Source organism: Wyeomyia smithii, chromosome 1, assembly GCF_029784165.1.
Source record: "Wyeomyia smithii strain HCP4-BCI-WySm-NY-G18 chromosome 1, ASM2978416v1, whole genome shotgun sequence".
Classification (NCBI taxonomy): domain Eukaryota; kingdom Metazoa; phylum Arthropoda; class Insecta; order Diptera; family Culicidae; genus Wyeomyia; species Wyeomyia smithii.
The window spans coordinates 135003890-135148068 of NC_073694.1; the positions used below are offsets into that span (position 1 = coordinate 135003890).

The 144179-nt window shown below is 37.5% G+C and overlaps 8 protein-coding genes and 2 long non-coding RNA genes across 11 annotated transcripts in view; 5 read left to right on the forward strand and 5 right to left on the reverse strand.

Annotated features, from left to right (window-relative positions):
• Positions 1-6802: 6802 nt before the first annotated feature.
• Positions 6803-15425, reverse strand: LOC129717212 (uncharacterized). The gene is made up of 10 exons (XM_055667065.1): positions 15395-15425; positions 14817-15056; positions 14538-14747; positions 14144-14473; positions 12895-13004; positions 12695-12831; positions 8673-8917; positions 8284-8603; positions 8167-8221; positions 6803-6918 (listed from the first exon to the last, which is right to left on the reverse strand). The coding sequence occupies exons 1-10, from the start codon at positions 15423-15425 to the stop codon at positions 6803-6805; spliced, it is 1794 nt and encodes a 597-aa protein (XP_055523040.1).
• Positions 12307-14145, reverse strand: LOC129732739 (uncharacterized). Its single transcript, XM_055693915.1, has 3 exons — positions 14056-14145; positions 12895-13999; positions 12307-12831 (listed from the first exon to the last, which is right to left on the reverse strand). The coding sequence occupies exons 2-3, from the start codon at positions 13450-13452 to the stop codon at positions 12373-12375; spliced, it is 1017 nt and encodes a 338-aa protein (XP_055549890.1). The 5' UTR covers positions 13453-13999; positions 14056-14145; the 3' UTR covers positions 12307-12372.
• A 5972-nt stretch (positions 15426-21397) lies between the features above and the next one.
• LOC129733980 (structural maintenance of chromosomes protein 3) lies at positions 21398-25605 on the forward strand. Its single transcript, XM_055695637.1, has 3 exons — positions 21398-21648; positions 21714-21774; positions 21840-25605. The coding sequence occupies exon 3, from the start codon at positions 21868-21870 to the stop codon at positions 25471-25473; it is 3606 nt and encodes a 1201-aa protein (XP_055551612.1). The 5' UTR covers positions 21398-21648; positions 21714-21774; positions 21840-21867; the 3' UTR covers positions 25474-25605.
• Positions 25606-25658: 53 nt separating this feature from the next.
• Positions 25659-26499, reverse strand: LOC129733981 (uncharacterized). Its single transcript, XR_008729751.1, has 3 exons — positions 26227-26499; positions 25943-26026; positions 25659-25874 (listed from the first exon to the last, which is right to left on the reverse strand). It is a non-coding gene; the product is annotated as an uncharacterized LOC129733981 (long non-coding RNA).
• Positions 26500-27149: 650 nt separating this feature from the next.
• On the reverse strand, positions 27150-29553 carry LOC129717689 (T-complex protein 1 subunit alpha). Its single transcript, XM_055667783.1, has 3 exons — positions 29358-29553; positions 28406-29094; positions 27150-28337 (listed from the first exon to the last, which is right to left on the reverse strand). The coding sequence occupies exons 1-3, from the start codon at positions 29428-29430 to the stop codon at positions 27426-27428; spliced, it is 1674 nt and encodes a 557-aa protein (XP_055523758.1). The 5' UTR covers positions 29431-29553; the 3' UTR covers positions 27150-27425.
• An 18049-nt stretch (positions 29554-47602) lies between these two features.
• Positions 47603-103149, forward strand: LOC129725609 (3-hydroxy-3-methylglutaryl-coenzyme A reductase). 2 transcript variants are annotated; one of them, XM_055681640.1, is made up of 7 exons: positions 47603-47988; positions 48130-48190; positions 66307-66978; positions 92986-93073; positions 98788-99360; positions 100728-102407; positions 102485-103149. In XM_055681640.1, the coding sequence occupies exons 3-7, from the start codon at positions 66645-66647 to the stop codon at positions 102534-102536; spliced, it is 2727 nt and encodes a 908-aa protein (XP_055537615.1). In that variant the 5' UTR covers positions 47603-47988; positions 48130-48190; positions 66307-66644; the 3' UTR covers positions 102537-103149. The 2 variants fall into 2 exon arrangements, with proteins under 2 accessions (XP_055537615.1, XP_055537605.1); XM_055681630.1 differs by having other exon boundaries at positions 47603-48190.
• LOC129725615 (uncharacterized) lies at positions 93658-98462 on the forward strand. The gene is made up of 3 exons (XM_055681653.1): positions 93658-95431; positions 95489-95796; positions 95925-98462. Exons 1-3 carry the CDS (start codon positions 95365-95367, stop codon positions 96435-96437), a joined length of 888 nt encoding a protein of 295 aa, XP_055537628.1. The 5' UTR covers positions 93658-95364; the 3' UTR covers positions 96438-98462.
• A 15729-nt stretch (positions 103150-118878) lies between the features above and the next one.
• Positions 118879-120349, forward strand: LOC129718487 (uncharacterized). Its single transcript, XR_008726918.1, has 3 exons — positions 118879-119075; positions 119151-119222; positions 119281-120349. It is a non-coding gene; the product is annotated as an uncharacterized LOC129718487 (long non-coding RNA).
• A 4101-nt stretch (positions 120350-124450) lies between these two features.
• Positions 124451-125146, forward strand: LOC129717214 (uncharacterized). The gene has a single exon (XM_055667067.1). The coding sequence runs from the start codon at positions 124451-124453 to the stop codon at positions 125144-125146; it is 696 nt and encodes a 231-aa protein (XP_055523042.1).
• Positions 125147-144058: 18912 nt separating this feature from the next.
• Positions 144059-144179, reverse strand: part of LOC129717215 (uncharacterized) — a 2427-nt gene continuing 2306 nt past the window's right edge. The window contains exon 1 of the mRNA XM_055667069.1: positions 144059-144179. This exon is cut by the window's right edge and continues 2306 nt beyond it. Coding sequence (XP_055523044.1) covers positions 144059-144179 — 121 coding nt within the window.

A 144179-nucleotide genomic window follows, 5' to 3' on the forward strand; every position in this document is an offset into this window, starting at 1 on the left:
CGAAATAATAAATTGGGCAATTAAAGATTATCACAGAAGTCCAAATAGTCATGCAAGGGGCAATACATTATCCAGCTTTCTACGCACCATAATGGCGGTCCCTATAATGCGAGTTCGTAATATGCGAACCTCTCTGCTAACGTCAGATTTGCGATTTCTGAAAAATTGGCAACACAAATGTTGCCAGATATATTTTTCTTTTGATAAATTGTATGAAGACTTCAAACTGACGTAAGCAGAGTTGTCAAAAGGGTGGGTAATTTATTACAAACTTCGCATTATAGCGTCCGCCATTATGGCGCGTAAAAAGCTGGATATATTCGAGACTTTATAGTTTCGCCTTTTACTATGCAACTTTTTCGATCTGCTCGAAAGTATCGCCCTTTACTTTGCGCCTTATTTTCATTTGCACGACAGTATCGCCCTTTACTATGCACCTTATTTTCATTTGCTCGACAGTATCACCCTTTACTATACGCCGTGTTTACGTTATTGTATTAGAATACGCCCTTTGCTTTTAATGTTTATTTTGACAACTTTGATTCCGCCCATTCATCAAGACGAAATCAAGTTTCGCCTTTTACTAACGTAAACAACAAAAAGGGAGTATTCCTCATTCTACTACCGTTTTGATATAAAGTAGATTTCGTCCTTAACAAACATCGTATTTTTTAATAGTTAGAAAAGAGATACATTATTTTTTCGAAGCTTGAAGGTAGATAGTAGCTTACTCCATACGTTTTCGGTAAAATCTCTATTTGTTTACAGTTTGTTAGATTCACCCTTATCACGAAGTACTCCGGATTTGTCGTGTACGTTTTGCCACTTTGACAGTGGTATAAAGTGATAAATGTTTCCATTGTCAATTGGGTTGTTTAGCTATTCACGGATTTCCGATTTTTATATAACATCTGAAAGAGTGTAATTTTCTGAGCAAAACTTGATATTTTTAAACTTTATATCATTATCCTTCGATTTTTAAATGAAGAAATAAAATTCGATCCAAATCGCTACAATGACAGTTGGTATATGGGCGAACTGTCATTGTAGCTATTTCGAGCAGAATTCGAGCACTTTTAAATCTTAATTTAAAAAACGAAGGACAACGATAGAAAATTTTTTTAAATCACGTAATACTCAGAAATTGCAGATCTTTCAGATGATATAAAAAACTGATATAGCTAAACAGCCCAATTGGGGTTTCAATAGCTTTGGCCATTCTATCAGCGAAAACAATATCGATCGAGAAACACTGTGAAAATGTAAATGGGGCCATCCACATACCACGTGGACAGATTTTAAACGATTTTGACCCCCATCCTCCCCCCCGTGGACAACTGCTCATATAAATTCTAAAAATTTTGTATGGACAATGGACATTACACGACCCCCCCCCCCCCCCAAAGCTGCCACGTGGTATGTGGATGGCCCCAATAATAAATAAACGAATGTTTCTGTCAAAAATATGGTGGATTAAGTGTCAGTCCATTCTAGAGCAAAGTGCGCAATCCAGTCTCTTTTAAAGTTCTTCCATGGCAATTATTGACAATTAGTGAACAAAACAGATCGTAGAAGTAACGTGTGCGAACAAATCGACAGAGCAAACTAAAAAGACATTTGAAGTACTTTTTCACCCATTTACCCATTAATGGTGAGCCGATCGTCAGACATTCAATCAGTTTGGAGTGAATAACTCTTTTTACAAGCACCGTAGCGCCTTACGGTCTTCAGAAGAGTTTTTCCCAGGGAAATTTCCTACAAATATCATGTATCATAATTTGAGGAGACAAATGGACATCTCTAGAGAATAAGTTTCGAAAAAGTGGATTTTCTCATATAAAATCGTATGGAAACTTCAAAAATCGGGCGCAAAAATATAGTTACACCGATCAATCTGACAAATAACACAGTTGTTATAGGACCCATGGGAGCAAAAGAATAACACCATCGCTTTTTCCCATATAACCGTGTCCCGGTCTAGTGCACGCTTACTTATAGCGGCACTAGCGGCATTATTGCCCACTAAGAGCAAGCCCACCAGTGGCTAAATTGAAGTTTCTCAAGCTAGTTTGGCAACTCCCACCATAACGCGGCAACCGCACCGGGCGTTGCTATGTTGGTTTTGGAAATAGCAATCCCCACCTCGGGTAGTAGCGAGTTATTAAATTTGGCAACGCGATAGCAACGAGCCGAATCGTTGCTATTTGATGAAATGTCAAACTGTTGTTTTTTTTTGTGCTCGATAGTGAATGTTCGTAATAATATTACGAAGATGATGAGTGTTTCGAATGCGGACTCAATTGGTCGGCCTCGGAAGACGAAGCGTTTTGTTAAACACGTCGTAGGACGCAAGTGTCGGCGTGAACCACTACTCAATTTTATTTCCGATTGAGCTGAAATTTTGGACAGGGTGTTTTTTCGGGCAGGTAAACATTTTGTATAGGTTTTTTATTGAGATGGCCATTTTGGTTGGCATTTTGGTCTGCAACCTACACGATGCGGAAAGCTCAAATTCTCACAAGATTGGCCAATATTATTCAATAAACCTGGAAGGTTTGAGCAAATCTGCTCGGGAGTATTACCAACTATTTTCCCGTTTCGTTCGGTCGTTTTATAAAAAACCATTTTTCTCCTTTACCGCTGTTTCAATCTTCAAAAATAACCTAAGATGAGTTCGAAAGCGGCGTTGGAAATGGTCATCGGTATAGACCGGTGTTTCCGATGAAAACATTGTTAAAACGCTGGATGGCACCTTCCTCCGCATGGCGGTCAATATTTGGCTATTTACTAGGCTGAGAGCCGCCCCGAATCTTTCCAAAAACCATTTTCTTAATCGCGTATAAGGAAATTTGTTCTGCGAAATCATTTTCTCCATCACTAGAATCAACCAAATACTCGAAAACAATTTACGCGTTCTATATTTAGGTTTTTTTTGGCGGCAAATTTTCAAATATTAATAGCAAACTGCGGGAACCGAGACAGCATGAAATACAGAATACAACTAATGACAGTTCGCCAACTTTCAGTAGAATAGTCATTTAAGCCAACGTTGCGGGACGTGCCCAGTTTTACGGAATTACTTTAAATAAACATATAAGGATGAAAAAATCCATGTACGCACAAGTAAAAAAAAACCTGCAAAAGAATTATGCTATCGATAACTTGGGAAAACGGAAACAAAGTTTCGTGAAATGGAGGGAACATTTTATGAAGTAGAAAGAACGTAGCTCATTCCGGAAACGATTGACTGACGGATAAGTTGGTTATTACTAAATCCGAAAAAGATTTGCGAAATACATCACAAACAAACATTTAGCCAACGCTGGCTAGTGACGGTCTCCAGAAATTGGCAACTGCCGGTGTGAAAAAGAAATAGTGGAATTGGTAATCCCCATCAGCAACGACCGGTGCGAAAATCGGTTGCTATCCAAAATAGCAACGGCCAGCGTTGTGAAAATAGCAACTCAAATGGCAACTCACCGGTGCGCTTGCTCTATGCAAAGTTTCAAACTGATCGTAAATTTTTCTGGTCGATGTAATCGTCATCGAGTGGCACGTCTGTTTGTTTGTGCCCACCACATACGACAGTAAAAAATGGGTACAAAATTATCCATAAATCTCGCCAAAAATGTGAAAAAGGCCCATGTGCCATATGTAAACAAGCCAAATTTTCTCGTTTTTTGATCAATACAAGCGAAATCTGCTCTTACCAAAAAGATTTATTGATAAAAGAATTCACTCTTTATCAAAAAATCTAATTTGTACGAGTAGAATAAGCTTGTATTAATTGAAAAACGTGAAATTGTGGCTTGTTTACATATGGCACATGGGCCCTTTTCACATGTTTAGCGAGAAATGGGTTTTCGACTCTTACGGTGTATGGGCCATTAAAATAACTGTTCGACTGACAGCTGGCGCTGCAGTAAAAATGATGATGATGATTTGTAGGCAGCATTTTAATCGATCAAGATACTATTTGCAGTTTACGTTTACGTTGCGCGAAACTTCAAAAATTCAGATTTTATTCACTAAACGGTAGATTCAAACTAAGAAAGTGCAATTCCAACACGCATGTACCTACCAAATTCTGTAAAAACGTAACCTCAAATTAGAAACTAAACCGGATCTCATAAATTTGCAATTTAATATGTATTTTCTTGACAGTAAGCAGTCTACTAGATGCTGCTGAAATTTTCTTATCAGCTGTATTCTTCTTGACGCCAAGAACATCCATTTTACGTAAATATCGCACGAAAAACAGTGTCCTGTGTATCCAGCATTCCATGAGCAGTAATGGCGGACAGTGCACGCAGCTCAATCTGACATTTTCTGTATGTCGGGTAATTTTCAATCCTAGTAACGGAGTGAAAAACTTGAAAATTTTGCAACGTAGCATAGCAACTTTGATAAACAGTTTTATTTATTTTGATCCGCACATGCGCACGACGAAATTTAAATAACAAAACGCTCATTGTTTATTAACGTTGCTATGCTACGTTACGACGTTGTTATATTTTCTACTCCGTTACTGCGATTGAAATTTCCCTGACCTACAGAAAACGTCAAAATGGGCTGCGCGCACTGTCCGCCATTACCGCTCTTGGAAAGCTGGATATCGGCATTGGTTCAAAATAAATCTATCATAATTTTTCTGATTTTTCTAGTTCTGAAGTTCAAATCCAGAAGTCGCACTGTCGTTTTTACACTGTAAAATAATTTCACGTCGAACTGTAGTGATTTGCTGCTGAATTCGCACTACTTGCCTAACATTTCAAAGTGAAAGGAAAATCATTCGAAACATATTAATGCAAAAAACGATGAAATCAACAGCAAATCACTTGATTTTCTGTTGTTATGTTCATCTTTTTGATATGCCTATGTTCGAGATACGGAATGTCGGTCATTTGGATATTATCAGCTAATCACAATAAATTTAAAAGATTTCTGTTTATTTTATATTTTTAAATTTTATTTTATTTTAGATTTTCAATTTAAATACAAAATGATCTCTGTCACCATGTCGGTGCAATCGATTTCAGGATCTGTAAAAGAATTGTTTCATTATTATTTCAATATCAAAGATTCAATAAAACTTACTTTCAAACAAATTGTTATTCTGTGGGGAAAACGTGCTGCTTGCGCTTTTCGTCACCGTCACTATGTTTGTTTCGTTTTATGTTTTTGACGTTTGTCAATTGGAATTGCAGCTATAATTCAATTGATTTAAACAGTGGTGCAAATACAAGAGATATTCATTATAATATGATGGTGATTTCCATTGAATAGTTTCAATGCAAAATCATTTCGCTGGAAAGTGTTAATCATTGTGAAATCAACACTAAATCACTTCAATTTACAGTGCGATTTGAAGAATTGAGTCAAGTGCAAAAACACTTGAAGTATCGTGTCATTTATTTACAGTATAGTTTTGTGTTATAGCACCCTTAACAGTGCGCTTCTATTTGTGTTGTTATGGCGACTGTGTGTAGCGCGGCTATTTTACGGAGGCCCGGCTACTATTTCTCTAGCGCGGTTAGCAGCGACCGGTACGGTATGAAGTGATGATAGAGCGCTGCCAAACGGGGTATAGAAGCGCACTGTTAGGGCATCTTCAGCGGTGGTCCAAATCGTTGTTTTGTTCCATTTTTTTGGAACAAACTCAAATTCACTGCTGCACCGGTATAGTCACTGTATACTTTACTAGTCTGGCGGACTGGATTTCGGGAACCAGTGTGAACTGTCAAAACGGGAACCAGTCGATAGTGCGTCGATTTTCGCATTTGAAGTATTGTAATCGTGCCGTGAAAAGATACATAATAAATTAGACTCAATAATTGAACTTTTTGTGACAATTGCTGTTTTTTTTTTGAGAATAGTTATTGTAATGAATTAATGATATCACAATAATGTTAAATTTATACATGTGAGAAAATCACAAGGAATATTTTCTTTCGTCGCATCATCAACGTGCTCTTTTTATAATCAATTGTTTATTGATAACATTATACTGCCATAGATTTGCTGTCCTGTCGCTTTTCACGTTATACTATTGTACGGGAAATGCTCAATCGAAACAAAATGATTTTTTTTACAATTTTCTCTTTCAACGAATAAATGAATTATCAGGTAACTCACAAAATGTTAGCCATTTCCTTCTAATCTCCGCATTCTTTGGAAACCGGAGTAAACTTGTTTGTTTCTTTGTACTTCGCCAATTGCTGTTACATTTGTTTTAAACGCACTTCATTTTCACATCAAATCGGCACCAACATTGCGAAAGGGCGATACTAACAATTATGAGAACCTGAGAAAACCAGTGCCAAAGTTACTGAAACGAAAAAACACTTTTTAATTTAAAGTTATTAGTCTTGCAGGCTTTTTACTTTCATCGTTCAGTTAGAAAGATGTGTTGTTCATCAATACACAGTAGTTCAGAATTTATTCTGGTGTTTTTATCTACAGAGAGCCAAAAAACGACTTTGGCCTTTTTACGAATTGTATGTCGATTGGGCCCTTTCCGTGTTGGACCTATTGTTTAACTATCTGTTGGTTAGGCCCTATTGGAAGTGGCATTTTGTAAACAGATATGCAGTTTCGCCCTTCTGCTAAAAAAAAGGAAATTGACGGCAAATTTAGTTGGATAAAAAAGAAAAAGTGGAAAATAGTGTACAAATATTCCTTTTAGATAACTACATGATACTGGCGAACATTTTAGCCCGAGTCCCACTTCGGCTTCTGAAAAAGGAAACCTAAAACGATCTCCCGATCTCGGGAACCAGAACAGGCTGTAACAATTTACTGCTTAGGTTAGACTGGTAGGTACAACTTTGGTACTTTTTAAATTTTCCATTTTCTCGTTCGATAGGGGAAGAGGCTCAGTGGCGAGTGGGGCCAGAACTACATTCTTCGTTTCATGATCTGTAAGATCGAATTTTAAAAAACTCTTCTGCTAGCAAGTCATACTTAAAGTAAACAATTCCAGGAGTTGACGTTCTGTACTCAAATATCGAAATATTTTTAAAGCGCACAGGTTCTCCTTGCGTATTTGATTTTGGTCTTCTGTAGTATTGCTCTAGCTCTTTGAACGCCAAAAACTCTTTTTGGTCCATTTCAGTCACTTGGAACGGTACTCTTCGCTGAATTGACGCAATGAAAATCGCCCAGTCTCTGGGTGTCTCGATATTCGAGGTACATCTTTTTTTCGCCTTCTCAATACAAGCATGGGCTGAGTCAACTTCCATGTGACTGTGGCCAAAAGTCATATATTTATGAGAGATCGTTAAATCGCGGCCTTCTTGTGTACATTTTTCAATAAACTGTGAATACATCATGTACATGACAAGATTGTGATTTTGTCCAGCACAACGATCAGAGTAGTAAATGACGTGTTTCACTCGCTTATCCGTATTGATTAAATCCTTGAGGATGCAGGAAGCAATTTCCTGAGATCCTCGCCTAGCTTTGGACTCATCCCACAAATAACATTCAACCGAATTTCTACCATGCCAGGTGCTATACACAGTTAGATTTAGAGTATACAATTGTCGTTTATAGAATGCCGCGCCACAAAACAAATGTGGTGTTGGCAAGCATTTTTGGAGATCAAAGGATGCCGTCTTGACTTCAAGACTGTGCTTTGCAACCGAAACATCAGCTCTTTTGCTTGAATATGCTGCTTGAGCCACCGCTTGGTGGCTACGAGCGTTCGTTGGATTACTTGTCTATCGGCATTCGTTTCTGCTAGTTTGAGCTGAATAGCTAGCTTGTCGCACTGGCAACAAGTATCTGATTTAGGTTTCCTAAAGGCCAGTTTCATGGAACGGAATAGTAATCGATATGTATTGAAGTGTACAGGATTCAAGTTATCTTTAGCACATTTGGTTTTGTACAGGTTGTACATTTTCATTATGTTCAATTCACTACTTAAGTATAAGCGCGAACTTTTTTCCCTGCTATAGTGGGAGGTATACGACGGAAAGGATTTAATGTGATTGATTATATAATTTTGATGTTCATCAGAAATTCTCCTACGATTACTGTTTTCAGCTCGCATGTCATCAGCCGAAATTCCGAGCCCTTTCAATTGTTTTCTGGCCAACACACGAAGTTTCTTGTCTGTCACATCGAATGTCGCCATGAACATGACTTTACAAACGCGGACCTTACCGTTCACCGCAGGAAGGTAGTAGGAACGCGTGAAAAATCTCCTTGAATTAAGCACCTGAAAATGAGCAGTATTGAAAATTGATTTGAAACCAACTTGATATTGTAGTAAAATATTACCGTTGGCCGGGCAGTTGTCCGTAGTGCCATATGATTGCTGAGGAACTGATTCTGACCAGAAGCTGTAAGTTCCAACATATTCTGTAACAACTGGCGTCGCACATCCTCGCTATACTTCTCCTTACACTTAAGTTTTGTGCAATTACATGCTGGCTTTACAGCTCTTACGGGTACTACAGTACCGTTATCACGGATGTAGCTTTGTCCCTTCGTTTTTGCAGTATGATTAATGATTCGACGACATTTTTCTTTTATTCTCGCTGCTTCGGGCTCGATCATTTCTTGAAAACCGAAATCTCCTGGTAATTTTCCAGATGGACCTACAGTTAATAACGAAAGGATTATCTTTTACTTCATTTACAAAAATTTTAATTTATTTTAAAGCTTACCGGCGTTGTTGCATTTATCTGTATCGGGTAAATATTCGGCATCATCACTCAAAAGACTTTCGTTTCTGAATTTCTCAAAATAATCCGTTATGTCGAATTCGTTCATGATAGTGTTGCTCCCGACGCAAACTTCTCTGCAATCCTCATCCAGATCTTCGAACTTCAATTTAGAAGAAGTTGTGGAATCGACATCGTGATTTTGAATAAGTGCATCGCCGAGATTTTCAATATCGCCATGCACACCACTACAGTGTATGGTAGCCGCATGCGAAGGGTTGATAAAGACTCCATTTCGAATTTTGTTTTCACTCAATTTGAACGTAGTAAGTCCTATTGAAAATGAAGTAAACCAAAAGTATGATCAGATCACAACCCAAGAATTTCTTTCTGAAGAGGTATTGGAAACAAACTTGAATGAGGTGCGAACTATTCTAAAAAAATTCAACAACATGAAAGCACCAGGAGATGATGGGATTTTCTATATACTCATCAAAAGACTTCCCGAAAACTCTTTGAATTTCTTGGTAAAAATTTTTAACAGATGCTTTGCACTAGCACATTTTCCTACGAAATGGAAAAATGCCAAAGTCACTCCAATTTTAAAACCCGAAAAGAATCCAGCTGATGCATCAAGTTATCGACCAATTAGTTTACTTTCCTCTATTAGCAAACTTTTTGAAAGAATAATTCTCAATAGAATGATAACACATATTAATGAGAACTCAATTTTTGCAAATGAGCAGTTTGGTTTTCGCCATGGGCATTCCACTACTCATCAGTTACTTAGAGTAACAAATATGATTCGAACTCATAAATCTGAAGGCTATTCGACTAGAGCAGCTCTACTAGATATAGAAAAGGCATTCGACAGTGTTTGGCATAAAGGTTTAATAGCTAAAATGTCAAATTTCAGTTTTCCGCTTTACCTTACAAAAATGATACAAAGTTATTTAACTGACCGCACTCTTCAGGTTAACTATCTAAATGGTAAATCTAATAGATTGCCTGTTAGAGCCGGTGTGCCTCAGGGGAGTATCTTGGGCCCAATCTTATATAACATTTTTACTTCTGATCTTCCTGATTTACCACCAGGTTGTGAGAAATCTCTGTTTGTGTGACGATACAAGCATTTCCGCATTCCAGAAAAAGCCTTCGTGTTATATGCAGTCGGCTACAAAAAAGTTTAGATATATTTTCTTATACTTGCAGAAATGGAAGATTTCCCCTAATGCTTCTAAAACACAGTTAATTATTTTTCCTCATAAGCCAAGAGTTTCATTTCTCAAACCCACCCATAACCACGTTATAAGGATGAACGGTGTGGTCTTAAATTGGTCTGATCAAGTGAAATACTTAGGGCTTATTTATGATAAGAATCTTACTTTCAAGGAGCACATTGAAAATATCCAGTCAAAGTGCAATAAGTATATCAAATGTTTATATCCTCTTATCAACAGGAATTCTAGACTTTGTCTCAAGAATAAACTGTTAATTTACAAACAAATTTTTAGGCCAGCAATGTTATATGCAGTTCCCATCTGGACAAGTTGTTGTACAACTAGGAAGAAACACTTCAAAGGATTCAGAATAAACTTTTGAAAATGATTTTGAAGCGTCCTCCCTGGTTTAGCACAAACGAGCTACATAGGCTCACTAATGTAGAAACATTAGAAAATATGTCAAGCCAAATTATCAACAAATTCCGACAAAAATCGTTGCAATCCTCAATTGCAACGATTAGCTCACTTTATAGTCAGAAAGATAATTTTAAGTTTATTTTAAGTTTTGTTTTATTCCTTTTTTTTCCTTGACAAGTAGGTTTAATAATTTTCCTACAATTACATTAACTGATTACAAAGCTGATAACATTCAATAATATAAAAAAGCGTACAAATATGTATAATAGTGTTGAAATGTCACCATTTGTGGCAGAACACACAATATTAATTCTGAATAGATATTAGTACATAAATAAATCATTACAAACATTCCCCCCCTATTAAAAAAAAAAAAAAAAAAGAATTTTGTTTTCACCATCCGAATCGTCCCGATGCACAGCAGACACTTGCCAACTTCGAGATGAAAAGTGTCGTGCGTTGTCTCGAGCCCGAGAGTAGGTGTGTTCCGATTGAACCAAATTAATATTTAGGTTTGACAATTCTCGTCGATTGTGGCAAGCGTATCGTGTTCGGTTTTGATATTTCCTTGGAGCTGGTAGAAATTCTCGCGGATTAGAATATACAGATCGGTTTTCTATGTCACTACAAACACTCCGATTGTGTACTGAAGACACACTGCAGTTCAAATGTGAATCATCTTTTTTCTTGACCATTCGGAGGTCTAGAGCACTGGAGTATTCAGTAGATCCGAACGAGCTTTGTTGTCGATCATAAGTGTAATACGTTTCACTTCGGTCAATTTTGGGTGTTGAGCAATGTACATTGTTGAATGACACTGCAGAAAGTTCCAAATTGTTGGAATTGAAGCACTTGCTCGGTGATTCAAAATTTTGATCTTCAGATCTATTCAATTCTACGAAACAGCCTGCGTAGGGAACTTCATCACCAGTAATAGCATTTTCTTCTACTAAAATTGCTGCTGCATCTAAAATTTATCCAAAAGAAATCATCGTGCAGTTTGCAGTTTGATATTATGTAGTTTTCATTACCTAGAAGCAGCTGGAAGCTAGGGAATTCCATGGACAAGTTCCTGGTTGAAAGCAGAAAAAACTTATAGAAATTAGCACTATTTCAAAGGAAATTTTGAAAAAAACAAGAGAGTACACATTTCGCCACATTGCAAACTGAGCTGTCAGTTCGGCCCTTTCCCTCACATACAAACGAAAGGGCGCAACAGAGGAGTGGAATTTATCAAAAATTTAACTACGCCCTTTTGTATATATTAAAAATATGACTTTAAAAATTGTTGTTCATGAAATTTGATGGAGCTATACAATTTGTTGGAGTATCGAGTATCTGTTTCAATGAAAAAAGCAGTTTGTTTATATTTGTTAGATACGCCCCTTTGCATTGTTGGTGCCGAAATGTTTACTTTCAAAGAAGTCATATGCAACATCTCGCCAAACATGTGAAAAGGGCCCATGTGCAACAATGTAAACATTGAGTAAATGTCAAAAGAAAAATCGCACCAGTAAAACAAATCCTTTTTTCTCAATAATCAATAAAATCATTTTTTTTTGTTTAATAGTAATCATTAAACGGCGCTGTACGCGAAAAATAAACTTGCAAGATGATTATCTTTCTAAAAGTAGGGTTAATTGGACTTAGGCCCTATTGGTACTAATTCTGGATATAGGCCCTGAAACATAGGCCCCTAATTTTGTTACAATGGAGATGGGCCCTTTTGACTTAATTCAGGGTGTAATGGTTTATTTTACATTAAAATGTTTTATACGTTTACATATATTGTACAGCAGTATTTGTACGTGAATCAACTATGACTTTATTACCTTTTTTTATTATCTTAATGTACACGAATTTTATATATTCTATTGAGATAAGGAGGAAATTAACATTCAGCAAAATGAGTAAAATCCCTCGCTTTGAAATTATATTCCAGGCACATCAATGAAGTTTTTCTCGAGTAAGTGAAACAGTGTACAATTTTGCTATCGAATATCCGTACTAATTATTTTTATTGATATTTATAATAAATTTTTTACGTAAGTACACGGATATATTCATTTTATATATTCTTCCTCAAGCCTGTCCATATCATCTTCGAAATGATCGTCGCATTTACTTAACTTTTTTCGTCCACGCTTTTTAACCACTAAATTTTTAAGCATCACCTCATAATATTGCTTGTTGCTTACAAATGGGAGGAGGTTTCGCAGGTCCTCCAGCTTCTCCTGCGATAAAGGTATTGGCTCCAAGTTGAGTGGAGTTAAATAATAAGGTTCTGAGTGCGGTGCTTCATTGATTGCTATAAAGCAGCTATAGTCATCCTCAACATTCTGTTTATAAAACACGCGCCCTGGTGCAGTTGTTCGGTATTCAAACCATATAATGTCCCGCAATTTTATGACCGGACCGTCCGTATTATATTTAGGACGGTTGAATCGTATGTTAAGGTTTTTCAACGCCAAAAATTTTGTTTGGTCTAGTTCAACTACATTTATGGGGATTTTACGTCGTACCTGAAAAATGCAAACGTATGCAAATGAAATCTCAGAAATATTAAAATATTGACATCGTCTCACCTGACTAATGAATAGCGCCCAGTCTCTAGGAGTTTCAATATCGATAGTGCTTCGCTTTTTTGATCGCTCGATGGCCGCATGAATGGAATCTACCTCCATGTGCGAATGCCCTGAAATCATGAATTTATGAATAATGGTAGCTTCCCGTCCTTCTCGTTGGCACTGATCGATGATGTTCAAAAACATCATGCACATGATAAAGTTGTGATTTTGCCCGCTGCACCTGTCCGAGTAGTAAATCAATTTCAAAGGTTCAGTCTGTGTTTTGTTGGAGGGTGTTGAATTCAGAACTCGTTGCACGTCGTACAAAATACATGACCCGATTTCCTGTGCTCCTCTACGCGCGATCGACTCATTCCATAAATAACAGTAAGCTTCATTCTTTCCGTTATAAGACTCAAAAACCGATAAATTTAAAGTATATAGCTGCCGACGATAAAAAGCTTGTCCACATCTGAGAAAGGGTGTGGGTAAACATTTCTGGAGGTCAAATGATGCTACTCTAACACAGGAATTGATATTAGATTCCTCCCTATCTCGTCGTTTCTCATCGTACATAACTTTCGCTTTTTGTTGGTGAGCTGTCAGTTTGAGTTCTGCATCTTGCTTCAGAGCAAAATCAGTAACTACTTTTATTTCTGTAGCTAGTTTGTCACATTGGTTGCAGGTATCTACCCGTGGTTTTCTAAAGCCAAGTTGAAGCTGTTAAAAATGAGTCTGTACGAGTTGTAATGTACGGGACGGGTTCTCGTTTCTATACATTTTTTCTCGTATAGCTCGTACATCTTTCTAATATTTAAATCGCTCGAAAGATACAGCTTCGAAGACTTCTCTCTCATGTAGTGAGAGGTACACGAAGGAAATGACAGGATATGCTCTTCTATGCATGTTATGTCTGCAGCCGATAACTTGTTTCGATTGCAATTGTGGGAGCGTTGGTCATCCTGCGCAATGCACATGCCGTTAACCAACTTTGATGCAATGATCCGAACTTTTTTGCTTTTATGTCGAACGTCGCTAAAAACATGGTCTTACAAACTTTCACCATACCTTTTCCTCCAGGCAAGAAATACACTCGAGTTATCTCTCTTGTTGAATTAGTAACCTGCAATAAAAATAAGATCAATAATGTGAACGTTAGCAATATTTCATTGAAAATACCCTGTGGCGGCTAACATGTGAAACTGAGATATGATTTGCCAGAAATTGATTCTGGGCAGAGATGGTTAGCATAAGAAAATGTTTCAGCAATTGTTCTCTAAGCTTGTCGCTGTATTTTTGGTAGCATTTAAGCTTTGAACAGCGGCAGCTCTCTCTCTAATGCTTCGAGCGGCGCTTGTACTACCGTTTGTACATTTATATCGCAAGCCCCTTGTTTTAAGATTTTTATTTTTCACAATTTCACTTTCTGCATTTTTTTTACGGGTGAAATTTTCCTTTTCCAAATCATCTGTGGCCACCATATTAATGAGAACATCCGTGTTATTGTATACATCATCCGCCCTATACCCATTTTCTAGTAATGGTGATCTGGACAGCCTTGTTGTTGTATACGGTCGCTTTCTTAGCATTCGTTTTTCTGCAATTAGTGTAATCTTGCGTTAAACTACAATACATACGGCCTGTACACAATAAAAGAATACCTTCCTCAATTTCGGTTTCATTGGCCACATCAACAATTTCCTCTTCTAAAATAGATATATGCTGGTACGGTTCGAAGTACTCGAATATAGAAAGGTCGTTCAGCAATGATGCATCACCTAATGGCATATCAACACTATCATCGTCATCAGTCTCATTGTTTCTTTCGCTGTCATTTTTGTTTTTCAAACTTGTATCTAAAAATTGTGTGTCTGAAAATATACACAACCGTTGAAGTTGATGTGTTTTGTTTTGATGAGTGTAATCTATTTTTTACTTACCCGGTAATACGGAAATTGCAAACTTCGATGTGTTTAATGCTAAATTTTGACAACTAGCAGATGAGTTGACGGAATTCGGCTTAGCGATTGCATTCTCTATAACTTGTGTGCTCGGAACTACTGATTCTTTCGAAAATCTTTTGCAATGACTGGAGAAGGTTGCAATGTTGCTAGCTGTTACTAAATTTAATGGCCTATCGCCAGATACTTCTACGCCCTGCCGTTGAACTTTCAACACAACTTAATTGATTGGAGAATCCATGTCACTGCTACTCCTATACTGTTTCGTTGACAGATCCAATGCTTCATCCTCTGTCATGGTTTGCGATAAATCCAAAGGAATACTCTCAGGTTGAGTAAAATACGATGCTGCACGTCGAGGAGTGGAAGTGACAACATCACGGAATGAGGCAGATAAATCAAAAAGACTTTTGTTTGCTTCTACCTCTTCATATCGGCCTACGACCGGAGTACTGAATGAATTAACAGCTTCATCACACCGTAAAATCTCTGATGCTGCTTCTACAAGAATTATTCATAACAACACTGAATCAAATAATTTATTTATAAAAACTTACGCAACAACACTTCGAAATTATCACCCTCCATATTACACTAAATAATTTTGTTCGAAACACGAGCACTGACATTCTGATCTGAATAGGTAAAAGGGCCCATCAGCAAACTATGCAGATTGCGACTTAGGCCCCTGTGTATCCCAGGGCTCATCGTAATAGTGATTGAAATGGAGATGGGCCCTTTTTTAATTCGCAGATAAAACCTATGAAATGATTATTTCAATCAAAAATTCTTACACGCAAGGGTAGATTAGACATGTTTAAATTGAAAAAACATTAAATCTCGGTTTGTTTACATTTGGCACATGGGCCCTTTTCACATGTTTGGCGAGACATGAATTATATCCAGTGGTGTCAGGATTTTAATGTGAAAAAGTGGGTTGCCAGTTGCATGGTTCCCCACTCCGCCAGACTAGTAAAATACAGTGACTATATGCACCGGTGGTGTAAATTTTGTTTTATACCAGATCTAAATTGAAAAAAATTGAAACTGGTATACGTTTTGGTCTATTTTTGTCACTTTTTGGAACAAGAAATAGATCGTTCTAAAACCCTTTGTATGCTGCCAATAGGTGGGTAAAATGTCATATTTCAATTGAATACCTCATTTTTGGCTATTTCCATATAATCGTTTTGCACCAAGGAAACCGACCAGCAAAAGGGGGAATTCTGAAAGACCATAACCGTCGCCTTAATTGTATTGGGACTAGAGGAGACCTTAAGAGGCCAGAAAAATGTTACTAGAAGACACTGAACTGAAAACGTTCAAAATGCTGGGGTGACATTGCGCATTTCGTTTCGAGCAACTCGAACAAAACTAAATGATCGCTGGGGGGCGTTATGTTTCGTTTTTCGTATTTTTCGACTTTGCGGGTTAGATGAGCCGCCCCTTTTAAGCTTGAAGCAGTATGTGACCTATGCGATCAAATATTTTACGCTATCCTCCGAAACCCTACTTGTAGCAGGAATTTTAGATCATACCAATCTATCATTGACGCTCGGGTCAAACCGTCAAATCCATAAAGTCTTGTGGATATAAAATGTCTCGCCAAAGTAATCGTTTGATGTGCGTAAAAATGATCGAATTTCCGTTTGTTGTGAGTGTTTTTTATTATAACAAGTCTCATTAACTGATAGCATGGGGTATTGAATTGTTGACAGTGTGACAGATGTCAGCGGTTTAAAACAACAAGATATACAACACCGGTGCAGAGAACGAAAAATTGGTCTATATTAGCTGGTTCTATTAAGGTTTCGCTGGTGTAAATCTAGTATAAAGTTGTTTCAAAAATAGACCACCGCTGAAGATGCCCTTAAGGATGCCGTAAAATCGCCAATACGGAGCTTTAGGGCATCTTCAGCGGTGGTCCAAATCGTGGTTTTGTTCTATTTTTTTGGAACAAATTCAAATTCACTGCTGCACCGGTGGTGTAGATTTTGTTTTATACCAGATCTAAATCACAGAACGGAAGGTCATCTGTGATACGAAAACTGCTAAGTGCTCAGTGAATTTTGCAGCGCTCCCTAGGGGTGGAAAGAACGCTTTTTACACGGAAAATAAACAAAATTTATACTACTTTTATCGAAATCAATCAAACACACTGGTATAAATCTGTCGGCGAAAACACTACAGGTTAACCCTGCTAAGCATCTGTAAGAAGGAAAACACATTATTTCTAGGGGCTTGACAACTTTATTTCATGAAAAATATTTCGGTAATGGTTGATATAGATATTAATATCTATCATTTATTTATCACATTAACTTCCCAACCATAGCGTATAGCACATGGTGAAACGGTTTGATCAACAAGTAGGCACGAGTGGGGAAGCGTTTTTTTATTTTGTACGGTTGAAGACGAGGCATCACCAAGCGACAGCAAATAACTTTTTCTACTTGTTAATAGATTCTTACTAACTAAGCAAATGAAAATCGCAAATTCATGTGTTTCAAGTTGTGAATTGCTTCTAAAATGAATGAATATCAGTAGCAAGGTATGTAGCTTTACCGGATTTATAATTTGAATGCATCGAAATAGTATATTGTAAGATGCGATGAATTTTGGTCATCGGTTGTTTTAATAAACAACTTTAGTCTTTGGCATTTTTTTTGCAATATAGCCGGTTGTACTTTTGACATACCGTTTTACTATGTTTCTATACACCAACATCACAACAACGATAATATGACTTCAAAGATTTGATGAGAAAGATTCAAAGATTTGAAGATTCAAAGATTTGATGAGAAAGATTTTGATGTAACTAGAGGAGTGTCTGAAAATGCAACGATAAACACTTAGTAACAATGAATACAATCGAATTTTGCTCGTTGCACTAAATTCGTAGTCCAACTAGTGAAGGACTTTCACGCGTTGGGTTGAGCTATCCAGGTTGCAAGATGACACCGGTTGTTTCTTTTTGTTAGGATTATTAAGAGATTTGCCCAAAACTGAACGCGGTCTAATCCAAACACCGCGCTTGAATCAAAGGCCGCGCTGAGTTGCCAGATGTATGCTGTTTTCATTTGCATCAACCTTCATTGTTAAAGTATCGGGAAAATCTTTGAAGAAATCACTGCTGGAGACAGTGGAGACTAAAAAGGATTACTAATCACCAGAGGAAAATCTATCGCATCATATACTCACTTTGTGGTTTCTGTTTCAAGCATTATGATATCAATTTATGTTAGATTAATCTGTAAACCTGGCACCCCTGCTGTCGCCTTCAGTGTGCTGCCAGAATCGAAGTTTGTTTTGATTTTGGAAAGGGTTGCCAAAGCAGGTAGATTTAATTTTGGCTGTTGTTTAGTGTCCCAAAGAAAATAAAATCGACTCTGCAACCAAGAAGGGCATTTGGTTTCAGAGTTGCGGTTTATAGCGCGGCGAACAAGTTTCAGTGAAACTCACAATACTAATCACCTATTGGGTTACGCAGTGTCTTGCCTCTAGCATTCTTCAAAACAGCTGACTCAGATACTGGCATAGATGATTGTAGAACTGTTCCTTTATTGTTTTTCAGTAATCTACTCCTTTAAACTGTGAAAATAATCAGATTATTAACACGAGTTACATAAAGTGAGAGTCGCATCTTTTGTTTCAAGTCTCTAATTACCATCTCGTTTAGAGTCCTCTTAAAGAATATTCGTATATTACGTAACGTGAAATTTGGCAATTTTCAAAACCCCCATCAACTAAGTAACGCAAATTTGCATGGTGGTCTTATGCAGTGTAACACTTCGCTGGATACCTTTCCTCCACCTCTCCCCTGAGCGCGTTATGTATTATACGAATGTTTCCATATATGAACGAACGCTAGAGGTAAGGCACTATTGATATACAATGGTGATTCGCTTACCAGTTGCTCCTTAGTCGGGGGTTTGTTAGTTGGGCCCTCATCCATCTAAAAAGCACTCTTATGTCAAAATGGAACGACATTCAAATGCATGCAAAAAACCCGAAAAGTGGATTAATGATAAAATAAATTTTTACTACTCGTACCTGAGTTTATTTGTCATTGATTGTTGATGGTTACCTTTGATTACTCGAAAATAATGACATTGATTACTTCGGAGTATTCTCAGGTTACGACGCATTTCGATCCTTTTTTAGTGTTCTGTAAGGTTGTCACTTTCGGTTGTCAGCAAAGATACCAGATTTGTCAGCAAAACGATGATTTGTTTTGAATAGCAGGTATGTGCGGTATTTTTCAATCTCCATCCCGCATAATCAATAACCATAAACGGATGATAATCCATATGGTTTAACGATACCCCATACAGTCGAAACTATATCCCGAACTAGTTGTTAGGCACGTTTTATGGTTATTGATTATGCGGGAAGGTTAACTTCATTTTTTTTCCTATGACTTTCTCAAAATGTGTGCAGATTTTTACTGATTTCTGCCTGCTCGAGCGCATTTTTTCGAATCACGATTAGATTTTTATCAGATTTAAAAAAAAAGACTGCACAATGAAACCGGTACCTCTTACAATCGCATTATTCGTTGCTCTAGAAGCTAACCTGATTTTAATTAACCTCATTCAGCTCATTTTTATTTAAATGGCATGTCGCATGTCACATCAATGAGTAGAAAATCTATATTCTCCAGAATGGACAAGAGTCAATCGGCAAAACATTTAATATAATCTTATAAGAGGATGAAAATAGTTTATAAATTTCATTTTCGAATAAAAATGTGATTCATTTATTATAAATATTCGGAAAATTTGCGTTAAAAAATCCATCTGTGCCATAATTTTCAAAAACTCAAAGTACTTTCTTTAATTGAAAAAAAAAAAAAACTCACGAGCTGCATTTTAAATTTTAACAATTTTCAAAAATAGCCGTCTATGACACATGGTACAATTGTAAATGGAAGAATTGCAACATCAACGTTTTAAAACGCACGATTTTTTGATTGTTGTTCGTGTTTCAAATCAACATTTGTCGATTACGATACCTTCGTTACACTATTGTAATATGACAAACTCCACAAATGTGAATAATTGCGAATTTTACCCAAAACGTTTTTGCATCGAACGTAATAGATTGTATTAAACGGGTTAAACTGTTGAAATAACCGTCAATTCAAAACATCGAATAAATTATGCCACATTATACCACTGGCAAAGCGGCATAAACGTACACGACAAATAAATATTGCCCGAAAGCACAGAAAATTCAATTGTCATTTTTCAGTCCTTTTTGTGTGCACTTTCTGTTCGATCATATACCTGAAGTTGACCTTCCGTTCTGTGTCTAAATCGAAAAAAATTGAAACTGGTATACATTTTGGTCTATTTTTGTCAGTTTTTGGGACAAAACATAGATCGTTCTAAAACCCTTTGTACGCTACCAATAGGTGGGTAAAATGTCATATTTTAATTGAATACCTCATTTTTAGCTATTTTCATATAAGCGTTTTGCGAGTGTTGGGGAATAAACAAAACAAAGATTTTTTATGACAATTCTTGTGAATTTTTGTGGCTTTTCTGAAGCAGAAAATGAACAGGTTTGTCGTTTTCGGCTTCAGGGAAACCGACCAGCAGAAGGGGGAATACTGGAAGACCATAACCGTAGGTTCAACTACTTGGTTTGCAACCATCAGCCACCAGGATGACAAATATGTTGGCTTTTTGTTAGCCGCCTTAATTGTAGTGGGACTAGAGAAGACCTTAAGAGGCCAGAAAAATGTTCCTCGAAGACACTGAACTGACAACGTTCAAAATGCTGGGGTGACATCGCGCATTTCGTTTCGAGCAACTCAAACAAAACTAAATATTCGCTGGAGGGCGTTATGTTTCGTTTTTCGTATTTTCTCGACTTTGCGAGTTAGATGAGCCGCAGGACAAATGACAATGACAGCTCCTTTTAAGCTTGAAGCATAACTGGCAGTATGTGATCTACTCGAAAATAGCGAAAATCGTTCGAATCGAGCTGCGCAATGCCACCCCATGCTTGTTTCAATATCCTCAAAACCCAACCCAAGTTTGAAGAACTGCAAGATTTTGAAAGATTGATGAGACGAAAACGGAAGATGAACATCTACGCGATCAAATATTTTTCGCTATCCTCCGAAGCCCTACTTGTCGCAGATATTTTTTGATCATACCAATCCATCCTGAGAAGTGTCACTGACGCTCGGGTCAAACCATCAAACCCATAAAGTCTTGCGTATAAAGTGTCTTGCCAAAGTAATCGTTTAATGTGCGAAAAGATTATCGAATTTCCGTTTGGTAAACATTGAGTGCTTTTTATTATAACAAGTCTCATTAACTGATAGCATGGGGTTGAATTGTTGACAGTGTGACAGATGTCAGCGGTTTAAAACAACAAGATATACAACACCGGTGCGGAGAACGAAAAGTTGGTCTATATTAGCTGGTTCTATTTAGGTTTCGCTGGTGTAAATCTAGTATAAAGTTGTTTCAAAAATAGACCACCGCTGAAGATGCCCTTAGTATGCCAATATTCAGTATCGATACTGCTGTTGATACCGATAAGCATGATATTTTTCGAGAATATGAACATCCCAAGACGAAAACTGAGCGTCATTTGATATTTAGTATAATTTGGCCTCATATATAAAACATTACTGCATTTTTGAACTATTTTCTTGTGATGTGTTACATTATTTGAACAACTTCAGCGTAGACTGGCTTTTAAAGAATGGTGTTTTAAGTTATTCGTTTACAAATTATTTAAGCAGCCAAGGCCGCCGAATTGCGACCATTCGAAAAAATTTCCAGCAAAACAGGTAATAATTTTCCTATAAAGGTTTAAAATAAATTATTAACAACATTTTATTTAAAATACGTTAAGAACGATAAACAGTTTCGCCAATGAAGTAATCTGAATTGAAAACGCTAAAAGGGTTCTTTTGGTAACTTAAACAATCCTTATAAGTAAGAGTACAGCGTTCATATACCTACCTACTATTCTTTTCAGAAATATAAGCAAAAAAAGGAGCCTCAGCATGCATATTAAACAAGTAATCATTCAGGGCTTTAAAAGCTATCGGGAACAAACAGTTGTTGAACCTTTTGATAAACGCCATAACGTTGTAGTTGGTCGCAATGGATCAGGAAAAAGCAATTTTTTCTATGCGATACAGTTTGTGCTAAGTGATGAGTTCACACATTTACGCCCAGAGCAACGTCAAGCTTTGTTACACGAAGGAACTGGCGCTCGAGCTATGTCAGCCTATGTTGAAATAATATTTGATAATTCGGACAACCGAGTTCCGATCGACAAGGAAGAAATATTCTTGCGTCGAGTGATTGGAGCTAAAAAAGATCAATACTTTTTGAACAAAAAAGTGGTTCCCCGGTCGGAAGTTGTCAACCTATTAGAGTCCGCAGGTTTTTCAAACTCTAATCCATACTATATTGTAAAACAAGGTAAAATTAATCAAATGGCAACTGCTCCAGATTCCCATCGCTTGAAACTGTTGCGTGAGGTAGCTGGAACAAGAGTTTACGATGAGCGAAAGGAAGAATCTATGAATATTTTGAAAGAGACAGAAGGAAAGGTTGAAAAAATTACTGAATTTTTGAGGACTATTGAAGACAGACTAAAGACATTAGAAGAGGAAAAAGAGGAGTTGAAGGAATATCAAAAATGGGACAAAGCTCGCCGTACTCTTGAATACATCATTCATGAAACTGAGCTGAAAGAAAACAAAAAGCTTCTTGATGAGCTGGAATCGCAAAGAAAAAGCTCCGGTGACAAACAAAAGATGTTCACTCAGGAAATCCAAAAGGCGCAAGAGCGAAGCAAGAACATACAAAAACTACTAAAAGATGCCAAGAAGGATGTTTCTACAACTAAAGATGAAAAATCAGTCCTAACAACTGAACATCAACAATTACTTCGAGAGAAAACGAAATTGGATCTGACTATTTCTGATCTTACTGATGAAGTTCAAGGTGACAATAAATCGAAAGAGCGAGCTGAGCAGGAGTTGGAAAGATTGAAAATTACAATTGCAGAAAAAGAAAAAGAATTAGAAGCGGTACGTCCACGCTATGAAGCTATGCGCAGAAAAGAAGAAGAATGTTCGCGAGAGCTTAATTTGAAAGAGCAAAAACGTAAAGAACTTTACGCCAAACAGGGTCGAGGATCTCAATTTTCTTCAAAGGAAGAAAGGGACAAGTGGATTCAAGGAGAACTGAAGTCTCTGAATAAACAAATCAAAGATAAAATTGCTCATCAAAGTAAGTTACAAGAGGATTTGAAGAGAGATGCTACTAAACAAAAAGAGTTGGAAAAAAAGATTGAAGAACATAGCGAAGCCTTTGAGCAGCTGAGAGTGCAAATAGATGAGCATAACAAACATTATTATGAGTTGAAAAAGAAAAAGGATCATTATCAAAGTATACGAAATGACATTTGGAAAAAAGAAACTCAAGTTACTCACACGTTGTCGGGGAACAAAGAAGAACTTGCCAAGGCAGATCAAGCTTTGCGATCAATGGCAGGCAAGCCTATCTTAAATGGACGAGATTCCGTTCGAAAAGTACTTGAAAGTTTTCAACAGCGTGGAGGTCAATATGCTGAAATAGCCAATGCATATTTTGGCCCAGTAATTGAAAATTTCAATTGCGATAAATCTATTTATACCGCTGTTGAGGTCACTGCAGGAAACAGATTATTTCATCATATTGTTGAATCCGACCGTGTAGGAACTCAGATTCTTAAGGAAATGAACAAATTGAAGCTACCGGGAGAGGTTACATTTATGCCCTTGAACCGTTTACAAGTTAGAATACACGACTACCCAGAGGATCCCGATTCGATTCCAATGATATCTAAGTTGAGATATGAAGAACAGTATGATAAAGCATTAAGGTACATATTTGGAAAAACATTGATATGTCGTAATCTAGAACGCGCTACAGAATTGGCCAAAAGCACAGGATTGGACTGCGTGACATTAGAAGGTGATCAAGTGTCGTCTAAAGGCTGTTTGACGGGTGGTTATTTCAATACCTCACGGTCAAGGTTGGAGATGCAGAAAAAACGATCAGAATATCTTCAAATGATCGAGGACCTTGAAAAGGAGTTGAATGGCTTTAAAACTGAATTAAAACAAACAGAATCCAGCATAAATAGTGTCGTGTCAGAAATGCAAAAAACAGAAACGAAACAAGGGAAATCTAAGGATGCGTTTGAGAAAATTCAGGCCGATATACGATTGATGAAAGACGAATTGACAAGAATTGAACGATTTAGAAATCCAAAGGAGCGATCCCTTGCGCAATGCAAGGCGAACCTAGAGGCAATGAACAGTACCAAGGATGGATTGGAGAATGAATTACACCAGGAACTTATGTCCCAGTTATCTGTTCAAGATCAACATGAAGTTGATCAGTTGAATGATGAAATACGCAGATTAAATCAAGAGAATAAAGAAGCGTTTACTTCTCGTATGAGTTTGGAGGTAACAAAAAATAAACTGGAAAATTTGCTAACTAATAATCTCTTCCGCCGCAAAGATGAACTGGTACAAGCGCTGCAAGAAATATCGGTCGAAGACCGTAAACGACAACTTAACAATTGTCGCAACGAATTAACATCAACTGAGAAACGAATCAAAAAAGTGTTAACAGATTTGGATGAAATAGATAAAAAGGTCAGTGAGGCAGTCAAGCAACAAAAAGCATTTCAAAAAGAATTGGAAGTTTGGTTGCAAAAAGAGAAAGAAGCTCAAGAGAAAATGGAAGAAGATTCAAAACGTATGGAGAAATGGGCAGCTAAAGAAAACTTGCTGCATCAAAAAATTGAAGAGTGTACTGAGAAAATCGCTAGTCTTGGTGCGCTTCCACAAGTTGATCCGTCATATCAAAGGATGTCATTAAAACAGTTATTTAAAGAGCTGGAGAAAGCAAACCACCATTTAAAAAAGTATAATCATGTAAACAAGAAAGCCTTGGATCAATTTCTTAGTTTTTCTGAGCAAAAAGAAAAGCTCTATAAAAGAAAGGAAGAACTGGACATTGGAGGAGAAAAGATTCGAGAATTAATGCAAAATTTGGAAATGCGTAAAGTAGAAGCTATACAGTTTACTTTTCGACAGGTCGCTGCTAATTTTACTGAAGTTTTCAAGAAGCTTGTACCTCAGGGTGCAGGCCATTTGATCTTAAGAACTCATAATGATACAGAAGGTAATGATATGGAAAAGGAGGTTGAAACATCGGATGATTTTACCGGCATCGGCATTAGAGTCTCTTTTACCGGTGTGGATGCTGAAATGCGTGAAATGAACCAGTTATCTGGAGGGCAAAAGTCACTGGTTGCCCTAGCATTGATATTTGCAATCCAAAAGTGCGACCCGGCTCCTTTTTATTTGTTTGATGAAATCGATCAAGCTTTGGATGCTCAACACAGAAAAGCGGTTGCAGATATGATCCATGAATTGAGTGACAAAGCCCAGTTCATCACAACTACGTTCAGACCAGAATTATTGGAGAATGCTCACAAATTTTATGGAGTGCGTTTTAGAAACAAAGTGAGCCATGTCGATTGTGTTACAAGAGAAATTGCCAGAGATTTCGTAGAGGACGATACAACTCATGGTTAAATTTGTCTACAAACTGTAGTTTCATAAAAAATGATTAATGACTTCATATACCTAACAATAAGTTCTTTAGAAACTTCATTATAAAACAATTTTAATAACGATCAATAAATTAAGCATTCGTATTAAGAATAACACTATTGTTCAAATTATTTCAAAGATTACCAGAATAAATGCAAGAGGCCTAGCGTAGTTGGTAACATCTCCGCCAACCACGCTGAGGCGAAAAATCTCTGGGATCACGCCTTTCATCGCATGAGGAAGTAAAGCCGTTGTCGCCTGTCCGTTAATAAACGTGTTGTCAATTAGGGTTCTGGTGGAGTCGCTTCCCCGGGCATCAGTGATTGGCACAGCAACAATGGCGAAGCTAGACCGATTATTTTATTATTTTCTGTGGATCCCAGCTACGATGTCCTTGGAACATTATATTAGTGACCTTATATAATTTAACGTATCGGTTTATATACACTACCCGTCATAAGTTTGGAATCGCTTTACTGAGTATTGCAACACCCAGTTTGAATATTGCAACACCTCCCGAAAAGTTTAGCATCACCTGGAATAGGCGGATATCTCGTGTTTTTGACTACAGTCGAATCGCCGTATAGCGATATCGCAAGGGACCGTCGTTATAGAGAAATGTCGCAATAAAACGAATAATTTTTATGAATATGAAGCAGAAGGGACCATTGAGAATGTCGCTATAGAGAGATTCGTCGCTATATAAGTTGTCGTAATAGAGGGATTCAACTGTACCTAGAAAATTGCGGTTTTCAGCAAACTTGTTCAGAAGGTCAAAGGCTACTGTATGGTGGCAAATTCAGTGTGAAATTTTACCGCTACGTGGCGCTTGTGGGCACACAATTTGTGGTATTCCAAACTCAACTAATCTCACGATTCCGACCTGCTAGAGGGTTGCGGTGTTCAGCAAACTTGTTCAGGATGCTCAAGGCTTCTACATAGTAGACAATTTAGTACTGAATCACCTCACTATGCGGCGCTAGGGTACATGTGGCTCTTCGTATTCTAACTTCAACTTATCGTGCGAATTTTACTACCCAGAAATATTTTATAACCTCCACAAATGAAAGCTCTTCTTGAGGATAAACACACACAAGCCTACGTATTGTGTGTGGTGATCAAATTGTCAACATTCAAATTAGTTTCCGTCATGTGTAAACAATAAGTGTAAATGATGTGATTGTTGAGCTAAACTAAATTCGAAACGCTCAAAACTACATGCACACTACCGCTGCGTTGCGGCTGAATTCCGTGAATACCGTCCGCCAATTACAAGCCCTTGACCTCTCGAGTAACTTTGATGAAAATTGCAACTCTCTAAACGGTGGGATTATTGTGCTAAATAGCGTTCGAATCATTCAAAACTTCATGCACACTAGCGCTGCGTTGTGGCTGAATTCCGAACTATACTGTCATCAAATCACAAGTCCTTAACCCCTTGAGCAACTTTACTGAAGACCCCAACTCTCTAGGTTTCCAGAACCAAGAGGTAGAGTTACATTAATCTGCCCATATCAAGTGATGCTAAACTTTTCGGGGTGTTGCAATATTCAAACTGGGTGTTGCAATACTCAGTAAAGCGATTCCAAACTTATGACGGGTAGTGTAGGTTCAGTGTGGCATATTCTTAAATACACCAGCAATAATAAGAGCGAATGTATTGTGATCGTATTAATGTGCATTTATTACTGTTCCATTTTCGTTTATGGATATATAATTAGAGAAGCAATATTGTAATTAACCTCATACATCAAAAGGGATTCGAAGGATCTGCACACCGGGTGCACGTTGTTCGTTTTCTTGATGAAAATTTTCCGAATAGATTTTGTTGTCGATAAAACATTCAAATCAGCAGATTTATAGGATTAGAAGAAACTAATGCCGATGAAATGTGGTAAATGAGACAGGATACTTTAAGATAAAAATACGCTAGATTAATCATCAAGTTCTCCGGCAGCACATGCATCACCATAGCTTTTTCCTGGCTTCTCTTCCGGGTTCAATTTGATCATGTCGTCAATGCGTAAAATCGTAATAGCAGCTTCGGTTGCAAATTTGAGGGATTTTATTTTGGACATAGCTGGTTCTAAGACCCCTGCCTTTTTATTATCCTTGACGATACCTTCAATAAGATCTAATCCAAACCATTTAAGATGGGCATGATCAAGCTTAGTTTGGCTTGAATTATGATAAGCACGCAGTTTGGCAACCAAATCGGTTGCATCTTTTGCGGCATTTACCGCTAATGTTTTGGGAATTATTAGTAATGATTTAGCGAATTCTGCAATAGCTAGTTGTTCACGAGAGCTTAGTGAAGTTGCGAAGTTTTCTAAATATATCGAAAGGGCTGCTTCAACACAGCCTCCCCCTGCAACTACTTTTTTGCCTTCTAGTACTCGTTTCGCTACACATAATGCGTCATGAATAGAGCGCTCCATTTCGTCACAATAGAAGTCATTAGGACCGCGAAGGATAATAGATGCTGCTGTACGCGCTTTTGGACCTCGGATCAATATTAGTTCATCGTCACATATGAACTCTTGTGCTACTTCCGTCGCTTCACCGACATAACTGGCTTCGAAGACCTCTTCACCATCCATGTTGGTCAGTGAAGTTAAAAATGCAGCTCCAGTCGCTTTGGCGATACGCTTCAAATCAGTTTTTTTCACTCGTCTCACTGCCATAGCACCGGCTTCGACAAAATACTTCAAACAAAGATCATCAATTCCCCCACTGCATAAGACCACGTTTACTCCAGTGGCAAGAATTTTTTCGATTTTTTCTTTGGTTATGTCCAACTCGCGCGCTCGGATTCCTTCCAATTTTTCCGGATCGGTTATCAGCACCTATGAGATATTAGCAATAAAGTTATTGTTTATTATATAGCTAAACCGGTAACAATGTTACACCATACCTGCACTCCCATTTTCATTTTCGTTTTCTGTAGAGAAAAATCCAAACATGCTATCTTAGCGTTAGTCAGCTTTTTTGGCATCTGCTGAGAAGCAATAGTGCAATTTAATGCGTATCCTTGTACCAACACGCTTTCGCGTGCCGATTTGCCATGCGCTTTAAGAACATTTACGGCTTTGATTGGATACAGCGGATTGCCTTTTGTGTCAGTAATCTTCACAGCCTGAGCTGCATCAACAACCATAGCGGCAAAATAATCGGCATCTGCACCAATGATTTTTGAACTCATGGATGTTTTAGCTACGTTGATCAGTGTTTCGCGACCCAACTCATCAACAGGAGCGGTCAAATGTTCAGATATATATTTACAGGCTTCTTTGCATGCTAAGCGGTAACCAGCAATGATTGAAGTGGGATGAATTTTTTGTTTTACCAATTCGTCAGCGTTTTTAAGAAGTTCCGCCGCAATGATTACCACTGATGTTGTTCCATCACCAACTTCTTCATCCTGTAACTGGGCTAATTCACAAAGTACTTTCGCGGCAGGATGCTCTACTTCTAACAAACGTAGTATAGTAGCACCATCGTTAGTGACGGTAACATCTCCTATATCATCGACAAGCATTTTATCTAATCCGACTGGTCCAAGCGATGATTTTACAATGTTTGCAATGGATGAAGCTGCCATTACTAAAATTAAGACAAAGTTTTGTAAATAAAATCTGTTTTTATAAAGCAGGTGCAACCCTTGTAACTTAACCTCAAAAATAGAATGAGTCATATACTATGTATGTACTAGTTCAATCTAAATGTTTGTGAAATAAATTTATGATAACTAATAAATGTTTTGTCTTCTAACATGCATTTGTTGAATGCTTTGTTTTAAATTTGGTACCATAATATTTCAATCAAACTGCCATTAGCATGCCATATACTGGCTAGAATCTAATTACCATTTTGAGTTCGGACTGGCGCTCCAGAGGTCCGCGTTCCAGCCAAAGACAGTGCACTCGCAACAGTAGACATAACTAATGTATTTAACGAACTGAAAAACCAAATTTAGACTCGAAACTCGTTTTACAAATGCAATAAAATCAGAGAGTAAAACTGTTCCGGCAACTCGCGTTTTTTCTATGAATTGACGTATGATTAGTGTCAAATAAATTTGCGTTTACGGCAGAGTTGCCAATACAATTTTCGACTTAACTGGAAAAAGGCGGAAGAAAAAACTGGAAAAAAACTGGATTCCAAAAAAAAGGAAAAAAAGCAAAAAATTGATTGTGAGAGTGCTTTTCTGTTATGGTTCAATGACAGCAACTAAAGAGATAACTCTTCGCAAAAAATTACTCATTTTAATCAGAAGTGTTTTGTTTCGGGCTTACATTTTGTTAAAATTATGTACTGAAAAATTTCCTCTAACAGCAGCAAAATTCAAAATTCGCAATCAATCTATCTCAAAATCAAAAAATAGAGCAGCATTTTCTTTCGTTACATCAGTGAAGTTGAACTTTGATTTATTTCTGACTTCGCTATCTTTTGGTATCTAATTCTTCTAACAATTTTTTAACTGCTCCGCAACAGAAAATAAATAGAATTTTTTTTAAATCTATTTGTTTGGTTTCATCTCAACCATGTCATGCAGTCTTTAATTTGACTGTGCTTCGTGCGAGAAGATAGAATACTGAAAATGCTGTTAAGAATTGTTAAAATAATTTATCAATCTACAAAATTAACGTTTTTAAAATATTTCCGAAAATCAAACGGAGCTCAGCGAATAAAAAACTGGATAAAACTGGCAAATATCTGAAAAAACTGGAAGATTTTGGGAATAAACTGTTTGACTGGATCACTTGAAAAAAACTGGAGGAATCCAGTTTAAACTGGAACATTGGCAGCTCTGGTTGACGGTGTTGCTGATATTTGTTTGGTTTTAGCATGCGAAAAAAAAGGAAGGAAATATTTTTGCTTATGTCATCACGCACATTTTGACAATTGCATATGAGAGTTCACGTAGGTGCGAACCCAAGTATAGATGACAGTTCTAAAAGGTATGCTATTCACGTCGATGCATCTTGCATCGATGATTGCATCTTTGTGTTACGCCGATAGCGGGAGTTATGGTGAACTTGTGTATGACGAAGGCATCGTATTACCTGTTTTATTGAATGGGAGAAAGAGGAATATTGTGAAATTTTGTAAACATTAAATTCAAACAATATTAACAAATCGTAGTCAGACACTCTGATAACAAAGTTAAAGGCTGCTTTCACACTGAAAATCAGACAGCCAGGCGAAGTTTTGATTGCCAAAATCCAGAATGCTTGTGTAGTTACTAAAATGAGGCAGAGCTTCACAGGAGGAAGGCCAAAACCCTCAACCGGCAAGGATGCTCCGATAGCAGGAAAATAGTGGTTTCGCATTCAGGAACGGCATCGTAGCTAGGGATTCTATTCTATTCACCCGGCCGTAGGTTAATGTACAGCTCTACTTACGGCTGTACATTAACGTACGGCCGGGCGAATCGGTTCGCGCCGCTTTTCGCGTTTAGCCTGGCAGAGGCCGAATGCGCACGGCCAACACAATACACACTTATATTAAATCACCGAATTCGTCTTTTTTTCACCGACTTTTCAACAGCTGAACGCTCGGTAAAACCACAGACAGACGTCCAAGCAAGATCAACGTTGATCGAAAATTCTGTGTAAATTTTCAAAGAGAATTGCGTTATAAATCACTTGTACACTAGCGCCGCCTGGTGACCTTATCGCTACAATACATTTTTTTTTTCGCTGGTGTACTAGGCTAGCGTCACTGGTAGCGCTATCTGGTTACGAATTGCTACTACAAAAAACTTTACACAAGTTTGGAACTCAGCTTGGACGTCTGTCTGCGGTAAAACGTTCGGTAATTCCAACCACTACCGATCGATCAGTAATCAAATTTTTGTTGCTTTCTGTCATTATTACCGACCTAATTTGTGAAAACGGCAAATGCAATTAGTTGCCAAAACCCAAGAGAAGAGTGGCCAAGATGATACCTCGGTTTGCTCCAGGTTTTTTGCTCCAAACGTGATTGGATGGTTTTGACAGCATGCGTGTGTGATAATATTCAAAAGCGGTTCAGCTTGCCGTGTTGCTAAACAGCTGGTGTTCGACCCAATCATTAAGTAAGTAAAAGTGAAATATTGTGGACACAATTTTGTTTTTGGTCCAGACAAATAAAAGCAAAAAAAAATTGAATGAAGTGCCAAGCGTTTGGTCCTAAAATTTTATCGATTGCCCAGGAATGCAGAACCGTATCGACATATGCGTAAAATCTGAAAACGATATTCCAAATTTGAGAATCTCACGCAACAGTCGAATATGTAGTGAAGGTATTTCTTTTTATTATTGTGTTGTTTATTTAGTTGTTAATGGTAACGTGAAATTAAGCTTTTCTTCATAAACAAGTAATTTTTCCCTTGATTTTGCAACAGGAGTTAAGTGTTTTGCCGAATATTTTTCATTATGCGTGTAAGAAAAACAAGAAAGAAAGTTTGGCAGTGGTAGTATGATGATATAAATACAGACGAAGTTTTGTTGTAGTTTTATATGTTGTTTGTAATCTAATTTCATTGTTGTGTTTTTTTGTTAAATAAAAATCAAAATATCAAATAAATATTTTTTTTCTGGTTGCACTGGATTTTGCGTAAGGCAGACAAAAATTAGAGTGCCTATCCAGCTTTTTACGCACCATAATGGCGGGTGCTATAATGCGCGTTCGTAATTTGTGAACCTCTCTGCTTACGTCAGATTCATGATTTCTGCAGTTTTGGCAACATTAATGTTGCCAGGTTCATTGTTTTCCTTGCGAAATATATGAAAAGTCAAACTGACGTAAGCAGAGTTGTCAAAAGACACATCTCTTTATTTATTTCGTCAATCAGGGTAGACTACATACAGTTTTACTTACATATATGATAAAATTGTTAATTTTGTCTTCTGTTCAAAGTTTTTCTTATTGCTGCCCTGGACATAGTTACGTCAATGTGTACACAATATTGATTATATGTGTTCATCATTTGGTTCATAGGTCTATTAGTTGCATACATTGTTCGTTGAGGAGTCACTTGAAACGCGCGTTCGTAATTTGTGAACCTCTCTGCTTACGTCAGATTCATGATTTCTGCAGTTTTGGCAACATTAATGTTGCCAGGTTCATTGTTTTCCTTGCGAAATATATGAAAAGTCAAACTGACGTAAGCAGAGTTGTCAAAAGACACATCTCTTTATTTATTTCGTCAATCAGGGTAGACTACATACAGTTTTACTTACATATATGATAAAATTGTTAATTTTGTCTTCTGTTCAAAGTTTTTCTTATTGCTGCCCTGGACATAGTTACGTCAATGTGTACATAATATTGATTATATGTGTTCATCATTTGGTTCATAGGTCTATTAGTTGCATACATTGTTCGTTGAGGAGCCACTTGAAACAAACTTCTGGTTCTAAGTATGCATGAGGGTACATAAAAGTTGAAGTTTTCTAGTAGGTTTTCTGATTTCACACGATGAGAGATTATATCGTTGATAAAAGAGACCTTAGCGATTTCTCTTCGTTTTACAAGCGTTTCAATGTTAATTAGCATGCACCGTGATTCATATGATGGGAGGATCAGAGAGCTCCAACCTAGCTTCCTGAGTGCATACAACAAAAACTGTTTTTGAACTGATTCTATTCTTGCTACATGTGTGGGTAGATATGGGCTCCAAACTACACTACAATATTCGAGAACAGATCTTACATACGAAACATAAAGTGTTTTAATGGTATAGGGGTCTTTAAAATTGTAGCTGAACCTTTTGATGAATCCTAACATACTGAAAGCTTTATTGATCATTGTATTATAGTGTTCCACAAATGTTAGTTTTGAGTCAAGTATTACGCCTAGGTCTCTAAACTTATAACTCCTTTGAATCAACTGATTTCCTAAAGTGAAACTGAAATCATGATTAGTGTGTTTTTTCGAGTAGAATATAATGTTGCATTTTTTAATATTAAGATCCAGTAGGCTTTTGGTACATCAATTGAAGAAAACGTTGATTTCATCCTGAAAATGTTGAAGATCTACGCTGTTACGTATCTCCATGTACAATTTCATGTCGTCTGCATAGATGAGTACTTTGGCGCATTTCAATACAAGATTGACATCGTCGACAAACATAATAAATAATGAAGGACCCAAGTGGGAACCCTGTGGAACACCAGAAGTGACTTTAATTGCTGTCCAAGTTTTACCTTTTAAACGAACAAACTACGTTCTATTCGTCAGGTACGATTCGATCCATGTTAGCAGTGTCTCTCTTAATCCCATACGTTTAAGCTTAAAAAGCAACAGCCGAATATCAACTCTCTCGAACGCCTTACTAAAGTCAGTGTATAAAGTTTCAATGAAGTTATTCCTGTCCATTGCCCCTAAAGAAAAGTTCACAAATTCTAATAGGTTTGTAGAGGTAGATCTACCTTTGAAAAACCCGTGTTGGTTATTGGAAATACTATTTTTGACTTGATTGAACATGTTTTGATTTACGATTGCCTCAAACATCTTGGGGATCGACGAGATGATTGCAATTCCTCGATAGTTCTTGATATCTGACCGCTTACCAGACTTAAATATTGGGATCAAAAATGATTCTTTCCAGGCTAGTGGAAAAACGCCTGACTTAAGAGACAGGTTGAAAAGCCAAAAAAGGGGTTTAACAAATGAAGTTGCAAATGTTTTAAGTAATGATGGCGGTATCTGATCGGGACCCGGTCCTTTATTGGCAACAAGGCCTTCAAGCGACATTAGGATTTCTTGAACAGTAATATTGTCAACTGATACGTCATTTTCTTGTTCTTTTAGGAAGGAAAAATAGTTTATGTCTGGAGTATCCTTTGATGTTTTATAATTGTTTTGAAAAAATCGCGCTAACTGGTTACAAATATCACCACTATTAGTTCCATCAAAGTCTTTGCATGCGGGATGGATAATTAGAAGTTTTCATTTTTTCATTCGCGAAGCTAAAAAACGCTTTCGGATCGGATTTAATGTTGGCTTCTGCTTTTGCATTAAAACTCTCATATGCTAAGGATATTTCTACGTCAAGTGCTCTGCGAATTTCTATATAATTATTTAAGTTCTGAGAACTTTTGTCTTTCTTATAAGCTTCATGTACCTTTTGTTTTCTGTTTTTGAGATTTCTAATTTCTCGTGTGTACCATACCGGATATTTATAGTTTGCCTCCATCCTTTTCTTTCTCTTGGGCACGAGTTCATTGATAATTGAATGAAGGCTGTTACTAAATATACCGACAGCTTTGTTGTTGTCTTTTTCATTTTTCAGTAAATTTTGCCAGTTTACATCGTTTAGTCTCCTATCAAATTCTTGATAATTAAGGTTTTGAAAATTGTGAACAAGCTCATAGTCGGTATCGCCAGGGCGCTGTCTATGAGAGTCAGTGAACAGTGAATACTCGATGGCAGTATGACATGTTTCGTTTCTCCATAATGGATCTACGGCGGCATCAATACAAAAGTCTTCAGTGCAGTTGGTGAATAAAAGATCCAAATAGCAGTTAAGTTGGTTACGAACATGGTTGATTTGATAAAGTCCAAGTTCGCTGATTTTATCGAAAATAAAGTGTAGTGTATCATTTTCACCTAAGACAGGCTGCAGAAGATATTTGTTATCGACATCCTGAGTAAAATCAATGGTGTTTTGATTAAAATCACCATAAATATGAATTTTAGTTTCGGGTTTAAACAATCAATAATAAATTGTGCTGTTTCGAATAACTTTTCATACGAAGCTTTTTTGCCATGTCGGGAGGAAAGTAAACGGAAACAAAGAGATGTTTTTCATTTTTCATTAAAACTTTTACCCAAACGTCTTCAAATTCACCGTGTTTATCAGTAGGAAGTAGCTCTGATGGTAAAGTAGCATTAACAGCAATAAGTACTCCACCACCAGATTCTTTTACTGTTAGTTTCAAATCGCGATCACTTCGAAAAACATTAAACCTACTACCAAAGACTTCTTCACTTTTGATATCTTCTTTCCAGTTTGTTTCAGTAGCTAGAATGACATCATGATGACAGCCATTCACTTTTTTGAAGATTTGCTGCAATTTACTTGCACCTCTCATTCGATTAAAATTTTAACATACACTACTGTTTCACTAACACTAATTACCTCTCCTTGCGAGGATGTCGTCAATTCTGTATTTATGTTGTCCTCCAAGGGGTCCGTCAGTGTCTGGCAAAACACGAATGCATACATGTACACGCAAACGAGAGGCTCCGGGGTAAGTGTGATGAAACGGAAGATGCCGACGTAGATGATAAGTATGAAGCTGAGTTAGATGCTGTACTGCTCGTCAAATCGGAACGCTCTATCGCAGAAACCAGGTTTACTTGTGGAAGTTGAAAATCTGCTGGATATGGATTCGGTACTTCACCACGTTGGAACCTAATACCATGCTGTGTTTGTACCGGAGGCTTTGAAAATGTTGTTTTCGCAGCTGCTAGTAGCTCTCTATCCGGGAGAGAATTGTTTACAGGTTTATGGTTGGTCTGATTGATCCTCGTACTGTCGAAATTTTGGTAACTACATGAAAGTACGTTGTGGTTTATGTTGCTGTTGTCAATATTTTTGGTGTTGTTGTAGTTGTAATAGCTGTGTGTGGGTAGATCATTCCGGTTGTTGTTACTTGTGCGGTTACGTGTAATGTTGGATTTGTTATTCAGATTCCAATACTTTTTATTGGCTTTTCTTTGCTTTATGGCTTTATCTTTAACCTTTTGCTGCTGAACGCGGCGCAACTTACGTTTGTCGTAATCTGTCCAGTCAGCACGCCACACTTTTTTTGATCCGAGCATTCGCCAACCTTCTGTTAATTTTGCTGATTGATCAAGTAACTCTTTCATCAAGCTAGGAGGAGACTCTGATTGCGATCGAGTATTTTTAATGTTTTCTTCCAGACTACAAATCGCATTGCTGAGTGATTTTACTTCAATTAAAACATCACCGCTAACTTTATCTAGAGCATCCTTTGTGGAGCGGGATTGAACAGAACTGTTTTCGTTACAGTGCGCTTTCATGTCCTTCGTGAGGCTACCTAGGTTTTCTGAATTATCACTAATTCGCTTGAGATCTGCAACGAGGTCTGTTGTGAGATCTGTTACATATCCTTCAATTCGGTCCCTTGTAGCTTCCATTGATACATCAAGGAGCTTCGTGATGTGGTTTTGAATTTCAATGAGCTCCGAATTCTTCGCGGTTTTGCTGGTTTCCATGTCAAGCGATAATGCGGACACAGCACTATCGACTTTTCTTGCTGTGTTCTGGTTTATCGCTGACACGGATTCCATCAGCTGGTGCTCCATATGACCAAACAGCTCATCACAGGTAGGTAACATATTACGAATTTTTCATTATAGCGTCCGCCATTATGGTGCGTAAAAAGCTGGATATCCAGCTTTTCACGCGCCATAATGGCGGACGCTATTATGGAAAATTCGTAATATGTTACCTACCCTTTTGACAACTCTGCTTACGTCAGTTTGACTCTTCATGTATTTCGCACGAAAAACAATTAATCTGGCAACATTAATGTTGCCAGAACTGCAGAATTCACAAATCTGACGTAAGCAGAGAGGTTCACAAATAACGAATGCGCATTATAGCACCCGCCATTATGGGGCGCAAAAAGCTGGATATAACTAGAGTGGCGCCGTGTCATCCGCTGGTAACACTGAACATCCTTTCTTTTTTCCCTACACGTGTTTGGGTTGTAGGTTGTTTGCTCAATTGGAATGACACTGACAGATAATTTTCATTCCAATTTTGACAGTGTCGCCACTCTATATATTTACAGGCACTCCAACAAAAATAATAGACCATTTTACGAACTGACAGGTGTCACGGATCCTGCTGATATTAATGATGCTTTTACGTGCGTTATGTCAGCGATTCCGAGCTTTCTGTCAAAATTTCATTCATGAATTGAGTTCACAAACGTCTCGTAAAATGGTCTATGTTCAACCGGGGATATGTTTCATAGCAAAGGAGGAGAGAAAGAAGCCACTTGGCCACTCATCTCTTAGGCCAAAACCACCGATCAAATCTGTAAGATGTGTAAAATCGTCGCTCGCCACACCGAATTTGTCAGGGTGAAAAACAATTAACTTTCATGCCAGTTGTGCTCATAGTTTCAAAGCCGAAGATCTTCCGGGTGTGTCCATTAACAAGGTACGGTGTAAACTATTTACGTAGCATGCAACAGATGCTCGGAAGTAGAGGCAAATTATGTGATGGTTTGATGCCTAAAATATTTACAAATTTTGTTAAAATTTATTGCCGGATCACGGTATTTTTTGCCGAAAACGGCACCTCTTAGTGCTCGGATAATAAAAATAATGACAGCTATCACATTTTTTCGTAAATCTCGGTTCTCCTAACTGAAATTTCGGCACAAAATACCCGTAATCACGGTATTGATAGCTGGGTAATATTTTATGCCGAAATTTCAGTTAAGTTGAGCCGAGATTTCGGAAAAATGTGACAGCTGTCATTATTTTTTAAACCGAGCACTCAGTGGTACCGTTCTCGGCAAAAATTACCGAGACTCGGCAATAAACTTTAAGTGTGTACGTTATTTTATAATAAATTTTAAGCAGCGGCAATAAATTTTAAGCAGCGGGACAGTTATTTTATGTTCTAAACTTGGTTCTGAATATACTTTTCATCCGTGACAAAGAATCGGGAGAAGCTGCTGAACGTAATCGGCAAAAAGTGATAAAAAGTTGAAACAAGGATATGCGATGATTTACAGTTTGGAGAAAACAAAAGCGTTTGCTGGTGTGCGTAGGTGAAAAGTCACTTCTATCCAGCTTTTTACGCGCCATAATAGCGGACGCTATAATGCAAGGTTCGTTATAAATTACCCACCCTTTTGACAACTCTGCTTACGTCAGTTTGAAGTCTTCATATATTTTATCAAAAGAAAAATATATCTGGCAACATTTGTGTTGCCAATTTTACAGAAATCGCAAATCTGACGTAAGCAGAGAGGTTCGCATATTACGAACACGCATTATAGCGACCGCCATTATGGTGCGTGAAAAGCTGGATAGCGTCCACCATTATGGCGCGTAAAACACTGTATAGAGCTTTCTACGCCAGATCTCACAAATACAGGCTTAGTCGTGTATCCTTAAGGCCCACACGCTCGTCAAATTTATCTCTAAACTGAGTGAGATGTCACTCACTTTCGTTAAAAGTGAACCTACTCTGAACAGAGTTTTTACACGCTCCGTTAGTTTTACTCTAAATTGAGCAACTTTGACTCAATTTTACATCGTCTATTAAAACGTCAAAAATTGAGTAAGTTTCGTTTACCGAACTGAGTAACAGTTACTCAGATTGTCATAATTTTCTGCTTTACTCTTTTTTTTTGAGTGGTATCGAAAACATTTAAAAACGTTTTGCTAAAAATAAGTTGTTGTTTGAAAAAAGTGTTTTTTATTTGTGTTTTAAAGTTCCTCCAGTTATGAGAATGGTTATGGATTTTTTGGCATGTGTACTGTTTAAAACCTCAAGTTACAGTTCCCGGGTAACAGTGAACCGTATTGCTGCGGTTTTTAATGAATCTACTAAGGCAGAAATTGGGCATCAAATGGTGAGTTGACAACCTGGAAGGAGCGTCAAACTTAGCTCCGGTCCTCACAAGTTCCTATCTCACACCTCCACGAGTCATATGATTACACTAGACTGCCGGTTGAAACATGGATACAAGTGGTTGGTGTTGCCTGGGCAATGTTGTCATCCGACAATAGCTAAGTGAGAAAGTGCGACGCGATCATTGGCGCGTTAACCATATTCCGGCGGTAGAGGAAATGCTTCGCCAACCCGAGCGTCTGTTCACCAAGATGGTGCGGCTCAAAACAGCATCTGATCTCCATGTTAGGAGCGGCTGATCAACGTCCTGGTGACAGCGTGGGACTCTAAACAGAGCTGACACGATGGTCCCCCGGCGAGACAGGGGGTTGGGGAAGGCCCAACGAGCCGCCCTGGAAAACAACATGTTACAAACAACGTAAGAGATAATATGGATCGGAACAATCGGCATGGACCTAGGCAACGAAATAAGGACTACGATTGGAAACTTGGGACATGGAACTGCAAATCGCTCTGCTTTCCAGGATGCGACAGGATAATATATGACGAGCTACATCCACGCAACTTCGAAGTCGTAGCGCTGCAGGAACTTTGTTGGACAGGACAGAAGGTATGGAAAAGCGGGCACCGGGCGGCTACTTTTTACCAGAGTTGTGGTACCACCAGCGAGCTAGGAACCGGCTTCATAGTACTGGGTAAGATGCGCCAACGCGTGATAGGGTGGCAGCCGATCAACGCAAGGATGTGCAAGTTGAGGATAAACGGCCGGTTCTTCAACTACAGCATCATCAACGTGCACTGCCCATATGAAGGAAGACCCGACGACGAGAAGGAAGCGTTCTACGCGCAGCTGGAGCAGGTTTACGATAGCTGCCCGCGGCGGGACGTGAAGATCGTTATTGGGGACTTGAATGCTAAGGTAGGACGGGAGGCAATGTACAGACCGGTAATCGGACCAGATAGCCTGCATGCCGTGTCTAATGATAACGGCCATCGGTGCGTAAACTTTGCGGCCTCCCGTGGTATGGTAGTCCGAAGTACCTTCTTCCCCCGCAAAGGTATCCACAAATCCACCTGGAGATCACCCGACCAACAGACAGAGAACCAAATCGACCACGTTTTAATCGACGGCAGGTTTTTCTCCGACATCATCAACGTTCGCACCTACCGCAGTGCGAATATAGATTCGGATCACTACCTAGTAGCTGTGTGCATGCGCTCAAAACTATCGACGGTGTATAACACCCGCCGAAGTCGAACGGCGCGACCAAATATTGAGCAACTGCGGGACGCCGAGGCTGCACAGGAATACGCGCAGCAGCTGGAGGCAGTGCTACCTACGGAAGAGCAGCTTGGCGCAGCTACCCTTGAAGATGGCTGGAAAAGCATCCAATCCGCCATAGGTAACACTGCAGTAGCACTACTAGGTACAAGGGCCCCGAATCATAGAAATGACTGGTTTGACGACGAATGCAAACGGTTAGTCGAGGAGAAGAATGCAGCACGGGCGAGAATGCTGCAACACCGTACGAGAGCGAACGTAGAACGATACCGACAGGCACGGAACAGCCAAAACTCAGTCCTCCGAAGGAAGAAGCGCCAGCAAGAGGACCGAGATCGCGTAGCGATGGGAGAGCTGTACCAAGCTAACGACACTCGGAAGTTCTACGAGAAGCTGTACAGCTTCCGCAAAGGCTTTGTGCCGCAAGCCGATATGTGCAGGAGCTTGGACGGCAACCTCCTAACAGACGAGTGTGAGGTGATCGAAAGGTTGAGGCAGCACTTCGACGAGCATCTAAACGGCGATGCAGTAGAGCGCGAGGACGGTATGGCAATTGATCTTGGTGCACGAGCAGAAGACATCAGAATTCCAGCCCCCGATCTTCTGGAGGTGGAGGAGGAGATTGGTCGGCTGAAAAACAATAAAGCTGCTGGAGTGGACCAACTTCCCAGCGAGCTATTGAAATACGGTGGAGAAACACTGGCTAGAGCCGTGCACTGGGTCATTGTCAAGGTTTGGGAGGAAGAACGAGCACCGGAGGAGTGGATGGAGGGTATCGTGTGTCCCATCTACAAAAAAGGCGACAAACTGGAGTGCTGCAATTACCGGGCAATCACTCTGTTGAACGTCGCCTACAAGGTACTCTCCCAAATACTTTGCCGTCGACTATCACCATTTGCGAAGCAATTCGTGGGGCACCAGGCGGGATTTATGGGTGCCCGCGCCACCACGGATCAGATATTCGCGGTTCGGCAGGTTATGCAGAAATGCCGCGAATATAACGTGCCCACACATCATTTGTTCATCGATTTTAAATCGGCGTACGAAACAATCGATCGGGCCAAGCTATGGCAAATCATGCACGACTACGGATTTCCGGACAAACTGACGCGGTTGGTCAAAGCGACGATGGATCGAGTGATGTGTGTAGTTCGAGTTTCGGGGGCACTCTCGAGCCCATTCGAACCCCGAAGAGGTCTAAGGCAAGGTGATGGTCTCTCGTGCCTACTGTTTAACATTGCCCTGGAAGGTGTCATTAGAAGAGCGGGGATTAACACGAGTGGCACGATATTCCAAAAGTCGGTTCAACTGTTTGGTTTCGCCGACGATATTGACATTGTGGCTCGGACCTTTGTGAAGATGGCGGATACGTACATCGGACTAAAGGCTGAAGCCAAACGGATTAGACTGGTCATCAATGCATCGAAGACGAAGTACATGAAAGGAAGGGGTTCACGAGAGGACTGTGCTAACCTCCCACCTCGAGTTCAAATTGGTGGTGATGAAATCGAGGTGGTCGATGAGTTCGTGTATCTGGGCTCACTGGTAACTGCCGACAACGATACCAGCAGAGAAATTCAACGGCGCATTATGGCAGGAAATCGTGCATACTTTGGTCTCCGGAGGACGCTCCGATCGAGTAGAATTCGTCGCCGCACCAAGTTAACCATCTACAAGACGCTGATCAGACCGGTAGTCCTCTACGGGCATGAGACATGGACTATGCCTTGCGGTCTTCGAGCGGAAGGTGTTGCGTACCATCTTCGGTGGACTGCAGATGGAAAACGGAGTGTGGAGAAGGCGAGTGAACCACGAACTGCAGGAGCTGCTTGGGGAGCCATCTATCGTCCACACTGCTAAGATAGGCAGGTTGCGGTGGGCCGGGCATGTTGTAAGGATGTCAGACGACAGCTCGGTAAAGATGGTTCTTGAAACCAATCCGTCAGGGACGAGACGGAGAGGTGCACAGCGGGCAAGGTGGATCGATCAGGTGGAAGACGACCTGCGGACCCTACGCAGACTGCAGAGCTGGCGAACTGCAGCCATGGACCGAGTGGAATGGAGACGACTCTTACGTACAGCAAAGGCCACACCACGGCTTGGGACTGTTTGGTAAGTAACTAAGGCAGAAGATACACTAATGATTTAATAAGGTTTGTTTTTTTAAAAACATATATGTATATGCAAAATACAAAGATTTGAAAAAAAAAACTTGTGATTTTGTTATAATTGTATGCAACAATCCTCTGGCAGTTTCATTCATCGAAGGGATCAAAACTCAAAACGAGCAAACTGAGTAGCTTTTACTCAGTTTCATTTCAAAGCGGTTTTTTAAGAAGAGGATAATTCTTACTCAATTTCTGACACATGGTGACTCTACCCACTCACTCACCGTTAAGGCAACTGTCAACTTCAAAACGCATAACGGCAATGCAAAATTATACAGCTCGCCCGTTTTGATGTTGACAGTTTCCTTAACGGTGAGTGCCTTGTCATTTCTCCAATTTACAGGTTCACTACCCATAAATGAGTAAGATCATGAAAACTCTGTTCAGAGTAGGTTCACTTTTAACGAAAGTGAGTGACATCTCACTCAGTTTAGAGTTAAATTTGACGAGCGTGTATGATATTACTTATTTATGGGTAAAGTCACCATGCGTCAGAAATTGAGTAGGAATTATCCTCTTCTTAGAAAACCGCTTTGGAATGAAACTTTGAGTAAAAGTTACTCAGTTTGCTCGTTTTGACTTTCGATCCCTTTGATGAATGAAACTGCCAGAGGATTGTTGCATACAATTATAACAAAATCACAAGTTTTTTTTCAAATCTTTGTATTTTGCATATACATATATGTAATAAAAAAAAAACCTTATTAAATCATTAGTGTATCTTCTGTTTTAGCAGCTTCATTGAAAACCGCAACAATACGGTTCACTGTTACCCGGGAACTGTGACTTGAGGTTTTAAATAGTACGCATGCCAAAAAATCCATAACCATCCTCATATCTGGAGGAACTCTAATACACAAATAAAAAACACTTTTTTCAAACAACAATACAACACGTTTTTCCAAACAACAACTTATTTTTAGCGACACGTTTTTAAATGTTTTCAATACCACTCAAAAAAAAAAGAGTAAAGCAGAAAATTATGACAATCTGAGTAACTGTTACTTATTTCGGTAAACGAAACTTACTCAATTTTTGACGTTTTAATAGACAATGTGAAACTGAGTCATAGTTGCTCAATTTAGAGTAAAATTAAAGGAGCTTGCAAGCACAATGGATACGTTTGCGTTGCGTTGACGTTAATTTGACAGAAAATGTATGGGCTAACTGTCAAATTGCCGCAAACGCAGCCACAACGTATGCATTGCGTTTAGGCCTTTGTAAAATCGGTTTGTTTTCAACCAAAAAATCAGCTGATATCCAATTTCGGAAAATACCCCGAAAAAAATTTACGCGTAAAACAATAATCAATTTCAGTCGCCGTTCGATAACTGCAAGACTTTTAACTGCAACGCTTTTTAACTGAAAGACCGATAACTGCAACAACTTTGCAGTTATCGGACCGCAATCCTTCAAATCTGATGTCAAAGTCATATTTGACATTGAAGTGGCAGATCTCGCGGTGGGATTCTAAATGCATTCGAAAATAAAAAAATTGTTGAATCTCTAGAAACATTTCAAAAGGACTCTTTTGTTTCTTTCGATTTTTTTCGATTTCGTTTACTTGTTGTCTCTTCATTCTAGATGGGAGATTATACACTGAAAATAAATCGCACGCTAATCCCTAATGCTATTTAGATATGAGTTTCAATAAACGATCATAATCCTTCTATTATGTCGACCCAAATCGATTTTTATTGGAATCCACGGTATTTTAACGTGTTTTGGCATTTGACGTGTGTAAGCATTGAAATATGAGTGTAAAATGATTGATTTGGCTATGCATGACATGGCAAACCGAAGTGTAAGACACATGATTTTGTGCTGTGAACTGAAACGCAAGTGTATTTCACGTAGATATGAAATGTTTCATCTATTAGCACAGAAGTAAGTGGAATCCACTTGGCAGTAACGTGTCGATTTTTTACAGTGTAGATCTCCACTATTAATCAATGAAGCAAAATCACCATGTTATGTGGTTCACTTTTCGTAAGTATTATAAATAAGAGAAAAAATAATATCCTTTGTGCATTGTTTGGCTAGCTTTCACTACTCAGCGAGGCAGTGCATAGTAGATCACAAACAATACTTTGTGTTATATAGACTAGAGTGCCTATAAACATATATATATATATATATATATATATATATATATATATATATATATATATATATATATATATATATATAGAGTGGCGACACTGTCAAAATTGGAATAAACATTATCTGTCAGTGTCATTCCAATTGAACAAACAACCTATTAAACTCGTGCGGGGAAAAGAGAAAGGATGTTCAGTGTTACCTGTGTTACCAGCGTTACTTTGGATGACACGGCGCCACTCTAGTTATTATATAGGCACTCTAATATAGACCATTTTAAGAACTAACAGTTGTCCCGGATCCTGCTGATATTGATGTTGCTTTTACTTGCGTTATGTCAGAGGTTTCGAGCTTTCTGTCAAAATTTCATTCATGAATTGAGTTCAAAAACGTCTCGTAAAATGGTCTACACGCTCACTCTGAATAACCCAAAATTGAGTCAAAACCTAATCAGTTTCGCCGTATATGTACCTAAAATTGAGTAGAAGTTGTTTTACTCATTTTTTAGTACCACCGAATGTTATCCAGCTTTTTACGCACCATAATGGCGCTATGCTCACGTCAGATTTGCGATTTGCCAGATATATTTTTCTTTTGATAAAATATATGAAGACTTCAAACTGACGTAAGCAGAGTTGTCAAAAGAGTGGGTAATTTATTACGAACTTTGCATTATAGCGTCCACCATTATGGTGCGTAAAAAGCTGGATAAAAATTGAGTAAATATTACCCATATTACACCTGATGCGCGATGCGTAAAAGTTACTCATTTTCGGCTCAAAAATGAGTACTTAAAGCTTCAATGAGGGAATTTCGGAAAAATTATCATTATTGACTCGATATTATTATATTTTGCCTTTTTAATGAATTTTATTTTAAAAGGCTTATTTCAAGAGATTTACCTTTGTTCGCCGGGACACGGGAGATCTTTGAATTTATTCGCCGTATATCCAAACAACGAGTCCCGATGAAAAAGAAAAATTGGCATTTGTTGCAGCCAATTATTTCAAATTATGAATTACCTACCGAGAACAACTAATTTCAAACATTTCTATTTCTTCCTTTTTTCAGACGGTTTGCTTGGTTTGCTGTTTGCTCTTAATTGCAAAAAATAACAAAAACAACACGCAAGCACCAGTTACCCAAATTTTGAGGAAATTTGCCACCATGATCAATTTAATTCTACTCATATTTTGACGTCTTCGAACAACTGAAAAAAATGATTAAAATTCAACTCATCCGCTGAGTAGCCCAGAGTGAGTGTGTATTGCAGTGATTAACTTTATCTTTGCCTACATATTGGTTATGTAAAGTAGTTACTAAAACGCAATAAATTATGATGCGGAAATATGAATATCAAATTGATTAATCGAATACCTTGACTATTTTAGTTTTCTGCTATTTTTGCCACTATTCCATTAAAAAAATACATAACGACATCATTGAAAATAGAAATGGTAGTGACGGACCCCCCTCTAAATTTTGGCAAGTGTTGCAGTTATCGAACGGCATTCGATAACTGCAATGTAAACACGTTGCAGTTATCGAACGACGACTGTATTTGCAACCAAAAATAAAACTAGTATTAGTGAAATCGACCGAAAAATTTCCTCCTGCCCCTAACTTTTATTCAAGTTGTAAGCCGATTTTTAGTTTTATTTCATCTGTTTTTCCACTAACACAAAGTTTGTTAAAACTGCTAATCAATAACCGTAAAACGTGCTTAACAACTAGTTCGGGATATAGTCCCGACTGTATGGGGTATCGTTGAACCATAAGGATTATCATCCGTTTATGGTTTATTGATTATGCGGGAGGTAACACTAATGAACAAGGATTCATAAGTGAAGTCCCGAAAAAAATAACATCAAAAAAACCTTTAAAGTTGCTGTAATTGTACATAATTTTACCATGATTTAACTATGTTTTTCATTATAAATAAATCATTTTTACATTAAGATCATTGTCCAGAGCAATAAAACACGTTGTTTTTGAAATTTTTACCATGAAAAAGGGGGGTTGTTATGTACCTTAACAGCATTTTTTCCAGGCACTTTTGCCATACATTTAGATGTCACTGACAATGTTTTTTATGGTAAAATTATTGTCGGTAACAACAAAAAAAATTGTTGAAACATGGTAATAACAAAAAACGTTTGCAAGGTTACAGTAGAATACCACGTTTTTTATGGTTACAATAAAAAATATGGTCTATTCACTGTTTTCACCACAAAATATATCGTAAATTTTTTTCCGAGGTATTTTCTGAAATTGAATACCACGAGCCATTGGCATCCCTTTACCGAGTATTAGTGAATGACTATGAACGCATGTCCTGGGCTCAAACTCATTTGTGCCCACTGTCGGCTGTCAGATAAAGGTGCATGAAAGGTGACGGTGATATGCTATCTCGTTAACACATACGTTGAGATGTTCGCCTTTGAAACATGGCGCGATGTCATTGGGCTGGAATATCAGCTGATTTATTGGTACAAAAGTACAAAAGTACAAAAAAATCAAAACAAATCGATTTTATAAGGATACACGACTAAGCCCTAGGGGTTAGACACCCTTATTTTCATGACAAATATTTCGATAATATTACACGATATTGGTTGATATATTTTGATATTTATCGTTTATCTGTCAATTGACATCCTGCAACGATAATGTTACGCTTGATGTAACGGCAATGAGCTATATAGATAGAGGAGTGCCCGAAAATAGAACGGTAAATACTTTTTAATATCGAATATTGGAAATATTTCGCAATATATCAATTGTGTCTTACCCCTAGACTAAGCCTGTATTGGTGAGATCTGGCGTAGGCGTAGATTACATTTGTTATTTACGATCTTTTGACATGTTACTCCTGACATGCGTGGCGTTTTTACTACGCCTTTGTATTCATCATATAGTTTGATACCAGGTTTGATAGATCCCCCACTCTTGTGCCGTTGACTGATGGACTATGCACAGTTGCACAGCAACCACAGCAACATTATGCTATCGATCTTGGCCTATTATTGACGTTTCGTACATACGATTCGGTAATGAATGTGCTATTTGGTTAGAAAATATTTTCAAATTAGTTGTGTTCATTCTTCATTCGTTGTGAAATATAAAGGTGTTTTTTATTAGTGTCCGGGCTACGTTTATGAGTGAGTGTGTCCATTTCTAATGAAATCCTTCCATCGTTTCGTGATGTTAGGTTTGCTCTATGACATTGAATTATTGATGTTCCAAATTAAATTTACTAGAAAATACGAGTGCAAGTGAACTCAAATCTCTTACTTAATAATTTACCTAAGAATGCAGTTTAATCCGAACTGGTGTGTACGTTTCTTATCACAATAACAGTTTTAGCCTGAGCTAATTTAAAAAAAAAAAACAAACAGGTGTAAAACAATTTTATACTCAGTGAAAAGGGAAAGTTGTCATAACATAAATTCTCAAATCTTTTTTCACTGCAGTTGAAGAACTTGAAGTTAGTTTTGGCACTACCACAACCTTCCAAAAACATAACTACATCAGGTATGTACAGTGTTTATTTTTCTCAGGTGTCATAATCAATCTTTGAATATTTTCTCAAAGACTAGTTGTGGACTCAAATGTAAAATCTAATAACAGTTGCGCGTTAAGTAGGTATTTTTTGAGTCTGTTGTTCAACAAAGAAGACTATAAATTTCGCTTCCCAGGAGGAGTATGTAATTTGATAATATTTTTCCGCCGCGCAAAAAAACTTTCTTCATCGTGAATTGCATATCACTTTGTGTATGCTATTTGTAGTTGCCGTATTATTAAGTTGCGCTCAGCAGTTTGGCCTACAACGCATCTTACTTTTCATAGGATGTAAATGAATGCCAGCGCTTTCACCTTCCTAAAGTTGGCAAAACAATGTGACTGAACCTGTTTGTGTCGCCAGATTCAACAAGGGTTCAACTCTGTGGTTCAACTTTTGATTTCGGGCAGTTTACATACAAAAAACAGCTATCGGTTTATTGAAAACCATTAGAAGAGCATGCATAAATGACGTAGGTTTTTCTTAGGTTCCCATTTAGCATTTCGTCACAAAGTTGCAGATCCTTCTCTAGCTTAATAACAACTACCTCCGATGGCATTTTTTTTTTGCAAATTCTGTTAGGGGCCATCCACATACCACGTGGACAGCTTTGGGGGGAGGGGGGGTGGTGGTTGACTAATGTCCACGGTCCATACAATTTTTTTAGAATTTATATGGGCAGTTGTCCACGGAGGGGGAGGGGGGGGGGTCAAAATCGTTAAAAATCTGTCCACGTGGTATGTGGGTGGCCCCTTATTAAAAATCATCAATAAATAAGAAAAACCCAGAAAGTATTAAAAATGTCCAGAACAGACAAAATAGTGGTAGAAAACAACAATAACAAATCCATTACAGCATCAGCCATAATTGGGTTTTTTAGCTATACATATCAGTTTTTTATATCATCTGAAAGTTATGCATTTTCTAAGTAAAACGTGGTTTAAATTTTCCATCGTTGTCCTTCTGCTCGATATCTGCTCGAAATCGCTACAACGACAGTTCGCCCATACCAACTGTCATTGTAGCGATTTAGAGCGATTTTTTTTTCTTCATTTAAAAATCGAAGGATAATGATAGAAAGTTTTTTAAAATTACGTTTTGCTCAGAAAATTACACTCTTTCAGATGATATATAAAAATCTGAAATCCGTGAATAGCTAAACAACCCAATTCTTAATTTCATATTTGCTACGTGGATTGGCTCCCCCCATTATTTCATCACAAAACTGCCAACCCCCCTCTCTCCCATGGAATGCTACGTCATTTATTAATGTTCGCTAATAGCTGTGAATCAAGCAACAACCTCTATCAGGGTCCAAGAAATTGGACATTACAGGAAAGCTGGTTCAAAAAATCACAGGGGTTGTGTGTAAAGCCACGACCACAAAGTTGACGTAGAACTACATACAGCTGTTTATTACAATACTCGCATTGTTGCATTTGAGAGTGACCGCAAGTGATGAGTTCGAAGCAAATTTATCCTTAATGTTAATAATTTTCATCCAACACTAATAAAATAACTCTGAAAATTATGTAGTGACCCTAAAAAGATTCGAAGTAGCAACTAGGGTCGATTTATGGCCTCTGAAAATCATCCCGATTCGGAAAAACTCCTGTCAGGTGGTATTTGGTCATTTATGGCTGATTTGCAGATCGAAAGTTGCCACTTGGGGTCGATATCCGGCTTTTAGGCATCGGCCCTCTGTGCTATCCCCAACAGTGATAAGACATTTTTTGCTAACACACTGGAAAGCTGTTTTCACACTGAAAATTTGAGAGCCGTATATTTTTTTAATGCCAGCATCCCAAAACGTTTGTGTGTTGTCAAAATACGGCAACTTTTCATTGAAGGAAGTTTCGATTGATGTATCTGCTACTGATGTCCGCTACCGCAAAAATGTATAATACTAGATAAAGTGCCACTGCACCAGCCTGCCCTGTCACTATCACTGATGACCGCTTCCACTGCTGCTGCTGCTGAGTAAGGACTGTCCTAATAGCTGTTCAAAACTAGTATGACTAGTTTAGGCAGAAGCACACTTTTTTAGGCCAAATCCCGATACACTAGGTCTATGATTCTGACGACCGTGTTTGGGAAAGTAAGCATTAGAGGTCGAGTTCTGCGTTTTAACAAGGTTTGGCAATATTATGTAGTACAATAGTTCGAATAATTAAATTACAATTTTCGTGCGCAGGCTTTCGCTCGTGAATGTAGAACTACCGTCGCCTCTGTCATTCGTTTGGCGATGTTATTTTGTTTTTTACTTCTGTCTACTTTGTTCTATCTATGTTGAGAAATATTATTACAAGGTCAAAACAAGTAATTTCTAAAATCTCCTCACACAACGTGCGTAACTCTCATTTCTAGAAGAAATGAGTGACTCAATTTAGTCCTTATTATAGTTAGATGACCTACCAAAATTCATTACAAAAAGCAATCAAAACCTAGGGATACCATCCCGGTCGAAGGTAGAAATCAGGACACCCTTTTTTCGGCACAAATTTGATCTAAGCCTAAGACCTTCTAGCTTGTCATGAGGTACGATACTGGCCTAACAAACAGGTTGTCATTGCTTCAAAACCTAACAGCTACTGTTCTGTATACTCATATTTATAGATTTGAAGAGGCAGATGAATGAGTAGTATGATTGTAGAATGATTGTTAGAGAGGCAGGCTGTTGCAGTGGAAAAATATGACATCGGTTCAATTTTGTTGAAACCGCGGGGCATTCCAAAGGCCTGCGAGCGTTTCGCGGGACGTATTTTGTTAAAACGCGGGTCTGTCTCGTCATGTCACAATTACTAGATGTTTGACGATTTCAAAACCTAGAAGATTTCTCTCGTCACTTCGTTGAGATTGTTTCCCGAAATTATAGAAGCTACGCTACAAAATTTACTATTTTGAGAAAATCAGGACAAATGCTAGAATATGAAAAATAAATGAGGACGCTCACAATCACAAAATCAGGACATGTCCTGCTAAATCAGGACAGATGGTATCCCTATCAAAACCTTACCATTTTTAATTATTAAGGTCAATAAAGAACTTACTGGAGTTTTTAGGTCTAGATAAAACTCCAAGTGAACTAAGGTCTCGAATGATTGATAGCTGATATGACATTAATCTGTTTTGAGGTATTGTCGTGTTTATAGTATATCCACAGACAGACGTCCGAGCTGTGTTCCAAACTTGTGTAATGTTTTAGTACTCCTGTACACCTGCGAAAAAAATTGTAGCAAAAAGGTGACCATGCGATACAAGTGATTTATAACGCATTTTTCTTTAAATTTTCGATCAATGTTGTTCTCGAACGGTTGTCTGTGGTATATTTTCTGGCCAAAAGCAGGAGACTAACATCAACTCACTAAAAAACTAGACGTCAAAGACAGTTCTTTTTCGAAAGAAAAAATACCAGTTTGCGTTTTTTTTTCTCGATATCAAATCATTCATAACACATCGATTACAAGATGAGCATACAAGCGGGAAATAAACGATGCAATGAGATCTGAACACTTGTTGATTGCGTGTATAACACGTGAATAAAAAAAACAACTTGTTAATTTATGTTCAGTATATGTATTTTACCGTGTATTCAACGTTGTTGTTCATGTTGTTCGTTGTAGTACAACCACTGTTAGTTTAAAATATCGCAAAATCTCATATAAAATGTGTGATATTTTATATTATTATTTACATTGAGTTAAATGAAGTCTGATAGCGTCATCCGAGAGATACGCAGCGCGCAAAAAACCGCGTAAATTCCGGAATCCGCGTAACAAAAGCCTTTCGAATAAGTTTTTGTTAGAAAAACATTTTTTTCTTCAAGAGTTCGCACTTTGGTTTGTTCAGAAAAGTTTCAAGTAACTAAATTGTCTATCTTATTCTTAAAAAAACTGAGATAACCGATATTTTTTAATATCACTTTTTGTTTTTGGAAGACAAACTCAGTGTAACCTTTGTTTTTACAATAATTTTTTTGCAGTGTATGATTCCAGATTCATTTTTCCTAATTTTTTTTCTTAAAAGTACAGACAATTTTCTAAATTTCATCCCTTAACATCTTTTTTCTATCTCTTCATCATTGTTCAAATATATTGATTCATACAACAAATTTCAACCCTTTTCAAATGTTAATACAGGTTAATTTTCAAAAAAAAAGTAGTTCCTTAAGGCTCTAATACACTCTTTGACCAAGCGTCAAATATTTGCCACTTTTTGACAGATAAAAATTTGGTCAAAGATAATTGTTTGTCACTCTCCAATTTTTAAATGGGGCAAACAACAAAACAATGATGTCAAATAAATTTGATCATAATGTCAAAAGGTCAAATATTTAACCATTGGTCAAAGAGTGTACCCTCCCAGCTGGTCTCGAGGTACGATGCTGGCCTAACAAGCCAGTTGTCGTAGGTTCGAGTCTCGGCTCGGGAGAGACTGTTAGTGTCAGTAGGATCGTTGCGCTAGCCCCGCAATTGTCCTGTACCTTTAACAGTTGGCTGCGAAGTCTGTGTATAATAAACAGAAGGTCGAGTTCCGAATCGGAATGTAGCACCAAGGCTTGGCTTGGTCAAAGAGTGTAATACAGACTTTATGGTAGTAAAGTCTTTTGACCAATGGTCAAATATTTGACCTTCTGATATAATGGTCAAATTTCTTTGACATCATGATTGTAGTTTGCCCGTGTTTGCCACATTTAAAAATTGGTGAGTGACAAACAATTATCTTTGACCAAATTTTTTTCTGTCAAAAAGTGACAAATATTTGACGCTTGGTCAAAAAGTGTATTACAGCCTTTAGCTCAAAGCCCTCAAAGTTTGGACGACTGTTACTGAAAAGTTCCAATCGAACTGCCAAAACTCGTTCCAATCGAACATAAGAATGTTTGACATGTCAAGTCTTAGTAGATGGGAAGTATTGTGATTTAGCAATAAAAAATGCGAAAAATCTAGAGATGAAACTCGATTGTAACAAAAAAAAAACATTAAATTCCAGAAATCTTCACGATTTTTTATTTTTTAAATGGTTACAAAAATCATAACGCCATAGACGACCTTTCTATTGTCTCTGATCTTCTGCTTCTGATTAATTTTTAGTTTTGTTTTTCCTCAATGTTGACAACTGAATGAGATTCTGAGTTACTACGGCTGTTGGTGATACATGGAATTTCGAACGGACATTGGGTAGCTTGTTCGGAGTGACCGTAATCAATCCACATACTATCCGGTGGCTCACTTGCCACTTGAGCCACAAACTTATACACAGGTCCCGGTAACTTTTAGTGCTTTTTCATTCTCCGTAATTAAAGTGGAACTGCAAAACTTTTTTTTTATTCGTATTGATATTTTCAAAACGCCAAACTTACGCTACAAAGACGTGTCATTTCTGTTATTAGAAAATCCTCTGGTAATTCACAAAAGTCATTTCGAGTTAGTTGAAAAATTGCGTGAAAAAGAGTCAAGTTTTAGATTTAAACTCAAATAACTCAACATGCTTTGGTGGTATTGGTACAAATCTATATTTACAGATTTTAAAAAAATTAAAAAAACTCTGTTTATCCTCTTTCCAAAACTGCTAGAATATTGAAAATCGGTCAAGAAATGACTGAGTTTAAAAACAATGTATGCGCTGAAGTCAAAAAACCGTATTTTGACCATAACCTCAAATTTTATAGGTGTTTGGAAAATTTCTAGTATGAGAGAATGTTACACTCAAAAAGACCTACAACCTACACTAGGTCACTTGAGAAGCTCTTGCATTTTTCTCTATTTGTAGCACCGTGATATAATTGTGCGATAGAAGCCAAAAATTCTGGTTTTCATAAAAAATATATAACTCAGCTAAATATTCACCGATTTTCACAAAACCACTTTTTTTTATTCATCATTGAATATACTTTCAAAATTTTAGTGCATTCGTCAGATTTTGGGGGTGTTTGGAAAGTTTCTAGTATGAGGAAATGTTACACTCAACAAGACCTACAACCTACACTAGGTCAATTCAGAAGTTCTTGCATTTTTTTTTTCATTTGTAGCACAGTGTTATTGGTGAATCAAATTTCACTTGAGCCTTTGAAACTGAATAGTTTCTGGCATGAATAATTGCACATTTTAATGCTTCCAAAGCAATCAATATTTACTTCATTTTGCAGATCTAACTCATTAGTGAAATTATTCTCAATATGAGTTTTAGATCTTTACGAACTAGCCGTGTGATAATTGAAAACAGAGCTCATAGTGTTTAAAACTGATTCATGTGATATGGAAAAAGTTATTGGAAGATGTTCAGAATCAAAATCAACATGTGTGATCAATTCACTACATACATGACTTTGATCTGTTAGGTGTCATCCACAAATTAAGTAAGGTTTTTTTATTCGAAATTTTTGCTACGATCTTAGCGAGAAATAATTCAACTATTTATTTTAGTTTTGTAAGTTTTTGTTTGAAGTTTAAATTTTTTAGTTTTACGTAAGATTTTCTCGAATCCCCCTTTCCTTCTTCGTAAGCATTCGTAAGAAATTTGAATACCTCCCCCCTCCCTCTAAACCCTTACGTTATTTGTGGATGACTCCTTGGCACCAAATCGATCGTTGATGGATTTCTCATAGAAGAACAACATGTAGGACTATTTGGAAATAAAATTGAATAATATCCTGAGGAACAATCATTGAACAAAATTTTGCCATTGGAATCATCGAATTGCTTCAAACATGGAATGCCTGTCACAGTGCCTTGCCTGTAACATGGCGTTCATAATATCGAACATTACCTGTTGCAGAAAAGAAAATTAACTTGCCGTAATGAGTCCCAGGCAGTTGATATTAACCAATGTATTTTAGTTTTTCGCCGTTTTTTGTGCTATCCCACATTAACGGTGATTTTCGAACTTCCAAGATTTGTTGGTTCGATCTGCCTACAATTGTAGGGTTAGCAATATGTCTTAAAGCTTGTTTTGATTGAGAAATCGAATTTTGTTCAGCTTACCTTGTCCCAACAATAGCTCAACGGACTGGGCATTGGTAAAAGTTTGACATATGGTTGCCGTTACAATTGACGCAACGAAAATTTTTATTCTCTTTCACTGGACATGTGTCCTTTTTGCAAGAAGAGTTTTCACAAATCAAACATTTTGGGTCCATGTTACAGAATTTAGATCCTTGGCCATATCGTTGGCAAATACGGTATTGAGTGATATACTTGTCACCTCCGCCAAGTTTCCTATACATCACCCACTTTACCTGCACATCATAGATAGCATGCGCATTTAAAAAAAAGTGAATACGGTGTTGAGTGATATGCTTGTCACTTTCGCCAAATTTCCTATACATCTCCCACTTTACCCGCACATCATAAATAGAATGTATGTTTTCAAAAAAAAAAAAATGTTAACCTGCGGTTTATTATTTAATTAAAAAAGAAAGTTATAGTTCTCCGACTGTTTTCGCCTTGTGATCTTTGTTTCATAAGAATTACTCGGGTAGGGGCTATGGGTAAAATCCGTCAAAGTAATTTTGATCTCATCAACGGTTTGATTGTTGGTGAGTCCTTTCAAAACCACCTTGATCGGCTTGGCGCACAGTGGTCGGAAAGGACTAAAACCAAAACGAAATTAATAACTACTAAGGGTTGCCTCCTAGATGAACGATGTCTTCTCGAATGTTGATCCTGAAACTGTTGGCCATCTTTTGGTAATGGCTATGTAGTTCAAAATTTCACCACTAGGTTGGCGCTGTCGCTAACTTCTCAAGGAAGCATAATAGAAGGATAAAGAAAGTTTGTAGAGAATAGTATTTTGAGACACTCTTCTTTGGATATGAAGTTAGTACCTGATGTATTTTTCGAGAAATTTAGCAATTAATATTAAAAAACATGATTTCACGATCCAGGTATATCGAGCAAAGCTAAGGTACGCGAAACGGCTATCAATATTTAGGTAGTTTGAATTTTCATTTTATGACTGGCGTTCTAAGCTAACATTGCTTGCTAAAAAATGGCCGCTTGCGCGTCGCATGCTCGTTTTTGTTTTTGATATTGTGAAAGTTTAGGCGAAAATTGTACAGAAAACTGAACTCCGGAATCCCTAAAAAAACCGCGTTAATTCCGGAATCCGCGTAAAAAAACCGCGTAAATTCTGGAATCCGCGTAAAAAAAATGCGTAAATTCCGGAATCCGCGTGAAAAGCGACCTTAGTGTATATATGTTTTTTTAGACTCCAACGGATCGGACCGGACTCTGTATCCAATTTTACGGACTCCACACGATTGCTGTTCAATATATTTCAATTTCAACCGAATTTTGAATCGAAACTCAGGAGCTAGTATTTTTGCATGAAATGTTAGAATCTCATGATTCTAAACACTTGATTCTAATTTTATCACACCAAACACAGTATCGATTATTCCCAAAGCAGGTATTTTCTTTCTAACGATTGCTAGAGTTGCATTTACTCATTCTAAAAATAGTCTACTAATGAATTCACAGTGTGAATTGAGTTCTCACCAAAAATCGCAATGCATGTTTCATGTCTGTTCGATGGTCGTTAATTGTGTATTATTTTTGCTGTTTTGTTTTTGACTCGTTCCAATAATAATTCGATAGCGTTTCTTCATTTATTTCATTTTTTGTTGAGCAAACGGTAGCAAAAAAACTGCGAGAATGGTATATTGTTTAATGCAATGTTAAAATTCGCGGAATCGTGGAGCCATGTTTCTTTCATCGCATGTACCGTCATCCGGGGTGAGATTGTGCCAAAAAATGATGTTTTTTTGTTCTCAAGCTTGTAACGCACACATTTAAGCAAAGAATTCGATCGAAAATACACCAATGCATTCTAGAATGTTTTGTTAACAACTACAACAAATATGGTTAAGTTACAATAAACTATAATTTTGCTAAAAATACATGAACTTTGGCTCAATCTCACCCCTTCTATGGGGTGAGATTGTGCCAAAAACAAAAAGTTGAATCTAATACCTGTTAAAAGAACAGTAGTGTGTCTACGAATAATCCACATGAATAACATGATAAAACAGTAAGTATAGGGACAACCATAAACAACGTGGACTTAACGGGCTTCAGGGGGTTGATCAGAAACTATGTTTCATATAAATTATAGAAACATGTATGGCTGGATCAAATTGATACATAGAGTAATAAGTTATGAGAACGTGGCTTATAGACAGTCTCTATACACATAGTGGCGTCTTCAGGTAGCCTAAAAAGGGTAAACGTTAAGACATGAAGTTTGAGAAGACTTTTCGTTTCAATTATTATGTGTCATTGACATCTGTATATTCCATTGAAGATCTCAAAACTTCTGGAAACGTGCCCACAACCCTCCTTCTTCGCTTTAAAAGTCATCAGTTTATATAGAATTGGTGTACAAAATTTTGTTACATTCCATAAGTAATGTCAATCATTGAAAATTTCCATCTAATAAATGAGAACAGTAAGCTTCTCAAGCTTTTAGTCATTAATTCAAAGAATACCATAGCTAGACAACATACCTTATGCTGTGGGAAAAAACATACCCTATGTAAACAACGCAAGTGTTTTGGTGTATACTGATATAAATTTGTGGTGAATGTGAATTCCGCACACTGTGACGTCTATATAGCTTGGCACAATCTCACCCCAAAAGGACTCGAAAAGTGTACAGTTTGGAAAAACATTATTTTCTAAGCCGGCACAGGCTCAATGCATAATATTTCCTCAACACATTGGAGACGGCATCCTAACGTACCAACTGAGCAGTAAGTTGATGTGATTTCTTGATCGGGTTGGTTTTCCTGGGACATTTTTGGATAACGTTATTTGCCCATTTTTTTCACCCTGTACTCTGAAACATTCTTTAAGCGAAACAGTTCACTGATATTATCCATATTCCATTTTAAGTTGTGAATAAATATGTCTTGTTTCATAAAGTATTGAATTTGAGGTATTAGGTTTTGGAAATCTCAAGTAATTTAACACACAAACATTTCCCGTTTTGGCTCAATCTCCCCCTTCGTGGCTTAATCTCACCCCGGCAGACGGTAGTCTTAATCTTGTCTAGTTGAACTGGGATCAGTTTTTATATAGCAAAAAAACCATTAGAAATATATTGAATTTTTGCTTACAACAAATGATTGCATATATACTAGAGTCGCTTTTTACGCGTAAATTCCGGAATCTGCGTAAAAAACCGCGTAAATTCCGGAATCCGCGTAAAAATAACCGCGTAAATTCTGGAATCCACGTAAAAAAAACCGCGTAAATTCCGGAACCCGCGTAAAAAAAGCCTGCGTTAATTCTGAAATTCGAGTAAAGAGGAACCGAAATCCAAGCAAAAAAAAATACCGCGTAAATTCCGGAATCCGCGTAAAAAAACGCGTAAATTCCGGAATCCGCGTAAAAAAACCGCGTAAATTCCGGAATCCGCGTAAAAAACGCGTAAATTCCGGAATCCGCGTAAAAAAGCCGCGCAAAAAACGCGTAAAAAGCGACCTTAGTGTATTGTTGCAACAAACGAGTTATATATTTAAATTATTAATTTATTTGAATTGTTTATGTAATAACCTAATTAGGTACCCATGAGAATAATGATTGTTTTATAATCCGATGTTATAACCGTTTATGACAGCGATAACCATAGAGCCATCAGAACATCACGTTTTTCTCAAGGTTGCTTTTTTATTTTCGAGGCAGGTATCTTCTTAGTTTCAATACTTCCACGGACACACTCGATTATATGCTTTGTATCGGAGCATTTCGAAATCTATGTACAACTACGTTTCATTACTATCCTGAAAGCAAGTAACAGTAAATTATCATCACAATGAAAAGTTTAATTTTTGTATCTTTCAGTTATTTTTAAATTTGACTACAATACCTTTAACATTTTCTGCGTATGTCATTAAGTCAAAGATCATCAGATAAGATTTACTTTCGAGTGGTTCGTGGGGTATGGTCACGTTCCTGGAAATGCGGGTTGTATACCATTCAGAATTCCGACGGGCGCATTGTATATGTAGTTGATCAGGTATATATATATATATATATATATATATATATATATATATATATATATATATATATATATATATATATATATATATATATATATATATATATATATATATATATATATACACCTATGTATATATAAATATATAAAAAATAAAATAAATAGTATGTGGCAAAAAATGTAGAACACGTGACACATGTCTGTAACTGCAATATTGAAAACCACAATTATATCACTCGTTTTATTTTTCCAACATAATAGTTTCCCTTCACCCTTCTGTCTGAATATGTGCTATTCGGGGAAACTCTAGTGGAAACACAAAAAGCTGAAATATTCAAGGCAGCATCCATGAATTACGTGACGGGAGTAGTGAGATTACCCTTTAGCGTTACGAATTGTTACATATATGTGGGGGGAAGTGGGATCTCGTAATTTCACTCCAAAAGCAAGCATTTTAATTAAGCAATGCAGAGCAGAGCTAAACACATCAATTAAAACATTTTTGACCAAAATGTCTCCGATTATCCGATATCTTTGCTTTTTTAAGGGGCTCTCCTCATTTGTCGGAGGCCGTTTTTCTTGATATGTTTTGGTTGAAAAAAGTCACACAGAGATAAAGTCTTTTGCATTTATGTAAAGGTAGGTTTAGACATGAGAAAACATTTTTTATAGAAAAAAGGTGGACTTCATGGCGGCCTTTGCTAGATGGCGTGCGTGATTGAAAAATCTACTTAAGCTATTTAGACCGAATTACATTTGTTTTAAGGATATTTAAAATACGCAACTATTCCATCACAGTTATCAAAAATGTCTTTCAAAGCGAGAAGCCACTGTATTGTATTGAGATGCTTGAAAATGCGTTGCGGTACCAAGTTTGAAAGCCCATATCTTTTTAACAAATTATAATGATGGCTCGAAACTTCCATGAATGTTTTAAAATTACGCCAAAAAAGCTTGTGATTTTTTTTGTGCTTCATTTCTATAGACTGTTCCTAAAATTATAAATACATCTTTCTTGAATAAAACAAAAAATACAGGATTTTTCGGGTCATTTTATTCTGAAATATAGATAATAAGTGTTTTCTTTCCAGTTTTAATTCAGGTTGGGATTATTTTTCGTAGGATACGCGAGTTCTCTAATTTTTCTTCTAACTATACTCATAAGCTTTTGCACAGTGTGTTCTCCGACCATTTTTACCACTTTAGGCCAATCTTTTTTAAATTTTTCAACATTGTCCGCTGGTTTGACATATTTCCTCAGCTTTGCCTTGGTCAAAGCCCAAAAAGTTTCAATAGGGCGAATTTCAGGGCAGTTTGGAGGATTCATCTCCTTTGGGACACATGTGACATTATTTGTTTCATACCACCATAGTGCATCCTTAGAGTAATGGCAGGAAGCAAGATCGGGCCAAAAGATCGGAGGATTGTTATGCTGCTTAACCATGGGTAACAACCTTCTCTGCAAACACTCTTTCACGTAAATTTTACCATTCGTTGTGTCATTCGTAATGAATGGACGAGATATTTTCCCACATCCACAAATGGCCTGCCAAACCATAACCTTCTTGCCGAATTTTTCGGTGTAAATGGCTTTCACTGGTCCAGGGACATCCTTTTCCTTCGGTGATGTATAAAATTGCGGTCCTGGCAGAGTCTTATAGTCCAGTTTTATGTAGGTTTCGTCATCCATGATAACACACCCCATTTTTTTGGTCAGAAGTTTGTCATAAAGCTTCCGAGCTATCGGTTTCACAGATTCAGCTTGTTTTGGATTTCGTTTTGGCTGCTTCTGCTTCCGACGGATCTGCAGACCCATTCTTCCCTTGGCACGCATAACGTTACTCGCCGAGGTTCCAAGCTTTCTCGCCACATCTCGTACTGATACTGAAGGATGCCGCTTGTAGTATTCCTTAAACTTTTTGTCCATTGTGGGATCAACAGGCCCGGGTTGTCTACCACGTCTTGGGGCATCAGTAAATGTGCACTCTTCACAATACTTCCGCAATGCGGTTTGAACTATCTTCTTCTCTGGCTAATTTTCTTATAGAAAGACCACTCACGATGCCCCATTTGTGCACAATTCGCTTTCTTTGCTCGGGAGAAAGGCCACACATTTTCAAAATTTCGCACTAAATGTTAGAAAAAATGACAGCATCTGTTTCTTTTGGATGTAAACAACAGGACGCAGCCAACGTTTGGTTGAATACTGCACGTTATTTGAAATGACGGTTGATCGTAAGTGTATTTATAATTATCGGAACGGTCTATATATGAAAATTTTGTATATTACTTGGAAAACTGCAAATTTAAGGTACATGTTCGCATTTTTATGAATAAATGTCTGTAAAAATTATGAGAGTAGTAGGTCACTGCTCCAGAAACTATATTGGAAACTTGGGTCTGTTATACAAAAAATATGCGATTGTTTAAATACCTTAACAAACAGTTAAAAATCGCGAGATTTTTTTCCAGTTTCTTGAAAAATGTAAACCTTTTTTTTTTTTTTTATTTTTTTTTTTTAAGGGGGGATTTGTTAGTAGCTTAAGTATTTATGATAAATATTAGTAAATAATGAGTATGTGTGTCCAATCACAAATGGTGACTTCTCAACACTTAGAAATTTGTAATTTTGATTGTTAGGATTTGTTTGCTTTCGCAATTAGGACTTATCATTCGTAGGGATTTAAACCTACTTGTCAGGAAAGGGGAAGTAAACTTACAACTAACTTAATTGCTAACTTATTGGCTATAACGAGAGCTTATCGTAACAATTGAGGATTGCAACGATTTTTGTCGAAAATTGTTAATAATTTTATTTGACATAGCTTCTAATGGTTCAACACCAGTAAGTCTATGTAATTCGAGTGTACCAAACCAAGGAGGACGCTTCAAAATCATTTTCAGAATTTTATTCTGAATCCTTTGGAGCGTTTTCTTCCTTGTTGAACAGCAACTTGACCAGATCGGTACAGCATAAAGCATTGCTGGTCTAAAAATTTGTTTGTAAATCAAAAGTTTGTTCTTTAAACAAAGTTTAGAATTCCTGTTAATGAGAGGATATAAACATCTCGTATATTTGATGCACTTGGCTTGTATACTCTCAATGTGCTCTTTGAAAATAAGTTTTTAAAAATGTAAACCTGCTGATTGGGTGTCCTCCTCCACACCACCAGACATGCCAATGGTACAGTCTTTTTTTTTCAATGTCTGCTAAGGGTTTTTCTTCCCCGTTGCTGTTTGTTCGTGATACCTATCGTGCTGGCAGTCCGTTATATTGAGAACGTATTGGCAACAGAGCATCATAAAAGGAAACGAAAAAATGTACTCCGTGTTTCGATTCGGCATTAGAGTCATCCCAGTATTGTGGGCCAGTCTACACTTTATATTGGTTTTTAACATATTTAAATAACTTTTAATAGTCAAAATTAAGTTTAGTGAACGTGAACAACGTTCACCAAACTTAAATTTGACTATTACAAGTTATTGACATGCGATAGAAACCAATACAAAGTGTATTGTCCCATAATACTGGTTGGCCCAAAATACTGGGATGCCTGTATTTGAAGGATGGCTTCGGGATTGCGAATGTAGAAAAGAGAAGAAGCTGGTTTTTATATAGACGGTCGTGTCCGTATTACACAAACAGCGCGTGTCGGTAACAGCCTGAATCCACTGGAGACATTTTCCCTCTCTTTTTTCATTTGCCTATGAGAACGTCGGGTGATGGCTGTTAAAAAAAGCTGTGGGAAGAAGAAGCGTAAGAGCTGCTCGGCACCTTGCCGACAGCCTTCGTGCAAATAAAAGCAAACTCGACAATCGAACTGTGCACTGAAGGATGTGTGTATCGCATACCGAATGTTATATGCAACCATACATGCTATCGTCGACATGGGAATAAGGGGAACAGCAAAGAAAAAAACACTCGTGTATGGGGAACTAGAGGGCAACCTTGTAGTCGAAATATTTTTTATCTGTCGGCTGTCTTTATTTTGCCAAAACAACACTGTCTTAGAGGGACGCTCTCGGATGTCATCAAAAAAATGTCATCGCTCGATACATTTTTCCCCTGCACACATCCAATGAGTACGGGGTCTACCACAGAGTTGCCGACCCCTGTAGGGCTCTCTGCTGAATATTATCTTCACCGGCATTCGCGCCACGTGTTGGTTTTCTTAGTACATCTCGTAGTTCATGCGCCTGTACCAGACACCATTCTCCAACTTTCCGCCAAGTATGAAACGCAGGATCCTATGTTTGAAGACTCCGAATGCTCGCCGGTCGGCCTCCTTCATCGACCAACACTCGTAACCGTAGAGTAACACCGGGAGGATCAGCGTCCTGTAGAGCGCAAATTTCGTGCGGGACTTCAGCTGGCTACGTAAACCGTAAAAGGTCCTGTTTGCGGCTGCTATCCGTCTCTTCACTTCGCGGCTAACATCGTTGTCACACGTCACTTTATATATGCCCCCATCTATCACAATTTCAGTACCAAGACTCGACAAACTTCCACGCTCTCTACCAGCCACCATGTACTTTGTTTTGGTAGAGTTGATGATAAGTCCAATTCTCGCTGCTTTCTTTTTAAAAGGCACGAATGCCTCTTCCTCTGCTCCACGGTTAATACCGGCGATATCAATATTATCCGCAAAGCCAAGAAGCATATGAGACTTCGAAATAATAGTACCGCTCCGTTGCCCGCCAGATCTCCGTTTGCACCCTCCAAGGCAATATTAAACAACAGATTCGAGAGCCCGTCACCTTGCTTCAGACCGTCGAACGGGTCCAAGATTACCCCCGCTATCCTGACGCATGATGAAAAACCATCAAGGGTGGCACGAATCAGCTTTACCAGTTTAGTTGAAAAACCGTGTACAAGCATAATCTGCCATAACTCGTTGCGCTTAACTGAATCGTATGCCGCCTTGAAGTCTATAAACAGTCCGACCTGTGCGTTTGCATCCCCGATGACGATATGACAATTTTAATATCATTAATATCATGCTTTGGGCACTCTCCATATGTTTTATCAGGAGCTCAGGAGCTGCCGTGTTGGGTGTATTAGGTTATTGGTTTAAAATCTTCAATAACCAAATAGTAATAATAAAAAAATCTCTATTTTATCAGCCCAAACAAAAGGCGACAAAATCGGGTAACCACTGTAATTAATTTATATTTTTTTTTTATTTTGATTGTATGGTTAATTCCGTGATGAGCATTTCCAAAGAGAATAATTTTTAACCAGATTTCCTACTTCAGTGGGTTTTATAAACGGCATTAAATAAAATACTAGCCAGTTTATATAATTTCGATTCAGATAAAATGTTTATCTAACATTTGTAAACAAATATAAAAGAACCTTCGACGCATTTCATGTGTACATGAAAGCCTTATCATGTGTACGGATGATTTCAAGTGAGGAATAAATAACCTAAAAACAAAACAAAACATTCCCTGACAAGTTTGGAAAAACAAGGGGATTTTTGAAATTTAGCCACAGTGTAAGCAGTTCAAGGTTTTGATAAATTGCTCAATTCCAACGGTCTTTTGAGATTTTGGAAACGTAAAAATAACTCTACTCCAAAAAATTCCTGCCAACAATCGTCAATGAGTTATTCAACGGACTCGTTGTGTATTTATTACTACATAGGTTGTGATGATGCTAAATGCAGGTTCCGCACAAATACGCAAATGTTCGTTGTTAAGCGTAGTAACAGAGAAATTAATTCCCACTCATCAATGTATTTCTCGAACCATTTGGAAATAATCAAACATGGAAAGGCTAACGCTAGAAATGCTTCTGTGACGCCAATTCAATGAGTTTATTTCAGCTTAGAATTATATACTGCTTTTTCCCGTCACTGTACACTATTAACTCTGGTAAGTTATTGGGTTCGTTTGTATAATACATTAAACAGTGTTGCACATTCACAAGCATTATGGTTTCAATATTCAAACTGAATAATCGTTGATCCTCCTGTCATTCACATTAAGTACGTTTCCGGATAGCCTCTTAGTAAGATGTTCATTTGTTAAAGCTATTCAGTGGGAAAAGAAGTCTAGTCTAGTCCTATACAAAAATAGTCGGCTGTGAAGTCCTTCGGATAGATAGGTACATTTTTTGAGGAAGGTGTACTTATTACTTGTCACTCTTGTTCGAAATTCTATCATTCCATAAATGTGTTATATCAATAACACTTTACCTGGGTATGTTTTTTTCCGTGGAGAGAAAAGTTAATTTAACGCTCTTAGCAACAGCATTGATTCTATGCTGATATCTCTGAGCAGCATCCGCTTCCAAGAATATGCGTAAAAGCCAATATATGCGTATTCATGTAACAGTCTGCTGCCGCTTTTCTCAACGAAACTGTATGTAATTAATAATATTTCCAATGATCAGTGTGCGCTTGAGTGAAGTATAACCATGCGGCTTAGCGTAACTGCACAAGAATGTGTTTTTTCGTATTGAGATTGGGCGTACAGTTGAATGTCCCTTAGATATAAGCAGTGCTTTTTGTTAGGTTTTAACACTTTTTCTTCGTCAAAAAACGTAATATTAAGTCGATTGTTGGCGCGCAGCTGGCAGAACCGAAATCTATTAGCATACGACATGGTAGAGTTGATTATAGTCCGTGAAGGATGTCATGTTCCAACAACGCGGTAGACATAGAGGCGTTTCTGTAAAGGCAATATTAAAATATTTTAGGTTTTTTCTTCGTGCAGCTTTTCGTTGATGCGGTTTTTCAGAACATTACCATAATAATATAACATTACCAAAGTTTGTTGAAATGATTATATTTTGCACGGATAAACTAAGAATATTATTCAACTTATCATTTATTATAATACATTCAGTTTCCGACCAATGTATGTTATAAATTAGCAAAACAATATTATTTATATCATATACTAAAGGACATTTTCGGATCCTACATCTGAAATTACACACTAACAAAAAATTATCAATGAAAATAAACCTCTAGGTCCGGTACTACGTCACAATGCCATATTCGTTCACTCGTTTGCAGGACAGCTTAGTAACTCATTGACTTGATTGCCAATCTCTTCTGCTTTTTTTCTTTCGCAGGCAGGTTTTACTTGGAGACCATCGCTGTTCCGTCGTCTACTGTTAGGTGGGTGGGGTCTGCAGAGTGGCGGAACCATATTGTGAAGAAACAGATCCCCGATCGCCTGCAATCGTGGCGACGAGCTCATCAGTATCACCTGAGCAGTGCTGCAGTAAAGAAGTGATCCTCAGTGTCGCGTCCGTGCTCCTCAACAGTGGCCGAACAAAGCCAAGTGTTTTCCAACAAAGAGAGTGGTAATTTTTGATCAACCAAGTCTCGGTGGATCATTTGGGGTACAATACGTGTGAAAGTAGTGGTTCGTTGAAGAAGTGAAGTGAAGTGAAGTGCATAATAAAAAATGAGGGTTGGTCGATTGTTTAGAGCACATGGTGAATTTTGTGCATCGCACCCGTGGGAAGTGATAGTGGCATTGGTAACCTTAACGGCTTGCATAATAACATTCGACAAAGGAAGCGTAGACCCGTTCCAGCAAGCTGCACGCTCCAATACCGGTAGGCCTTGTCCCAGTTGGCGTTTCAGTTCGGTTGGCATTGATAATGGTTTCCGGTGTGAAGACTTGGAACAGAACGGAATCGATGTGATATTGATGACTATCGTGAGATGTTCGGCGATTCTCTATTGTTACTACCATTTTTGTAACCTTCAAAAGCTGGGTTCCAAGTATATTTTAGGTAGGTGGTTGTTAAGGCATATGTTCAAAAATTTAGTTTAATTTTTTTCGGCTAAGCCCGTAGCCAATTCTAGAGGTGTTAGTTGATGGAATTCAGATTGGTTTATTTATTCACATTACTTGTCGGTTTGTAAGTTGTTTGGTTATATGTATATTGCATGTGAATACAATTGTTTACAAACATAGATATACATGGTGTAGATTTAAGTGACATCGCAGGAAAAGTTGACCCTGTTGTGCCTAATGTCGATTTTTTTTCGAAATGTACCAATTTTATAGATCTAGGTATAAAGTAAGCGTAAACTGAGCCAAATAAAACACGCAAATATCTATTGGGTTGAAGTGGATGGATAATACAGATAACCCTCCAGCCTCCCTCAAGCAGATTTTTTGGATTATTTTCAACGGTTAGACTAGCGCAAAACTTTCAACTACACATTACCAAAAATGAAATTTCCATTTAATACAAATGATAGCACATAACGGTTTCTAGCACATAAAGTGAAAAACATATACAATTTCACACCGTTAACCCTATCCCCGCGGAGAGAAATCAGTTTTTACATCGACAAATGACATTCAAACTCTTATTACTCAGCAACTGCATGCATAATTAGCACAAACTATATTGCATGTTGAAGATCAATCTGTTCTCTAACTGCTCAGAATATTTTCATCGTTAGAAATTTCAAGTATAGTTGTTTAACTGTTTTCAAAGTTTATATGTCAGGTGATGCCATATGGCATCTCCCGCGGGGAATAACCATGTTTGTATGTTATGTGATTTAAACTTAAAGCTTTTAATATAAATCTGCATGCAAATTAACAATATATTCATTTACATTCCATGTGAATATAATGCCAAACGAAATATTACATGGTTTTCAATGCTCCATTAATGTGCATTTAAACCCATGTAATTTTTTTCACTGTGTATGTCAAGCAAAACTTTAATGTTGCCAAAAATCAAGTTTTTCTAATGTATAATTTTTAAAGAGAACTCGATTTCTTGAACCCATTAGCGATACATATTTTTTGCGGTTTTTCGATATCTTATAATTTCCAAATTCTTTCATTCGTTTAACTTTCTCCTCTTGCACCCGGTGCTTTGACCTAAATTTGGATGGCATCATATATATATATATATATATTCGACGAAACAACTGACTACATAGGAAATGCAACATTCGTGTGAAAATTGGGCCGTTATGATGGGTCACGTGACTATAACGAATCTACTCATGTTTTTGACATCTACGTACGCATGGCCATGATTTTGAACGGTAGTTAGCTATCAAAAGGTTTATAACAACTTCGCACCTGAACACTACTTCTCATTCAGGGTCAAATTATATTTCACGTATTACAAGTTTCGAAGGAGTTGATGGATGTTTGCCACTTTGCAAGCATCGCGTGTGAATTAGTTTTCGGGGATTTATATTCAGTGCCGTTTTGTTGCCGCCAAAATTTTTCTTCTGTTGTCTGCAATTGAAAATTAATAATCAAATGCTCAATGCAGCTTTATTCGGACGATGAAACTTCAGCAGCGATGAATAACCTAAAACTCGGGTATTGTACATTATGTATATATTTTATTCAGTGTGTCTATTTATTTAATTTATTTTTTAAAGCAATAATTATATCGTGAAAAATAACCTTATGTAAGTCACCCTAGCATAGGGGGTTTTTCGTATAAATCATGCATAAAAATATTGTTTTGTTCAATATGTTTGTATATTACGTACTGAATATTGCAGCCATTGCGCCCAAAGAAACAAAATACATCTTGTGTTGAGTTTGGTAAAAAAAATCGAATAATTGTAGATATTCATTCGCTAAGCTAAACTCAAAATTGAAGTAAAAACTTTACTGTATGCATCTTTCGATTGAAAGTGAGAAAAGCTAGTACTGTAACAGATTTTAAATTTGCTTTCTCGCTATCAAGCTACTTTACTAGATGTGAATGATACGACAAACCGGTTCTCAGGTATGGTAGTGCATATTTGATTGCTTCCAGCCACTTCTCATTTAAGTGACGTAGATCGGCAAGTAATGAACACTTGGGTAGGTTGTAGGTAGGCGAATTAAATGAGCGTATTTTCAAACCCAAAATCAGGCAACACTTTGCAAATAGGAATTTTCAGTGTCCTTCCGTCTTATTAGTTCTATCGTAGAGAGCAATAGAGCAACTACATGTCAAACATTGCATCATATAGATTTCCTTCCGATAAATCTTCTCACATCATCTGAAACGGGTAAATTAATATAATAATTTCATTACCTGCAATTTCATTTGGCTGAAGACACCATTTCAATCAAACAAGCCGTTTTTCTGATATAGAAATTTGTATCCATCAGTCACCATTTTGGATAGACCGTTTTCAAAAAGCAGTCGCGGAGAACTGATATCATTACAAACAATATCGCACGCTTAGCATTGGGGCTAATAGCGATCTCGATTAACTGGATTAGTTGAGAGAATTCGTTATCGATATTGTTTTTGGCACATTTTGCATGTGTAGGATAAGTACAACGATACACCGTGCCCCAGTGCTGAGTCGAGAAAATTTCCAGCTCGAAAAGATCCTCAACTCGATCGGGAGGGCGGGGGCCTAGTGTGGTTGGTAACGTCTCTGCCAACCGGTGGTTCGAATCCCACCGCCGACATAGGTGTCGATGGTTGTGAGGTGGCGTGATCCACTCACAACCAACCCAACTGGTCTAGATTCAATCCTAGCCGACACCGGGAGATTTTCTGAGGCGAAAAATCTCTGGGATCACGCCTTCCATCGCATGAGAAAGTAAAGCCGTTGGCGCCGGTCCGTTAATAAACGGGTCGTGAGTTAGGGTCCTGGGTGTGGAGTCGCCTCCCCGGGCGTCGGTGATTGGCCACAACAGTGGCGGAACTAGACCGACGGAAAATAAGCGAGAATAAAAAAAAAAAAAACTCGATCGGGAATCTAACCCGATATTACAACCGTGTGGAAGAGCTAGCCGACCGACATCGTTAACCACAGAGCCACGGGGACCACTGATATCATAAGATGACCTTTTTATCAAAAGAGAACAACTGTGAAAATATTCAGCGAAATCGGAAATGACATGCTAAAAAAATATTTTTTTTTACCTATTTTCTATGGAATGCCTCATACGAATGTGATCAATATCATGGAAATCATTTCGGAAGTATTTGTAAATAGTGTTCGACATCAGGAACAGTTAAGTCCACATTATCCGGTCTAAAATCGGATAGAACCGGAATCTCTAAAGTTCGATTTTATTTCGAACCGGAGCAACTGGGTATTGCTTCCAGGGTTCGAAGAAATTCGGTAGACAAATGAAACTCAAATTTTGATTTGATTTTAATCACAAGAAGCACATTTTTTTTTGTATGGACTTCCTCACTGCGACCAGAATTGTAGATCTATTATGAGATATGCCCGGGTGTCTGCTGTATCCTGCACTTCTGTTAATAGCAATACCGCTATTGAGAAGTGGCATGCTTATTATTATTGTTCATCAGTGCTTGTGTGTAATGTGATACTCTTCCTTACACGCTCACTGTTCTACTATACCGATACTCGTTCCTCTTGCCAAATATCACCAATTATAATTCCCTGGAGAAGTTTCGTCGTGCGTCCTTCTGGCCAGTTTTATTGATAAGAGGGACTTATTTTTTGTTAAGAGGAAGTCACGCAAAGGTATTGTAGATTTCAGCTTAAAGGAAGGGTAACTGGTGGGGAAGCCTGAGAATAAACCTATGCTTAAGTCCTTTTTGACATCGGATGGCCTGGTTCTACTAAGATTCGAACCCACGACCATCCGCTTGACAAAGCGGACCCTGTAACCTTGCGGCTACGCAGCTCCCCACGAGAAGCACATTTATATGGCGGGCTCTTTTATTTGCATTTTTATGAATGTGTAAAATTTCAATTCAAATGACATATTGTAAAGTGAATAGATATCAAATATTTTCTCGAACAGTGCTCGTTGTGCTATTCTGATAAATGTAATCAGAATCTTTTTTGCTGCGGTGCGGAGTATATCTTTAATAACATTAAAAAAATCAAAATTTTGTTATCAACTTTTCAGTTTTTTGTGAAATTTTCGTGGGAAAGAACTCATGCAGTTTTTTTAATTCTGTGTTTGTCCTTTTTACTAGATTTTGTTAAGAAGAGCTTCTTTTATGAGGTTTCTTAGATTTTTTCCTATTTCAAAAACAAACAGTAGTCTACAATACAACGCGAAATGGGCGAACGATAAAACATGAGTTTTTTTTATTTGAAGGAGACTTTGAGTTTGACTAGAACATACATGACTTTTTCACAGTTGTTTGGACTATTTAGATTTAATGATATATTTTGAAAGGGCGTTTCAGTGTTAGTAGGTGAAATCATTGAAAAATTGTAGGTATCACAAAAACTTTTATCTCAAATCTTTTATTTTCTTTATACGAGCTCTAGCCAATAATTACTAAACTTGTAAAAAAATTATATTGGAACGAAAAATTGCAACCTTTATTTTCAATAGTGAATATAAATAAATTCGTAAATTAAAACGATGAGAAATTGATGTCATTTAAAAACTTCTTGTAGGGGAAAGGGGGGCAGTTTTTTTATAGGGGGGGGGGAGTCTGTAATGATTTATTTATGTATTTATGTACTAAAATATCTATTCAGAATTAATATTGTGTGTTCTGCCACAAATGGTGACATTTCAACACTATTATATAAATATTTGTACGCTTTTTTTATATTATTGAATGTTATTAGCTTTCGCAGTTAAGTTAATGTAATTGTAGGAAAATAATTAAACCTACTTGTCAAGGAGAAAAAAAAAGGAATAAAATGAAACTTAAAATAAACTTAAAACTATCTTACTGACTATAAAGTGAGCTAAGAGGGGGGCAGTTTCGGACACTTTTTCAACCATGATTTTTAATATTTTTTTTATTATCTTTTAAAAAAAATCTGAATTCATCCTGGCTGTTGCTTTTTTGTCCGAATGTGCCTCGTGTGTGGGGTAGTTTCGGACAGTCCTGGGGCACTTTCGGACAGTGTTGAAAAACTTTTCTAGATTAATGAAAATTTTGTGTTTTTCAACTATTTCCTTCATAAAAGCAAAGACTGAGATCAGATGCTTTGCAAACTTCGAAACTCATCCTTTTATTTCAAATTTATTTCATAAAATAAAAATCGAGCAAACTGGCTATGAGGGGGAAAGGATACAAGAACTATGCCATTTTCTCGGCAATATTTGATTGGTTCAAAGTACAATGGCATTCGTGATTGTCAAGCAACAGCAAAATTGCTTCACTTACGCTGCTCTCTGGAACCTCATTCAAGTGTTCCAGAACATTGAGAAACAATTTTCCAATCGCCTTGGCCTGGTACGTCAATCCCGTCAATCCATAATTCATATGGGCACTTTCGATCGAATATTTCTCTAGAGACGTTTCTTCCACGTTCGTAAATACTTGTTCATCTGAGTTTTTAGACGAGAAGCTTTCTGATTTTTCCGTTTTTTCGTTTCTTTGATTTTTCAGACGACAGACCAAGGTACTTCATTTAATTCCGCAGGTATCAGAAGCGTGTCTCAAAGACATTGTTCTGTTAGAAACTCTTCCCAGCTCATCTTCGTTGATGCTTGCTCTATCGGTTTTTCTTTTGTAGTTCCGAACCATTTTTAGGACTGAGAATCAGTCTAAATCGATATTTGTTTATCAACAATCAAACACAAATTTGGTAAGTGTCCGAATGTGCCCCATGAATGATGAATTTTATCTAATAAATAAGGTCTTTGTTTCTTCGATGCTATCACGTTTTTTCTTTGTATTTGTATTTTCTTTGTATTTTCTTTGTAAATTTTTAAATCGTTCAGAAAGAACTTAGAGAAATACTTACAACTTTAAGCTCAAACGGTTGAAAACATTTTTGTGTGTTTTTTAACGCGTTAAGTTTTTACGCGGATTTCGGAATTTCTGTGGTGTATCACGCGGATTTCCAGTAACACAAGGGTTTTACTCGGATTATTTTGAATAAATTTTTTGAATTCATTCTGAACTTTTTTATTCAGAGTGCCAATTTAATTTAGGGACCTTGAGAACTGGCCCCAGCTCGAAAATATTTCAAGTCCCAAAATTTATTCCTGAGAACAAAAAAAAATGTTTAGCCATAACAAGCAATCTCGACGTTTCGTGCATTTTTAAGACATTGGGCATCAACAGTTTTTAATTCTGACAATTTAATATGCATTTTTTCGAAAGTGAAACTTTAACCGCTTTGAGGCTCTTCTTTTCGAAGTTTGGTTGAGGTTAAATTTTTAATGGAGACTTTTTTCGAGAAGACAACATTTCTAAGCCCTACCGCTGAATGAATATTTGGAGGTCAAAAGGCCCATACACTCCAAGAAATATTGAAAACACAACGGCAAGTTTACAGCAAAAAAAAGCAGAAGGAAACAGAAAAGCGTGAAAAGCTGAAGATTAACAATGATTTGGAGATGAGGGCGAAAGTTCAAAAATGTTTTATAGTGTGCTTATGTCAATTAAAAAAATGTTAAGGCGCGGTTTTATATGATTTTGACTACTTAATAGTATAAAGATAGATAAACTAAGACAGGATACAAAGAGAGAGGGATATAGGACAAGTCAAAGGGGATATATAGACATGTCATGCTTGATACATTTACTACACTTCCACTGGTAATGTTTTATAGTCGTTTGGTCAGGTAATTTACTACTTTTTTATAGTTTTTCCAAAAATCCTTCGAAGATTGAAGAGTCGTCGCTTGATAGACCTTATACATCAGAACACATATTCATACACAAATGCATCAGAGTAGAACGTTGTTATGTTGAGAGAAAACAAAAAAAACTTGATAGCAGAAAGCCTGTACGAGAGTAGAAATGACACATAAATTATAGATCTTGTTTCTACTACTACGGCTACTACAACTACACAAAATTAAGAAGTAGGTAATTATCACTTTCTAGATGAGTACAGAGCTTGCACAATGTGGTCTGGTCCACGTGAGAATTCGCCAAAACTATCAACAATTAATATTGTCATGAATCCTCCCCACATAGGAGACTGCCGAGATCAGAGTAGGAAAAGCTACAACATAGGTATCTGACTCTCATGATCTCCCTTAGCTCCCATCCGCCACCCGGAAGCACGCGCCCTTGTGCTGTCAAAGCTGAATCAACTTTGAGGCTCTATCTTGAAGAGTTCTGTAAAGCTATAAGAACCCCAGATTTGAGCTCAACCACCAAGCCCAGGGGGCAAAGCATAGAAAACGAATTAGAAAGAAAAAATTCTCCTACCAAATCGTCAGGTATGCGGGATATATTTTGTATTTTGAAAAGGGTGAAACTTCGAGCTTTTTTCTTATTACTTTGATATCTAATTTGATTTTTTTGGTTCACGACCACATTTTATGTTTATGTAAAGCAGGCAGCTTATGTAAATTTACGAGTAGGGTGTGGGACTACTTCGGCAGGGGTTTACTTCGTCATATATTTCTCATTAGAATGAAGCAAAAATTAAGACGAAGAAAACCCCTGACGAACTAGTCCCACACCCTATGTGAATTAGAATTTGAAAAAAAAAATACATCTCATCCAGACGTGATCTGAACCCGCAATCTCCGATGCATCCGGCATGGTGATTTATCCCGTTAAACTACTGAGAAGGTACATTCACGATCACACGTAGGCCATAGATGGGATCTCGATTAGTTCGATTAAACGCAGTAAAAAATAATAAATGCACTTAAATTTGATTCATTTGGTGGACCCCAAAGAAAAATGGAATATTTCTATCGAGCTATTTCAAAATTTTGCTCCAAAACTTTCTACAAATAGCATGTTATTATACAGAAAACATGTCGGGCTTTCATATAAAGTGTTAAAAATTTTGCCGCCATCTTGAATTTTAACAGTAAAACACGTTTTTGAACAAGTTGGCGACCCCCTATTTAATTTTGAGACCAACGTTTGAAAGCGGAGAAAAAATCGTACAAGATACACACGAAAAATTAGGTATGTCCTGTGGAAAACATGCACATCGAGCTAATTTTCTGTAAAGAGTTTCAACATTTTTGACGCTCGCCGCGCGATTGACATCAGAGCATATGCTGCTATACGAAAAGATTGTTGGATGTGCTGGATTACCTACATATTCTATCGTACAATACAGAATCTGTACCAAAGAAAACGAAAAAATCTATACGTTTCCAGATAAACCTCTACAGTTGGCAACAATGGTCGCAAGACAGTTGATCCGGATGTGTAGTTTGACTGGATAAAACACAATGCCGGAGACATGACTGATTGCGGGTTCGAGCCCTGTCTGGATGAGGTATATTTTTTCCAAAACTTGATTCACATTCTCAGTTTTCGTTCATTTTTCGCATTTTCGTAATATTACATACACTGCCCGTTTTAATATCCTTTAATAATCATGCATTCAAAGACGTAAACATTATAGATAGCTTACAAATACAAAATCTCCCACTTCCAGCACAAAATGGCATCCTCTTACCATATCTACCGTATGGTAACTTTACCTCTTATAGCGAACTTCTTTATTCCACTGGGTCAGTGCAAATCTACCCAGGAATAAAGAAACGACATCGCTATTCACGACGCACGTAAGAAATAGATGCCAGATAATTGTTTACGAACTAAGCACGTGCAGTAGTGGGCTAAACTGACAAATTTTACAGTGCGCTTCGGGCAGCACGCTATGCTAATACTGGGTCAAAATCAAGCGAATAAAAAAAGGACAGCAACAGTTAGGTTGACTCAAATATCTTGAATACCAATATAGTTCACTTACGTCAAATTATGAAAACAAATTGAAATTACAGAAGCGTTAGTCACCTTTTCGACCGCTAGGTGCGCCACTTCTGATTTTGTTCTACACGACATGCGAAAAAGAGTAACTTTCAACAATAATATTACCCCAATGGGTACACTGAAAAAAATGCACATTTTATTCTGAAGTGGACTCGGCCGAATATTTTATAATAATAAAGTTCGCCTATGTATGAGGCAATCCATGGGTGGTGTTCCACGGTTTGTACGTTTGTCGACATCCGACAATATTTTGAGTTGTAAAATGGCGACTTCCGGTGTCTGGAAAACTGCCGAAAATGAATAAATACCACCTAATATGAGTGTTTTTTAACTAGAATGACGCTCAGAGGCCAGAAATTGTCTCCAAATGCCAGTTGGAAATCCAAGATGGCGACTTCCGGTTTCTGAAAAACAGCGGCAAATGACCAAATATGGGTATTTCCGCGATTGTTATGATGCACTGAAGCCACAAATCGACCTCAGACAAAATTTTGAATTGTGAGATGGCGACTTCCAGTGACTGGAAAAGAGACGAAAATGACCAAATACCACCTAATATGGATGTTTCATTAACCAGAATGACGCTCAGAGGCCAGAAATTGTCTCTGAATACCATTTTGAAATCCAAGATGGTGACTTCCGGTTTCGAAGAAACAGTGAGATATGACCAAATACCACCCAATATGGGTATTTCTGAAATCGTGATGATGCACTGAAATCACAAATCGACCTCAGACAACATTTTGAATTGTAAAATGGCGACTTTTGGTGACTGGAAAACTGCCGAAAATGACCCAAAAACAACCAAATATGGGTGTTTCTTTGACCAGAATGATGCTCAGAGACCAGAAATTGTCTCCAAATGCCATTTTGAAATCCAATATGGCGACTTCCGGTTCCTAAACAACAGTGGCAGAAGACCAAATAACACTCATTATGGGTATTTCCGGGATTGTTATGATGCACTGAAGCTACAAATCGACCTCAGACAACATTATGAATTGTAAGATGACGACCTCCGGTGAATGGGAAACTGCCGAAAATGACCAAATACCACCCAATATGGGTATTTCTTCAACCGGCCGATTTCCATCCAATGTGAGATGCTTCGATACCAGAATGATACGCAGGAGCTAGAATCGACCACAGACACCATTTTGAATTCTAAGATGGTGACTCCCGGTTTCTGGAAAACAGCCGAAAATGACTAAATAACACCTATTATTGCTGTTAACCAGAACACCTATTATTCTTAAACCAGAATGACGCTCAGGGGGCAGAAATTGTCTCCAAATGTCATTTTAAAATCCAGGGTGGTGACTTCCGGTTTCTGGAAAATAGCCTAAAGTGATCAAATACCACCCAATATGAGTGTTTCTTTAACCAGAATAATGCATGGAGCTAAAAATTGACCTCAGACACCATTTTGAATTGTGAGATGGCAACTTCTGGGAAACAGCCGAATACTACGACCAATAATTTCAAACGATATAAACAAATCGCAAGAAATCAATGAATTTGGAATGTTGAAAATTATTGAATTAAACACAAAAATAGGCGGGACAAAGTTTGCCGGGTCAGCTAGTAAATACATAAATATGCTGGTTAAAGCAAAGCTGCAAGTGATTAATACGAAGATTAGAGCTCAAAAGCAAAAAATTTGGATGGATAAAAAAAAAACAAAAAAAAAACTTTTAAAGCGAAGAAAACTAAACATTAAATAATAGTTTTTGCATAACAGTTGTTATCACTAATTATGTTTGTTTTGTTGAACATCTTTTATATATAATATAATAAAGCTTTTAAACCAATTACAACATTATATGTATCCATACTTAAATTGTTTAATTGATAGAACATTCAAGTGTTATCTAAGCTAAAAGTTGCACAACAACCATACACGACTATTGACAACCATTGTGCGGTTTCTCCTTTTATCTTCTCCACGAGTAATTGAAACCTTCATTTAATTGTACACTTCGTGGCCTGATCATTGAGCTTGAGCTTGACGGCCGCACATTTCGTAGTTGCTTCCCTTGATGGATCTGAGCTAGTGAAGTTACACAGGGAACCACGTATATAGCAACTTGGGATTAGTTTACCATTTACACGTCATGGCCTGATTATTTGAATATTTCTTCTTAGTGCCTCGATAAGCTACATCACATTATATTATCAATATTTCACTCCCGGAATGGCGTTAGTTTTACATACCAACAATATACGCACGAAATCTGCAACATATTTTTTTCTGTGAAAGTATGAAATTGAGTCAACTGAATCTAAAATTGAGTAAATTCAGTTTCGTGTGTGAAAATGTCGGTCACACGCTCACAGAAATTTAACAACAATGCACAGTGGTACAGTAAGGCAATGTAGGCGGACATGAGTTTTTCGATGCGATTTTGTGGTTTTAGAGTAAAATTTTTTCTAAGAACTTGTTTCTTATATTTAGTCTATTTTTTATGTGCAAATGAAAATTAGAGTGGTCCTGAAATCGACTAAATAAAAATATTAACTTTTTTATTTGCAGAAATAAATGTATACATTCATCGGCACAGTTGTAGATCAACTAATTTTAAGCAAATTTCGGTATTTCTTCACAATATTTATACAATATTTGTTCTTTCATATGATACAAAAAAAATTATTTATATTTGCCCTAAACGGAAACATCGATATATCAAAAGGGCCTATTTTCAAAATAGAAATAGTGAAGAGTCCACCTGTACAATATATCGACAATGTTTTTTCGTCAAAATTGGCGTATTTTTGATTAAAGTTACCGAAGAAAACTTTGTTTTTAAATTTGAATTGAAAAATAGAGCGAAAAGGCTTAGAATTAGTTGGTTTACAATTATTTATGCAAATAAAACCAAGTTAGTTTGTTTTTATTTCGTTGATTTTAGGACCACCCTAATTTTCATTCGCACATAAATAGAGGACTATGTATAAGAAACAACTTTTTACAAAAACTATGGCTTTAAATCGCAAACCAAAATCGCAACGAAAAGCTTATGTCCGCATAAATTGCCTTACTGTACCACTGTGCAATGAGTTTAGTTACCTTTTTCACCACAAGAGGGGGTGTTCCCTGTCTGTCTTTACGGAAATATATGGGAAATTAGAGAGTGAACTATATTGTTATTTTAAGATATTTGGTTGACTCTAGGTCAAAACCCGGTAAGCTGGTAGAATAAACAAATTCGCTATCAGTAAAGCAGCAAAGTAAAAAGAAAAGCGGAATAAATTTTCGAAATTGCTGTGCTAAATGGTTATAATGAGAGAACAGTCCAAGCAATTTTAAATAACAAGAAACGAGTCTAATTTAGGGAATCTTTTAACACGTCCTTCAAATTTAAAAAGAAATGGGTATAGATATTGTCCACACCAGTAAAGATTAGTGAACTCTAAATAATATATATCTATATGAGATGGTAACTACTAATCAGATTGGATTCAGATGCGTCGGAATTCGACCAACAGCCGTATGGTAGTGTAACATTGAACAGTCTGTTCGTAAACTGGTCAATCTGTGACACAACAGTTGAATTGCAGCGGAACAATTATTAGGTAAAGAAAACAATGCTTACCCCCTACACACACATGTTCAATGATCATCGCCACTAACAATTTTCGAAGCAAGCATTGAAGCCTTCAATGTGGCAACATGTATACGAGCTACTGGTAACCGCAAAATAAATGCTTTATGTACTGGTATTTGAACGACTCAGTTGCATTATCTGTTTAGTAATAGATTGCATAACGTGGTAATATTGCACGTGATTGTTTTTACTCCACAAGCTTTGGCTGTTTATAGTTACCCGCAGAAGTGCCTTTATGCCACAGTGATTAATATAGATAAGTATATTAATATTGATAAATATATCAATATTGATAAATATTGATATTGAGGTTTAAAGGTCCGAATTGTTTCTTCGGGAATGGAATACGTTGTGCGTCTGATTATTAACTATGAATTATGTTATTTATTTATACTACATCTTTCGAGATAATAATTTTTCGTGAAACACTGTAGCATTAACAGTAATTTAATACTTTCTTTTTGACGTTTTTGAATTTGTTTGCTTATGTGCGACGTATTGCGCGTACGTAGGTGAACGACAGGCAATACGGTCACCATAAGGAAATCATTCATTATTCTGCTCAAAACACAATATTTCAGCTAACGATATTTATAATATTTGTCATTGACTAATGCTTTTCATAAAATTAAGCAAACCTTCTTTATAGTGATTTTGTTATTGTTTTCAATAAAAAAACAGTCTTGAACACCGATATTCCTCAACATGCGTATTAGGGTGGAACAAAAATACATGTTAGCTTCCATTCACTTTTCGTGTTTCTTATGAATCCTACAGCAACTGTGTAACTTTTAAGATCAATAGGTAGAACTATATTTACGCGCCAGATTTTTTTAAGTTTCCATGCGATTTTATTCGGGAAAATTCACTTTTACAAAATTTATTCTTCAGAGATGTCAAGTTGGCTCCTTGAAAATCTATCGATACATGATATTTGTAGGAAATTTTCCTGGGAAAAACTCTTCTGAAGGCTGTAAGGCGCTACGATGTTTGTAGAAATATTCATTCACCCCCAACTGATGGAATGTCTGACGAACGGTACGACATCGAACTTATCCAGCAACACTGCTGCAGCATTCTGCTGTTGCAAACCTACTTACGGATGAGAAATAATTTCGAATGGAATTAAGCTTGAATGTGTTATTTTTGCTCATAATATCTTCCAAAAATACGTAGATAGATAGCCCGTTAAGCTTAATTCTACGTGATACTTTTTTAACCACCTGGTTGAATTTGCAAAAGCAGCATGTCGCAAGCAGCAGTATTGCTAGAAAAAATGAATGTTAAGCCATTCATCAGAAATTCAATTATTTCAAGGAAAATAACTCAACGCTTTCCTCTATATGACGGTGTCCCAGTCTAATGCATATGAAACGGACCTGCTGGTAAGACGGACTGGTATAAAATACTCAAGCAAATTGTTTTTATATACATATCATCCACATGGTGCACGTGTAGTATATTTAAAGGTTTTATAAACATTTCTAATAATGATTTCCATTTCAAATGCGAGTTATGACTTTGGGTCTCATTTCACATGTTAAGAATACTTAAAAAAGAATAATAAATGGTTTTATTGTCGTTTTTTCAGACTGGCCATTTTACCCGCACAACAATTGACCGTCTTACCTAAAAGGCAAATAATTTTCTGGATAACTCTGATTCCCGAAAAAATAATTTATTCATTAAACTATCCTCACCCGCATGTTAACTATTCCAATGTCCTTTGAATACAGTCAACTACAGTTTTCTGAAGTTTAACAGCAGCAGAAACCTAAATTCGACACGGCGAAAATTACATCACATTGCTTTGCAGTTGAGAGCGAACTTAGTTTGATTATTTCTCAAATAACTCACTATTGTTTTAATCTATAAAATATCTGAAATTCCAAAAATTCTTATAGTATGTGACTGACATGAATAATTTGGGTAAGTTTCAATAGTTCATATAGAAATAAGCAATAGTTCATCTTGCCAGCCCTGGCCGTCTTTTTTTATTCCTTGCATCATTCTGGTTCCGGAGATACTCATGTTGGATGGTATTTGGTCACTTTAGGCTGTTTTGCAGAAACCGGAAGTCGCCATCTTGGATTTCAAAATTGCATTTGGAGACAATTTCTGGCATCTGAGCGTCATTTTGGTTGAAGAAACGTCCATATTGGGTGTTATTTGGTCATTTTCGACTGTTTTCCAGAAACCGGAAGTCGCCTTTTAAAAATTCAAAATGGTGTCTGTAGTCGATTTTAGCTCCTGTGTATCATTCTGGTTCCGGATATAATCATTTTGGGTGGAGAGCGGCCATTTTCGGCTGTTTTCTAGGAACCGAAAGTTGCCATCTTACAATTCAAAATGTTGTCTGAGGTCGATTTGTGGCTCTAGTGCATCATTACGATATCGGAAATACTCATACTGGGTGGTATTTGGTCACCTTCGCTGTTTTTCACAAACCAGAAGTCACCATCTTGGATTCTAAAATGGCATTTAGAGATATTTTCTGGCCTCTGGGCGTCATTCTAGTTCCAGAAACACCCATATTTAAAACCGGGAGTTTCCATCTTATATTTAAAATGGCGACTGGAGTCCAATTTTAGCTCCTGTGCATCAACCCGACCATTTCAGGCTGTTGTAGGCCGGAAAACCTGGTTGAAATATCTGTTAAATTTTTATGGGCAACCTTCCTCCCCATTCAGAGTACGGAGGAGTGTCGAACCACCATAGAAATTTGTTGGTTCCATTTATTTGATTAGTTCTTAAGTTGTGAATTAATTTGAGTTTCATTTGTAGGAAACCTCTCCCTTTCAGAAGAGGGAGGGGTGTCAAACTATTATCAGGGCTAGTAGCGAGTCACTTTTTAGTGACTTTGTCACTATTTTGAGCCTAGTCACTATTTACGCTAAAAAGTCACTAAAGTCACTATTTTACGACAAAATGGTCACTAAAGTCACTTTTTTAGCTTTAAATGTATAAATTAACTATTGTTGTGTTGCAACATACTTTAGAAAGCTTGCTTCTCATTTACAGAATATTTGGACAGTTCGGTTTGTAAGGCATTTTTGTTAAGTTTTCCATCATATAAGTTTCATGCCAGGCAATGTTTTCAAATTTCTCATCGAAGTGATCAGTGCAGAATAGTTACGGATGAATTGTCTAAGAGCTGCAAAAGGAATGTAAAGGGTTTTTCTACAAGCTACTCGCGTCTCTAATCAGTGTTGTGCGTGAAATAACGTTTGTGGTTTGAATTGCTTGTCTGAAATCAACTGTTCCTCCTGGTTGAAATGGATTCAAAAATTTTGAGCTTATATTGTGCATAGTCGTGTTTAGGTCTCAATTCGTAGGGGTTTGCTTTCAATCATTCGAACCTACCGGTGTTTACCAGATACCATTTCGGAATTCCATAATGATAACCTGTTCCACGCATATTTGTCCCATGCTCCATATCAAGAAAATCATTGATGGGACAAACAGGCTTAGTATTGTTTTTGCAGATTTTCGGAACGAACAATGCTATTTTCAATATATTTTGAAAAACTCCTCCCTTAGTTAGCTTAACCAACTTCAAACGCTTTTCGAAGCTGTCACAGGCGGCACGGGTTCCCAGATTTTCTGGATAACCGCTTTAACCGTTTTACAAGTTGGAGATTTTGTAAAAAAAAGTTTATTGAGTTGAGATCAGGTGAACTTTACGGCAATTTATTTCTATTCAAAAAGTCCCTCGAATTGTCCCTATACCAACCTTGAGTCAAGTTCGCAGTATGCGCTGATGCACCGTCTTGCTAGAACATATAGTAATTAGCTCTGAAGAGTTTTCTAAGACACGGGGTAACGTTTTTTTGCCAAAACTACCGTTTTATAATAAACAGCATTAAATTCGGCGTCTTTGTAAATGAAAATTAGAGGAAGTTTACTCGCTTGCAAATTGCTCCCGAGACCATCACTAAAGCTGTACTCTGCAATCGAGGAACGCTCCTTTAGAACTCTGAAATGTTGTCTCTTGCTGCTGCTCACATTCGATTGTTTTGTGTAACCAGTCACACTTCAGGCCAAATAGTTTCTCATCAGAAACAATGAACTCGCGAACAGCGAGTTGTGAAAGTATCATTTTCACTCTATCGAGCCTCTTTTTCTAAAAGAATCGGCCAAAATATTGTGGACCGATTCAATAGTTATACTCAAATGGGTGGGAATTACAAACTGAACGTTATCATTTCGCCGGACACGCTTTTTCATAACAGTCACAATTTTACGACTTACGGCATCCTTGCAGATCGTGGCCGACAGAATTTTCAACGATCCCTCAAAGAGAATGTTTCCTTGTATTTTTCGATGGTTTAATAAACGAAATCTCGCCTAGTTAGATTTCAGATGTTTGAATATTGTGCAAGGGCAGTCACTGACCAAAAATCGTTTTACTACGACTTTCCGGATTTGTTACATCGCACATCAAGAACTAAATAGAACTGACAGACCACCAACACACCAATGCGTATTCGAGAGTGCATACATTCGTTCACGTACTTTCATTAACACTTATAACTCGAAAACTTGTATTCGAATATATTGAACAAGATGTTATTACAACCATTTCAAAGTGAAATTATGATACAGATTTTAGTTATTTTCTATGAGAACAAATCATTGCACATCCTATGTTCTAAAGACATAAATTTCAGATAAAATTCATTCATTTATGGTTCAACAATAAATTTCAAAACCCTCTTTTGTATATTTTTGGTCACTATTTGGTCACTATTTAGTCTCTATTTGGTCACTATTTTAATGAAAAAAGTCACTAAAGTCCCTATTATTTTGCTCCAAAATCGCTACTAGCCCTGTATTATGGACATATTTGTTACCCCTAAAAACATTCACCTGTCAAATTTTATTCCATTTATTTGGTTGGTTCTCAAGATATGCAGAAATTTGTGTTTCATTTGTATGGAAGAGGGGAGGGGTGTCGAACCAATACGGACATATTTGTTACCCCTAAAAACATCCACCAGTTTTCGAGATGTGCAAAAATTTGTGTTTCATTTGTATGGGACCCCTCCCTTCCAGAAGAGGTAGGGGTCTCGAACTATTTTAGTCACCTTTCTCACAGAGTTGCATTTTTATATGTTAAGAAGATTACCGCAGTGGTCGATTTATTTATACATGGGTACACTGGGGTCGCTTTTTACGCGGGTGGTTTTTATGCGTTTTTTGAACGGGATATTTCTACAATAACGCGCATTATTTTTACTCGATTGGGAAGATGGTTTGTACGCGGTATCAAATAAGTTTAGTATGAATATATCTAATCTAATCTTTTAAATGCGGTATAACCAACCGCGTAAAAAGCGACCCCAGTGTATTGGGTTTCCTCCCTCACAATGAAAGTTAACTTCTACTTTCATTTCGTTTGTTCAGAATGTCGGGTAAATTGTCTATAAAAGTTCAAATTCAGGATTTCAGAATTTACGCATTTTCCAGGATGGTATACGAAATCGTCAAAAACGTTTAAAACAACATTTTTTCTAGACAGAAACCCTAGGAAGAATAATTCAGGGGAGATTGTGGAGACTCGATCCCGTTTTCTTAGTTACATTATATCTGTGAGTACATTCAAAATAAGTTTTTGTTTTAATTTTAGAAAGATTACACTGATATCTTATTACCATAGAAACGCCTCCACATAATTTGGCTATAGAAGAAGTAATAAACATTTTTGTACAACATGCAAAAATAAAAAAAAAAATCTCAGACAAGGGGAGACTCGATCCCTCATTTGGGTACACTTGATGTTGTTTTATGGTTTATGTTGATATAAAGTCATTCATTCATAACGTGAACTCAAGGGCCTTTAATTTCTATGTGGAATAAAAGTAATTTATTGTCTAATTTGAAGAGTTAAATAGAGTTACAAATTGTTTTTCTTAAGGAAATCGATTCAATCATCACCAATTCATTTAGTTAACATAACTTTCAATCTCATGTTTATTACTTTCAGATTTAAGGGGTGATATCCACCAAATGCTCAAAAAACAAGGCTTTTTTCATGATTTTTTTCATTTGAGATGAATAAATAAAATAAATAATATATCATTGGATTAAGCAACTCTTGCAGAATAGAAAAATTTCTTTTATTGCTATTTATGTTACAAAATGGCGGCTGTGTAGCGATTGCCGTGAACCGCTTTTTTTTCAAAGTAGCGATTAGTAGAAGTCGTGCCCAACTCCACCTATCACCAAAACAATTTTTTTTTTTCATTATCTACATAGGTGTCGCTAGTGAAGTACACATGATTATATTTCCAGAGTTTTTCTTCGCAAAATGGCAACGGTTTGGAAGAAAAAATTCTTTTTTGACAAAAAAAAAATCGACTTTAATTGTTTATAACTTTTGTTGTTGTTAATCAATCGCTAAAATCATGTGTACTTCACTAGATAATCTAATGAAGAAGCTACAGTTAAAATTTCAAGTCGGGTGTAATCTTTTTCAGTTCTACTGTTAGTCGATTTTGAAAACATGGTTTTGAGAAAAACGCGTTTAAAGTTTCAAAATGCTTTAAATAATAAGAATCGCAATAATGAAGCCCATACTAATTTTTTACCATCAGTCAGCTATCCCTGCGCCGTAAAGTTGTCCTTCCTGGGCCTTATTTGCCTCTTCTTCCTTTTTTGTCTGATGTAAGGCTGCACCTAGACTCTTTCGCGATATCGGGCATGCGATGCTCAGCGACTTTGACGCGATTGGCGTCCGATCCCACGCAAAACTCGTACATGTTCGGCCTAATGGTTAATCCAAGAGCATGATTATGTATTAGAGGATAGTTAAAAATATCGGCATCACTGCAGTTCGAACAAGACACAAGAATCTTGAAGCCTAGTCCACGCTTGCTCGACTGTGAAAACCGCACATCACTATTACTTTTTTCACACGCTCCTTATTCAGAAAGGGCAGTAAATAGAGCGAAGAATGTATGAAACAGTAGCCGAAATCCCTATCAACATCGCGATCACGGCTTAAATCAGAAGTTTTTAATTTTTTCGCCGAGGTACTAACGTATTCCGGGTTACGTTAGGCGGGTGTCGGTTACTAATTCTACTCTGAGTTGTACTTCTTCTTTTACTGCCTTTTTGGCCACCTTGTCACTCATATTTAAGTACTTTTGAATATGACTCACAGTAAAAAAAGTATAGGAAAACTCAAACAGAAAACGTACACAACGAGAACGGCTGATCGACTAAACAAAAGGAAATTGTGAGTAAACACGTGCTGTAGAGACGCTGTAACGGTCGAAACTTGATACAGCGACCTCTATACTTTAAATTTAAAACACGATATCGATCATAGGTAACTTCTACTAATTTACAAAGCCGAGCATCGCCAAATTTAACGAAAAATGTGATATTGGAGCATAGAAGTTGTTCGGTAAAAATTGATTTAAACGAACTTTGAGTTTAGATCTGTACTTGGGCGATGTAGATTTTGATTCTAGGATAGTTTTAGCATGATTTAGGCGATAAATTTTTTTTTGGTGGATATTACCCCTTAAAGGTTGATCATAGATGGTTTATTTAGGATCTTGAATTTAAACAAAAAATCTTTTGGAGATGCTTGGATTCATTTTTTTTTAAATCAAGTATATTTGAGATTCTGTGTTTTTTATCCGGAGTTTTTATAACATGTGAAATGTTTATGTAAAACGGCACATTTCTCTAGAATGTTTGAACCACTTATTTTATTTCGCTTGTGAATTACAATGAAGGAATAAAGTCTCCCCAGTCTCTCCTACCGAGTACATATTTGTGCTGACAACTTTGTAGTGCGCAAAAATCGCATATAGGCTACTTTCTACTTCTTGATAATCTATTACTTGATAAACATCTCATTTCAACATGCGTATTTATTGTTATACATTTTTTCATTAAACATTTTTCGACATGGTACGATTTAACTAATTGTTACCCGGAGTCTTATTTCATAATAACTAAGGTATCTTTCAAACTACGGGCACAATTTTTATCCTAAAGTGATATGATATTATATCACGTTTCCTGATATAAAATTTCAACTATAGACGGATTTCGCAGTAACTCGACCAGATGTTGCAGCACTTTTTTAGAATTCATTGTGCACTTGTGCAGCCTTACCAAACTAACCAATTTTTCATCATTTTTTTTCGAAAATTTGTCTATAGTACACGCAAATGTTGGAGTGTGCGTAGCCAGATCATTTATGAGCTTTTTCAGAGCATTTAATAATCTATTTTGAAACCAGTACAACCAGAGATACCAGATGTTTTTGAAAATGTCTGCAACTGCTCGAAAAACCGGGAAAATCTGCTTGAAATTTGAAAAAAATCTATACGTGATTGGAAAAAATTCCGCTCGCGCAGGCAAAAGTCTGCAAAAATCTGCACACATTTTGAGAAAATCTGCGCAAATATAAGGAGACACTGACAAAAATCTGCAGATATCTGCGAAGCAATAAAAATCTGCACACAGACACTAAAAATCTGCGTTTTGCAGACAAATCTACACATCTGGTTTCCCTAGGGATACCATCTGATTGGAGTTAGAAATCAGGACACCTTTTTTTTCAGTATAAATTTGATATAAGCTTAAGACCTCTTAGCTGGTACGAGCTCGACGTACGATACGATTCTAACATGCCAGTCGTCTCAGGTTCGCAACCCGGCGCGGAGGATTCTGTTGATATTAATAGGATCGTAGCGATAGACCCGCAATTCTCCTGTATACTAATAGTTGGCTGCAAAGTCTGTATCCAATAAACCGAAAGGTCAAGTTTCGACTACGGAATGCTAGTACCGTGAGGCGCCCTTCTTCTGCGCGGCTCTTAATTCTGCGCACTTAGTATCAAAATGTTGATGCTGTTTAGTAAAAGGGAAACATAAGCAGAAAGTTAACAGTTAATATATAGAAAATCACTCCCTAATTCCTTTTTAAATCGACTGTTGTGAAGTGGCAGATAAATGAGTAAAATGATACTTGTCAAGGGACATTTTGTTGAAATGCGAGATTGTCTCGTTACTTCACAATTACCAAATGTTTAACGGTTTCAACACCTAGAAGATTTCTCTCGTCACTTTACTGAGATTCAACAGGGAAAAACATTTGTTAGCAGTGTCCCGAAAATGTTACTGAGCAATTTACAAAAATTTTGCACGCAAAAATGGTTTGTTGCGAAACCACATCAACATTTTGGGGAAAAAGCACAACTGATGATTAAGATTGAAACCGGTGCAACGAATGTATGTTGACACATGACACTACTGCTTCAAACCAATACAATCATAAAATATCAACTGGTGTTCAGCGAGCTGGTATCGTTGAAGCAGAGCAGCAATCAATACTAATACTGACTAACTAAATGAATGAAAATATTAACTGATCGAAGATGTATCGGCTTACGAAAATGAAGCACGGTTTTTTTGAGCGCCCCAAAACTGATCGTTCACCCGAAACTAAAGTTTCCGATTTCAATTTCTGTCAGTGTATTCGCGTTGACGGTGTTGCTGATATTTGTTTGGTTTTTGCATGCGAAAAAAAAAGGAAGGAAATATTTTTGCTCTTGTCATCACGCACATTTTGACAATTGCATATGAGTGTTCACGTAAGTGCGAACAGCCTTCAAAATCTCTTTCAACGCGAATAACCCGAATTAATTGTACAACTACTGCGTTATGCATTTCACACATTTTTTGTGCGAAGTAAGAACAATTTTTTTTAAGAGGAGGATTTGTTAGTAGCTTAAGTATTTATGATAAATATTAGTAAATAATGAGTATGTGTGTCCAATCACAAATGGTGCCTTCTCAACACTGTTAAAATTTGTAATTTTTATTGTTAGGATTTGTTTGCTTTCGCAATTAGGACTTACTATTCGTAGGGATTTGAACCTACTTGTCAGAAAAGGGGAAGTAAACTTACAACTAACACAATTGCTAACTTATTGGCTATAAAGAGAGCTTATCGTAGCAATTGAGGATTGCAACGATTTTTGTCGCAAATTGTTAATAATTTCATTTGACATAGCTTCTAATGGTTCAACACCAGTAAGTTTATGTAATTCGAGTGTACCAAACCAAGGAGGACGCTTCAAAATCATTTTCAGAATTTTATTCTGAATCCGAAGTCAGAACAGTTATTGTGCGTTTTGAGAGGACACATTACAATGGTTGATTAAGGTTCGAACTTTTGTGTGTACATTTTATTGCCACGCAACAGAATTGAATATCTTAAGAAACTTAGGACGAATGCTAGAACATGAAAAAAAAATCAGGACGCTCAAATAGGATCTCAAAATCAGGACATGTCCTGCTAAATCAGGACGGATGGTATCCCTAGGTTTCCCTGAGTACAACGCATGTGCGTTGAGCTTAACGCATTTGATGCTCTAGCGTATTTGGAATGTATTTGACAGCTCCGACCACTTCGCTTAGAACGATTTCATCGGTGTTGGTATCGTCATAATGATTTGTAGTGGTGTTGGTAACGTTTTTCAGGAGACTGTTCTCGTTGATGCAGTGTAACCAGCATTGGTTACTGATAATTGAGGTACTTTTAAGTTTATTGAAAGATCACCCACCCGATCGATTCATTTTCAAGAACCAGATCATTCAAAAACAACATTGAATTATTAATAATAATAGACGACATTAGATATGTTCATAAAATTTTGCATTTAACTATGATTTTAATGTTTATTTGTTTTGTCGACTGTAGCGGTTAACTCTGTAGATTCATTGGCTTACTGTTTATGTTGGTACAGATGCAGATAAATTAAGCAAAAACATGTATAAACATCACGTATAGAAGAATGAATAATCATCAGTTAATACATTTACTTATCGTCCTACTTATTGAAAGTTTAAAACCAAAAGAAAGATAGAGCAATGGCAAAAAAACACTAATATGTTTACGCATATTCTGCAAGTAAGAATTTTTCCATCCAACATTCTTAATTTGCTCGATACAGATTTTTCGGCCCGAGATACAGAGAAACAGATTTTGTCGAAAAAAAAATACAGGTATAATTGTGGCAACCCTGCTTACACCACAACTGAGCGAGAGAAGAGTGGTGAATTACTCTAGAGAGAATACATAGCAGAACTCCGCGCGGAGTACACTGCCTGTGATCAATTCTATATAATTCGAAGAGCAAACATGCGTGACGTACGGCTGGATTAATTTTTTTCAGTTTCAAGATGCATAGTAAACACCGTTGTCTACTATCCTACCTGGGTATATGTTTCTCTCAAAGTAAAAGCGCGTTCTGTAGTGATCTCTGTTGTGTTTGAGCTTATTGTCCTTTCGTATGAAAAAGATCACACCAGTTTGCTATCTCTCTGGAGAAATATTTCAGCACGATTCGCTGCTCTCTTCAAGTAAGTGCGTCGGCCTCTGCCATGCTGAACGCCAGTAGAGTGATCGGGCGAGATTTTTGCCGTAGGTTAATGAACAGCTCTACTTACGGCTGTTCATTAACCTACGGCAAGAATCTCGCCCGATCGCTCGCGTTGGCATTTAGCCTGGCAGAGGCCTGAGGCTCTGGTTGTATTGGACTTGAATAACGGCGCAAGACGATTTGCCTTGCCGTGTAGTAATGATACACATTTGGATTTGAATCATGTCTATGTATTCCTTGTGCAGTTGATGCGTTATGCTTTCCACACATTTTTTGTGCGTTTACAACAGGACACAGTGGCTGCGTAAGACTTGAAATTTTGCGTGTAACATTTGAAAAGGTCTTGAGTTTTTCTATTTTTATCCATTATTTAAAAATGACAACAGCTAGAGCCAAGTTGTTCAGAGGTAGATTTTAGGGAATGGTCTGAGTTTCTATTCAAAAAGGTTGAAGTAAATTTAGTTTGGAGTCCAGTATAAAAAAATACAAAAACGATCATTTTAGATATCTTAACTTAAGTTTTAGGTAGACAATAAGTTACCAAAAACACAATTTTAAAAATTACAATCAAGGTGCTTTCTCGATTTTATCACAGTCCAAAAATTATCAGGATGGAGAAATGTAAGAAAAAAATCATCCCTAAGAATTAAATTTTTATAACATTTTTCTAATTCCACCTGTAATTATACTTCAATGAGGTAATATCATTTTAAAATTAATTTCAAATCAAACAGCTCCCTATGTTCAACATTTTAAATGCATCCATTCTTGTAGTTCAAAATTAAGTTTAGAAAAGTTTATTTTTTATAAAAATACATCCTTTTACCCGTAACCGAACCTGAAAATTACTGAGTAAATGCATCAATAAGAGAGAAAGCGATACAAAACAGGAAGTTGTGGATTCGAGCTCCACCTACTGAAGTATATTTTCGGAACGTTCTATTATATTCTTTTTTCTATCGTCAGCTCTACGTTCACTACCCAAAATAAAATTGAAAATCGCATGACATGTCTGATAATCAAGAAAATATGTAAGATATATATTTCACCCGAACCCGATCTGAGCTCGTCGGGTACGGATTTCGGGTTAAATTACCTGCAACTGTATCTGTATACTAACGATATGGTTGAAATAATGGACATATTCTGCCCTCTTTTACTGGTTCACATTTTCGGAAAAAAATGATTTAAAACAGTTTTTGGATTACGTTTCGTTTCGTAACACCCAAACCGCATACCCAATCATTAGAAGTTCGTAAGCAAGGCTGCATCTTCAATTTTGGGGTGTCAATTCCATTCAATTGGCTGCGTGCCGATAACTCGTTCCACAAGTACAATTTTGAAAAATGATGTACGACAAACTTGCAGTCCATGAGTAATGCTACAAGTTTGTCGAAGAAAGCAGTGCTCTTACTCTTGCGCCTAAAGTGTGAGAACCAATATTCAGTGGGATATTCAGCCAATATTCGCGGTGAATATAAATTCACCGCGAATATTGGCTGAATATTGCACTGAATATTGACTCTCACGCTTCAGGTATAAGAGTTTCAGCATTGCACTATTCGACAAACTTGTAGTACTACTTAGGGACTACAAGTTTGTCATACATTGTTTCTTAAAATTGTACTTGTGGAGCGTGCTATCGGCACGCGGCGAAAAAGCAACTTAAAATTGAAAATGCAACCAGCAGGAATTAAAATATTCCGGAAATTCTAATTTGTTGTGATTTTGTTTAATAATCATAATGTTTTAGTTCAAAGTAGTTATTAGTTATGACCAAAAATCTGAAGCATTGCAAAACAAAACCATAGATTTAAAAAAAGGGTTTCACTAACAACAGCAACAAATTCAATCTGTTGAAAATTTCTCAACATTGCTACATTGAACATTTTAGAATCTGGAGACTTTTAAGAACACTTAATTGCTGAATTCATGAATGTAATTGTGATAAAAACACTACTGATATAACGCACGCGAAATCAATACCAATATCAGCAAATACATAACCTCTGTCAGTTCATAAACTGTTCTATTGCTGTATGCTAGGATACGACGCACATGTTAAGCAGTACATAATCGTAGGAATTTGCAACCTAAACGATGATCTAATGTTTTATTTACTTTTCTTTACAGGTATCGCCGGTCTTTTCACGGTGTTCTCTAGCTTCATATTCACCTCGACGGTGATCAATTTCCTTGGCAGTGAAGTCTCGGATCTTAAGTGAGTATAATGACTGCCGTCAATTATGCGAATTCATGTATTTATTTCGCTTAGATATTGGCTACCGGGCGACCTTCATCAAGGTATTAATTTTTTGTGACTGGCTCAGCGGGGGGAAGTTTTGTGTAGCTATGCCCAATTAAAGCTAACAGCTGTTACGGTCTTGATTGCAATAATTTTTGTCGAATAGAGTGTTCATGACAGAGGTTAAGCACATGAATTGCCATTTCCGGTTTCAAAATCAATGAGTTTGATCTATACTAACACAACGGTATCAAACATGAACAGTGAATATCAAGCCTTTTATTTTTTTATTTTTCATATTCCATTCTATTCGTTTATGTTCATAACAATATTTTATCTCGAACTATCTTTGTGCGATTACAATTGTCAATGCTCATGCTAATTTTTTTTATCCACGATCATTCGTTTTTTCTTAGTAAGAAAAAAACTTTTTATCTGTTTAAACAAGACCTTCAACAGTTTTTGGGTAGTAATTTACTTAACTTAATTTTAATTTACAAAATAAGAATTGATTATTTAAAATTTTTATTAAAGAAACTTGAAGTTAGTTTCAATAAAAGGTTAAATTTTTAAAAAAATATTTCATTTCGATAGTTTTTCAAGTTATTAACACCGTGAATAACTAAATTCATGCTAACAAACCTCGAAAACTAGATGTTACAGGCAGCTGCTGCTTCTCTGAAAATTGAGCCTAGCAGGGCTACACATTTTCGACTCGATCGTAATGAAATGATTGAACAAGCCTCTCCCTCTTACTTCATGCAATGTCATAGTCAACTACTTTTTTCGTCTCATATTGTCGAAAAGAAAGCTTATTTATTCTGTTTCCAAGTTTGCTTTGATTGTTCAATAGTTTCAGACGCCTCATGAACACCTTCAGCCAGACTGACTACCGATAGGCTATCATTGACTATTTGAATTGCTTGAAATCAGGCCCAGTCGGTTCATCTGTCAAATATTTTCACTTCCTGGCATGATATGATTGAAAATTCTGTCGTTGATATCAGTTCTCATAGTGGTTCGCGACGTGGCGCAGCATAAAGTGAAACAGAAAATAAAAGAAGTGTTTTTATTGCAAACATGAATCTTCCTTCCGGCCCGTGCAAGGAAAATGCTACCGCCAAACGAGCATATCACTTCTCGGAAGTTGCAGGAAAACACGTGCTAACCACTGACGCTGGATAGTCCTGCAACATTCAACCGGACGTCGAATGTAGCTACATGCAAAGGACTAAAATGGATCTACAGAATTTTATTCGGCATTTTCGATCCCTGCACACCGAGAGGGCGAAGGCCCTCGGTTTGCTGTTGGAGCAAGAGCCCTCGGCTAAAAAACCAAGAGTCGTCCCAAAGCGGCCTATTCCGATCGATCAACAAATGTTGGTTGAAGCAGCAACGAAGCTCGTAGCCCTTCATAACCTCCCAGTTTCGTGTGTCGAATGGGAGGGAATGAATGTGTTACTCGATCCGATAAAGGCAGCTCTTGGGGTCACTTTGGATACCAGAACCCTGGAGTGCTACCTAGGAAAGGCAGCAGAATTAGTGAGGCAAGAGATTGCCACTGTAATGAGAGAAAAACTTGTATCTCTCAAAATCGATTCGGCAAGCCATATTAGCCCAGTATGATCTAAACGGCGAGGTGGTCATCCGGACCCTAGGTAAGTGTTTACTGAGGAAACGATCAACAACTCTACACCACACACGTCAAAGTGTAGTTATTACCATTACCATTAAAGTGTATAATTAAATTAAAAGAGTTACGCATTTTACGATTTCTAGGAATAATTGAAGTCAAAGTGCGTCAAACTGCTGCGTTCCTAAAAACCAAAATTTTGCAAGTTATACAGGAGTATAATTTAACGCTCACGCACGTGTGGAGCGTCACCTGTGACAATGGGGCGAACATGCTCGCCGCTGTAAAACAGCTTAAGTTGGAGCTGGAGAAACAACACCAGAGCAATCTGTACGCCGATGATGATGATAATTCCGATTACACAGATCAGGACGCGGAACATGATATGGCGGAGCATCAACTTACTGCTGCTTTATGAGAGGAGCTGCGCGAGAGCCTAAACCTTATCCGCTGCGCAGTCCATACACTACAGCTAGCGATTCTAGACGTAGTGAGCAAGTCACACGAAGCAGTTAAGCTACTAACTGAGACTGCCAAGAAATGCAGATCGGTTAAGTACACCAGCGCCTTTGAGCTGTAGAAGGCACGATACCCTCCCGTTTGGGGACAACCCCTTTGGTGCGGTATTTATTCGATGGTGTCTTGTTTCCTCGACCAAAAATCGTTTTTCGAGAAGCTGGCAGAGCAGTTCCCTGAGATGTGTAGTTACATAGCTTTTACGAGACTTCATTCACAATTATAATTTCCTACCTTTTCAGATCTTTCGGGAAGCTGGGACTTTACGAGACAATATGCAGAGGCATTCAAACCTCTTTTTATATGCACCAAAAACATGCAATCAAGGCATATTTCGCTGAGTGAATTTTATCTTCAATGGATGATTACTATCCAAAAAGTAAAGAAGATGGATACGAACCCATTCTCAGCTACACTTGTCGAATCACTGAATAAACGATTGGCAAGTCTGCGAACATCTCGCGCATTCAAGATCGCACTCTATCTTGACCCCAGACTCAATTTCGCGGGCTCCAAGTTGTTCACCAGTGAAGAGAAAGAAGAAATTCAGGTATGAAACTCGACTGTATGCATAACTGTTTTATATATCCCATAAATGTTTACGATACAACACTGTTTGAAAATAGGAATTTTAATAAAAACAGTAAAATTTATATAACCTATTCAAAATTGTTTCAGTCGTACATCGTTGAAACCTGGAACAGAATTCATCAACTTCAATCTCCGGTGGCGAAACTATCAGACGTTCAGCAGCTGTTCAACCAAGACAAAGGTGAACATGAGAATGACGTGTTACTTACAGAGCTTTTCGGGGGCACCGCGGAATCCTCTTTTTTGGATGACAATAACTTCAACCAGCAGCTCAAGGCGATAGAAGTTGAGCCAAGGCGAACATATAACTTCGACGTGTGGAAATTTTGGGTTGACCGCAAGTGTACACATCCTGAATTGAGTGCGGTAGCTGCGGTGGTGTTAGCTACACCGTCTAACCAAGTGTCGGTTGAGAGGGCATTCAGTGCTTTAGCACTGGTGCTCACCAACAACCGATCAACTCTTGGTGAGGATACACTATCAAATACCCTGATTGTTGAGTTAAACAAACCGCTATTTGACAAAATTATTCCCAAACTATGCGACGCAGCCAAGGAGCAACTACTTGAACTTAAACGATTTTTTCTCTTAGTAGGGTAGTACGATAAAAGAAACGGAAAGTTTCTCTGGTATCGCAAATAAAAAAATGAAACAAAAATTGATCGAAAAACATCTTACTCACTTCCATATCACTACCATATCGGACAGTTTCAAAAATAAAATGGCCATACATTAATAACGTGAGTGGAAACGGGTATTTTCAACGGGTGAAATATATTTAAGACTCAAGAGTAATTTTCCAGAAGAGAGTTTTGACATAGATTTTATTCAAAGCATTGAAACCTTTGCATGCAAAGAAAAAATGTCTGATTTTGAATAGTAGGGAGCTGATCATGTTTCTAAAAACTTACATCACATATGGTGTACATCTTTCAACCGGGTATTATCAATTCCTAACATTTTTTTCTCAGAAAGAATTTCTGTACAGTCGAAGGTTTCTGAGCTGCAATACTTCGGATAAATAACAAACACATGCCTCTTCATAACATTTGGCGAACATATGAATCATAACTTAAAATATCTTAAATAAACAATCCTTCTTATTGTATTTCTTTTCTGCTACTGTTGAATGACTAAGGTGATTGCCTATCTTTGACTTAGCATTGAGTGCTTTCATGAGATTTTAGTGTGACAAAATACTGCTCCAACTAGCAACCTTTCGTTTTCATTCGGACTGATGACGTTTTACAATCTCGCATCAATATGATTAACAAAGAAGGCGTGAACGTAATAGTAAAAAAGGAGTGAAGCTTGATGAAATGTTCGTTCGAAACCGAAAGTGTGAAGAGTATGGTAGTACGTTGAAACTGTACGTATTTGATTGACAGTGACGTTTTGGTGGTTCATTTTCAGGATGAATTACACCCATTGAACTGAAAATGTTGGGCCCTGGAGCCTACTAAAGATCTGTGAACAACTCGGATCAATGATGTACCCGTTCTTATCAAACGGCCATGACAGTTCAATTCAGAGGTAAACAATGAGCATTCCTGTAGAATATTACAAACTACTCGAGTAACAATATTGGTTTTATCAAAGTTTTATAGTGATTATTACACTATCAGATCCAATTAGATTCCTGCTTTACGATTACAAAAACAAAACTTAGGGATTTCTGACAATGAGACCATGGAGGAGTGTTTACTATTGAATATTCGATGCTTGTAAGTTTTCTTTCATAGTAATGAATAAATTGCAAAGCCATTGTAACTCATTTTTAAACAATCACCATATCAGAGTGTTTCAAACAATTTCAATAAGATCGTGTCAATTCAGAATACTTTTGCTGTTTTCGTTAATATTGAGCACTTGTTTGAAATGTGTAAATTTGGAAATACGAGCCAACATGTTCAAAAAATTTTAGTTGCAAGATGTATAAAATTGAGGAGTATCTATTTTAACGAATGTTAAATTTGAGATACAATTGCTAAGTTCAGACAGAAGCTCTCAATATTTATGAACTATGAAATTTTTTTTATAATAAGGCCGTTACAAATTTTATTTTCATTTTATGTCACCCCCCCCTTCAAGAGAGTGTCGTCAAAAGGCAAGCGAAATAGATAATAATAATAATAAAGCGTTATTTTTCAACATTTATTTGAGTGCAAGTACAAACGTCATAACTTGCACACAAACTTTTATCAAAGATATTTCTTTTTTTACGTCTCGGTGTTATTTATTTTTTGCCACCCCCTTTGCTATGTTTGATAACCTTGGACATAAAAAGATTTCGAAATTTGTATCAGCCTAAAAGTTTATAGCATAACAAAAGTGCTCGGCAGTAGCTGAAAACATTGACTCAATGGAGTTGTAAAGGAAAGTCAAGTTTTTTGATAAAAATAGATTGCATATAGTAAAAGTAAGTACTAGAAAGTTAGAATAATATACAGTTGAATCCCTCTAAAACGACATTTTTCATAACGACAAATGTCTCTATAGCGACATTCTCAAAGGCCCACAGAAGACTAGCAAGGCGTGAACGAGAACGCTGAAAAAGTTAGGCCGTGGTTATACTGGGGGATCTGTTTTGACGCGCTTTGTTGATATTATTCCTCCCCGAACTGTTTTGACGCATTTCGCGCCGCGCCGCCCCAGTATAACCACGGCCTAACTCTTTCAGCGTGGTCGTTCACGCCTTGCTAGTCTTCTGTGATATTTTTGACAGAAATATTTTAATCTAAGAAGATACCGGTGCACTGACAAAGTATCTTTTTATGCCAAGTTTCTCAAGAAAAAAGTTCTATTTGATTATTAATTTTGAAATTAATTATAAGCATTACAAAAGTTCGCATCAATGGACAACGTAATTCTAATTCCCTACCAAAAAAAAAAAATTGAGATTGATTGAATTATATAAATTAACGTACTAATTTGAATTTCCTTGTTTCAGAGATGCTCTATTTTTCTTCCTGCTTTTAATCGATCTATCCAAGGCTGGTATCCTGGCACAGCTGGCACTATGTGGATCAAGCCAGTCAGAAGTTACGATGAACATCGCGAGGGGTATGGAGATCCTTGGTCCTGCTATATCACTGGATACCTTAGTCGAAACATTAGTTATTGGAGTTGGCACATTGTCAGGTGTTCAACGTCTTGAGCTATTAAGTGGTTTTGCTGTTCTATCCGCCATAGTAAACTACATCGTTTTCATGACTTTCTATCCTGCATGTTTATCGCTCATACTAGATTTATCACGCAATGCAGGAAATCTAATTCAAAAAAATAAAAAGGAAAATTTGTTAGCCCGTGTACTAACTGAAGAAGACCAGAAACCGAATCCAGTTGTGCAGAGAGTCAAACTAATTATGTCCAGTGGACTAATGGTTGTACATGTGCTCAGCCGTCTAACAATTTCGGAGAAGGACTCCGATACAGCTGAACAAATTATTGCTTCACAGAGTCACGACCACCTAGCGACGCTCAACAAAACTGAACCGAATGACATTTCTGAATTTATTATAAGGTAAGATTAACAATCATTACGCCTTTGAGTTAAGAATGTACAAACGCGTGTGTGTGATCGCTCAGCAAATATTTTTGTACGTAATTTAGATTAAAACCGAATATCGACATAAGCAGTGGCGTTGGGTCCACCTGTGCAACATGTGCACTGCACAAGTACTCTGTTCCCGCCTCTGGACATAAGTGAACTAACTCGAATATTTCAATGTTTATCAATTAGAACGTCCAAAAGTAATTCTCCAAAAGTGATTATCGCTTGCCACTTTCAAAGCCTTGAATTTTAAATTCACATTTATCATGTCGAATACAACGATATGTAGATTATAATTGCGGAAGCGCGACAGATATATTTGCACGCATCACATCAAGAGTGCCGTCATTCATCGTATGAAACGAAGAGGCGCACCTTTGATGATTATCTCAAAATGAGCAACAAGTTATTCAAACATTACGCTTGAAGCTTGTTGATCGATGCGTCTGGTGTCCAGTTCATAGACCATTGTGACGTATCAAAACCAGTTTAAACATATATGTACTATCGTCATAAGGGATTGCTAAAGAATGTTTGTATGACGACAACATTGACAATCACGCAAGAAGCGTTGCATGTGACATGGATATAAAATTGTGAAGGATTTCAATTTCAATAGGCATATGAGAACCTCTGGAAATTGTCAGAATATGTTATACATTCTTTTCGATTTTGATATGGCCTCTATATACTGCGAGAATAGATGTTTGATTTTATTGTAAAAATGGAAATCGATTAATGATCGTTTTTTGTTATAAGCGTTTTGAAATAAGTCGAATATTTATTTATTCAATGATTGAAGATTTTGTTGTAGTTGAAGAGCCTAGGCCATAATAATAGAACTAGTTTGATTATTTAAACCCAATTACCGCAAGCGGAGATGTTCAGAGATTTTAAATATAAATAAAATCCAATGATCTTTTAATTGTGCCCAGTTCGCTTGCTTTTCAAAGTTGTTATAAGTTTTACCTGCATAAGTATATCAATCATTTTCGGAAGTCGTGTTTGGCACATCTAGTTGAGGTTGAAAAGCAGAATTCTGATTTAGAAAAATCCGAAATTATTTTACATATTGGTAAAGTAAATTGTGACACAGATATCTTATTTCGATTTATTTCATTTCAATCAAATATTTTCTCAATTCATAGTTCTTCCAAGATATTCTGATAGATTAAAAAAGCACGATTTTTAATGCCCCTTGTTTTGAGTTAGCACTTGCCGAACAGTTGTTTAATGTTAACATATTATTTAACAGCTTTATTGAGTTTTCTCGATCACTTTTTTTTTCTTTGCGGATCTGAACAAATATTAAAGCAAGTACTTCCTTTTGGTTTTAGGTGGCTCTCGATCAGTACAGAGCAGATCGTGATGTACATCCTGATCCTTGCATTGGGCATTAAATTTGTTTTCTTCGACCGTCACAATCTGTCTGACCAGATTCTGCTATCGGTAGCGAATGAAGCAGCGGCGGCCGCTGCAGCAGCAGCGCAACGCCAGAGGCAACTCTCTGTTGTACAACAATTGGCGCCAACAATTATTTCCAAACACGAGGAATACACTCCTGCAGCCACGTTCACTCTATCGGAAATTGTGCCTGTAGTCGAGAAAGCCACTCAAAGCGAACTTAGTTTGATGCCAGGTCGGCGGTTGAGAGTTAAAAGCATGGGAGCAGATGATGAACTAGAGTTTGACGATTTTGAAGATGAATTGGTAGAACGAGAACCCAGGCCGTTGGAAACCTGTTTAAGCATTTTGAACGACTCTGAAGAAGGAGCAATTGCATTGAGTGATGAAGAAATAAAAATGATTGTTAGAGCTGGCAATGGATACTGCCCATTGTATAAGATTGAAAGTATTATCGATGACGCTGCACGGGGCATTAAAATTCGAAGAGATTTAATACAAAAAGAGGCCGGCTTGCCAGTCAATGCATTCAAACATTTGTCTTACAAAAATTATGATTACTCTAAAGTTATGAACGTATGCTGTGAAAATGTGCTTGGTTATGTACAGATTCCTGTTGGTTACGCAGGACCGTTAATTTTAGATGGAGTTCGATATTACGTTCCTATGGCAACAACGGAAGGCGCATTGGTTGCAAGTACCAATCGTGGTTGTAAAGCCATTTCATGTCGAGGTGTAACTAGTTTTGTCGAAGATATCGGTATGACACGGGCCCCATGTATCAAATTCCCCAATGTCCTGAGGGCCGCGCAGGCGAAACGATGGATAGAGACAGCAGAGAATTTCGCTATCATTAAGAAAGCTTTCGATTCTACCAGCAGGTTCGCTCGTTTACAGGAATGCCATATAGCTATGGATGGTCCTGTGTTATATACGCGATTCCGGGCCCTAACTGGTGATGCTATGGGAATGAATATGGTTTCTAAGGGTTCGGAAATGGCTCTCCGTGAAGTTCAAAGATATTTTCCAGATATGCAGATTATTTCATTAAGTGGAAACTTTTGCTCGGATAAGAAGCCAGCAGCGATCAATTGGATCAAAGGTCGGGGAAAACGGGTTATTTGTGAGGCAATTATTCCGGCCGAAAAATTACGCAATATTCTGAAAACAAATGCTCGCACTCTGGTACAGTGTAATAAATTGAAAAATCTTACCGGATCAGCAGCAGCGGGAAGTATCGGAGGAAATAACGCGCATGCTGCTAATATGGTAACTGCAATTTATATAGCAACTGGTCAAGATCCGGCTCAAAATGTAACTAGTAGTAATTGTTCTACTAATATGGAACTGTATGGAGAAAGTGGTGATGATTTATATATGACTTGTACTATGCCGTCGCTGGAAGTTGGCACTGTTGGAGGAGGAACCGGGTTGCCCGGCCAAAGTGCTTGTCTCGATATGCTTGGTGTACGAGGCGCGCATCCAACGCATCCAGCAGAAAACTCAAAACAACTGGCACGTGTGATTTGCGCTACCGTGATGGCCGGCGAACTTAGTTTGATGGCTGCCTTAGTCAATAGCGATCTAGTCAGTAGCCATATGCGGCATAACAGGTACGATTAGCTTACATTATCGTTATTTTTGGTTATTATTTGTTATTTACCTTTACTGATGCCTTTTTCTTTTATAGATCCTCGGTAGCAATGAATCCGGGAACTGCAACAAGTTCAGTAAATCACTGATGTTTACTTTTATTGGAATCTACCTCAGCTATGCGCGAAAAAAAAAAAGAAAAGAATGCTAATTAAGTCTTGAAAATCCAAGATCAATATTAAAAATTTTACGTTCAATTATTTAATAATAAACCCAGTGATTTTCGTAACAATAAAATTCAAATATGGACTGGCGAATACTGGCAACACGAGAAGTTGTTGATAGTCTAAAACACAACTTAGAGAAAGGATAATGAATGTTATATAGAATATTCTGTGCAAGAAGAAACAGCAGTCGTAGCTTACTTGTTGGTACCGTCAACTATGGGCATACACTTATGTACCGTTCTTGATTACATTGTACATAATAATAAAATTGAAACATTACGTCATCTCAAGTAAGAGATCTTAACAGTTGAAAAAAAAAGTTTGTGGAACATAATAGCAGAATATAATAAATGTGAGATACAATGCATGTGATGTTCCAAAAGGAGTTTCCGGTCAACGAACATATGTGACGAGTATACTTCCATGCTGAGCATTTTGCAAAGGGTTACGATTTTAAAATAAATTATTTATAATTTTATGAATATATGGTGCTAACTGAAAACGGTAGAAATACATACTATTGTCTTTTATATTATATCGAGGTTATTCTATACATCTATCTCTTGGCAAAGAAAATTCTTAAATATTCCATATTTGGACTTACTAAGTGAGCAAGCTATATAATTTGCGAGGCAATTTATAACAATAGTCCTTTTTTCCGGAAATGATCAATTTATGTAATGGATAGTTCCTGTTTACGCAATATTTCATTGCTTGACAACAGAGTGATAATGGAATGTACATGGTACATGAATCAAGGAGAACTCAAGGAGAAGAATTCTCAAATTTTGGTACACTTCATAATAAGTATTGGATGGTTACTCGAATACCAATGCTATTACTACATGGGCTCTGCAACGAGTGTGAGCATGATAGAGGCCATGATTGTATGCGGTAATCGGCGCCACGGAGGGAAATAATAGCAGTTTATTTAACAGTCCAAGCTAACGTCTTTAATTATTTTAACATGTGCTGAAACATAAAAAAACAAAATCGAAAACCTGAAAAGTTTGGTTCCTGTGCTATCGTTTCTATTACATTTTATTATTCTATTATATTATTATCGGTCAAATACAACCACTATTGGAGCAAAGATTGCACACTGTTTCCAAAATTGCAAAAACGTGATCGAAATTATTTTAACCCAAAAAAAAAAGATTCTACAGGTGCAGTGTCTACACCAAAATTGTTCCAATAATAATGTTCCATATTATCAAAGACTAGTTGGACGTTCCCGGCGATGCTCGGAATGAAAGGTTCCAAAATTAGGAATCATTGTTTATAATTCATTGCAGTATTAGAACAACTCACTTCAAAAATATTTCACATCTTATCATCACTCCATCCATCCATCATCACTTTAAGTACTTTGATATTCTGAGAACGCACAGAACGAAAATACCCATATTGGATTGCATTTTGTGATTTTGGGCAGTTTTACAGATACTGGAAGTCGCTATTTCGGATATCAAATCGTAAGGAGGTCCACTTACGGAAGCATTGAAACAGTTGGCCAAATACCGCTTTAGGTTATTTTCCTGAAACCAGAACTCGCCATTTTGGGAAATATTGTATGGGGTCATCCCACACAGTAGTTAAAATATCAAAATTCCTATCAAAATTACTTACTGATTATTACAGTTTATAGGAAGTTTTGTAAGGTTATTGGCAGAAAAAGATCAGAATTAGCTAGAATGTACAATATTTTGTTGATTGAATACAAATTTTGTTATAAATATGCTCAAAAACAACACTTTTGAACATTTAAGTGTATGATAACAGAATTTGATATAATTCTGTACTTTTTATCATTCTGGTATACCAAGAATATTACAGGCTTTGTTATTTCTATCAAGTTCAGATATATTTGTGTTACCCGTTTGTTATTATCGTTTGATCGGGAATCAAATTATGAAGAATTGAGCATGACCATTCATGCTTAGTTCTCCTCTATAATGATATCTAAAGCGATGACATTTAAATTGTAATAACGAAAATGTTTGGTGTCCAAGGAACACGCCTGAGAAGAAGTAAATGCTTTAATCCACAAAACTACGTAGAAATTAAAACAAAATTATGAATAAGTCGCCTCCTAATCGATATTTAAACCAATGAAATGCGGCTTTTCCTCCAACCAAATGTCTCAAGATCGAGTTAGTAAAAGTAATTCGAATCCCGTAATGAGCAAGATCGCGCCAAATCACCGATGGTCGAATATCGACCATTTTTGATTTGAATGAAACTTTGCACACGTATTTGGCTCAGCAAACTGAGCATTTTCCACAGGTGGAGAGATTTTTTACACCCATGAGTTACATTCTAAAAGGGCGTATGCCTTTTGGCATAGGTTTTATTCGAAGCATTGTAGCCCAGGAACCGTTGGTTGTATAGAAAAACTGTCTGAGAATGAGTTGCAGGGAATTAAAAATGCATCATAAAAAAAATATACACTGTACAAAACAATTTTTTTTTTACCAAAAAAATAAATATTAAATTTCAATTTAAAAAAAAAGAGTTGAATTTTTTTTTAATTTTTTTTTTAAAGAAACTTGACGTTAATACGCAACTTTTAAAAAAAAGTCCAGGATGGAGAAATGAAAAATAATTTTTTATGGCAGAATAATTTTTTTATGAAAATTCTAATTCAAACATTTTTCAAAATATTTGTATTCTGATGATTTCAAAAGATGCAGAGAGTTGTTTTGAATCAAAAAGCTCTTGGTAGTTAACATTCTAAAGGCATCGGTTTTCGAGTTATTTTAAATTAGAGTTCGAAAAAATATTAATATTTATAAAAATACACGTTTTTCTTAATTTGTCCGTGGTTCTCCAGCAAAAACTATATGTTTATTGGAAAGCTTGATCAAAAATATACAGTTCATTCTTTGACAACAAAACGATTGGATAAATAACTCAGGCGCTGTACCCTAGCTTACCTACACGTATGTTTGTCGTGCAACACTACCTACTTGTTTACTAATAACAACTGTTTGTAAAGTAAGCTACCTACCTCCTGGGTAACCTATAATATCTGTTTCCGTATATGAATACGATTGCACTTCTCCAGAAGTGTTAGTAACAGTTTGCATTTTGTGAAGATGAATAAAGTTAAAATAGAATACACCAAGCCCAGGTGCTGTAAACCCTTTCCTGATCATCGGTGCTCATCAAGCTTACGCAAATTAAACGAAAACGTTATTGCAAAATTAAAAATATTGAACAGTCAAGCTCATTTTAATACGTCTTTATCAATTTGTGATTCGTGTAGATTATATTGTATCAAAATGAAAGATGAATTTGATCTCGAAGAGCATCCACACAATTCATTCATAGAACCATCAACATCAGGATGTGGAAGAAACATTCTAACGACGGAGTTGCAACCATCTGCATCTGAACACGAATTGGCGGAGATACCATCTACTACAACAATCGTATCATCATATTCTCAAGAAAGCATTCAAAATGAATTCTCCAGAGCACAGAAAATTGAGTTATTCAACAAAGGCCTAGCTGGAATCAACGTTTCAGCGATATCACTGGCATAGCTCAATCAGGAAAAATATCCTAAAAAAAGTATCTTAACATTACTGACGGTATAAGAAAAAACATTTTCGATTTTGATGCTGAAGATGACCTGGATTTATTGAAACGTAAAGCGAGAGACTTCGACGAGATGATTTTGCAGTTAAAAGAAAAACTTACTGCGCCCGAATGCTCGAGGGAAGATAAAGTAAGAATACTTTTAGTTCTACCGAAATCTTGGAATCAACAAACGATAACAGAACAGTTTGAAACAACGGAATACATTGTGAAACAGGCTCGGCGCATATCAGAGGTTAGTGGAATACTGGCTATTCCTGATGTGAGGCTTGGACATGGATTGCCCCTGGAAGTGAAAAACGAGGTATTGCAGTTTTATGACAGTGACCAGGTCAGTAGAGCCATGCCAGGGCAAAGGGATTACGTTTCAGTGAGAAAAGATGGTAAGCGACAGCATGTGCAAAAGCGACTCCTAATGTATTCAATTCGTGAGGCTTACGCTTATTTTAAAGATATCAGCAAAACTGATATTGGGTTGACTTCTTTAAGAGCTTTGAAACCTAAGCACTGTAAATTACTTGGAAGCTCAGGATCTCATAATATTTGTGTTTGTACTATTCACGAGAATACTGAATTGATGATACACAGTCTAAAGAAATATTCATTCCAAAATGATTCTAAATTTTACTTTTACGATCCAAATATTGTTATCTCCGCAAATGTGAACATTGCCCAAGTCGTTTAGAAGAACTTCAGGAACGTTGTGTGAGGAAATACCTTTCGAACAGTGGATTGCACTAGATCGATGTAATATAGAGACACTTGTGAAACCAATTGATGAATTTGTATCTTATTTTTGTGAGAAGTTGGAAAAGTTGATTACCCACGATTACATAAAAACTCAACAGTCGACTTACATTAGAGAAGCAAAAAATCATTTGAAAGATGGTGAAGTTGTTGTAGTGTGTGATTTCTCAGAAAACTATTCATTTGTTCTTTAAGATGCCGCTCAAAGTAGTTATTGGAATAATAGTCAAGCCACCATTCATCCCTTCGTTGTTTACTATTCAGAATCTGGAACACTTAAGAATATCAGCTTCACCATAATATCGGAAGTACTTCATCATGATACTGTTGCGGTTCAGGTGTTCATTACCATTAATGAGTTTTTTGAAAACAAAAATACAGTTGAAAAAAGCGATATTTATGTCTGATGGAGCTGCCTCACAATACAAAAATAGAAAAAACTTTGCAAGTCTTTGCAAGTTCAAAACAAGATATAACGTCGATGCAGAGTGGCATTTTTTTGCGACTTCTCATGGTAAAGGCCCATGCGATGCAATTGGTGGCACATTAAAACGAATGGCAAGAAATGCAAGTTTAGCTAAAGAACATGAACATCCCATTAAAAGCGCAAAAGAATTGTATGATTGGGCTAGTCAGAAAAGTAATGAAAATTCATCAAAAATGTCATTCAGTTGGGTATCATATGAAGAATATGAACAAGGAGTAACAGAATGGAGCAATATTTTAAAAAAATCTAAAATAATAGCTGGCACACAAAAGTATCACACGTTTGTTCCGATTTTAGAAAATAAGATACAAACGAAGCTGTTTTCAAAAGATGACGAATCATTTACTTATGATGTATATAAAATATAAGGTGAAACTAGTTCTGTAAAGTATCTATGTCATAAAAAAATATGTTCCTAAGATAATAAAACTCGAAAATAAATATTTGATTCTTATATATATTTATATCACTTAGAACATTTAACTCTTTTCTTGAGAACAGTTCGCCCAATCGTTTTGTTGTCAAAGAATGAATTGTATATTTTTGATCAAGCATTCCAATGAACGTATGGTTTTTGCTGGAGAACCATGGACAAATTAAGAAAAACGTGTATTTTCCTAAATTTTAATAATTGTTCGAGCTTAAATTAGAAATAACTCGAAAACCAATGCCTTTAGAATGTTAACTACCAAGAGCTTTTTGATTTAAAATGACTTTCTGCATCTTTTAAAATCATCAGAATACAAATATTTTGAAAAATGTTTGAATTAGAATTTTCATAAAAAAAATAATCTGCCATAAAAAAATTATTTTTCATTTCTCCATCCTGGACTTTTTTTTTAAAATTGCGTATTAACGTCAAGTTTCTTTGAAAAAAAAAATCAACTCTTTTTTTTAAATTGAAATTTATTGTTTATTTTTAATTTTTTTTTGGTCAAAAAAAATTTTTTTGGACAGTGTATATTTTTTTTATGATGCATTTTTAATTCCCTGCAACTCATTCTCAGACAGTTTTTCTATACAACTAACGGTTTCTGGGCTACAATGCTACGAATAAAACCTATGCCAAAAGGCATACGCCCTTTTAGAATGTAACTCATGGGTGTAAAAAATCGCTCCATCTGTGAAAAATGCTCAGTTTGCTAAGCCAAATACGTGTGCAAAGTTTCATTCAAATCAAAAATGGTCGATTAAATTTTCGCGTATTTCCAGGCGATTTGAAATGATTTTGCTCTAATGTGTTTTCACAAAACTACGAAAAAATCGGAAATGTAATTTTCTGCTCGACTCGCATAAAATCAAAACATGGATTTTTCTGTGATAAAATATTTGCAGATGTTGAAGAAACAACGAATATTTTATTGAAAAAAAAAATCACATGTCATCTTCATATATTAAAAACCACATGTCATCGCTTAGAATTTCGATTTAGAGGTGAATTGAGCTTATGCTCAAAAAGTCAAAATTTTGCATGTATTGTATGTATAATATATATAAATTTCAAAAAGAGTATTTTAATGTGTTTTTCTGTATGCAGAAAATTATTTTCAAACATAAGTAGTTTTTAAAGTAGCATCTCAACTTTTACCAATAAGATACCTATTTTATTTTTCCCCAAATTACTTTCGTGAACATTAACAAACATTTCAATGAAAAAAAGAATCACATGCCTTCGCTTTGAATTTTGATTTGGAGACGAATTAAGTATTAAAAGTCAGAATTTTGCATGTTTCACGTAGTTTTGTGTATAATATCTCAAGGTTCAATGTTCAGACACTAATTATTTTTCCTCAAATGTCTTTCCTGAACATTAACAAACATTTTAATGAAAAAAGAATCATATGCCATCGCTTTAAATTTTGATTTAGAGGTAAACTCAGCACAAAAAGTCATAATTGTGCATGTTTTACGTAGTTTTGTGAATAATATCTCAACTTTTAGTTATCAGCGAACATTTTCATGCAAAAAAACCTACGTGTCACCGCTTTTTGCCTTTCTCCTAGAAAGGTAATCACTTGCAAAACCGAAAGTATAAAAGTGCTCCAAAAGGCCGAATGGCATATATCTCTCGACTCAGCTCGACGAGCTGAGCATTTTCTGTATGTGTATGTGTGTGTGTATGTGCAGAATTTTATTCTCACTCACTTTCCTCAGAGATGGCTGGACCGATTTTCATGAAATTAATTGCAAATGAAAGGTCTTGTTGTCCCATAAGACCCTATTAAATTTTATCGTAGTCGGATTTTTAGTTTAGAGGTTATGTATCAAAATGTAAAAATAATGAAACATCATTATCTCAAAAACTACACAACCGATTTGAACAAAATTGATTTCAAATGAACGGGCTACCTAAAAAACCCTTAACTTTTGAATTTTATAAAGATTGAACTTGTGGTTTAAAAGTTATGAAAAGAAACGTGTTCTGAAGATTGTTTAATCTCACTCATGTTTCTCAGAGATGGCTGGACCGATTTTCATAAAATCAGTGTCAAATGGAGGGTCTAGTTGCCCCATAAGACCCTATTGATTTGTTTTGCAATCGGACTATTAGTTTCCCTGTTATGTTTAAAAATGTAAAATCCAGCTATGAAAAGGAACATATTCCGAAGACTACTTGAACTCACTCACTTTTCTCAGAGATGGCTGACCCGATTTCCACAAAATTAGTGTCAATTAATAAGTCTAGCTGCCTCATAACACCTTATTAAATTTTACTGTAATCGGACTGTAACTTCGTCTGTAATGTACCGAAATGTGAAAATCACGAAACTTCATTATCTCAGAAACTACACAGCCGATTTGATCAATATTATTATCAGATGAGCGGGCTAGTTAAAGGTTAACTGATGAATTATGATTGAACACGTGGTTTCAAAGTTTGGCTGCCCTATACGTTCACATTTCATTTGATTATAATCGAGCTTAAGCAACCGTTATGTATAAAATTGTTAATAAAACAACGAAAGTCTATTATCTCAAAGATTACTTGACTCATTTGAACATAACTAGTGTCATACGAACGAGCCATCTCTCAAACTTACAAATTACAAATTTCATAGCAATTTGATATGTGGTTGAAAAGTTATGGAAAGGAAAGAAATTTAAAGACTATTTAAAACTATACCTGCTTTGATCAATATATGTGGCCTCAACATAATTTAAATGTGGTATCGTACTATTCGAACGTTCCAAATTCATTGATTCCTTACGATGTGTTTAAAGTCTGCAAATTCACGACGAATCGGCCATAGGATATGATCAAAGTCAAATAACAAATCGTTTGAAATGATTGGTTTTATCGAAATGACAACATCCTCGACTTTTGGCTTCTGTACATCGCCTTAATTCTGAATATATTCATATATGGTGGTATTCGGTCATTTTCGGCAGATTTTCTGGCATCAATCTGACACCGAAAATACCCATATTGGGAGGTATTTAGTAATTTTGGTTGTTTTCCAGATACTAAAAGTGGTCGTCTTTAAATTCAAAATGGTGTCTAGGGTCTAGGTTTTGTTTCTATGCATCATCTCGATTACGGAAATATTCATATTGAGTATTATTCGGTCATTTTCGACTGTTTCCTAGAAGTTGCCATTTAGCAATTCAAAATGATGCCTGAGGTCAATTGTTAGCGCATTGCATCATTCTGGTTCCAGAGATACTTATATAAGATGGTATTTGGTTATTTTAGGCTGTTTTCCACAAACCGGAAGTCACCATCTTGGATTTCAAAATGGTATTTAAGATAATTTCTGGCCCTTGAGCGTCATTATGGGTGAAGAAACACCCATATTGGGTGTTATTCGATCATTTTCGGCTGTTTCCCAGGAACCGGAAGTCGCCAACCTAGTAAGGCTGTGCGAGACTCAAACCGAAAATGAGCAATTGGATATATTCGGCTATAGTGAGACCCAGAATTACCTATGCTTCACTAGTCTGGTGGACAAAAACAAGGGAGAAAGGTGCTCAAGATAAGTTGGAAAAACTTCAACGGCTTGCCACTCTCTCAATAACGGGTGCAATGAGAAGCACACCCTCCAAGGCATTGGAAGCTCTACTGTTTATGCTTCCACTGCATCAATTCATACAATTAGAAGCCGAAAAGAGTGCCTTACGGATCAAAAGATCATTAAGGCTCTTTGAGGGTGATTTAACGGGTCATCTAGGTATTCTAAAAACTATTCGTATCAATCCCCTAGTGATAAACAATGAAGACCGGATGGAGAAAAGATACAATTTTGAAAGACGATTTCGAATGTTTGAACCTGAGCGTGATGTTTGGGAACGCGGTGGTCCTGATCTCCGCCCAGGATCAATCATTTTCTACACAGATGGTTCAAAAATGAACAATCGAGTGGGAGCAGGAGTAACTGGCCCAGGAATAGACCTGTCAGTTCCAATGGGCCAATGGCCAACTGTCTTCCAAGCTGAAGTCCAAGCAATACTAGAATGTTCTGAAATATGCCTACGCAGGAAATACAGACACTCAAACATTTGCATGATGTCCGACAGTCAAGCAGCGTTGAAGGCTTTGAAGTCTGCGACATGCACATCAAAACTAGTTTGGGAGTGTGTTCAATCACTCCAAACGCTGGGTTGTAATAATCAAGTAGACTTATACTGGGTTCCTGGTCACTGTGGAATAGATGGGAACGAAAGAGCCGATGAATTGGCAAGACTTGGATCGTCTCATCAGTTCATAGGACCAGAACCCTTCTGTGGTCTATCCGCTTGTTCCCTTAGAATGGAACTAAAAGCATGGGAAACTCTGAAAGTGGAATCCAACTGGACAAACACCTTCATCGGTAGGCAGTCGAAACGGTTCATCACTCCGAACGTTTCTATGACTCGTAAAATACTGGATCTTTCAAAAAAAGATCTAAGCACGTATACTGGTTTAATAACAGGGCATTGTCCGAGCCGTTATCATTTGAAGGTTATGAAAAAACTTCAAGATGATACATGTCGAGTATGTGGCATGGAAAAAGAAGACTCGGAACATCTGTTATGCCGATGTCCGGCAATTTTTATCAAAAGATATAAGTTCTTCGAGAGAGGTCTTCTGGAACCCTCTGAAATCTGGAGAACAAATCCCAGTACGGTTGTGCGCTTCATACGAAGTATAATACCGGACTGGACTAATGCTATTGGCCAGACTATAACGACCACTTCCAATAGTGATACGTTATCCTGACTAAGCAAAATTAAAAAGGGGGAATATGTCACAAAATATCAAAAAATTGGTCGCAGTGACGAAAATACCCAACACGGAAAAAAAAAGGCTGTGCGAGATTTCGAATGATTTCGTATAATTTCGCAAAACTGGAAATTTCCCGAAATTTCGGTTTCGCGAGATTACCGGAAAGTTTCGTTGAATTTCGCTAAACTCCGCCTAAAATTTCGCGAAATTAAACTTCGAAATTAAACTTTCGATTACGAAATTTCGTGAAATTTCGGACCAAATTTCCGATGCGCATTATTACATTATTTTCTGGGTTGTGCTCGTTGCGACTATAAATTTAATTGAATAAATCTCAACAGATATTTGGTTTACTAATAAAAGTCAGACATAGAAGACGAAAAGACCACGTGGTCTTTTTTCTGACTTATAATTTATTATTGCCACCAAGAATATAGCTTTCGCATTTTTTTTTTTTTTTGATTAATAAATTTATTTGACACGACTTGATAATTCATAAGTGTCACGGAAAGTTTGCGATTTGTCAGCAATTATGGCATTTACTTCTACAGAATAATAATTCTATTTTGCAATGCGTCAGGATTTGTGACATTTTCCTGGAAGTATATATCAATACTCAACGATCGGCAAAAAATCAACGCCTTGGTCTTAAAAACAATATATATGACCTGGATGCTCGTGAACAGAAGGAAGAAAGAAAGATGTTTATATTTTGTTCGACATTCAAAAACCATTGTAAAATTTATCGTAGATGATCAAACTGTTTAAACAAATTTTATTTATTTTTGTACTCAACAACAAATTGTATTGAAAATGATTCTGAATATACTCAACAGAATAGCGTATATTAATTACTTTCAGGTAAGGAAATCATTATAGGGTATCGAACGTCTTCGTCAGTGGTTTTCTTCGGCAGTTTTTCTGCAGCAATCTTATTTAAAAGGGGGCCGAAGAAAACCACTGACGAAGACGTTCGATACCCTATTTGTTAAAGACAGTGAAATATTATTAAAAATTAAACAACCATTATCTTTTTTTTATTTTTGTTTTTGAGAAAATGATATTACCGAAAATTCTTTTTACAATTTGCGCAATTACTGATAATCAGTTTTCTTTGACCTTCATTTTTTTATAAATTTTTCATACTTTATTGTACATATATTTGTAGCATGAGATCATAAATCAATTCTTTTATAAAAATCAAAATGAGTAACATCTCAGCTCAGCTCTTTAAAGTTTCTGATTGTTTTTACTTAGATATGGCGTTTCCTTTTACTTTATTTATCTTTATTTGTTCTGGAAAATTTAGGATAACAGGCCTATCCACAATCAGTATTAAAATACAATAAAAATAAAAACAACGAGATTTGAAGAATATTTAATTATTCAGTTACGGTAATAAAATAGTGCATTTTTGAAAGGCCCGTTCGTCATATATTTTAGGCAAAAAATTATAAAAAAAATTATCCGCATTGCGAACAGGAACAGTCTGACTAGAATTGCTTTTTCAAAATTTTTACCAAACATGTATAATCAGACTATTTTTCGTTAGGGCATTTGGCAAATAAAAAGACCACCTGGTTAAAGTTGGAGGGAGACTGGGGGGAGGGGGCTTACCAAACGACCACGGGGGGGGGGGGGTTTAGTGGGAATAAAAGGGATCAAAATATGACCACGTAGTTTAGGAATGGCCCCAAATGCATTTTATTATTTTTGGTATCGCTGAAACTAACAGGTAATTTTTTTAGGACAAAATTATTTTCTACAACTTTACCAGAAACACTAGTTATGCCAGTCAAACAAATCGATTTAGCTGAAAAAATATTTTTAATCTCCGATAGAGCACTCTGTGTATAATTGAAATATTTTTACAACCGAAACAGTTTGTTTGATTGGCATAGTGTCTCTGGCAAAGTTGTAGATAAAAATATTGTCCTTCCAAAAATAAACACGCTGTGAAAAAAAAAATTTGTTTTGAAAAAATATAACTTTTTGCCTTTCTCCTAGAAAGGTATAGCAATCACTTGCAAAACCAAGGATATAAAAGTGCTCCAAAGGGCCGAATGGCATATATCACTCGACTCAGCTCGACGAGCTGAGCATTTTCTGTATGTGTGTGTGAGTATGTGTGTTTGTGTGTGTGTGTGTATGTGCAGAATTTTTTTCTCACTCACTTTTCTCAGAGATGGCTGGACCGATTTTCATGAAATTAATTGCAAATGAAAGGTCTTGTTGTCCCATAAGACCCTATTAAATTTTATTGTAAGCGGATTTTTAGTTTAGAGGTTATGTATCAAAATGTAAAAATCATGAAACATCATTATCTCTAAAACCACACAACCGATTTGAACAAAATTGATTTCAAATGAACGGGCTACCTTGAAAACCCTTAACTTTTGAATTTTATGAAGATTAAACTAGTGGTTCAAAAGTTACGAAAAAAACGTGTTCTAAAGACAGTTTAATCTCACTCATGTTTCTCAGAGATGGCTGGACCGATTTTCATAAAATCAGTGTCAAATGGAAGGTCTAGTTGCCCCATAAGACCCTATTGATTTGTTTTGCAAACGGACTATTACTTTGACTGTTATGTTTAAAAATGTGAAATCCAACTTTGAAAAGGAACAACTACTTGGACTCACTCACTCTTCTCAGAGATGGCTGAACAGATTTCCACAAAATTAGTGTCAAATGAAAAGTATAGCTGCCTCATAACACCCTATTGAATTTTACTGTAATCGAACAATAACTTCGTCTGTAATGTACCGAAATGTGAAAATCACGAAACTTCATTATCTCAGAAACTACACAACCGATTCGATTAATATTATTATCAGATGAGCGGGCTAGTTATGCGTTAACTGATGAATTATGATTGAACACGTGGTTTCAAAGTTTGGCTGCCCTATACGTTCACATTTCATTTGATTTTAATCGAACTTAAGTAATCGTTATTAAATTGTTAATAAAACAACGAAAGTCTATTATCTCAAAAATTACATGACTTATTTGAACATAACTAGTGTCATACGAACGAGTCATCTCTCAAACTTACAAATAACAAATTTCATAACAATTTGATATGTGGCTCAAAAGTTATGGAAAGAAAAGAAATTCAAAGATTATTTAAAACGATACCTGCTTTGATCGATATTTGTGACCTCAAATAATTTAAATGCGGTATCGTACTATTTGAACGTTCCAAATTCGTTGATTCCTTGCGATGTGTTTAAAGTCTGCAAATGCACGGAGAATCGGCCATAGGATAAAGTCAAATAACAAATCGTTTGAAATGACTGGTTTTATCGAAATGACAACATCCTCGACTTTTGGCTTCTGTACATCGCCTTAATTCTGAATATATTCATATTGGGTGGTATTCGGTCATTTTCAGCAGATTTTCTGGCATCAATCTGACACAGGTATTTAGTTATTTTGGTTGTTTTCCAGAAACTAAAAGTGGTCGTCTTCAAATTCAAAATAGTGTCCAGGGTCAATGTTTGGTTTCTATGCATCATCTCGATATCCATACTGAGTATTATTCGGTTTTTTTCGACTGTTTCCTAGAAGTTGCCATTAAACAATTCAAAATGGTGCCTGATTGGTTATTTTAGGCTGTTTTCCACAAACCGGAAGTCGCCGTCTTGGATTTAAAAATGGTATTTAAGATAATTTCTGGCCTCTGAGCGTCATTCTGATTGAAGAAACACCCATATTGGGTGTTATTCGATCATTTTCGGCTGTTTCCCAAGAACCGGAAGTCGCCAACCTAGAATCCAAAATGGGTTCTGTGGTCGATTGCAGCTGCTGTGTATCATTCTAGTTCCGGAGATACTCATGTTAGGCGGAAATCGGCCATTTTTGGCTGTTTTCCAGAAACCAGAAGTTGCCATCCTACAATTCATAGTGGTGTCTGAAGTCAATTTTTAGCTTCTTGCAACATTCTGGCTCCGGAGAAACTCATATTGGGTGGTATTTGGTCATTTTCAGCTGTTTTTCAGAAACCGGAAGTCGCCATCTTAGAATTCAAAATGGTATCTGTGGTCGATTTGAGCTCCTGTGTATCATTCTAGATCCGGATATTATTACATTGGGTGAAAATCGGCCATTTTTGGCTGTTTTCCAGAAACCGTATGTTGCCATCTTACAATCCAAAATGTTGCCTGAGGTCAATTATGGAACATATTGGTTACCACTGAAAACTTTCAATCACCAAATATGGTTCCATTTAGTTGATTAGTTCGCGAGATGTGCAGAAATTTGTGCAGAAACATGTGCCTTCAGAAGAGGCAGGGGCGTCGAACCATTATGGACATGTTTGTTACCTCTCAAAACATTCTCATACCAAATTTGGTTGTATTTTCTTGATTGGTTCTAGAGCTGTGCGAAAATTGTGTTTCATTTGTATGGGACCTCTCCCTCATAGAAAAGGGAGGGGTGTCAAACCATCATGCACATATTTGTTACCTCTAAAAATATTCACCTGCCAAATTTGGTTCCATTCAGTTGGTTAGTTCTCAGGATGTGCAGAAATCTGTGTTTCATTTGTATGGCAGTCCTCCCTTCCAAAAGAAGGAGGGGTGTCAAAACATTATGAACATATTTATTACCACTAAAAACATTTACCTGCCAAATTCGGTTCCATTTAGTTGATTAGTTTCCGAGATGGGCAGAAATTTGTGTTTCATTTGTATGGGACCCCTCCCTTCCAGAAGAAGGAGGGATCTCAAACTATCATAGAAACCTTTGTCGGCACCAAAAACCCATACATACAAATTTTCACTCCGATCGGTTTGGTAGTTTTCGAGCCTATATGTATCCGACAGACAGACAGACCGGACTGCATTTTTATATGTATAGATTACAACATCAATTTTTATGAACCTTAAGAGTGAATATACATTTATTGGATTGAAGCGTTCTTGTAAATCTATTTTCATAAATAATAAGTTTGAATGAGAAAGGCTGGGTCTGACCGCTAGGTGTATTAATTTAGGTTTTTTTCTTTATATCTTCATCGCTCCGGTATTTTGCTTGTAATTTTTATACAAAAAAAAATAGATTTTTGAAAAATAAGCTTTTTCATATTAGTTTTAATGTTTCTCTTACATTTAAAATAAATGAATTTTTTAGTGTTTTTTTATCGGAGAGATAAAATTACTATCGAAAACTTTGCCGAAGACGTCAAACTGATCAATACTACAAGGTATACAGCCCTAGGGGTTGTATGAAATGGTGACGTAGGACTGAATATATAATATATGCTAAACTAAATATTATTATATGCTGCGCTAAACTGTTCATAGGTAACACTACCGTTTATTTTTGATAGTCGTTATTTTAAAACTAACGATGCACGAATACATGAAAATTTTACACTAGTAGTAGTTGCGAAAATTCTCATAACTCTTATCTTCAAGCATCTATAGTTCTGAAAAGAACCGATTCCATAATATTCAGTTAGAAATTCGTGCTACAGAACGCTGATGATCGCACCATGAATAATATCCGCTGTGCCCTCCAGTAGCTGTGCCACCAAATATCCTGCAGCGAACGATGGTAACTGTTGCTGCCGTATGCAAAATAAAGGTGTAACATGTTCCGCAGTGCCTGGGAGTTGACTCGTATGCAGCTCTCGTTTCTCAATGTCGCGTACCTTTAACAGCTGCACTGCTCTCGCTTATGTGTAACAAACTAAACTGAAGCTGAATTTTCTACACGCAGTCTTTTGTATCGAGTTCAGAGCAGATTTTTGCAATTAAGGCGTGGCTACGTAGCTTATAGAAAGAAAGAGAAACAAACCAAAAAATCTTCAATACTACTGAGTGATTTTCATAAGCATCAAAAGAAAGTTTTTACTTTCCCGATGCGCAAATCACTCTGGTTCTTAGAATAAATAATTTTCGTTTCTAATATTTGACTGATAACGGTGTTCGAGTGAACACAAACAAACAATTAAACCGGAAAATCACTCAATTTAGCAGTGAAAATTCTTGAAATGAGGGTTATGTCTTGTTGTGATAAACTATTCATAGGCAACGCTACCGTTTATCTTTGGTGCGTCCTGGTCGTTATTGTAAAAATTATTTAGAAATAGATGGACATTTCACACTAGTAGTAGTTGTGAAAATTCTCATAACTCTTATAAATGTTGCGAACAGCCCCCCGATCGGGCGAAAACGATACATTTTGCTACACTAGGCGAGAAAGAGGCACTGAGAAACAGGAAGAGAACATGTAAACGTCACTTGGACCCGACCGGGATAGAAAGAAGAATTCGACCCATATTGGAGAGGGAAACAGAAGTTAAAGAAAATCATAGTGTGAGCTGGAGAATAAATTTAGAAAATTAAGATCAAAAGTAAAGAGAAGGTGAAGATATAAGTTCAAGTAGGAAAGAATAGTGAGCAGAGATAATAAGGTATGGAAAATAGCGGAAAGCTGTTCTAAATAATTTGCAATAAATAAAATGTTCAAACTTAACCTACTATCACAGGAATTATCAAAGTCTAAAGGTCGCGCATGGCTACGCACCAGACTAGGAGGAATTTAAGAGAACACCTAAATTGTAGGCATAATTAAAATATTTATAGATGTATCCTAAACTAAATAAAATATAATTCTAGCTTTGATCTGCTAACAAGCTGATACAAAGAGTGTTCTCTCGTGACAAAACCAACAAAATCAAAGAATTTAGAGGATCGAACATAACCTCAAAGAATGGAGGAAGATTTATCGCATAGAAAATGCATGCTATGTCAAGAACCGGATCATCTTGATGACATGGTGCAGTGCGATACATGCCAGTTGTGGGCACACTATTGTTGCGCCGGGGTGCCATCTAATATTAAACACGAAGATTGGAATTGTGTTAAGTGTTCCAACCAGTTGCGCTTACCGAAAAATGCTACGAAGTCCACGAAAAAATCCGGTGGATCTAAAAAGGGGAGCCAAAAGTGAAGTGGGATCTATCCGTTGCTCAGTATCGGTGCTCGAATCATCATTTTAACAGTTGGAGGAAGAGCAAGACGCAATGGAGAAAGGTTTAGAAGCGGATCGCTTGATTCGAGAGAAACGTTTGGAAATGAGCCGTGCAATTAAAGAGAAACGAATGCGACAAGAGAAAGAGTTTCGTGAAAGGGAGCTTCAGCAGGAGCGTGAGCTCAGGGCAAAAAAATTAGCACAAGAGCAAGAAATTTTAGAAAAACGTCTGAAGGAGGAATCTGAGTTTTTGAAAAAACAGCAAGCTTTACGTGAGATGTTTCATGCGAAGATGGATTTACTTAAAAACACCGCGAATGAAAACACGTCTGGTCGAAATGAGGATACGGGCAATGATGCCGATCCATCGAAAGGAAAAGTTCAAAATTGGTTGAATTCAAACGATCTACAAGGGACGAGTTTACGATCGTTAGTAGGGGAACATAGTAAAGCGAATGAAAAACAAAAGGAAAAAAAAACAGGGAGCTGCTGCAAGAGACAACGTCACGGAAATTTAGCACAGAAAACGATGCAGTCACAAGTGAAGATGGGGATAGCGAGGACGGTGATGCTTTTAATGAACAGATGAAAGGGATTGCAGAGCTACTAAAACGTCACGGACCGGGGAGAGGTCATGGTTTGGGGCGAGGCCACGTGGGACCTACGAAAGAACAATTGGCTGCCCGGCAGGCAGTATCAAAAAATTTACCGATATTTAAGGGAGAGCCAGAAATTTGGCCATTATTTTACAGTAGTTACGAATATACTACGAAGGCTTGCGGATTTACTAATTTAGACAATCTGAAACGGTTACAGGATAGCTTGCAAGGTGAAGCATTAGAGGCTGTGCGTAGTAGACTAGTACTACCAGAGTCAGTGCCCAATGTGATGAAAGATTTAAAGGACTTGTTTGGTAAACCAGAAAAACTTTTGAAAACTCTGCCTCAAAAGGTACGCTGCGCACAACCGCCGAGGTACGATCGACTGAATACGTTTATTCACTTCGGAATCACAGTTAAATAACTATGCGATCATATGGAGGCGGCGCGAATGGAAAAGCACCTGAACAACCCAATGCTCGTTCAAGAGCTTGTGGACAAACTGCCACCTAGCTATAAAATAGACTGGGTACGTTTCAGGCGAAATACGGAAGGCAAGCCTCTTCGCGTTTTTACTGATTTCATGAACGGTATAGTTTCGGACGTTTCCGAAGTAAGCGAACTACCCACACTTGATATGGGAGATCGAGCCGGTAGAGGAAATTATAAAAAAAAGGATTTTGTGCACGTACATGCGTCGTCTAGCAAAAATTTACCACCAGTAACAGCGTGTTAGTTGTGCAAGAAAGCAGACCATAAAATAAAGTTTTGCGAAGAATTCAAACGTTTCAACATTTCAGAACGGTTCAAAGTCGTTAACAAATACAAGCTCTGCCATCAATGTCTGAACAATCACGGTAAAAGTCGATGCAACTCAAAGTTCAGATGTACAGTGGGTAATTGCCAACAAACTCACCACCCGTTATTGCACCGAACGTTAGAGATGGTACAAGTCATGAAAGCGGAAAATGTAAACTGGGAAAACCGTTCCGTCCTATTCAGAATGCTACCAGTAATATTATACGCCGGTAATTCCAGCATGAATGTAGTTGCATTTTTTGATGAAGGATCATCGGTTACGCTTCTCCAGAATGAGGTAGTAGATAGGCTTCATTTAACTGGCGAAAAGGAAGCGTTGGTGGTGACCTGGACAGGGAACGTGAGACGGTATGAGGACCAGTCGAGAAAAGTTAACCTAATGATTTCAGCAAGAGGTTGTAGCGGTAGAATGGCGGTGCACAACGCTCGTACAGTTAAAGAACTCGTACTTCCAAAACAAAGTGTAAACTTTCAGGATCTAATTAGCCGATATCCACATTTGAAAAATCTTCCAGTTGCTGATCAAGAACGCGAGGAACCAAAAATAATGATAGGTCTTGATAACATTCATGTATTTGCACCGCTAGAATCTAGAATCGGCAAACCTGGGGAATCAGTTGGAGTAAGATGCGCACTAGGATGGACTGTTTATGGACCGCAACCAGAAAGATGCACAAGCCAGGCTTACGTGAATGTACACGAAGAAACCCCAGTTAGCAATCAGGACATTTACGACATGCTGAAGGGCCAGTATAGTTTAGAGGAAGCCGGTATGGCTATCGAAGTACCTGCATCAAATGAAGAAGCACGAGCACGACGAATTTTAAAAACAACAACAGTAAGGATAGGAAATCGGTTAGAGACGGGGCTATTGTGGCGGAATGACGTGCGTAAATTCCCAGATAGCTTCCCGATGGCTATCAAGCGGATGGAGGCGCTGGAAAAGAAACTGTCCAAAAATCCTGGACTCAAACAAAATGTTGATCGACAGATTGATGAGTATGTTGCTAAAGGATATGCACACAAAATTACAGTTGAAGAGCAGCAAAATTCGGATGCGGCTTCGGTATGGTATCTTCCTTTAAATGTGGTATTGAATCCACGAAAACTAGAAAAAAATCGTCTGGTCTGGGACGCAGCAGCATCGGTCAACGGTATATCACTTAACTTCGAGCTTCTAGCAGGCCCTGATATGCTGACGAGCCTTCCAGCAGTGATCCAACGGTTCAGGGAAAAACGATTCGGTTTTGGCGGTGACATCAAGGAGATGTATCACCAGTTGCGTATCAGACCTGAAGACAAGCAGGCGCAGCGTTTTTTATATCGTAAGGAGAAGGGACCAATACAGATATTCGTCATGGACGTGGCCACCTTCGGCTCGACCTGTTCCCCTTGTTCAGCGCAATTTATAAAAAATTTAAACGCTGAAGAACACTCCGCGCTCTATCCAGACGCAGCAGCAGCAATCGTTAACAAACACTATGTTGACGATTACCTCGACAGCGCCGATAGCGCTGTAGAGGCAATAGAACGTGCGAGACAAGTAAAATTGATCCATGCAAGAGGGGGATTCGAGATAGGGAAATGGGTCTCGAATTCAGAGGAACTTTTACGAGCGTTGGGTGAGCAGAACGATGATCAGGCAGTACATCTCCATCAAGACAAAATGACACAAAAGGAACGAGTGCTCGGAATTATTTGGGACTCTAAAGAAGACGTGTTCTCGTTTTCTGCAACCCCTAGAGCGGACCTAGGACAGATGTTCTCCAGTGGAGATCGCCCAACGAAGAGATCCGTTCTCAGTTGTGTTATGTCAATGTTTGACCCACTGGGTCTTCTTTGCCCATTTACGATAATTGGAAGAATCCTTGTACAGGATCTGTGAAGAGCGGGTTGTGAGCGGGATGAATTGATTGACGACGAAGCCTATAGCAAGTGGAAGCAATGGATTGGGTTACTACCAGAGGTGGGCGCGATTAAAGTACCTAGATGCTACTTCGGAGATGCTACGTCAGACAAGTTTAGAGGTCTCCAACTACATATATTCACTGATGCAAGTGAGAAGGCATATGGGTGTGCAGCCTATTTTCGCATCGTTATTGATGGTGAGGCACGCTGCGCGCTGGTGATGAGCAAGAGCAAAGTAGCCCCACTCAAACAGTTGACTATCCCCAGGCTGGAACTGCAAGCAGCAGTACTTGGCGCTAGCCTAGCACAATCTATTAAATGCAGTCATAATTTGGTCATAATAAATCAATATTTCTGGTCAGATTCACGCAATGTGTTGTCTTGGATCAAGTCAGACCAACGACGTTATTGACAATTCGTTGGCTTCCGTATCGGGGAAATTCTCAGCCTCACTAATGGATCAGAGTGGCGTTGGGTGCCGTCAAAGTTAAATGAAGCGGATTGCGTGACTAAATGGAAACAAGGGTGGAAATTGCACTCAGGAAGTTCTTGGTTCACAGGTGCAGACTTTTTGTCAAGTAACGAGCAGCACTGGCCGGTGCAGCCAGAAGTAAAATCGAATACAAACGAGGAATTGAAAGCTTATTTATTGATTCATGATATAACGTTATCAAATTCTCTCATCAACGGGAACAGAATATCTAAATACAATGTTCTCGTCCGAACTATGGCCTGTGTGTTTAGATTTGTCAGTAACTGCAAAAAGATTATAACAGGAGAACCTATTGAACTCGTAAAGGCAACCGCAGGGCAGCTGAAATTAGTTATGCCGCACACAAAACCGACAAAGCGTCTGCCTTTTACGCAGGAAGAACTACTTAAAGCAGAAACATATCTTTTTAAAATGATACAAGCAGAGGCATACGGTGGAGATCTCAAGGTACTATTGCACAACAAGGAGAAACCAGTTTCTCAGTGGCTAACAGTAGAAACCTCGAGTCCCTTGTATAAATTGGCCCCTCTAATTGACGAACGTGGGCTGGTACGAATGGAAGGTAGAACGAAGAATGCTTCCTTTCTGCCGTTTGACCTTCGTTTCCCGATAGTATTGCCGAAAGATCATCCATTGACAGCTAAGCTCATTCATCATTACCATGAGAAGTTCGGTCACGGTTATAGGGAAACAGTAAAAAACGAACTTAAGCAACGGTTTTATATTGCGTCGATAAGCAGATTGGTGCCGAGAGTTGCAAAAGATTGCATGTGGTATAAAGTCAAACGCAATCGTTACCAGTGACACCGAGGATGGCACCGTTACCCATCCAGAGATTAATCCCGTTTCAACGTCCGTTTAGCTTTGTTGGGATCGACTATTTAGGGCCTTTCGAGGTATCTGTCAATCGACGAAAGGAAAAGCGCTGGATTGTTTTGTTTACGTGTATGGTGGTGAGAGCTATCCATCTAGAGATCGCACATAGCCGCTCCGCACATGGGGGGCGTGTGGGAGCGCTTAGTGAGATCCACTAAAGAAGCGTTGGCTATAATCGACGAAGGAGGCCGATTAACCGATGAAGTTCTGCTAACATCGATTTGCGAAGTAGAAGATATGATAAATTCACGGCCATTGACCTACGTATCACAAGAAGCTGATGAGATTGACACGCTGACACCAAACCATTTTCTCAGAGGTGTAGCACCAAATGAACCTGTGTTGACTCCACCGCCACCCTGTGCTGCCGAAGCACTCCCGAGCAACTATCATCGATCGCAGCAGTTAGCAACGGAGATGTGGAACCGATGGTTAAAGGAATATAAACCTTCCGTGAACCGAATGACCAGGTGGTATGGAGAAGCGAAACCGTTACGAGCAGGAGATTTAGTCTATATAGTGGAGGGGACTAAACGTAAGTTATGGGTGCGCGGGGTAGTTCAAGAACCGATAATCGCCAGCGACGGGCGCATTCGACAAGCATGGATCAGGACGAACAGTGGCGTTTTTAAAAGAGCTACAGCTGTGTTGGCTGTTCTAGAGATAGATGATGGTAACACCGGGCCGACAACAGAATCGGACCCAGAATTACGGACCGGGGAAATGTTGCGAACAGCCCTCCGATCGGGCGAAAACGATACATTTGGCAACACTAGGCGAGAAAGAGGCACTGAGAAACAGGAAGAGAACATGTAAACGTCACTTGGACCCGACCGGGATAGAAAGAAGAATTCGACCCATATTGGAGAGGGAAACAGAAGTTAAAGAAAATCATAGTGTGAGCTGGAGAATAAATTTAGAAAATTAAGATCAAAAGTAAAGAGAAGGTGAAGATATAAGTTCAAGTAGGAAAGAATAGTGAGCAGAGATAATAAGGTATGGAAAATAGCGGAAAGCTGTTCTAAATAATGGCTACGCACCAGACTAGGAGGAATTTAAGAGAACACCTAAATTGTAGGCATAATTAAAATATTTATAGATGTATCCTAAACAAAATAAAATATAATTCTAGCTTTGATCTGCTAACAAGCTGATACAAAGAGTGTTCTCTCGTGACAAAACCAACATTCATCATCTTATAGTTCTGAAAAGAACCGATTTCATAATCTTCTGCTCGAAATGTATGCTACAGAATGCTGATGATCACAGCACCACCGGTAGCATCGATTATTTTGTTGGCCGCGTATAAAATTTGCTCTCCGCTGTGCCCTCCAGCAGCTGTACCAGCAAAATATCCTGCAGCGTACGATGGTTATTGTTGCTGCCGTGTGCAGAATACAGGTAACATGCTCCGCGGTGCCTGGAAGTTGACTCGTATGCAGCTCTCGTTTTTCAATGTCGCAAAGCTTTAACAGCTGCACCGCACTCGCTTATGTGGAACAAACTAAACTGAAGTTGAATTTTCCACACGCAGTCTTTTGTATCGAGTTCAGCGTAGATTTTTACCATTAAGGCGTGGCTACGTAGCTTATAGAAAGAAAGAGAAACAAACCAAAAAATCTTCAATACTACTGAGTGATTTTCATAAGCATCAAAAGAAAGTTTTTGCTTTCCCGCTGCGCAAATCACTCTGGTTCTTAGATTAACTAATTTTCGTTTCTAATATTTGACTGATAACGGTGTTCGAGTGGGCACAAACACACAATTAAACCGGAAAATCACTCAATTTAGCAGTGAAAATTCTTGAAATGAGGGTTATGTCTTTTCGTGATAAACTATTCATAGGCAACACTACCGTTTATCTTTGGTGCGCCCTGGTCGTTATTGTAAAAATGATTATTGAGAAATAGATGAACATTCCACACTAGGAGTAGTTGTGAAAATTCTCATAACTCTTATTTTAAGCATTTATAGTTCTAAAAAGAACCGATTCGAAATCTTCAGCTCGAAATGTGTGCTACAGAATGCTGATGATCACACCACCACCGGTAGCATCGTTTATTTTGTTGGCCGCGTATAAAATTTGCTCTCCGCTGTGCCCTCCAGCAGCTGTGCCAGCAAAATATCCTGCAGCGTACGATAAATGGTTATTTATCTATCCACCGACATATAAATGACTAAGATGCATTAAGTCGTTCGCTTGCTATAACCGTTTGAAATCTGACGCAACATTTGCCAGTTTCATTTTCATTTTCACAAAGTGTAATCTAGTATAGAAAACAAAGACGTAGTCCTACGTCAAAACACTTTTGGCTCTGAAAACATTTGTAATCACAATAATCCTCCCAAAATAGCATTTTAAATAGCTTCTCAGCCTATAGAAACATCTATGCAAAGTTTGGGCCAAATCAAAAATGACAAAAAATATTGAAACTGGACATTTTTTGTCGAACTGCTCAGTTGAAAATCAACTTTAACTTATTTAAAAAACTGCGCAAAAATATTGACAACTTCAAAGTTTACAGAATAGTTAACTTAAAGTTTGTTCTCCTCGAATTGATGAAGATGTCACTTGGTATAATCTGACTAAACGGCGTTAAAAAAAAATTCAATAACACTGGTCGACAAAAGCGAAAAAAAGTTTCCCTAAAGCTCAAAATGGTTGTCCTTTTTTCTCCGTGTTGGGTATTTTCGTCACTGCGACCAATTTTTTGATATTTTGTGACATACATGGTTGCTTAGGGAAAAACGCAGTCAAGTCTTTGAAAAAGTTATCTTTGCTAGGGACACCAAAACTCACAGGAATGGTTGACAACCTACCTACCATCTCTCATGTTTTCCAGTTTGAGCTCTAAGACAAAACTTGGATTTTGAATAATGAAAGTGCTATGAAAGAAGGATTACTATTTTGAACATAGTTTCATTCAAACCAAAAGAATCAGTTCAGAAGTTTATTAAATTATTATTTATAAAGATATTTCAAGTGTGTACTTTAAATCATTTGTATCTATCGCGCTTTTATTACCTGCAATATAATTAATATAAATGGATAGGTATAACCTTCAAGATTATAGTTTTCCATTTTTGATATTCTCGTCATTGCACATAAGACGGTCCCTATATAAAAGAGTGGCCAAAATTACCAAAATGCGAAAACAGTGCGTCTTGAACTGTCCTACAGATCAGACGTTTTTTCGGTTGCTTGTGGACTGGTCTTTGACTGCCTATAGCTTCAAAGTTTGTGTTTTGTCAGTGTGTCTTTTAAAGACTACCTGAAAGTTATTTCCCATCAGTCTTTCTCAAGACTACCTACTTTTGAATTTAACATTTGTTTTAACTTTTTTCGTATCACCTGAAATGGCTGGACGGAAAAAGAAACCTCGCATCGCTGCGGGGAGGAAAAGAGAGGCATCTCTTTCTGACACATCGAGTGTCTGTAGTGACAATCCTTTTGATATTTTGCCTGAGCAAGAAGCTGGTGAAATGGAAGTTACCAATAATGAAACTATACAAAATATAAAATCTTTAAAAAAGGAGAAAGTTCCACCTATTGTGGTAACTATTTCTTCTGAATTTAATATATTCAAAAAGGAACTTTCAACGTTTGTTTCTGACGTTAAAGTTACCTATCAAATTGGCCGTAGAGGTGAATGCCGCTTATTAGCCGACTCAGTAAAGGGTCGTGATCGTCTTGTTCAGTATTTAACTGACAAGATGTACAAATTTTTTACATATGACACCAAGAACGCCAAGCCGTTCAAGGTTGTCTTGAAAGGTCTCACCAACGATCAAACCGTTGATGAGATCAAACTTACTTTAACAGAATTACTTGGCATAGCCCCTACCCAAGTAATTCTAATGAAACAAAAATCACGAGGCGAAAACAGTCAGAGAACTGGAATTTCCCTTGTTAATTATTTAATTCATTTTAACCGCAATGAGGTTAACAACTTAAAATTTTTTGAAAAAGCACATGCTTTGTATAATGTGCGTGTAAAGTGGGAAACTTATAGGAAGTATGGCGGAGGTGAAAAGCATATCACCCAATGCCGTACTTGCCAACGTTATGGCCATGGTTCCAAATTCTGTAACATGGACCAAAAATGTCTTAATTGTGGAGACTCTTCTCACAAAAAGGACACATGTCCTGTGAAAGAGAGTAAAAATTTTCGCTGTGCGAATTCTAACGGCAACCATATGTCAAATTTTTATCAATGCCCAGTTCGTTTAGCAATTGTTAAGGCAAGGCAAGGTAAACAAAATTCAATTTCTCAATTAAAACCAACTTCAAAACAAAATTCTCCAAGCGTACCAGTGACGCATAGTTTACCTACTCCTTTGCATACCCGTTTAACTTATGCACAGGTTACAGGTAGTTCGAACATTATACCGCCTAGTGTTGGTAGTTCGAAAATGACCGTTAATATGGGTTAGCAAAACACGCTAGAAAATAATTGTACACCTATTACTCCAGCTAATATTGCTGCCGAAAATATTTTTTCTAATGTCAACTGCCTGGGGCCTATTACGGCAGGTAAACTTTCTTTTTTGCAACAGGCAATGTTCGATCTTATGAACGCCATGTTGCAGGCAAAATCAATGTTTGAAGCCATTCAAATAGGCACAAATTTTACTATTAAAATTGTTTCTAATTTAAAATTTAGCAATGATTTTAAATAAAACAATTAAAATATTAAATTGGAATGCTCGCTCATTGAAGGCCAATGAGAATGAGCTTTTTAATTTTTTAACAGTAAATAATGTGCATATTGCAATTATTACTGAAACATTTTTGAAACCTAACATAAAATTAAAATATGATCCCAATTACGTGGTTCATAGATATGATAGGATTCAGGGTTCCGGCGGTGGAGTTGCAATTGTTATTCATCGCCGAATCAAACATCGTGCTCTTCCCCATCTTGAGACGAAAGTTATTGAAACTTTGGGAATTGAAGTTCAAACTGAACTTGGGATTTTATTTATTGCCGCAGCATATTTACCATTTCAATGCACACGCGAGCTCAAAAATTATTTTAAAGGTGATTTACAAAAACTCACCAGAAATCGTTCGAAATTTTTCATAATCGGCGATTTTAACGCTAAACATCGTTCATGGAATAATTCTCAAAGTAATTCCAATGGCAAAATTTTATTCAATGATTGTTCTTCAGGATACTATTCTATTTTGTCTCCGAATAGTCCTACATGCTTTTCTTCTGTAAGAAACCCTTCAACAATTGATTTGGTGCTGACAGATCAAAGTCATGTATGTAGTGATTTGATCACACATGCTGACTTTGATTCTGACCATCTTCCAATAACTTTTTCTTTATCACATGAATCAGTTTTAAACCCTATGAGCTCTGTTTTTAATTATAACAAAGCTAATTGGGAAAGATACAAAAATTATATTGAGAGAAATTTCAATAATGAGCTTGATTTGCAAAACGAAGTGAATATTGATTCCGCTTTGGAAGCATTAAAATGTGCAATTGTTGATGCCAGGAATTATTCTGTTCCAAAGGCTCAGTGAAATTTGATTCACCAATAATTGACGAAAATCTTCAACTTCTAATTCGTTTGAAAAATGTCCGCAGACGTCAATATCAACGTTCTCGTGACCCTGTTTTTAAAACTATTTATAAAGATTTACAGAAAGAGATTAAACATAGATTTACTCTTCTGAGAAATCAAAATTTTGAGACTAAAGTTGAAAAATTGAAACCATATTCAAAACCATTTTGGAAGCTGTCGAAGATTCTTAAGAAACCTTCAAAGCCTATTCCAGTTTTAAAAGATGGTGAACGTTTTCTTGTATCCAATGAACAAAAGGCTCAAAGACTTGCTCAGCAGTTTGAGAGTGTTCATAACTCAAATTTGAATTTTGTGAGTCCAATTGAAAATGAAGTCACACGTCAATTTGATTTAATTTCTTCCCAGAATTTTTTACCTGCAGAAATAATTGAAACTAACTTGAATGAGATTAAATCAATTATTAAAAATTTCAAAAATATGAAAGCACCTGGTGACGATGGAATCTTTAATATACTAATCAAACATCTCCCTGAGAGCACAATGGATTTTTTAGTGAAAATTTTCAATTGCTGCTTCAAAATTGCATATTTTCCCAAATTATGGAAAAATGCAAAAATTACTCCAATTTTAAAACCGGATAAGAACCCAGCTGAAGTTTCAAGTTATCGACCAATCAGTTTGCTTTCTTCAATAAGTAAACTGTTTGAGAGAGTTATTCTTAACAGAATGAGAGTTATTCTTAACAGAATGATATGACTAATATGATACGAGCTAACAAATCAGAAGGTTATTCCACTGGAGCTGCTCTTTTAGACATAGAAAAAGCATTCGACAGTGTTTGGCATAAAGGTTTGATTGCGAAATTGCAAACTTTTAATTTTCCAATTTTCCTAATCAAAATTTTAAAAAATTATCTTACTGATCGAACTCTGCAGGTTGTCTATCAGAATTCAAAATCTGATAGATTTCCTGTCAGAGCAGGTGTGCCTCAAGGTTCAGTCTTGGGTCCAGTCCTGTACAACATATTCACTTCAGATCTTCCTGATTTGCCTCCAGGATGCACAAAGTCATTGTTCTGCGATGACACAAGCATTTCCGTAAAAGGAAAAAGTCTTCGTGTCATATGCAGTCGATTGCAGAAAAGTTTAGATATTTTTTCTTCCTACTTGCAAAAGTGGAAAATCTCTCCCAATGCTTCTAAAACTCAAATGATAATTTTTCCGCATAAGCCTAGGGCTTCTTTCCTCAAGCCAAACAATAATCACGTTGTCAAGATGAATGGGGTTATTTTAAGTTGGTCCGACAAGGTTATCCTCTGTATGCCTGAAGGGCACTGGGTACTGAAATGCCACTGCGACATTCTTGCTGATTGTCTTTTGTGGCGGGCCCCGATTGCTGTGCACAGGTTACGGATTGTTCGTACTCATTGATGGAGTAGAACTGTTTTGTTGTAAACCTGTACCCCAATTAGGTACAACATAGTTGATGAAACTAATGACCTGCTTGGGATTGGAGCTCCATGCTTGGTATGGAGTTAAAAGGTAACTTCCTAAGAAGTTGTACCTAGAGGAAGCAAGAGCTTCGCAAGAGCAAAGCAAATGCTCTGAACTCTCTGGTTCAGATTTGCAGAATCGGCAGGTGTCGTTCAACACTACGCCGATTTTCTTTAAATGATAAAAAGCGGGACAGTGTCCGGTGAGGAGTCCCGTGATTATCCGTAGGTCACTACGATTTAGACTAAGTAGCTTTCTGGCGGTTCCAGGGTTCGGATAGATAAACTGTTTGCCTTGTCTACAACCCTGTGCCTGTTGCCATTGGGATACTATTTCTAGCCTTTCCCAAGTTAATAGTTCGCTTTTGATAGCGGAAATGGACGTACCCAGAAACGGCTCGGGACCAATAAACCGCTGAGCTGATCCCTGTCTTGCTAGGTAATCAGCGTGTTCATTACCCTCGACTCCGCAGTGTCCGGGCACCCAAAACAGAAAAACTGAATTCTGTCGGGAAAGTTCCCGTAGAGTTTCAATGCATTCCCAAACAAGTTTGGAAGCGCATTTGACGGACTTAAGTGCTAGTAGTGCTGCTTGACTGTCCGAGAATATACCGATTTTCGCATGTTGGTGATGACGCATGACAAGGTTAAGTACTTGGGACTAATTTATGATAAAAAACTTATTTTCAAAGAGCACATTGAGAGTATACAAGCCAAGTGCATCAAATATACGAGATGTTTATATCCTCTCATCAACAGGAATTCTAAACTTTGTTTAAAGAACAAACTTTTGATTTACAAACAAATTTTTAGACCAGCAATGCTTTATGCTGTACCGATCTGGTCAAGTTGCTGTTCAACAAGGAATAAAACGCTCCAAAGGATTCAGAATAAAATTCTGAAAATAATTTTGAAGCGTCCTCCTTGGTTTGGTACACTCGAATTACATAGACTTACTGGTGTTGAACCATTAGAAGCTATGTCAAATAAAATTATTAACAATTTTCGACAAAAATCGTTGCAATCCTCAATTGCTACGATAAGCTCTCTTTATAGCCAATAAGTTAGCAATTAAGTTAGTTGTAAGTTTACTTCCCCTTTTCTGACAAGTAGGTTTAAATCCCTACGAATGATAAGTCCTAATTGCGAAAGCAAACAAATCCTAACAATTAAAATTACAAATTTCTAACAGTGTTGAGAAGTCACCATTTGTGATTGGACACACATACTCATTATTTACTAATATTTATCATAAATACTTAAGCTACTAACAAATCCCCCCTTAAAAAAAAAAAAAAAAAAACAAAATGCGAATTTTCTATTCAGGATATTTTGAGCACATGATTTTGTAGTATTTTATCTATATTTTCATAATTTTTGAATGAAATCTTGATACAAAAAACGGTTCATGTTGAAAAATGCCTTCAAAGTTACCTATTTCAGAAACGGAGAAAAATAGTTTTTCTGAATATTTTGGAATATATAAAAACCTACTAAAGCTATCATGATATGTTCACATATGATTGAAAGCTTATTAAATTAATTCCCTAAAACAAAATGGGTAATGGATTTCAACCCTACAGAGTCAGTCGCAAGCCACATTGAAAATATGCGTAATTTTCCTAATTTTGACCATCAAAAACATTAAATGTAAGCACGTGTAAGCACAGCACCTGATACTGTGTCTGAGAGTCCTACTTGTGCCTTTTGAGAATATGTGTTAAAAGTTTGCGGAAAATTTGCGTTTCGGTAGAAAAAGATGATTAAAAATTTTCCATTTTTTGCAATTTTTGAATTTTTGGGTGATTCATTAACAAAGTTGTTCGTATATTAGAGCAATTTGGTACAAAACACACATGAAATTATTAGATTAATTGGTTTATTAGAATATACGTTGTTTAAAACATATGTTAAAAGTTTGAGTAAAATTTGCGTTTTTGTAGAAAAAGGTAATTTAAAATTTTTAATTTTCTATGTAATTTTTTGGAGTTTTATGAAGACTTATCAACGTATGTCATAGCAATTAGGTTCAAAAATATTCTGGAAAAACTTAGTGTGATTATTCAGTTGTACACACTTAAGTAAAAAAATATTTTTTTTCATTTTGTTAGAAAAAAAAGGTTAATATTAGCAATAAATTGGTTTTCGCGTGTATCGATGTTTTTTTTACCAACCCAAAGTTTTTTTCTGAAATTCACTTTGTTAACCCATTACAACATCGCTGAAACAGGTATTAGACGAAGCAAATATTTGCTATTTTTCGATACAGATTTTATTTGCATATAAAAATCGTACCGAAAATAGCAAATATTTGCGTCGTTTAATACCTGCTTAAGAGACTTAGCGATTATTCATGTGAAATCATACTTAACCGAATAAAAAAATGAATTATTATCCCAAAAATGATTCCCAGTGTTTGTTTTATGAAAACACGGCCATGAAACACCACACGCAAACTTCTCTCACCATACACAAATATAACTGCCAGAGTTAAACAAATGGTTCGAGCTTGCATTTGGGCATTTACTCGCCAGTTACAGCCGAAGTAGAAGCTGTGTACCGGATATGTCGGCATACAGCATGAACAAATGGAGGTTCTCATGGTCGAACTTTACAACACTGCAGTCAGGTGTTTCATACACAAAATTGCATTGAGTTAACCGTCAATCTCACAACTACTCCCACGCATAAACCCGCAATCTCACGCATATTATTATACTCTTGAATCATGCGGCTCATATGTCTTTAATGGCTGACTGATTCTAGTTCATTCCTTTGAGTCGGTCTGATTGCTTGTGTATGTGGAGGAAATGTGTGCTTTATAGTTCTGAAGTTTTATTCAAGTGTTTTACGAAGAAGCGAGCAATGTCTAACGAGGAAGTTCATAAGATCGATTTAGTGAGTTTGTTCATACAACCTAGAACAGAAAATGTTATAAATGATTGCATTGAATTGATCAAGCACCGTTTTAAAACAGTTTTTTACAAACAAGACCATGGAAAATTGTATCAACATTTGCTGGCTCTACAATCGAGATTTGCTAAATCGTTTCGTCTTCAGTAGTTTTGTTTGAATTGAATTGCTTTACAACTTTGCTGAAGAAACCATATCTCTTGAATGCTCCTATCAAAAGTTAAATTCGTGTGCCATCTCTGCGGACAAATCGCGAACTAACTCTCAAAGCCATAAGAAGCGTTTTACTATTATGTGCATCTTTGCTGAAAACAGTATTCGTTTATCTCGTTCCACTAACGAGTTATTTACGTTTATTCGAAAACACAAGACATTTGCCTTAGTTTACGTGGTTTATAGACAGCCTCATGTCAGTACAAAACTTTTTTTATATGTCATAACCATCTGCAATGGAAAACCAACAATTTGGCACAAAAAAATGAATTTTGGCCGGAAATTTCAATAATCCGACCATTGTGCATTGTCGGTTTTTCGTTATCTGATACCTACGTTACTCTTCGTCAACCAGGTAAGCATCTTGTGATTCAAATCATTGGATTGCTATGTTTTAGAAACATTTTTTATATTTTTCGAAATTTCGCGAAATTTGGTTTCGTCTCGAGAACTCGAAATCCACCTTGATTTCGTTTCGACTGATTTGGCGAAACCGAAATTAAGGGTTAATTTCGTTTCGTTTCGTTTCGACACCAGAAAAGCCAGTTTCGCACACCCTTACAACCTAGAATCCAAAATGGGGTCAGTGATCGATTTCAGCTGCTGTGTATCATTTTAGATCCGGAGATACTCATGTTAGACGGAAGTCGGCCAATTTTGGTTGTTTTGCAGAAACCATAAGTTGCCATTCTACAATTCATAATGGTGTCTGAGGTCAATTTTTAGCTTCTTGCAACATTCTGGTTCCGGAAATACTTATATTGAGTGGTATTTAGTCACTTTCTGTCATCTGGGCGTAATTCTGGTTCCGAAAACATTCATATTGAATGGTATTTGGTCATTTTCGGCGGTTTGCCAGACACCGGAAGTCACCATCTTAGAATTCAAAATGGTATCTGTGGTCGATTTTAGCACCTGTGTATCATACTAGATCCGGATATTATTATATTGGAAGGAAATAGGCCATTTTTGGCTGTTTTCCAGAAACCGGAAGTTGCCATCTTACAATCCAAAATGTTGCCTGAGGTCGATTATGGAACATACTTGTTAACACTAAAAACATTCACCTGCCAAATATGGTTCCATTTACTTGATTAGTTCGCGAGATGTGCAGAAATTTGTGCAGAAATATGTGCTTTCAGAAGAGGGAGGGGCGTCGAACAATTATGGACATATTTGTTACCTCTAAAAACATTCACATACCTAATTTGGTTGTATTTTCTTGATTGGTTCTTGAGCTGTGCTTTGCACATATTTGTTACCTCTAAAAACATTCACATGCCAAATTTGGTTCCATTTAGTTGGTTAGCTCTCGAGATGAGCAGAAATTTGTGTTTCATTTGTATGGAACCCCTCTCTTCCAGAATAAGGAGGGATGTCGAACCATTATGGACACATTCGTTACCCCTAAAAACATTCACGTGCTAAATTTGGTTCCATTTACTCGGTTAGTTCTCGAGATGTGCAGGAATTTGTGTTGCATTTGCATGGTACCCCTCCCTTCCAAAGAAGGAGGGGTGTCAAAACATTATGGACATATTTTTTAGCACTATAAACATTCACTTGCCAAATTTGGTTCCATTTAGTTGATTAGTTCTCGAGATGTGCAGAAATTTGTGTTTAATTTGTATGGGACCCCTCCCTACCAGAAAAGAGAGGGGCGTCCAACTATTTTGGACATATTTGTTACCCCTCAAAACATCCACATGCCAAATTCGGTTTCATTTGTTTGTTCTTAAGTTGTGCAGAAATTTATGTTTCATTTATATAGGACCCCTCCCTTCCAGAAGAGAGAGGGATCTCAAACTATCATAGTACCTTTATCGGCACCAAAAACCCCTACATACAAATTTTACGTCGATCGGTTCGGTAGTTCTCGAGCCTATATGGATCAGACAGACCGGACTGCATTTTTATATGTATAGATTACAACATCAATATTTAAGTACCTTAAGAGTGACTATACTTTTATAGGATTGAAGCGTTCATGTAAATCTATTTTTACAAATAAAAGTTTGAATGAGAAAGGCTGGTTCTGACCGCTAGGTGGATTAATTTAGGGTTTTTTTTATTTAGAACGATTCAAAATGATGATGATTACTGTACACCTCAGAGACGGAGGGAATAATATTAATAAGATCAATCGTTACGGAATTCCATTTTTATATAGTAGAAGAAGATGACTAGTGCAAGATACCTGACTCTTGCAGTATGCAGCGGACACAATTGTCGCTGCGCGTGAACGAAAATCGAACTAATTTGTATACTGGTAATTTGATGATGACGGCAAGGTAGCGAAAGGTGAAGCGTTTATTCAATATCCTTGTATGGTCCCACTATCTAATTTCCAATATCCTTACATGGTGTTTCCATCTAGTTTTATTTCCATCTAGCGGATTATGCACGATAAATAGGGATACCATCTGGTCAGAGGTAAAAATCAGGACATCTATTTTTTCGGCACAAATTTGATCCAAATTATTTTTATTCTGGTTCAAACTGGTGGTATGTGATTTGCACATTTACGCACTGAGCGTTGTGTGGTCAGGTATCGAGATTTATCAGAATTGTTCTCATTACTGAACATGTATCAAGATAGACAGGTTTAATATCTGATCTCCCAGATATTTCAATTCTGCATTATAGATTTTTCCAGATTTTGGGACCGATTACAAGAAACGAGGCGAGCAATTTGCCTCGCATAGAGTCACTGACGAGCAAAATGTTGTATTAGGAAACGCGAGTGAAACTTGGCTGGTGACAGCTGAGTGGAGCAGTTTCGCAGACGAGCTACTCGTCCGAGATCCAGCCGACTCACCATCTGTTATATCTGAATTGGCCAGGCGAGTAACTCGATGCTCACCTCGTTGACTGTAATAGGCCCCTTTATTTCTTTAGCCCGCAAAACGGCCATCACTTCAAATTTTACAATTTCACCTCATAAAATGTTACTTTAATAATTTTATCGGAGAAAAATGTCCTTTTGTTTTTATTTTAACCAGCGACGAATTCGAACTGGCAACCAGAAATGAAAAAAGAAAAAATATTGGACAATCTCCAACAATTTAATATCAGGCAACATTCACGTTTCTGTTAAAAACTCACCGACTTGTGCCTTGAAATATGAGCTTGGTGATTGAAAATAATTGCATGTCTTATGAAAATCAGGACAAATGCTAGAATATGAAAAATAAATCAGGACGCCCAAATATGATCTCAAAATCAGGACATGTCCTGCTAAATCAGGACGGATGGTATCCCTAACGGTAAATCGATTCAGAAAATAATCACAGTTTTATGCGCATATAAGGCCGTTACAAATTTTATTTTCATTTTATGTCACCCCCCTTTGATAACTTTGATAACCTTGGACATAAAAAGACTTTGAAATTTGTATCAGCCTAAGTTATTAGAAAGCAGCACTAACCGTTGGAAAGATGTGGGCAAAATGCATGAAAAAAGTGAAAATCAGGTATCTTGTTCTAGTCATCTTCGCTCACGCGCAACGACATTTGTGTTCCCTGCGCAAAAGTCACGTATCTTGGTCTAGTTATTTTTGATAAAAGATCTCTCTAGTCAGTCTATTATAGTCAGATAACTGAGTAATATTGTGATACCATTACTAAATTAAAGTTCGGAAGTCGGACTTCCGACTGCCGAACTTTCATTTGACTTTACAAACACATGAAACACATATGGTCTTAAGCTCCGTTCATTGTGCCGCATGTGTTACTGGACAGATTTTTTGCGTGCTCCTAACTATATTGAATTTAGGGTTATCCGGAACGTGTTGAAACATGTTTGAACGTGACCGTTTATGTTCTGCATAAAATTCATAAATGTTCAAAACAAAACAGACGTTCTTTGCTTTTTGCATTTCTACACACCGCTTGCAGCAACAGTTGATCTTGCATGGACGGAGCTTATTCGGCTGTTTCGCAAGCACTGACAGCTATTTGACATACGTGACAGCCATTTGGCAATCTAGCCAGAGAGCCAGCGAAAAACGGCTTCAAGCCAAATGTATGGGAATGACGTTCGTGACAGGGATCCCGCATAAACAAAAACCATAAACGGATTATAGTCCAGATGGTTTTACGATAACCCACATGGTTGTGACTATACCCCGAACTAGTTGTTAGGCACGTTTTATGGTTATTGATTATGCGGGATGTGGTCAAAATCCGAGCCAAACGAACAAGAAAGGTTTGATTGGTTGAGAGGTATTGCAATCAGATACAATAAAGGATATATTTATTTGCACACGTTTGTCATATTCTATTGCTAAACAATGAATTGAGAATGCTTCAAAATGGCTTTATCATAGTGATTTTCAACTGGTGGTTTACAAACCTATCATATGGTCAATAATGGTGAAATATAGATCATACGGTCAATAATGGTGAAATATAAAATAATGGTATATAAGAATAACTTTAACATAAAATTTAACACCTTCACGGTTTTTCTGATGCACTTTATTATTCCCCAGAACTTTCATCGTCACCACCGGTTATACCTGGGAGTTATACGAGTAGAATAAAAAGTTAGTTAACTTAGAATAGAGATCTGGCATCTCTGATATGTGAAACCTAGTTGCCAAATTGGTGGTTTTTTCATCATCATCTCTCTTTTTTTTTGTCTCTCTCTCTTTAGGAACACTTAAAATTTTATTGCATTAAATATTAAGTAAATTGAATACAGTAACTGGGTTCTGTTTAACTAGGCTGCTTCCTTAGGGCATCCTTAACGGTGCGCTTCTATACCCCGTTTGGCAGCGCTTTATCATCACTTCATACCGTACCGCTCGCTGCTAAACGCGCTAGAGAAATAGTAGCTGGGCCTCCGGGAAGCATCGCACTCTCAAATTTGGCAGCCCGATAACAGCGTTGCTAAAGGTTTATGCTGAATGAAATGTCAAACTTAGACGACAGCAACGAGCGGTGTGCAAACGGGTGAGTGAGCAAAATAGCCGCGCTGTACACAGCCGCCCTAACAACTTAAATAGTAGCGCATTGTTAAGGATGCTCTAACTGGGCGTTCACTAACTGGGCTATAGCCCAGTTAAAAAGCAGATGAACGTCAAAAATCAGCCTCTGTTATATTGCTGTCGAAACGAGATAGGGCCACATGAATAGTAAATTGAGATTGATTTTTTCAGATTTTTGTATTTCAATTCCTCACACGTTTCAGCTCAAAAAATAAATTTTATATATGTACCATGAGACATAAAAAAATTTTGAAAACAGCAACCCGTTGTTTTACCAAAGCCAGGATCGGAGTTGTCAAGGATATCTCGTAAATAACAACCAGGCTGACGGCTTCTACTGTTGTACATAAGCATCGTTACTTTGGTAACATATAAACATCCTGGGAGGGTATAAAAGCAAGAATTTTCACCCAGGAATAGTTAGTTCATTTTCAACCGCCCTAAGATACAGATTAAATTAATCTGTCATTTGTAAATCGGTCTTTTCTTTCTGTTCGAGTATTACCAACAAGAGGTTATGGGCACCCCGAAAGAAGCTTCGCACGGAATTCCTCAATATTCCGGTGGACCTGGATTTGAGAATTGGAGTTTTCGCGTCAAAATGTACCTGAATGCGGCGGCCGTATTGCAGGTGCTGACGGAAGACGTTCCAGCGGCGGAAGCGGAGAGAAAGATTTTTCTGGAAGTGGACCGCAAGGCAAAGAGCTTGATTGTCGGGTTCCTGGCTGATGATGTTCTGGAGGTTGTCCGGGACAAGACTACCGCCAAGGAAATGTGGACGAGCCTCAACGAAGTTTTCGCCAAGAAGTCGGTGGCCAGCCAAACTCTACTGAGAAAACAGCTCGGACGTTTGCGTATGACGGAAGGGACATCGATGCGATCCCACCTTCTAGCGTTCGATGATTTGGTCCGGCAACTGAGAACGGCCGGTGCAACGCTGGTGACTGGAGATCTCGTGTCTCAGCTCTTCTTGAGCTTACCGGACTCGTACGATACATTAGTGACAGCGCTGGAAAACATGAAGGAGGACGAACTTACCCTGGACGTGGTCAAGCAGAGGCTTTTGGCGGAAGAGCAGAAACGTGCTGATCGAACAAGCGATCCAACGAGTGAAAAACCAGCAGCGTTTACAGGCAAGCAGCAACGCAAGCGTGGTGGCAATAGTGGAAAATTCAATGGAAAATGCCACAAATGCGGGAAACCGGGTCACATGCAGAGAGATTGCAAGCAGAAGGAAGCGCATGTTACTACAGGGCAAAATGCGGTTAGTTTCATGGTGAATCGGGCAGGTGCGGCGAAATCAAATGGTGAAACGTAGACCAAAACGAATTGTGGCATCGTCGCCTGGGGCATCTCGGTCAAGGTGGAATGGCCAAGCTAGTGCAGAATGAAATGGTAACCGGTGTGAATTTCAAGCCGGGACTGGATCGATTCTGCGATGCCTGTGCCCAGGGCAAGCAATGTCGAGACACTTTCGATGGAACAAGGAAAAGAGCAAAGCGACCCCTCGAGCGGATTCATTCCGATTTTTGCGGTCCAATCGATCCTCCAGCCTGGAATGGTTCCAGGTATTTCGTGTCATTCATCGACGACAAGGCACATTTCGCCATGATTTACCTAATGAAGAGGAAGTCGGAGGTCTTCGAGAAGTTTCGGGAGTACGAAGCGCTGGTGACTGCGCAATTCGGTTTGCGAATCTCAAAGTTGACGGTAGAATAAGGCCGAGAACACCGTTCGACAGCGCAGAAGAAGTTTTACAAGGCAAAGGGTATTCAGGTTGAAGCTACCGTCGCATACACGCCTCAACAAAATGGCGTTGCTGAGCGATTCAACAGGACGCTTGTGGAAAAAGTAAGAACCATGCTAATTGATTCGTCAATGCCAAAGCAAATGTGGAGTGAAGCAGCTCTAGCAGCGGTTTATTTGATCAACCGTAGCCCGACAGCAGCAGTGATGGAAGGTACTACGCTGGCCGAGTGTTGGACGGGATCCAAGCCGGATCTATCAAAACTTCGGATTTTCGGATGCAAGGGATATGCATGGGTCCCCGAGCAACTCCGGAAGAAGTTAGACGCAAAAGCCAAGAAGCAATCATGATTGGATATGCTCCAAATGGTTACCGCCTTTGGAATCGTCAAAGTAGTAAGATAATTATTGCTCGTGACGTTCGTTTCGACGAAAAATGTTTTCCGTATGTCTCTGAGCCAAGAAAAGAGGAGAAACCGTTACTGGTGTTGCCGTCGTAAGAGCAAGAGGGGGATGTTGAATCAGAAATTCCTGAAACCGAACAATCAGAAAACAAAGATGATGGCTCAGGTGAAGAATCAGCTGAGGATCCTGAAGAGAACGAACCAGCCGAACAGCAAACAGGACAGCCCGACGCGCTCCCTTCACCATCAGAAAGACACAATGCTAATGGCGGGTTGTCAAGGCGCAGTGAACGGGAGCGCAGGTTTCCGGGTAAGTTGCTAGATTATATCACTGGTTTCCGAGCAACCTCTGCCTCATTGTCCTCCCCCCTAGACGTTCCTCAAACCTTCCAAGATGTGCTTACCCGAGAGGATCGCGACGAGTGGCTGAAAGCCATTCAGGATGAGCTGGACGCAATGGTACGCAACCAAGTGTGGAAGCTGGTACCATGCCCCTCAAATGCCAAACCGTTGCAGACCAAGTGGGTTTTCCGAGTGAAGAAGGACGAGCAAGGACGGGCAGTGCGCTACAAGGCCCGACTCGTTGCGAAAGGTTTTCTTCAGAAACCAGGACTGGACTACGATGAAACGTACGCTCCGGTGGCAAAGCTCGCGACAATCAGAATCATTCTCGCAATAGGCGTACACGAAGGCTTCTTCTTCCACCAGATGGATGTGAAGACAGCTTTCCTTCATGGCGAGCTGAAGGAGAAAATCTACATCTGTGTTCCAGACGGAGTGAAATCTGCATCGGGAATGGCGTGCCTACTGCAAAAGTCGCTTTACGGACTGAAGCAATCACCACGATGCTGGAATCAGAAGTTCACCGCTGAAATTGAAAAGATGGGATTTGTCCGGTCGAAGCGAGAGTACTGCTTGTATGTCAGATACCGTGACAAGGACGAGCTGTTTATTATCCTGTACGTTGATGATCTTCTGATTGCGGGACGAAAATTGGCTTCCATCATCCAACTGAAAAAAAACCTGTCATCCGTATTTGCCATGACGAATTGTGGCGAACTGCGACATTCTCTTGGAATGCGCATCAACTACAACCATACTAAGGGGTATTTGAAACTGTCGCAAGCAGCCAGCATCATGAAGGTTCTTGATAGTTTTGGCATGAGTGAATGCAATCCGACTAGAACTCCGATGGTAAAAGGTATTCAACTGCCAACTGGAGGACCTAATGCTGGTTCCGTGTCGCTATCATCAAGCGAAACTGAATACGTCGCTCTCAGCGCTGCAGCAACCGAGGCTGTGTGGATCAGCGGGGTCCTGGAAGATCTTCATATGACTGCAAAACCTGTGACAATATATGAGGACAATCATGGATGCGTTTGCATGGCCAAGAACCTGGAGAGTAAGAGGACGAAGCACATCGACGTGAAACATCACTTCATCCGGGGTCTAGTGGCAAGTGGAACCCTGCATATCGAGTCAATCGGAACCCATGACCAATTGGCGGATCTATTTACGAAACCGCTGGAAGGCACCCGTTTCAAGTTACTGACGTCAAACCTAGGCATGTCGGATTGAGAGGGGGTGTGAAAACAGCAACCCGTTGTTTTACCAAAGCCAGGATCGGAGTTGTCAAGGATATCTCGTAAATAACAACCAGGCTGACGGCTTCTACTGTTGTACATAAGCATCGTTACTTTGGTAACATATAAACATCCTGGGAGGGTATAAAAGCAAGAATTTTCACCCAGGAATAGTTAGTTCATTTTCAACCGCTCCAAGATACAGATTAAATTAATCTTTCATTTATAAACCGGTCTTTTCTTTCTGTTCGAGTATTACCAACAAGAAAAAATAAAGTTCTTTATGTTTAGACAATACAGGTTGTTCGGACCGAACAATGAAACCTCCTTGACAATCGACGAATTAGTGTTTCGTGTATTTTTAACTCTTCCAAATACTCTTGATTTATGATTGTTTAATTTGATGTTAAATTGACCACCGATTAGCGTTACACGTTTTCGTCCTACTGACTGTACTCGTGCTAACCTAACTTTCGATGTAGTTGTAGTTCGTACGGATTTTAATTGTGCTCTGTCCGAATATTCCACAGTCTTAATGTCTCTCGACTTTAATTCTCGAATCGTCTCAGACAGTCCTTCCGTCCACTAGAGTTGTTTGTTGATTTTCAACTATTAATCGATAGGTGCCTGCCAGAAACAACCTGCACTGACTCCGCTTCCTTACTTTATTAGAATTTTTCCAACAAACACTTCGCTTTTCAACTGAATTTATCTTAACTTTATTAAACAATCTTTCGCTTTAACCTTTACTTTTTTTTCTCCTTCCTGTTATCTCTCTATGACAACTTCGATATTTATTTACTCTACTACCTTGACGTTCCTTCATGTCACCTCGATCCCTGTGGTATTTTACGCATCGCTTGGTAGCAGGTTGGCAGTGTTCCCAACATATTCCCCGACCCGTAACCCAGGTCCGGAAGTTACTTTCGGTTCGGTGTTACCTACTTCTAACTCCAGCACAGCCAAGTTC

Excerpts from the sequence above, each read along its gene's own strand:
- LOC129725615 (XM_055681653.1), top strand. The coding sequence starts at position 95,365 with ATGGTGTCTTGTTTCCTCGACCAAAAATCGTTTTTCGAGAAGCTGGCA. Across the intron at positions 95,432-95,488 it reads AGAGCAGTTCCCTGAGATGT|ATCTTTCGGGAAGCTGGGAC; the intron begins GTAGTTACATAG and ends CTACCTTTTCAG. Across the intron at positions 95,797-95,924 it reads AAGAGAAAGAAGAAATTCAG|TCGTACATCGTTGAAACCTG; the intron begins GTATGAAACTCG and ends AAATTGTTTCAG.
- LOC129725609 (XM_055681630.1), top strand. The coding sequence starts at position 66,645 with ATGAGGGTTGGTCGATTGTTTAGAGCACATGGTGAATTTTGTGCATCG. Across the intron at positions 66,979-92,985 it reads GGGTTCCAAGTATATTTTAG|GTATCGCCGGTCTTTTCACG; the intron begins GTAGGTGGTTGT and ends TTTTCTTTACAG. Across the intron at positions 99,361-100,727 it reads ATTTCTGAATTTATTATAAG|GTGGCTCTCGATCAGTACAG; the intron begins GTAAGATTAACA and ends TTTTGGTTTTAG.
- LOC129732739 (XM_055693915.1), bottom strand. The coding sequence starts at position 13,452 with ATGTACGATGAGAAACGACGAGATAGGGAGGAATCTAATATCAATTCC. Across the intron at positions 12,832-12,894 it reads GGGCGCTATTCATTAGTCAG|GTACGACGTAAAATCCCCAT; the intron begins GTGAGACGATGT and ends TGCATTTTTCAG.
- LOC129717214 (XM_055667067.1), top strand. The coding sequence starts at position 124,451 with ATGGGGGGCGTGTGGGAGCGCTTAGTGAGATCCACTAAAGAAGCGTTG.
- LOC129717212 (XM_055667065.1), bottom strand. The coding sequence starts at position 15,425 with ATGGAGGGTGATAATTTCGAAGTGTTGTTGC. Across the intron at positions 13,005-14,143 it reads GACAAGCTTAGAGAACAATT|GGCATTCGCACATGGAGGTA; the intron begins GCTGAAACATTT and ends TCATGATTTCAG. Across the intron at positions 8,918-12,694 it reads AAATTGCGGGACATTATATG|TGGTGTGCATGGCGATATTG; the intron begins GTTTGAATACCG and ends CATACACTGTAG.
- LOC129733980 (XM_055695637.1), top strand. The coding sequence starts at position 21,868 with ATGCATATTAAACAAGTAATCATTCAGGGCTTTAAAAGCTATCGGGAA.
- LOC129717689 (XM_055667783.1), bottom strand. The coding sequence starts at position 29,430 with ATGTCTACTGTTGCGAGTGCACTGTCTTTGGCTGGAACGCGGACCTCT. Across the intron at positions 29,095-29,357 it reads GCCAGTCCGAACTCAAAATG|TAATGGCAGCTTCATCCATT; the intron begins GTAATTAGATTC and ends TCTTAATTTTAG. Across the intron at positions 28,338-28,405 it reads AAATGAAAATGGGAGTGCAG|GTGCTGATAACCGATCCGGA; the intron begins GTATGGTGTAAC and ends AATATCTCATAG.